Genomic DNA, 121,896 nt, shown 5'->3' on the forward strand with positions numbered 1-121,896 from the left:
AGGTAGGATGGACTGAAGGGGTCAGGGGGGTTGAAGCACCCTTGCCCCTGTCCCCAGCCCTCCCCACTCAGGCCCAAGGCTTGACCCCAGCCAGGCCCTGGGGAAAGTGGGCTGGGGTGACATCAAGCCTACCCAGCTGCCCACCCAAGCCTGGCCCCCGGGTCAGGGAGTGGGTGGACCTGCCTTGCAGGGCCCCTGCCAGGCCTGGGAGGCGGCCACCTGGGGGAAGCGGCTGAGCCAGCCTCACACCTCAGACTTGTTTCCATGGCTTCGCTGCGTCCTGACTCCTGAGGGCTCCGTCGCCTTATCAACGGCGGCGGGCACTGCCCTTGCCCTCACCCTCGCAGCCACTCCCCCCCGGACCCCAGAAGCTGCCTGTGGATCCCCCTGGGGCAGAGCCAACTCAGCCACAGGCGGTGCCCCTTCCTGGGCCGGCCTCAGAGCTGGGTGAGCAGCTGGGAGGGTGGTGGGAAGATGCCAGCGAGGTGCCAGGGAGGTGGAGGGGCGGAGGCCTTTGTAGATTCAGGCTGCACCCATTTTGGGCCCCCCAAATACCCAAATCCTGTCATTTCAGGGGAGGGGGCAGTGATCCTGGGCTACCTTCTCATCCCCCACCCTCACTCCACACCATGCTCTTTGTTTCCAAACCTTCTTGGGCTTAAGAACATTTGGTTAAAGAACTTTCCTGGGTTTTCTGATTTGAAAATCAATATGTATTTACTGCAAAAATAAAAGTAAAGAAAAACAATCGTCAAAAAGTGCAGAAAAGTTTAAGTAAGTAATGCTTGACCCTAATCCTGCATCTGGGCAGGATCACAGGCAGCATGTAGGGTGGGGGGTTGGGTTTCTTCCAGCCAAAGCCTGAAGCATGACCAGGTGTTTAAGGGCCAGCTTCTGAAACCAGAGGAACTTGGCTTTGTGACCTTATGTATGTTTCTCTACCTCTAACTCTCTGAACCTCAACTTTCTGATCTAGAAAATGGGATAACTGATCATCATCGCCCTCCTCACGGGGTTGTGGTGAGGATTAAGTGAGCTAGTAAGCGCAATGGACTAGCCCAATGCCTGGCATACAGGTAACAAGCTCTACCTCTTGTGAGGCGGAGATATCATCAGCACCGCTAACCAAGGGCACAGATGCAGAATATGCAGCTTCCAGGGGGCTGGGGAGAAGGGGCTCTTTCTAGTAAGTTTACCCTCACCTGTGGATAGCACTCCAATTAGAGTTGGAAACACATGAGAGGAAAAAAATTGCCCAGAAGGAGATAATGTGTTTATTCAGCCCACAGAGGTTTTCTGGTGCCAGTGCTGTCCTCACTGAGCTGCAGACCGCAGCCCTGAAGTCGGGCGATGTCAGCCAGAGTGATCAGCAGTGATGGGGGTGGCACGGGGACACTAGACCTGTCCTGCAGGGGTTAAGAAAGCTCCTGAGGAGGTAGCACCTGAAAGGGGAGGAAGGCATCAGTCAAGAGGGAGAAGGCTGCAGGAAACAGACCTGCATCTGGACGGCGGCTGGGGTAGCTGGCCACCAGAGCCCCCAGCCCAAGCCCCACCTCCAGCCCAGGCCTAAAGCCCTGGAGGACCTGGCTCTCCTCCCCTGGGCCCACCCCATCTTCACGCCCTGCTGCCTGGAATCTGAGGCAGCCCTTGTTCTCTGGCAGGAGGGGAATTTAATGCCGCTGAGGGATGGCAGGTCGACAGGCGAAGAGAGATGAAAGTGTCCACTCTGGCAGCCCGGTCGGTGGCCTCGGGGGACCCTCCCATACCCCCTCTATCTTCCCCAGCCATTCTCCACTCAGTGTGGCAGGAAGAGCCCTCAAGGGGCCCTCAGGAGAGATGTGGACCTCTCGAGACAGGACTCCCTGAGGGGCTGTGTGAGCTTGGGGGGCAGCTGGGCCTCTCTGTGCTAATTACCTGCCTGCAGGGCGCCTAGGCCAAGGTCTGTATTGTTAACATGCTGGTGGCTGCCTGTCCTTCCCCCACCTTGGCTGTCATCAGCAGTGCCTGTCAGCACAGGGTCGTGGGTGGGCAGTGGGGAGCCAGGGCTGGGTGCACAGTGACCTCCATCCATCCATCTCCAGTACCTGGGAGGGAGTGGGAGCTGGCGCTGCAATCAGGTCAGGCCTAAGCGGCCTTGAATGCAGCAGAGCCATGTGGCCATCACCACCTCCTTCTTTGTGACAGTACAGAGCTGGGCTGAATCTGGGAATAGAGGCTGGGGCCCCAAGCCAGAATCTGCCCCCTGGGCCAGCAGCCCCCTGTCCTTATTGGAGGTGCCGTAGGCTTTGGCACTGTAAGGTGACCCTGTTGCTCTGCAAAGCACCATGCCAAGTGCCCCACCCTACGGTCCCTGGTTATGTTGCCCCTTTTTCCTGGGAACAGAGGCAAGGGCATTTGGCCAAGGTCATCCACAAGGGCACACACACACACCACACAAACATACATGCAGAACGTGGCTTTGACACATGGTGACCAAGAAGAGGGGAGGACTAATGTGTCTAGACTCAGACTCCCAGGCTCTGCCCTCTTTGCTGTCCATGGAGGCAACTGGTCCTCCCAAAGCAGCCTGGTGCAGGGGTCTGGCAGCCAGGAGCCCGAGTTCTAATCAGTTCCCCTTACCATCTTGCTCTGTGACTTGGGCATGTCCCCTACTCTCTCTGGGCTTCAGTTTCTCATCTGTAAAATAGATAATAATCCCTAAACTGATGACTTCCTGGAATCAAAGAAGCAAATTTATTCAACAAATTGAAACCATGCCAGACTGAAGACAGCCTCCAACTAGCCTTGGGCCAAGGAGAAGTACCCATACAGAGAGCCTAGTTCCTGGCCCACAATCACCCAGTACACTACAGGAGCTGTTCTGCTTCCTTCTTCCTGCACAAAACGATGACAGTAAGCTCATAGCATAGGGTCAGAGGCCCAGTCTGGTGTGCTGAGTCAGGTTCAGGGCATGAAACAGGGGTCCCAGTTTGAGTAGGGGATAAGGGCAGCAAGGGACTAGGTCAGGCCAAACCCTGCTGCTTTGGGGGGGAGGGGGCCCCTGGCAGGCGCTGGGCAGGCCGGGGTGGGGAGAGGCCTTTGGCGGCCACAGAGAACAAAGAAGCTGGGGTTGCCAGGATATTCTGCGGAGCTGAAGCCGGCGGTGGTGGGGCTGGGAGAGGGGCCGTGGTGGCCGTGGGAACCGTGCCTGCTGCCCCCATGCCAGCTCCCCCACCCAGACTGGGCCTCAGGGCCAGGCTGGGGGTAAGAGGGGCTGCCAGGGCCCTCATTCTGTCCCCAGAGTTGCATGCCTGTCAGGGCAGAGACCCAGGAAATGCTGTAGACAAAGACCACGGTGCATAATGTCAGCATCACTGAGGGGATCACAGGTGCACCTTGACACACAATGTCATAAGCACACACCCAGGCAGTGTCACAAGGTCACAGCATGATCACAAGCCAGCATCACACACTCACATAGAACCCCTGATATCAGTCCCAGGGCCACACCCATGATGGTCACACAGACACAACATCACAAACCACAGAGGACCACCAGTGTCTTGTCACGGGGTCATGCATGCCATACAGCATCAGTGTTACTACACATCCAGTGTCATACATTCAGCTGTACAGCCTGGTATCATACTGGGTCTGTTACAGGATTGAACAATGTCACAGGATTATACATGCAATGTCACAGAACACCCCAAAGTGTGGGGATGCTGACATCACATACTAACCCATGGCCACACGAGGTCTCACATCAGTTGACCATACACTGTCACCGACCCATTTTCAAACTGTCACAGTCAGTGTCACACATAGCCACGCTGCCACACAAGGCCTCACGTGGTTGTCAGGGCCTTGAAGCATCTCTCTCTCTCTCTCTCTCTCTCTCTCTCTCTCTCACACACACACACACACACACACACACACACAGAGGCACACAAAGCTACATGGAGGCTGGGTTTGTCTCCAGCTCCACGGCCCCAGGTGCACTCACTCCCAGCCTCTCCAGCCACCCACTGCCACCCAAGCCGGGGTATGGAGTGCTTGAGGTGAAGACACCCAGGTCACCAGGAGGTCAGGCTCCCAACTGTAGCATAGGGGAGCTGAGGGCACCCCCAGGGAGGGGAATTGGACATTCAGCTCCACAGGGGAGCCCGCCTCTAAGTACTTCTCTGTCAGACAGGAGAGCAGCAGGAGTGAGCCCGAAACAGAAAGACACAGAGAGATACAGGGAGATAGTGATGTAGAGACACAAGAGACACACAGAGACTGAGACACATGGAAAGGTGACGAAACACAGAAGAGAGAGTCGGAGACCAGCAGGGACGGTCAAGACAGAGCACCAGATAGAAACAGGCAGAGATAGGGAATTCTCTGGCGCTCCAGTGGTTAGGACTCAGTGCTTTCACTGCTGGGGCCTGGGATCGATCCCTGGTTGGGGAACTAAGATCCCCACAAGCTGCACAGTGCAGCCAAAAATAAATTAATTAATTAAAAAAAAGAAGAAGAAAGAAACAGTAAGAGACAGACATGCCAGAGCAGGGCCCGGCCCAGGGCTAGGGCAGCAGCTAGGCCATTCTGTGGAGAGATGGGGTGGCTGGGGCTTCAGGGAGGGTGCACACCCTGGGCGGAAGGTGGGAGACATCTTGGTGAGATTTTGGTGAATAAGTTTTAAAATAGCAGCGCCAGCTGCCATTGACTGAGTGCTTACAATGAACCAGGCCCTTCCCTAGAGTGATCTCATTTCATCATCAGGCAACTTTATAGGGGAGAGAATATCACTGTCCCCATTTCCCAGATGAGGTAACTGAGGTCCCATCATGTGTTCAACCTCAGTTATCGCCACCCCTACCTGGGCCTCCTCCAGACAGAGGGGCTGGCCTACCCTTTCCACAAAGCACAGCACAAGAGGCCAAAGCTGGAAGAAGTGAGGGGCCTCAAGCTCAGGGTTTCTCTGTGTTGGGGGGTGAGCCCAGGAGCCATGGCCGGGCTGTGGGTTGGCACACTAAAGGGTACAGGCTGACTTGAGTCACAGCATCCCCCCCTCAGGGCTGGCGCCGGAGCTGTCCACCCCACACCTGTAGGCATGCCAATGAGGGCTGGCCCAGGCCATCTGCGGCCTGTGTGCTGCCAGCAGCCAGGCGGGGGCAGGCAGGGGCCTCCTGCCCAGGTGCCCCCTGCTGGCCAGGCTTCCCACCCCCACTCCTCCAAGGAGGACCCTCCCCGCCCCTAAGAGGTTCTGGAGTTTGCCTTGTGCTGGCGGGGGCGAGGGTGCCCCAGGCTGCAACACCTCCCCCTACTCCCCGCTGGACCGCCCCCACCTTTGGCAGAGCCGCCCGGAGAGATCACAGGCAGCCACATGAAAGGGAATTTTTCCCAGGCAGAGATGAAGTTGAAAGCTGCCTCCCACCACCCCCGCCTGCCCCTGCTGTGCCAGGCCAGGCTGCTGAGCTCCTGGTGCTCTAAGGGAGCTTGTGACACCTGGGAAGGGGCTGGGGGTCAGAACCCTCAGCCAACATGGCTGCTTTCTTTCCTCCCAGGAACAAAAGCAGAGACATTTCCCCCACCTGACCGCCCACTCAGCTTTTAAAGTTGCCCCTTCGTCATCCCAAAAGCCCTCACCCACCTGAAGCCAGGCCCCAACATGGTCAGGAAGTCCTTCCTCAAGTCTAGCTTCATGTCAGCCAGGCTCAGAGCAGCTGGGTGGGGAGAACGCCACCTGCTCAAGTGGATGAGAGGCCGCATCCTGCAAACGTCCAGCCTCTATGATGTCCAGGGCTGGGGCGTGCAGCTGCCACCCCTTCCTGTTCAGGTTGCCCTGGCCTAGACCGTGCGGCTGTGTGGTGACTTCCCCAGACATGTTGTCTTGGAGGTCCCAGACGACCTTGTGCCAACAATCTTTCAGCGGGGGTGGGGTGTGTGTGTGTAGGCCAAGAGCCAAAGCCAGGGACACGTCCAGGCCTGAAGGGGGGACGTGGGGATGACTGTGTGTGTGTGTGTGTGCCAGGCACAGCCAGGTCCCCATGAACCTGGGCTAAAACTGATCCCTGGGGATTCACCTTACTAGATCCCTGCAAGGAAGAACAAATAAGAACCTGAACAGGAAGCTCAGTCCCCACCCCCAGCCAGTACTGCTGGCTACTTTGCACTGATCGGACCTGATGACTTGAGGTGAACAGAGAAGGTGGCCCCAGGTAAGTGAAGGTCCCTGGAGGTCCAGATCCTGAGGTAGGGGGTACAATCAGGCAGGTGAGTAAGCCCCAGTACCGGCCACTTCCAGATGAAGAGCATTTCCATCCTGTCAGCCAGGGCTGCTCCTACTTGCCCCCCTTCTGGATCCAGACGGCCTCACTTCCCAAGAGATCCCCACTCTAAATGTCCCTGGGCCATCCTTCCTCCTTCCCAAGGTAGCCCCAGACAACCCCTGCCCAGCAACAGCCCCCAAGCCAGGCCCCCAAACCGGAGAGCAAGAAGCCAGTGGTGCTTCGTGACACAAACATGCATTCGTTTTATTCACAAAACAGCCTGGTTTCCTAAAACAATACAAACAGCATGTTCATCAGCAGGAAGCTGGCCATGGGCAAGGGGGCCCAGGCCACCGGGGGCCCCTGGGCACCCACCCCCACCGGCAGGGGGCTACGCAAAGAAGCCCTTTCTTCTGTTGCCATCAGTGAGGCCAGAAAAAAAGGGCTTATTTTCTCTAAGGGAAGTAGCCAGGATCAGAAATATCGAGACATGAGCTTCCCAGATCTCAATGGATAAACGAACAGAACTTCCGTTTTTGCAAAATCATCACTGTTAGGGTTGGGGGGGTCCCATTCTGGGGACCGTGGGTACAGCGAGGCTGGCCTGGGCCCGGGGGGTGGGTGGGCTGCTCCCTCCCGCTCTGTGAGCTCCTTGCGGCAGCTCCGTAGGCGTGGATGGATACAGAGGGGCTTCGACACGGCGCCATCAACATTCTCTTTATAAACGTGAGTGGATTTTCCAGGCAAACTATGCACTATTTCGTGGTCGGAAAGAATCAAAGGAAGTTTAAATGAGGGTGGAGTTAAACTGTGCTAAATTACAGTAGTGCTTATTAGTAACTAGATTTCAAAAGGTTACAGAAAATTTACATTCTCTACACAAAAACTGCATCTCCTGCACAGACAACATCGACATCGACACAGGAAGGAAACTGATTGTCCATTCTTTGCCCAGGAAGTCTCGGTACTTTACAGATTCGTCTTTACCTCTTTTTGTTGTTGTTGTTCTTCTTCTGAAAAAGCAGTTAAATTTTTTTCTTTTCTTTTTCTTTTTATACTAGGGACGTGGAGATGTTAAAACGACAACAAAAAATATATATATAAAAACAGGAATGAAATCTGTGAGAGAATATTTTTGGTTCTAAAGATGGGTGCATCCGTTTGTCTTCGCCCGAATCCCTTGCCGGAGACCACACGAGCAGTGACATTGCACGGAGAGGGCAGCTTTGGGTTCCCGCCGCCGTCACTGAAACCACCGGAAGGCGGCTCCCGTCGGAAGCATCACCTTCTGGCGGGGGCGGGAGACAAAAACAAGGAGAGAGTTCAGTCAGGGTCCGGCTGGGCCTGGTGCAAAGACGTTCCCCCGTGGATGGCCTCATGGCGGAGGAATGGGCATGGAGTAAAAGCAGCCACCCCTTGGAGTTCCTGCCATCCTGGCCAGGTCAGAGAAGCCTGACCCGCTGGACCACCGGAGAGTCTGGAGCACCGTGAGGCCTCCTGAGCCACCGTGCCCAGGAACCCTCCTTCCAGACAGCAAAACCCCTTTCCCTGGTCCAAAGGCTACAAGCGGCAGGTGGCCATGATGCATCTGGGAGTTGTGTTCACGTTTCTGTCGAATGAGTGTGTATGCGTGTGCACTGGACGCATAAAGGATGTGTGCCTTGAGCTATGCTACAGTGTGTAGTGTGTTTGGAGCTGTGCTGAGAAGGAAGGATGCTTGCTGTGTTTATTAAAAGGCTGCATCTGGGCCTCCCTGGTGGCGCAGTGGTTGAGAGTCCGCCTGCCGATGCAGGGGATACGGGTTCGTGCCCCGGTCTGGGAGGATCCCACGTGCCGCGGAGCGGCTGGGCCCGTGAGCCATGGCCGCTGGGCCTGCGCGTCCGGAGCCTGTGCTCCGCAGCGGGAGAGGCCACAACAGTGAGAGGCCCGCATACCGCAAAAAGAAAAAAAAAAAGGCTGCATCTATAATAAGACTGTGTACAGGGCAGGGTGTGTCTGTGTGTGTGTGTGTGTGTGTGTGTGTGTGTGTTTATCTGTCTGTCTCTACATGAGAGGAGAGCGGGTGCCTTTGTGTGCATACAGGTGTGTTTTCTAGGCATAGGGTGAGTTGGGGGGGATAGCCATGGCTGGGATGCCATTATTGTTCTCCAACCGTTCTGGACGTTTGCGTCAAGCCCACTCGTGGAGGGGTGGGGACAGGGCAGGGACAGCAGGCTGAAAAGATGCTTTTGTACCCAGACCTGGCAGCACAGCTAGGCTCTCATGGCTGGGGGCATGGGGACAGGCCCTGAGGGTGGAGAGAAAGCAGCATGGGAACCCTTCTGCTTTCTCAAAGCCAATCCCATAGTGGACAGGCTTTACCCACACCCCAGGCTCAAGCCACCTTCTAACCCCAAGCCCATAGGAACCCTGGCCATCAACTATGCAGCCAGACTGAACTTGGGGCCTCCAGGCACCCCAAATCGGTCAGCTAGGTACCTAGCGCTAGGGTCTTCCAGGCCTCAGAGCACAGCAGTCAGCACTGGAGCTGCTCTATCCTTGGGTGGCCTTGGGGGAAAGGCTGGGCTCTGAAGGGGCAAATGAAGGACTTATCCCTCAAAACCAGACAGTCTACAGGACAGAACCCCTCACATGGAGCAGGGGAGAGTCCCAGAATCTTAGGTCACAGACTGGAAGCTTTAGGACACGTCTGAAAGTCAGAGACTTAAGACCTGTGTGGGAATCTCAATACCTGACCCAGAACTCCAGGAGGAGTTCAGAATCCCGGGGCCTGGAGGGATTCTGCTAGGTCCCTGCCTGGAATTACATGCTTGCCTAGGTTGCAGACTACAACCTAAGGGCATCTCGGGATGTGGCTCTGACTCCTGGGGCAGTGAACTGGTGTCTCGGAGCCCGGCCTAGGACCCCAGAGCCCAGGGACAGGCCGGGCATCCCCCAGACACTTGCCCAGGCAGGAAAGGTGGGGATGGGGGCGGGGGTGGGTTTGGACTGCCAGACAGACCCAAGAGCCCACACACCTCCCTCTAAGGCGCCGTTACCTCCAGAGCAGCGGAAGGCTTCTTTTTGAGTTCCTCACATTTTCTGAATTTGCAAATCTGATGGCCAGTCTTTCGGTTCCTACAACTGCTGCACTGCTCGCAGTTGATGCGCCGCCGGCAGGGCGCACACATGCCGCAGCGCTTCCGCTTCTTCTTGCCCGAGCTGATGGCGGAGGCCAGCTCTCCCTGCATGGGGTACTCGGCCAGGCCGGCCATGTGCAGCGCGCTCTCAGCCAGGAACACGCCCGCCGGGGTCATGATGAAGAGGCCCGGGTTGATGGGAAAGGCGCCCAGGTAGGGGAAGTCGGACTGGCCATTGAGGGCTTCGGCGCCCGCCACGGCCTCCATGTCGGGCAGGCCAGCGCCCGCCTCGCCCATCAGCGGTAGGTGCTCCTGCACCACGCGCTTCAGCATCTCCGTGGACTGCGCGAACTGCTGCAGCGTCAGCTGTCCCTCGGCTGCCAGCTCCGTGGCCCGCTCTGCCTTGCTCAGCAGGCTGGCCACAGCACCACTTTTGTGCTTTGAGGTAGGGTTGCTTTTGTCCACAGCCATGGCCGCCGCCAGGTCGTGCCCATTGGCCAACAGGGAGGCAGCGGCCGCGGCTGCGGCCGCCTTTTCGGCAGACTCCCCGCCCATCATGCTGCCACCGCCACTGCCACCACTGCCCCCAAAGGAAGAGTAGTGGGAGAGAGGGCGGGAGCGGCGCAGGCTCTTGTTGAGGGGTTCGCTGATGATGCCGCTCTTGTTCCGGCGCTCAGGGGGTGGTGCGTCATCCGCCACCGAGGCTGGCACAGCAGCCGCCACCGCTGCACTCTTGTCTGCCACTCCCGCCTTTGGGCCGCTGCCACTGCTGCCATTGGCGTTGCTGCCGCTGCTGCTACCGCCGGTGTCCTGGGGGCCACTGCCGAGGCTCGACATGGTGGGGCCGAGGCCCAGACCCCGCTGGTAGGGGAACCTGCCAACTGCGGGGAGTCCACAGATGAGCACCGGGGTCCTGCCGCCCACGACAGAGATGCCTGGTGGGCTCTGCTGCTCAGCGCAGGCACATGGTCAGGCGTCCACGTGCAAGTGTCTTCACTCTGTCGGCACAAGAGGATACAGGGTCAGGGCCTCCTCCACCACCAGCTGTATCACCACTGTAACCACCACAGCCTGGCTAGGCATTCATTAAGTGCCAGCCACAGGAATTTCTAATTTGTACTACCTCAGTTAAGACTCACAAGAAACCCACAAGTAGTGGCTAGTAATACCCTATTTCATAGGTGAGGAAGACAAGGTTTGGGAGAAGAATTGACTAGCCCATGGATACACAGCCACCAAGTGGCACGGTGGAGGCTCAGCTGGGTCTCCCTCTGCCCTGCCAGGGTCTGGGAAGACCCTATGGAGGCAGGCAGTCCTTCCTGTGCTGCGGGTAGGAGAGAGCAGGAAAACTTTATTAACCTCAGAGGTTACCCTCTGCTTCCTCATCTTTCACTGACCCAACTATGGAGAAGAGGGGTGGGCACAGTCTCTGAACAGCTTGGAGATGTAGACCAAAAACTATGGGAAGCTGGGCTTCCCTGGTGGTGCAGTGGTTGAGAGTCCGCCTGCCGATGCAGGGGACGCGGGTTCGTGCCCCGGTCCGGGAAGATCCCACATGCCGCGGAGTGGCTGGGCCCGTGAGCCATGGCCGCTGAGCCTGCGCGTCCAGAGCCTGTGCTCCGCAACGGGAGAGGCCATAACAGTGAGAGGCCCGCGTACCGCAAAAAAAAAAAAAAAAAAGTATGGGAAGCTGCCCATGGATGCTCATTAGAGATTCCTAATACACATTAATTATCTCAAGGCCCTGGCAAGTTCTGCAGGTAAAGGAAACTGACTTTGTTTAACAGAGTTTGCCAAATAGAGCGCAGAACGCTTATTTCAAGGAGCATGTACCCTCCTGCTAGAGGGCAGGCAGCAGTGTACCAGAGGACAAGCCTTCTCCCGCAAGAGCAGGGGGGTGGGGGGCTTGTGCACACATCAGCACACACTTCCCCCTCTCTCTCTAACCTCGGGACCCTTGTCTCTACTCAGGCCTCACTGCTATGTGCCAGCCTGGCTCCCAGATGGGTCTGGATGGAGGTCCCAGTGAGAGCAGAGAGGACTGTGGGCCCGAGGGACCTCTGGCTGCTGCCAAGCTGGGACAGAGAGTAGGTGTGACCCTCTAGGGAATGGAGCCTGTTCTTCAGCCACGTCCACGTGTCTGAGGTGCCCCTTCCCAGGACAGAGCCTGTTCTGCTCAGGCCCCAAGACTAAGGCATGTGAGCAGCCAGGCTCCTTGGCCAGGAGCTCTAGAAGGAACTGTTCCAGATGGAGCCGAGTGGTAGTTTCCTCATCAGCCCTGGCTCTCTAGTGTCTGCCTGCCACGGCCCAGCAACCCCCAGGAGAGGGGTGGGAGGACGGGGCCCAGCCCCGAGCAGCTGGCGACTCAAGGGGGAGGCGCACATCTGGCTGGGCCTGTCCAGCCCTGGGCTTAGGGGCGGCACACACTGCATCTTTGTCCCCAGGCAACCCCACCATCCCCCAGTCACAGGACTCAGCCTGGCCCGGGAGGTCATCTAGTCCAACCCTGTACACTTACAGAAGGGGAAATCGAGGCCCCGAGCAGGCAGGGCCCCTGGCCAAGGACTGCTAAGGAGTGGCCACGAGGAGAAGTGAGTGCAGGCGAGGGAAAAGCTCTGTCTCCAGGCTGAGGTGAACGGCAGGCATCAGCAGCCAGCCAGCCACTCCCTGCCTCTCCCCAGCAGGCACTGGCCCACCTAAGCTCCTTCCTAGTGAAGGCGGATAGGTGGTGAGGAAGAGCTGGGCCAGCTGGCAGATTCCACCAGGACAAACCCAGGAGGGTCAGGCAGGGTGTCCAGACTGGGCTGGGGGTGTCACAGAAGTCAGATCGTAGTAAAAGGAAGGGGGTCACACATGCCCCAGGATTGCTGTGCTCCGTTCTACCTCCTAAGAGCCAAGCCCAGGCTGGCTGTTGGGCCCCTGTCCTCAGAGATCAGTACCCCTCCAGGCATCAGTGACCCTGACCCTGGCTAGGTGTTGGGGACAAGGGCCAGTGAGATCAGGGTCAGAGACTGTCATGCCAAGTCACCTAGCCCATGACCATCGAGCTCAGCTGCTCTGCCCTGGACCACAGCCCCAGGAGCCCCAGACACAGGCTGAGGGGAGAAGACAGAAGAAGGCAGACGCCCGCGGGCTGGAGATGTGGGGAGGGAAGCAGTCTGCGCCCTAGCCCCTCTGTGTGTCCCCCGCCTCTGCGGCCTGCTGGCTGGTGGCAGAAATCGATAGCTGCATTAACGCTGCTCTCCCTCCCTCCTCCCAGCTCCAGGATCTGGCTCTGCGTGTGGGGCGGGCAGGTCAATTAGAAGTCAGCTCCCTCTGACACAGACACAGCCAGGCCTGCTTTCAGGGCTGGCACTCTGGCTAAGTCTCTCTGCTTCTGTCTCCATCCCTAGTCTCTCTTGGTGGGGACCTAATCTCATGTTCTGTTCATCTCTGGACTCCTCTTTGAATCTCTCTGAGCTTTCAATTTTCTGTCCTTCCTCAGGGACAACCCCCCCCAGCCACCCCCCACTCCCACCCACCCCACCCCACCCCAGGTCCTGGGACATGCTGACTTCGGGCCCAGAGGACGTGATATGTCATTGAACAGGTGCTGCAGGCAGAACACTGGTGTGTCAGCCTCAGAAAGTGAAGGTGGGGGGTACACGAGGGGGACTGGCACACAGGGCAACTCAAACCCCAGAGTGGACAGATACCAACGTCTAGTCCCCAAAGCCTGGTCCCCAACCAAGCCTGTTCCAGATCTGTCCCCGTACCTGGCTCATCTCCTTCAGACCCTGGGAAAAGCTGATGCCCTGGTCCCAGTGGACCACTGACCACAGGGCTCACGTGCCCTACTCATGGAAGGGGAGGACATAAGAGAAGACCTTCTCCCAGGCCCCGGCCTCTACTGCAGGGCACACAGCAACCCCCTCCCAGGCCAGGAAGGGCCTGGCAGTGCCCAGGCGGCAGGGGAGGAGCTGGGGCTGCGTTGAAGCGGAGCGGGAATGAGCGGGAGGGAAAGCTGGCGGGCAGGCGGGTGGCGGCGGGCGCATCCATCATCGGCCCTGCCAGGAACGCATCCAGCCCCCAAAAAGAAATACTGCGCCTGAGGAGGGACAACAAAGGGCTCCGTTTCATCAGTAATGCGGAGCCAGCGCCCCGCCGCCCCGCCAGCCGCGGTCAGCCCACAAAGGACCCCTTTGTCCATGCAGGAGCCGGGCCGGCCGGGAGCTGGGACCAGGGGCTGACGGGCGGGGACAGAGCCCAGGGGGCGGGGGTGAGGGGGGGAACCCAGGCATAGAGCGCTGGGGGGCAGAGGGGGACATGGGGCCAGAAGAATAGAGACAGGTGGTGGGGACAGAGGATCACGAGACAAGAGGACTCGAGGGGTGGGTCAGACAAAGGGACTGAGAGAGGACAGGGCAAAGGGTCAAGGTTAGAGGACAGAGCATCATAGGGAACACAGACTGAGGCAACTGGGCTCAGAGACGAAGGGTACCTGGCCCAGCTCAGAGACTAGAGGATCTGAGACACATGGAAACAGAGCCCTGAGGAGACAGTCCCAGATGCAAGGACCTGGGGACCAAGAGAAGGCAGGTGGGCATGCCTACAGGAGAGGCAGAGGTCAGGGGAGGCCAGATGAGACCCAGCTTGTCTCGAGCCCCAGCCCACTCTGGCCCAAACGCTGGGAGGAGAAAGGAAGGAGGGCTGGGGGGTCAGTGGGTTCCTGGTCTCAGGGCCAGGCTGTGGGCCCCACCTCCTACGGGCTGGAGCTCACTTGGCTGAGCTGGGAAGTGAGGGACAGTCAAAGCTGGGGCCCCTCTCCTGACAGTGGAGCCACCTCTGCCTCTACCCCCAGGCCCCGGCCAGCCCCAAAAGACATGGGACACCGTCCCTCCCTAACCAGCTCTCACCAAGTGACTCTCAGGCTCCCTTAACTAACCGACCCTATCTGCTAGCATTTATTGAGCACCTACTGTGTCCCAGGCCCCGTACTCTTATGCTTTAGATGAGGAAACTGAGGCTCAGGGAGGTTCAAGCTGTCAGGCCAAGGTCAAACAGCCGGTGCCCAGTAGGGCTAGAACTTGAACCCAGAGCCCAAGTGTTAGTCACCCTGCTCTGTGACTGCCTTTGTTCTGCCAGGGAAAGGTGACCCAGCTACCCCGAGGCTGCCCCCAGCCCCCCAGGGTTGTTACCATGCCCGTCACCTTTACATGGTCAGGGGGATGAGCTGTTACAGACCCCAGAGGAGTGTCCCCACCTGGGGGGCTTGGAGATACCCAAGCAGGAACCTGGAATGCTGGGCCAGTGACATCATAATGCAAGCTGGCAGTGAGGTCACCAGAGGTGGTGGCAGAGCTCTCACTCCACCCTCAGTGCCAGGGGAGCCAGGATTCATCCCCAGCAGGGCTCTGTCCTGAGCCCTTCAGGCCACACAGCAATGGGGGAGGGGGGCAGGACAGGCGGGCACTGTGGGGTGGGATGGTCCTGTCTGCACGGAGACATGCACACAGGTGGCCACAGTGAGACGTTCTAGATGTTCAGTTGCACACAGCCTGCACCACCTACCCGATAGCGGCCCCATGCCCTGTGGTCCTGGGGAGACAGTGCAGGATACAGACCGGCACTGCTCTGGAGGGGTACGCAGGAGCTGGGCTGATGGTCACATGAACTGATGTGCAAAGAGAGAGCGGGAAGGGGACCGAGTGGGGCAAGGGGACCTTTCTGGAGGAAGGGGCTGCTTAGCCTGTGAGTTAAGGATAAGGAGAGGTTACCAAAGGAGACACGAACCTGAAAGGGTTCCTAAGAAATGGGGAAGTGGGTGCGAGGTGTGGCTATGAGGTTGGCAGGGTCCCAACGGGGTGGGGCTTGAGGTCAAGGGCAGGATTTTTTTTTTTTTTTTTTTTTTTTTTGCGGTACTAGGGCCTCTCACTGTTGTGGCCTCTCCCGTTGCGGAGCACAGGCTCTGGGCGCGCAGGCTCAGCGGCCATGGCTCACGGGCCCAGCCGCTCCGCGGCATGTGGGATCTTCCCAGACCGGGGCACGAACCCGCGTCCCCTGCATCGGCAGGCGGACTCTCAACCACTGCGCCACCAGGGAAGCCCAAGGGCAGGATTTTTTTTTAACAGATTTGCTGAGGTACAGTTTTTACTTACTATAAAATTCACCCATTTTGTACAATTCAATGGTTTTTAGTAAATTTACAGAATTGTGCAACTATCACCAATACCAAGGGCAGAGTTTGCACAAGGTACCATCCCTCCACTACTCCTCTGCTGGCTGGAATAGCCTCCCAGCCGTCCTGCCTGCTGAAGGAAGGCTTCCTGGAAGAGGTGGCATTTCATCAGGGCCTTCAGGACCCCAGGCACTGGCCCAGCAGAGCCCGCCATCGTCTAGGTAGGCCAGGGTTGCAGACTCACACACCCTGGCTCATCGCACCCTTCCCCACACTTCCGTGCCCACTCCTGACATCCCTGCTACACCCCTTCACGCCCCTCCAGCCACCTTGATGGGCTGGTGTCCTTGGTCTCCAACGGAGCCAAGATGGACAGACTGACTGATGGTGGGCAGGCCAGTGGTGGCAAGGAGGGCAGACCACAGGCTACGGTGGTTGAACTGAGCTGAGCAATTGGGTGTGTGTGTGTGGGGTTTCCATCTCTGATTTCCATGATTCAGCCTGGGGAGTTTCCAGAGGGAAAAAAAAGCCCTACTCAGGCCCAGGGAGACACACATGGGGACACTGGTCTTGGAGGCCAGGAGAAATGCAGGCCCCGCTGGAGAGCACAGGGCACATATCCAGCTATGGATGGACACACACATACAAGGACACACTGACCACTGTTAGCACCCAGCAGATGGCCTGGAGTGGGACACGCCCCCAATACCACTAGGGCCTCCCTAAGACTAACACCCCAAGACCAACTGCCAAGGACAGAATGGGGGTGAGGGCTGCAATCCTATTTCCCTGACTCCATACCCCCTGGCCTTTTATGCCCCTCTTCTCAAGGCAGACTCAACCCCCTTGCTTGAGAACTGAAACATGATGCTGAGAAAACCCAGGAGTATAGGGGGCTCTGTTAGCCCTTACAGAGCTCCCAAAAGGAGCTGGAGGAGGGGATCAACCCATTTCATGGACAAAAAACACAGAGGTCCCGGGCCACCACTGATAAAGACAAGGCCTGCCTCAGCAGGTACCTCCTTTGGGCCAGGTTCCTTCTCTGGAAGAGTCAAAGGACCCAGAGGGCCCTCCTTGCTGTGTGAGTGTGGCATATGGCCTCTGAGCCAGTTTCCCCATCTGTAACATGGCACCATGAGGATAAGAGCTAACATGTATGGAGACCTTCCTATGTGCCAGACAATGGACATGGCTTGTCTCATCGAATCCTCATACCCACTTGCTAAAGGAAGTACTATGATTGCCCCATTTAGAACAGGCAGTGTAATAAGCAATTATGATCTGGAGAAAATGATGGCCTCCCTGTTTGGGAGCTCCTGGATCTTAGACTAAGGTTTCCTAAAGTGGAGATGTCTGAGCTGACACTAGCCTGGGATCAGAGCCCACACACTTACTTAGGACCTCCCTCCAGGTGGGCCTCACCACAGGACAAGCCAGGGAAAGCCAGCTCAGAGATATGTGGGCCAAGGAATTGGTGGGGACAGGGCACATATCCATAGGACTAGCCAGGGGACTGAGTCTGCAGGCCCAGGTTTGTGGCTCCATCCTGTTCCTTCCTGTTGACTTTGACACCCTGCCCCACACTGAGCCTCAGTTTCCATCTGTAAAATGGAGAAGAATGGTTCTTGCTCCTAACCCCAAACTGCAGGAGCCATGAGCCCAGAGTGGGCCATGCGGAAGGAGGCAGAGAGATAAAGAAAAAAGACTCCGGAGAGTGAACACCTTCCCACCCCCATCCCAGAGGCCAGAACGGGCTCTTGATGCGATTTTCAGATGGGGAAACTGAGGCCTGGAGAGAAGGGTTTTGAGCAGGCCATAGGGTTGGGACCAAGCCGCAGATGATGTGAGGCTTATTGGGGTGAGCATTCAGACCCCTCCCTTTCCTATCTTCCCAGAGGACACGACAATAGCAGACCCTAATAATGAGCACTCACTCTCTGCCAGGTATTGTGCTAAGCATTTCACAGGCATTTTCTCCCTGAATTCTCTCTGTAACTTGCTAACTAGTATTAGCCCCATTTACAGATGAGGCTCACCTGCCTAAGGTCACAAGGTCAATAAACGGCAGAGTCAGGATTTGAAACCAGGTCTCTATGACTCCAGGGCCTGGCTCTCCAACACCGGCCAAGAGCTCTGAGGCATGTTTTGGCTGGAGGGTGAGGTCCAGTTCAGCTCTCAGCCTAGGGGAACCCTCTAGGTTTCTCAAGGGTCCTCCTGGGGGGGTGGTTCTCAGGCTCTGGGCAAAACACGTCAGGATGCTGTTGCAGAGAAGTCTGCAGCTGTACCCTAGGGCCCAGGAAGACAGGGGAAGGGGCTGCGGGTGGGCCGGACGGGCCAGGCTGGGCCAGAGCTCCGGGCATTCCGGCGGCCTCCGCAGGAAGCAGAATGGGACGGAAACCGGCTCCTGCTCCTCCCCCAGAATCCTGCGGGCAGCCCAGCCGGCCTGCACAGAGGCCCTCTTTGTGCCGGCCCCAACCCGCCACCCGCGGCTGGCCCAGGGTTTTGAGTTTCCTGGGGGGTGGGGGGCCCCACCACTGCTAAACCTCCAGCTACCTCCCCCTCTCAGGGGCGGTCACAGCAGTCTGCAGCTGGAAGAGGAAGTGAGTGACAGCCAGGGCTACCCCAAAGACCCCGGGGGGCCTTTAGTCTGTCCACATCTCCTTCCCCCAACACTTACACACCCTAATCAGGGGCTGGAGGTGGGCAGAGGGACCCAGAGACAGAGCCTGAGAGACTCCCCTGAGCCTGACCTCCCAGCCAGTGCCACCAAGCCCATCTTGACCCACCCAGAACCCTCCCATTCCACTCCATCTCAGTGCTCTTGTGCCCAAGATGGTGGACGTCCATGGAGGCCGGCCAGGTGGGTAGGGTGGCCCATCTGTCAACCACCATTTCCTACTTTCCAGGGGTTCCCTGGACACACAGGGTGCATCAGAGGGGAAGCCTCAAGCTCACTTCAGCATCTCAGGGGACAAAAGCGCCTTGGGTGTTGTAACTGCTCAAGGAACACCGGGCCCCAAGGAGCACACTCGGATTGGAGTGTGTATGGTGAAAGCAGCACTAGGGACAAGTATATCTGTGTGTGTCCACCTGGGAGGTGTGTCAGAAACCTGTGCACGCTACATGCACGAGAGTGTGTGCGTGTGTATACAGTCTCAGCTGTCACTCTGTGGGTGTGAGCACTGATGTACACATGGGGCTTAGATACCAGTGGAGGTGGAGGTCTTTGTGTGACTCCCCTGTGTGTACGAGTGGAATGTGGCTATCTGCATCTGTGGACGTACGCGTATGACCGAGTGTGCGTGTGTCCAAGTAGAGTGGTTTACGTGGTGGCTGGATGTTTGTGGGTTCTTCTGGCCTGTGAGCGTGTGCGTGTGTGTGCAGGCGTGCAAGCGCTCACTGTGAGTTGTCTCAGGGCCTCTGAAGGGTTCTGGGATGTGAGTCTGGGGCCCACCTGGCATGGGGATGGTGCAGACAGGAACTGACGCCAGGTGCTGGGGCCCCTGTGGAAACAGGAAGTTGCCCACTGGTACGCCTGGGCTGTGGTGGAGGCTGGGCTCCGCCCAGGTTCAGTTTGTCCCCCTGAGAAACGAACCCAGGGTTCCACTGGCCAAGAACCTGTCCCAGCCCCGAGGGAGGCACCTGCCTTGTCTGCCGTTCAAGACCCGACAGCTCTGCCCAGCATCTGCCTGGCCTGAGCGTGGAAAAAACTGGAAAACAAAAGCCCCCAGACCGCAGGCCCTCCCTGCAGAGGCGTGGGGGAGGCAGGCAAGTGGCGGGAGGCTGAGGAGGAGGGAGGCTGAGGAGGAGGGAGGGAGGTGGCGCTGCAGCCCCGGAACACAAAAATAATGAGGCGAGAGGGGCCATGGGGCCGAGCCGGCTGGTTCCGGAGTCGCTATCTGACCTTGACAGATGCCACAGCTGGGCGCCTGGAGAGGAGCCGCCGCCGAACAGCCCCCCCAACCCGCCACCTCCCCCAGGCTGGGCCCACGGAGGTTCAGGCAGGCCCCAGCCACAGGCAGCAGCCCCACCAGGTGGGAGCAGGGAGACCTCAGGGTGCAACCCAGTCAGGCAGGGGGTGGGGGTGGCGGTATGGAGGCAAGAGAGTGGGGGCAGGGCCGCTGCAGGGCACAGGAGGCGGCAACTGGGGTCTCCTGTGGGCACCCTGGCCCTCAGGTGCGGCTATGTGTGTGAGAGACACACAGAGCATGCTACTGTGCTTGTGTAGCTATGAGGCTGAGGGTGTATGTGCAAGAGAAGCCAAGTGTGAGTGTGGGTGTGACAGAGACGAAGCTCGTACTTGGGTGCACGTGTCCTTGGGGTCACTGATCACTCCCCTGCGCCCTTCCAGAGCCACAGCTGTGCTGGTGGGAGCGAGCCATGCTGGGGCCAGGGGTGGCAGGGTGCGAAGAAAGCCACAGCGCCCCGCACCAGCAAGTTCTGTCACTTGCAGATGGAGGAGAGGTGGCCCTGTGGCCTCCCCTTTCTCACACCATGGTGGTGCTCCCGGGCACAGTGATGGGCTCAGGCTTGGACACCACCACTCTGGGGACACCAGTGAGGGGCTTTGGGTATGAGCTGCTGGAGGGGATGCTGGGCTGGAGGCGGATTAGCAATTCTGAGCACTGGCTGCATAATTAAAAAATCATTACGGCAGGCGGGCGGGCAGAGCGGAGTGTGAGCTCGCGCTCAGAGCGGGTGGGGACACTGCCATGGCGCTCCCCCTCCCACCGCTTCCCCGAGGAAAAAATCCCACCTGCTAATATAATTATGGAAAAACACAAGCACAGAAATTCGGTTTCAGCAAACGACGTGCGTTGAGTGCCCAGGGCCTGCCTGGCCCTCAGCACAGTGAGCAGGCTGGTCACCAGTGCCCAAGGCCCCTGGCAGTGAGGCAGGCCCTGCTGGGTCCATGCTCCAGACCCCTCCCTCCACCCCGTCAGCAGTCCCCAAGAGGGCGGGCGGGGGACATGTAAAGCCCAGCTCCTCAAATTACAAATCCAAGAGAAAACTGGCCTGTCCTGATAGTGGACAGATGGGGAAACTGAGGCTAAGGAATCTGTATAAGCTTATTGTGTTTGTGGCAACGCTGAGAAGAAGAGTCGGGTCCTGCTTCACCAATGCAACAGCTCAGGAACTCAACCCCATCCCCATCCCCATCCCCATCCCCATCCCTTCCCCTGTATCCCTCCAGCTTCCCTATCTCATCAGTCATCCCCCAGCCCCTTCCACTCCCGCTGGGATGCACAGATCTCTCCCGGAGACTGAACGGGACTGTTCAAGCCAGGTGACCCAGCACCTCCCAGCGCCTATCCACGCCGGGACCCCAGGATGCGGGCGCGGGGAGCCCCAGCTTCCCAGTTCAGGGACACGGTGCCCTGGGCTCGTCTGGGTTAAGCTAGGCCAGCAGGGCTGGCTCCCGCCACGGGAAAGGCAGCCAGGTCTGGGGCACAGGCCCCAGGACGGCAGGAACAGCAGCCATAACCTCCGGCCTGGAGCGGGCGGCGGGCGGCGCGGGGAGGGGAGCCGGCCCTAATTAGTCGGCCAGGGACCTGGGCGGGCGCCGGGGCGGCAGACGCAGAAGCAGAAGCCGGAGACGCGCAGGCACGTCCGCGGCCGGGAGGCGGCGGGGAGCCGGGAGGCCGCGGCGCCCTGGGACGCGGTGGGACAGGCGGCCTGGGAAGGCCCGGGCGGAGGAGATTCCGCACCGAACAGGCCTGGCTTCCCTCATTCCTCGGTGCCACCAGGCGCAGCAATTAGAGGCTTTCAAAGTTTGCTCTTAATTGGTTTCATTTTTGCCTCATAAATGATTCATGGCCCTGGAGGTCTGGGAGGCAGAGAAAGTGGCAGGGGAAATTTGGGGAGGCTTTTGCTGGGAGCCAGGTCCCCTACCTGAGGCTGGAGAGAGGGCTGCAGCCTTAGCCCAGTTGATGATAGGGCCTGGGGAAGCCTTGGGCAGGTGGGATCCTCCAGCAAAAATAAAAACCCAGGCCCTCTCCTTGGGGCACTGACTAATTAGGAACTGCAACTTCTCTGTAGACCAGAGCTCTGCATCCAGGCCCAGAGCCACCGCAGCTGCTGGGGCCCTGGGAGGGTGAATAATAATGTAATGATAACAAAATAACAGTGTCAATAGTAATAATAAAGATGGTGAACACTTAAGAAGGAGTTCTCACAAAGTTTTGGACATGAAGCTAAGAACATCTCTTTTAACCACCCATCCTACGCCCCCCAAGCACGACCAGGAAGAGGTACCAGGATCCCCATTTTACAGATAAAGAAACTGAGGCTTGGAGAGATTAAGGTCTCTTCTCTGACCCTCTGATGCCAGAACTCCTCACTCCCCAAGGTCTCAGGAGCCTGGGGCTCAAGGCTGGACACTGGAAACACTGCCTGCCAGGTGAGTTAGGAGCTGCAGGTCCCAAGGAAGCCTGCAGAAGACCCCACACCCATCTGGGCCAGGTTAGCTCTGCCCCTCACAAGGCTGAGCAATGTCCTCACAGGGCGTCATTTGGCCCAGCTGTCAAATAGGAAAGCAGGAGCCCTATGACCCCCACACAGTGCTAACTCTGTGCTGGCTATGGGATCAGAGAGATGTCATGGACCCCACCCTCAGGAAGCTCCCAGTCTAGGGGCACATGGATGGACACACACAGAGAAGGGTTTAATAAGAGTCTGTGTAGAGAACTCCGAACGCTTAGCCAGTCGCCTGCTGGGAGCTTCTTGGAGGTAAGGTGGGCAGAGGAAGTTTCTCCCCTTTAAGCCCATACCCAGCCCACACAGGATGCTCAGGGAATGGGTGTGGTACATTTAAACCCTAGGCTAGAGGTCAGACCTTGAAGAAACCCAGAACTACAGACTACACCAGAGGGCTATGGGATGCAAAAATGCCCAGCTCAGCCTGCCCACGACAGTCACTTTTATTCTGAACAACTATGAGAGGTGAGGCCTACACAATTAACTGCAGGGCCCACTTGGTCCCTGGAGACATCCTGGAGGTAAGGAAATGTACTAAACAAATGCAAGAGTAGATGCTGTATGGACTCCCCCTAGAGGCCCCAGGGCTCTGGGCCGATAGCTGTTGGCTCTTGGGTGCTTCACAAATATCACCTCTTCCTGTGTCCTCCAGCTCCAGTCCCAACCACATGCACCAGATTCCCCTCCAAAATCTTGGCCTTCTCAGGCTCTGGCACCTGCACAGTTCCATTGGCTCCCTGCTCTCCCACCCATCCGGCCTCACCAGGTAGTGAAACAGTCTGGTGCCAAAGTCAGATGCTTCAAGTGGTTATACCTCCCTGTGCCTCACCACAGCCCTCTGCGTGGCATATATGATCACACCTGTTTCCCAGATGAAGAAAATGAGGCTCTGAGCAGCTAAGGCACTTACTCAAGGCCACACAGCTTAGGGGAACCCAGACCCAAACCTCTTGAAAGCCCATGTGCCTCACCTTGCCGGCCTCCTACAGGTCATATCCCTGACCTGTCCCAGGCCTGGCCACCTCTTGCCCCAGCCCCAGCCTATCCTCAGTCTAGACAAAGACTGTAACAGAGTCCACACTCGTCCAGACACTAGAACCTGGTCAGGTTGTTGTGGTCCGGGCCCTGCAGTAGGGTTCCCTACATAACCCAGGGAGCCCCAGGGCATGGGACCTTCTGCCTCAGCCCAGCTGGGTCATCCTGAGGATTGGGTGGGGTGGTGGCAGAAGTCCCCATATGCACATACAGGGTACCACAAATGTCTGAGGAAGGGGAAGGAGGCGGCACAATGATGCCAGGGAGGAAGGGGTTGGCCATGTTCTCTGGCCCTCTCTTTGGGGTACAGTCAACTTTAAGGCTCCTATCACACACACTTGGGAGGGGGCTGCCTGTGGAAGTGTTCATCCCTTGGGAAGAAGCCTAACTTTTATACACCCACTACATCCTGCTGGAGAATATGGCTGAATGCCTTGTCACACCCTCTGAGCCTCAGTTGCTTCATCTGTACAATGGGCCCAATAATGTCCCTTGAGCTCTATGGAAAATACTTTGGGAATAGGTTTAGAGGTTTTCCTTGAGAAAAGGGATTCAGAAGAACTGGACAGAACACTCAGTAGTCTATGTTGGCTAGGGGCACTTGAGACACTCTGGTCAGTGTATAGTAGAAGCTTGACAATGGCCTGGTGAACACACAAGTAGCTGAGTTCAGAGTTCAGCTTAGCAGGTCCAGGTGACACACCCTTCCCAGGTGTCCCCTCTGGGCCAGGACACTGGTCTGCCCAGCCAGGTCACCGGGGTCTCCCTCCCCAGCCTGCCCAGGAAGCTGCACGTCCCAGGCGGGTCAGCACTGACGTCAGTAGGACCAGCTGGGCGTGGAGCCTGTCACCTCTGGAACCACCAATTAATTAACTTTTTCAAATTAATTTCCCAAGCAAAATTCCATAATTACATCTGTCTCCATCAGCCTGAGCTGGGCAGGCAAGAAGACCCCGCAATGAGATGGAACATGACCATACTAGGGGGTGACCATACTAGCCCCAGGAAGAGGTCAGAGAGGCACTGGGGGTTGGGTTTCATCCTGGCAGGGTGATTGTCTGGCCTCCTTATGGATGCTGAATGAGAGGGGAGGAGGCCGAGAAGCCAGAGCCCCCCAGCCAGGAGGTGGAGGGCTCAGGGACACCCATGCCTGCCCAGCCCATCCTGCTGCCCCCACCCCCCACCCTGTGCCCCCAAACCACAGTGGGTCTTGGCAGGGCCCAGTAGCTGCACTGGCACTGCAAGGCTGAGGAGGCCGCGACTGCGGCGTTCTAATTTCCCAAAGGGGTTGAGATTAATTAGCTCACACACAGGCGCAGAGAGGAGAGGAGAGTGGGAGCAGGGGCGGGTAGCGTCAGGCGAGGAGCTGGCTGGCGCTCCCCTCACCCGCCCGACAGGCAGTCAGGTGGCCTTGACAGCCTGGGTGCTCTGAAGGTCAGTGGCCAAGCCGGCTGAGCCAGCAGACTGGCACTGTCTCCTTCCCAGAAGCCCTGAGACCAAGACGGGGGGTGGGGGTGGGGGCGTGGTGGTGGTGCAGCAACCAAGAGGACAGCTGGTGGGTGTGGTAGGTCACCATGGATCGAGTCTGTGCCAGGTGCTCTGTCCACACCATCTTGTTTTATTCTCCCAGCAGCCAAAAGAGGTAGGCACCATGGCCTTCCCATTTCACAGATGAGAACACTGAGGCTCAGCGCTGAGTTAAAGTAAACTCACCCAAGTTGTTGATGGTGAGACTAAAATCCAAGTTGGCCCATCTCTAGAGCCCTCCTTGCTCCCCCTGGATCCCATGCTGACATGAGGTCTGCAGGAGCCCTGAGCCTAGGGGACCTGGTGACCAGTTGCGGTTGCAGGGCCTGTGAGTGCGTCTGTCTAACTGTGACTTACCTCCACCTCAGAGAATGTGCAGGGCAGACTCTCAGTCATTTTACAGATGCAGAAACTGAGACCAGAAAGGGGAAGTAACTTGCCAAACAGCGCAGGGCCCCAAACCCAGACTTTCTGCCCCTCGTCTAAGGCCAGCACCAACTTCCAGCAATATAAACCCGACTCAGTGACCTTTAGTGAGCCCTGACCCAGGGCCACGCTGTGCCTGGTGCTCTCTTTAGCTAACCAGCACACTGATTGGGGCAGTGGGGAGTGTCACTGTGGCCCCTGTGTACAGAAGAGGAAGATAGCTCCAGCTCAAGGGCACTTTCTTAACTACTCCCTGCAGGGCTCCCCAGAGAGAGGAAAAGAGTCCCCAGGAAGGTGGGGGGTGGGGATGGGAGAGGTGTGTGACGCTGACCAGGCCCCTAAGCAGCTCTCACAAGACTAACAACTGACCTTCCCAGAACTTGTCTGCAAGGAGATCCCTGCAACCCTAAGGAGCATCAATCTGCTCCCTGGGGCATGCCCTGACTCCTACCCCACTCCCACTGAATCATGTCTGCAGAAGACAAGGGCAACAGGGCTCACCCTCCCCAGGCTTAAGGGGTCAGCAGTCCCAAGGTTCTTTTTTTTTTTTTTTTTTTTTTTTGCGGTACGTGGGCCTCTCACTGTTGTGGCCTCTCCCGTTGCGGAGCACAGGCTCTGGACGCGCAGGCTCAGCGGCCATGGCTCACGAGCCCAGCCGCTCCGCGGCATGTGGGATCCTCCCAGACCGGGGCACGAACCCGCGTCCCCTGCATAGGCAGGCGGACTCTCAACCACTGCCCCACCAGGGAAGCCCAGTCCCAAGGTTCTTGGGTCCAAGATAACAGAGGGGAAGGGGATGGCCCAACTAGGAACACGTCTCATCATGTGGATTATGGGAGATGGGCAGGAGTCCCCCAGAGGCACAGGTTCAGGCCATGAAAGGGTCCAAGTGGGGTTTGGGGTCAGGGTTCCTCTCCCACTCTGCAGTCTCCAGCTAGGTGACCTCAGACAAGTGGCTTGATCTTGCTGAGCCCATTCCCTGATCTGTGAAATGCCCACCATGACAGCCCCACCCCCACCAGGGTCCTAGAGAGGATATATATGAGGTTCTCAGTGTGGGGCCAGCATGCACAGGCGCTCAATAAGTGAGAGCTGTGTTGTTATTTTTACTGTCATCATCAGCCAACACGAGAATGAGTGTCAAGGACAGCTCAAGCCAGGAGTGCTGGGGAATCCAGGTTGCAGCCCCAGTTCTGCCACTGTTTGCCTTTGAGTCTGAGCCAATCCCTCATGCCTCAGTTTCCCCAGCCTGAAACAGAACATCCCCTGCCCTGTCCTCTTACCTGCAGGAACACGGGGGGAGGTGAGCATACGGTAGGGGTCTGAAGGCTACAAAGAGGGCAGCACTCAGCTGTCCTTTGCTGGCCACAGGAATAACCCACCTCTACTTCCTGCCAACCTTTCCTCCTACCTCCCTGGCCCCCCAGCCCTGCCTGCTCTATGTCAGCACTTCTTCAAACTCCCACAGTCCCAATAGCCCTTCCACGGGTGTATACTAAGCCCCTCACCACCCTGCAAAGGCCACATTTGCCACCTGGAAGTCCCCACTTGAGTCTAACTTGTGGCCTTGCTACCTGTTGGGGGTTAGGGGATAGAAAAAGTCTTGGAACCATGGTTGGCTCTCTGTTTCCACCCATACTGTGAAGCCCCCAGGAATGCCCACCCAAGGACCCCAGCTTCCTCTGCCCCAGGTCCAATCTATTCCCAACCCTCCCCCTCTCTGTGGCCCCAAGCCCAGCCTCTCCACTCCCACACCCCAGCATTGTCATCTAAGAACAGTCCTAGAAAAGGGTAAATCCAAGACATTCTAATCAAGGAGTCCTTGTCGTTGGGTACTACACCCAGAAAAATGCCAGCTTTGGTGGAGCAGACAGGTGGAGGGGAGGGCTGGACTCACCTGGAGATCCAACGTGGTGAGAACCACAGCCCACCACCTACTTCAGCTCTTGCAGTTTTAAGACACAGAGATAAGGGTCATACCCATTTTATAGGTGGCAAAAGTGAGGTCAGAGAGGTTGGCGCACTGGGCCATGATTTACACAGCAGGCAGTAATCAAGCTCCAAGTAACCAAGCCAGGTGTGGAGTCCAGGCCTGTCCAACTCAAGTCAATGGCTCAGGAGACATCCAGTCCTCCTGACTGGCCACTGCTGTTTGTTTTCTTCAGGGTGCCTAGGCCCCTCTCTTCTCCCCAGTCACTGTCCAGGCCTTTATGGGGGAGACCTATGTGGCCAGGAGATGGGAGCCAACATGGGCCCGAGTTCACCTGCCCCTTGACCTCTGCTAGGCTGTCTCAATCCTGTGGGCCCAGAATGATCTGCAGTCTGAGTGTTAGGTGACTGTGTCCAAAGCCCTCAATGACCATGAAGCCACCCCCATCAGACTCAATTCTCTCATCTGAAAAATGATGTACTTTTCAGTGTATGAAAAATGGGTGTGCCCCCAGTTCTGCTCACTCCAGGGAAGGCAGGCACCAGCCCCAACAGGCAGCAGAAACATGGAGGCTCCCTGAGGGCATCCCTCTATGCAGCAGCCCAGCCCTTCCTTGTACTCAGGCCAGCTCTGTATCCATTTTGCAGGCCAGGGACTAAGAACCAGGGGCTAACTCCGAATTCTAAGTCTCAGGGTGCTGGCTGCAGGGCAGGAGGGGATGACGAGGGGCTTGGGAACCAAGAGGACAGAGGAAAGTGGGTGCCAGGGTGAGCAGGCAGTGTGAGCTGACAGACTCCTGAGGCGCAGCCCCTAGATCAAGGGAGGCTCGTTCCTCCCCAGTCTCTGGCAGCCCCAATCTCCCAAGGACCCAGCTCCCTGAGTGGGGGGAGCAGCTGGCCACTTGGCGCTCCCAGGAAAATCGATTCTCCACGGCTTTCCTTCTCCAGCCTTTCCCCTTCCTAGCTCCTCTGCATCCCTCCCCCATCGACCCCCAACCGGCTCTGCCTGGACCAAAGATCCTCATACTGGAGGGCAAGTGGGTTTAACACTTCCACGCCTGAGACTTGGGCCTCCTCCCCCAGAGAGCCAGCCTGAGGGGTGGGAAAACGCCTCCCTTCCCGTGCCCACCTTGTAGAATTCAGCTGACTCTACATGGCCGAGGGCTGGGCCTCTTTTGTGTGAGCCTATACGGGGCCTTTGAGTGAATGGAGGCTCAACCACGCTGAGAGCGCGCGTGTGCGTGCCAGGCTTGGTGCGGTCAGCACCCCTGGCCCAACTCTCCGCACCATCTGGGTGAACTGTGGCTGGAGGACGATAGCCTGAGGCCGTGACAGGATGGAGCAGACATACAACTGCCTTATTGGAGCCGTGTCCCAGGGGCCCAGCACGCCCACGTGTGACTCTGTTTACCCATTCGCCTCTGCGTGTGCCAGTGTGCGTGTGCGCCAGGGGCTGGGGCCGTGAGTGTGACAGAGAGCGTGCTTCTGGAGTGTGCACTGTGAATGTGACTGGGCCGTGCCCGTGGGGGTCAGCCGTGTGTGCTGGGTTGTGTGGAACGACGTGTGCTGAGTGACCGTCTGTCCCTAGCGTGTGCCCCCGGGGGTGCCGCGTGGGGCGTGCGTGAGTACGCGCTGCCTGCCAGGCCGCAGGGCCTCGTGGGGCTGCTGGGGGCCGGGTGACTCACGTCTCCTGCGCTCAGCCTGCCGCCAGCCCGCCTAGCTCACCCTGCTCTGCTGGGCTCATGGCCGCCAGCGCAAGGGAAGGGGCGGGGAGGCTCGGGCAGACGCGGCAGGGAGGCCAGCTTGATAAATAACCTGCTGCTTCCCCAGGCCTCTGAGAAGGGGAGGCTGCATCATGGGGAGAAGGGGAGAAGTGGGGGGAGGCAGCCCTGGCCCCCACAGCCCAGGCTACGGCTCCGGTTCCTGTTTCATCGAAACCTGAGCTGGGAAAAGCCTATCGGGTCATCTTGCTGTCCTGCCGGCCGCCAGGCCCAGGCAAGCTGCCCCTCAGGGGACAAGCCCGCAGCCTGGCCGCCCAGCCGGTGGGTGGGTGGGTGGGGGGAGGATATTTCTGTCCAGACTAAATGCAGCTCTAGGCCTCTGTCTGCCCCCCCACCAACAGCTGCTCCCAGGGGCCCCCTGGCTCTGCAGGACTAAATATAGACCCCACCCTAGCAACCCCCAATGTTCACCTCTTCCCATTGACCCCACCCTCATGAGGGTAGGGAGAAAGCCGGGGAGCCCCCTGTGTGACCCTGGGCCAGTGTATGCCCCTCTCTGGGCTCTCAGCTAGGAAACATCAAGTATTACTCAGCTCTAGGCCCCTGACCTGCCTAACAGGAACTATCTGGAGAGAAGACAAAGGTGACTAAATTGAGGTCTTTGTCCAGGGAGGTAGGGGCTGAGGTCCCCTCCTTCAAAATGACTCCAGCCTGCTTCAGCAAAAGAATGCCTGGGGGAGCCCTCCCCAGCACCCAAGTACCTTTAGGCTTATAAACAGGGCCCCCTTCACCCTACCTATTCTTTCCCCAGGCTGGGCAATACCAGGCTCCTCCGACCTGCCTCAGCCGGACCCTGGCCAGGAAACAAGTCGTGCCAGGCTTGGGGTGGGGGGAGACGCAGGAGCATGACAGCTGCTGTTTCCTGCAGGCCACAGTTGGGCACAACCCGGATTCCTGCCTGGCTCCACACTCCACCAGACAGCCTCTCCCAGGCTCCGGCCCTCAACAGGGCACCCCTTCCCCAGTGTCAGCACCATCATCAGCCGCGGTCCCGGTCCCACTCCTCCCACTCTACTGATACAGGCAGGAAGAAGGTGCCGGATGCACCTTCTGGCCTGGGCTGGGGAGAACGGTGGTCTCTGCAGGGTTCAACAGCCGGGGGAAGCAGCCCCAGCTTCCCTCCTCCTGCCTGCCTGCCCACCCGGCTGCTTCCCCCAGCCCCACACGCACCAAATTCCCCACATGCCTGTCTGTCTCTGACAGCTCGCGCAAATACTTGGCTGCGCGGGCACCCGCTGTTCTGAGCCCGCTGCGCCTCCTCCCCTGCCTTCCCCCGGGGGCTCTGCAGACGCAGCCAGGGATGGGAGGGGGGCCAGAGCCAAGAAGCTTGGTGGGCAGTAGGGGGAGTGAAGGCGGGAGGAACCAGTCTCAATTCCGAAGCACCAGCCCCGGCCCCCAGGCCTGGGGGAACTGAGGGACTTGGGAGGCCACCATGAGCCAGCCCTGGCTGGGCGGCAGCTGCTGACGCCCCCGCTGCCCCCCGGAACCTCCCAGGAGGACCTTCCGGAGGCCTCCCACTCGCCTCAGCCGATGAAACAGCATCTGCCGCTCCTGCGGTGGCAGCTCAGGACAGGGCGGAGGGCACCGTGAGGCCCCTGGGGAAGGCTTTGAAATCTGGACTATGGCCCGGCCCCTCCTGGCAGCCCGGCCCGCCACCACAGGCCCAGCCCCAGAACGTGGGGGGCTGTGTTCCAGCACTCCTGCAGTGTGAGGGGCACACCTGCCCAGCTGCCAGGCCTGGGACGTCTCCATCTGACTGGCTGGGGGCCTTGTTTGCCCCAACTATCCTCCTTCCTGCTTGCCTTGCCTCCTTCCCAGGGGACCAGTGGAGGAAACACTTCCTGAGAACAGCTGGGATTTTCCGCTGGACATTGCGCCTCGCTGGCCAGCCCCTTATCTCCCCGCACCGGCACCACCCTCATTCCTTCTCCCAGAGTCACCCCTTTAGCCAAATCATACTCCCACCCCGCAACCAAGGACACCCCTCCTCTCCCCACTACTTGCCTCAGCATCCCCAGTACCCAGCACATATCCAGGCACAGAGCAGACCATGAATGAATGACACGCTCCATTTTGCAGATGGGTATACCGAGGCCAGGAGAGAGCCCAGTGAGCTAGGTCTCCCATCCAGGGTTCTTCCTGAAGGAGACTCTGTCTGTAGGGCCCTTCTCTATCATTTCCCACCCGCCACACTTTCTGCCCCAGGAACCCATTCAGCCTCCCAGGCTACTGGAGGCATTAGGGCGACTCCAAGCACAACTTCTCAGTGCTCTGGGTCCGAACGCCCAGCTGGCTATTCAGTACTACTCGCCCAACTCTCCCACAGCGTAAGGGTGGTCTTAAAAAGAATCCCAACTGTATTGTCCTTGTGACGCTAGACTGTGGGGTAAAGCCCCCTCTCCCCATTGCACAGATGGGGCTGCTGAGGCCCCCAGGGGAGGAGGGAGCCGCAGGCGGCCGTGAATCAGAGGGGGAGCTGGGAAGCCGCCCGGCCCTGCCGGCTGTCGCTGGAAGCAACAGCCTGCATTTCCTCCTCACACTGGTGCCTCGGGGAAGCGTGGGCAGCGGGCGGGCAGGCACTGCCGTGAGGACCCCTCCTGCGCCTGCAGGCCAGCCGCATCCCCTTGCTGCCTGACTGGGCCCACACAGCCCACTCCCTGCGCCAGCTTCATCTACAAAGAGGGGTAGACCAGAGGCAGAACTGGGTTTCTGTCTAAGGTATGTACTCATGTCACCTGAGGGCACCACAGGGAAGCCCCTCCCCTCAGATCCTCAATTTTCCTAGCATCGAACAAGATTGAAACATGACCATTCACGCATCCTTCCAGCAGTAAAGCCCATGGCTCTGTGATTCTAGAATCCCAACATGACAAGAATCCTGACAAGAATCCCTCAGCTCCAAGCATTCTATGATTCTAGACTCCTGTGACTTAAAATTCTAGGCCACCAAGAATGGATGCTGCCTGGAAGAAAGGGGGCCAAGCCCACTCCTACCTGCTGCTATGCGCCCAGCTAACCAATTTCCTATCTAGCTTTGGGGGAGGCGGGTCAGGCAGGAGAGGGGCTGGGCTCTTCCGTCAGGGTCAACAGGAACTGGACGTGAGGCTGTGGGGCGGGCGTGGGGGTTATAAGCCTGGGGATACAAGCTGGTCTAGCCCTGGAGGACAGGCCACCACCTCGTGGCACACACAGCCACTGACGCTGCAGCTGTCAGGAAGTCCAGCCCTCGCCAGAGCAAAAGTGGGTGGGTAGGGGTTTGTGAGCCTGCACCCTCACCCTGCAGCTCAGAGGGAGGACGGGCGTCAGGTCAGGGCTGGTCTCCCTGCTTCTCAGGTTCCAAGCCAAGCTCCACGCTTCATCTTCCTGTCTTCACCACCCACTGCTTCCTCCTTCCCACCACAATCCCCTCACCTCTCAGCCTCCCAGGCCAGCCGGCAGCCAGCCAGGGCAAGGTTCCCAAGCCCATTTGATAGATGGAATAACTGAGGTCCAGGGAGAAGACATGACCTGCCCCAAGGGCTCAGCCTCAGCAGCCTACTGGTCTCTGGCTGCATCTCTCAGCCCTGCCCCTCAAGCTCACTTTCCAGAATCCTCTACAGGGCCAGTGGGTCTCCACAGACCGTTCTAATCACCAGCATAAGCACATCCCCCATTCTGGTGTCCCTTGAGAACACTCAATTCCACAGCCAATCACCTGGTCATTCATTAATTCATTCACCCAACTAGCCGATCAGCCCATCTTCCCACCAGATGCCAGGCCCCTTGCCAGGAGTCTGGGGGCCTCAAGAAGGAAAGAGAGCACGGCCTGTATTCAGTAGGCATTTACGGAGTGCCTGCTATGTGCCAGGCAGTGTGGACCACCACATAGAGACCAACCCTGGCTGTCCTCTTGGTGTTTATAGCCAGTCAAGGGCTCAGCCAGGACTCAATCCCACTCGTCAGTGGCAAGTCCTGAGGCAAGTCACAAACTCTCCAGCCTCAGTTTCCTCATTTGTATATGGGAATGCTAACAGCACCCAAATCACTGGCCTACTGTGAGGATTAAAGGAAATGAAGACTAGAAAGCTGTTCACACAGTGCCTGCCCACAGGAAGGGCTTAGGATGGGTTAGCCATTGTCATCACTATTGTTACGACCTATTATGATCATTATAGTAATAATTGGGGGACAGCAGTTGATTAGAGCAGCAGCTAAAGCTCTTCAAACACTTAGCTGGTGCCAGGCACTGGGGGTACAGGAAGGAATCACTGCCGCATCCCATTGCAAGGCTGGCAAGGAGCGGGCTCAGTAAATCCCATAAGCATCTGATGAATGAGGGACTCAATGACAAGAGGCATGGCCCTGCCTCCAAGAAGGTACACTCCATCATGTGTTCATGTGTGCTGCACATGTATGTGGCAAGAACTTAGTTACGCATATGAATGCGTCTACGTGGGAAACCTGGGAGGTCCAGCAGGTTACGTGGGAAGTGGGGTAGCAGTGAACAGAACGCAGCTGCTGACGCCGGCTCAGGCCCCCCACCCTACCCTACCCAGCCCCTGCCAGTGATCATAGCAGAGCCGAGGGGATCATGGCAAAAGCAAGGACCAGGCCAGGTAGGGAGAGGCCTGGACAGATGCTTTGCATAGTTCTGACCACCAGATTACAGGCCTAGGCTAGGCCCCTAGGTGGAGGTGTGGAGGCTGCCAGGTGCTGTCCCACACGAATCAGGCCCCAGCGCCCGCACTTCATGCCTGTCCTGGCACAGCACATGAGGGTTCCTGCTGGCAGACGGGGCAAGTCCGACGAGGTCAAGGGAGGTCATGGGGAAGAAAGGGAACAGTGGGCCCAAGGGCCATGTGGGGTCTGCTGGACGGGGGTGGGGTGGGTACAGGGCTCCCCCGGGGCCACCGGGCAGGCCTGGCTCTGCCCTGCTGGGGCCAGCAGCTGGAGGGAAGTAAATATAGCGCGGGGCGTCCCGGCCACATTCCTGGGAGGCCAGTACGGCCCGCCTGCCCGCTGCTCTAGGCAGAGCGCAGCAGCCAGGGCCCAGAACTGCCACTGCCCTCTTCCCAAACAAACAGAAAAATAAATAAAACCAGCTCTCATGGCCAGCACAGCTGGGGGGAGGGGGCAGGAAGGGGTGGACCCAGGAGAGGGGGCAGACAGGCGCACCAGTTGCTGCGGTTTCTGTTCTGCTGGGAAGGAGGAGGCCAACAAAAGAGGAAAATGGAGGGAAAGGGCAGGGAGATAGTCAGAGACGGAGAGGAGGGGAGAGTGCGCAGGAGAGATGGAGGGTGTGACAGGCAGAGGTGCCAGGGAGGCAGGTCAGGAGGGACAGGGATGATGTCAGGGCTGGTTGGGGGAAGGCAGAGGCAGCCTTGGGGTCAGTAATTCAGCAATTCAGCGACACGGATGCCCCCGGGTAGGGGGCAGCAGGCAGACAAAGGGGGCCTGTGCACTGGGGCAGGGGGCTGGCTCCAAAGGCCATGAAATATTAAAGACCCTAGGCCAATGAGTGACAGAGGTCATAGAAATAAGGAGACTAGCCAGGGAGATACAGGGACCCTGAAGCAGACCCCCTCCCAAATCCGTGTCTGTCGCCCTCCATCACCTCCTGAGCAGAGCCAGTCTCCTCCAGCTCTCCTCCTGCTGTGACTGCTTTCTGTCTTTCCATCCAGACGGAGGACAGGCTGAGGGTGGGAGGGGCCGTAGGGATTAGTGATGGCAGGGGACCTTTGCGGTTCCCTCTTCCCTCTGGCTGATCTGCGTGCAGCCGGCCTTCCAGAGCTGCCAGCCACCCTAGTAAGAGGGCCAGGAGGCCTGTCAGCACAGCCGCTGCCACAGGCGCCTCCTGGGGAAGAAGGGGGTAGACATCCAGCTTCCCCTTTACAGAAAAAAAATCAGCCAAGCCACCACTTTCCACAGAGACAAGCGGGAGGGAAGGCCATGCCTCACAGCTCAGCTGAGCCAGCGAGTAAACGGGCAAGCAAGCCAGCAGGTCATCCCCTAGCCCTCTACCCACCCAGGTCCCATTATCAGCCTCATGACCTTGGCCAGTCCCCTTGTCCCTGAGCCTGTGTGTGTCTTCACCAGCCCCACCCCACCCAGGCTTGGTGTGAGGAAAGAAATAAGAGGACGAGTAATACTTTGAAAACCTGCAGGGGCAGCTGGGGCCAAGCAACTGCATGCAGATAATCCTGTGAGGTCAGACCCATTATCGGTCCCATTTTACAGATGGGGAAGAGAAATCCAGAGAGGCAAAGTGATGTACCCAAGGTCATACACCTGATAATTAGCAGAATGGAGACAGAAATGCTAACCATGAGCCACGTGTTCTTTTTTCCTTTTCACTGGGGGATATGAAGTCCTCATCACCATAAAAGCCAACTTTTATTGAATGCTGACTGTGGGTTAGCCACTGGTGCTGGGCACTGCACAGCCATCCCTGTGTTAATCTGAAAATAGCCTTGTGAGGCAGGCACTCTTATTGTCCCATTTCAGGGATAAGGAAACTGAGGATCATAGAAAGAACACATATGGACCAAAGGTCATATATCCAGCTAGGCAGTGACATGGCCAGGATTTGGAGCCAAGTCTGACGCCTGAGCCAGTGGTCAAATACACTTGCCCAGGCAAGGTCAAGGCAGGGGGTTAGGAGGACCCAGTAGAGGGGAGCTCAATGATCCTATTGGTGCCTGGAACAGCCAACAGGAAAAGGTCAAAATCAAGGTCACAACTGCTATGCCAGGGGTTGTCAGCTACTGCTCTGGAAACAGGAGATGGGCAGAGCCTGTGGGGACCCAGAGTGAGGGCACTGCCTAGGGGCCTGGCCAGAGTGATCTGCCTGGTCTACCCAGAGCTCATGTACCAGATTACACAAGCCCCTTCCCCCAGCATGGGGATACTGAGGCTGGTCCAAAAAGCCCTGTCATGTTGGCCCCCAGGGCTGCAACCAGCACCCCAGGGCCAGTGTGCCAGGAACTAATCACCCCCACCTCCTGAGCCCTCAGTGCTGGCAGAAGAGGGGGCAAGATCCCCTCCCTCCCTCCCAGGCCCTGTGAGCCCAGAGGGAGGCCAGCATCAGAGGCAGGAAATGAAGAAGAATTTGCGATCTAATTGAGCTGGCGGGGGATTAGGCGGCAGAATGCAATTACAGGGGCTGGAGCAGGGCCAGGGGCACTGACACCCCGAGATGTGGCCTGGCCCAGGTGACTGGGCCTAGCCAGTCTCTGGCCAGAGACACCCTATGGGGGGGGGGCAGGGAGGGGGAGACAGGTGGGCAAAGATTGGGGCCGACCACTCTTCAGCACACACAGGACTACAGGGTTCCAGCTCCATGAAACACCCAGAAACAAGAAGTTTTCCTGAGAATTCTCCCCCAGGGAACAGTCCTGTGGACTCTCCCATGGGGAGCAGGAAGATAGGAACACACGCTCTCACAGGCTCCACTCATGCATGTACACACATGTGTTCATGCTCCCAGGAAAGCCCTGCAAATCCATGTTCACTTGCAGGGGGACAGACTCCCAACCTGCAGACACACAGCAATGGCCCTTTGCTGCCAATGGCTCCACCAAAGGGGGGAAAAACACAAAACAAAACAGAAAAATAAACCCATGACCTTAAAATCCTTTTACTCCCATAATCACAGGCTGCCATCGCCGTGGATACGTGCTGTCACCCCGGCCCCAGCCTGTCTCCCTCCATGGCTTCCAAAACTCCCAGCAGGCAGGCAGATGGGGAGGCTGCCCAGTTACTGCCAGGGAGGGCAGGGGAGGGGAAAGACTGGGTGGGAGAGGTTCAACATTACACACACTCACACACTCAGGGCCTCAATCAGGGAGGGAGAGACTCAGAAAGAGAAAGGAACATAGACACCAGCCACCAAAGACAGACATAGACCATTGTCAGCACAGCTCAGATATGCCACTCCCAGAGTCACACACACTTTCTCAATTCAGATACACCACTCAGAGAGCGAGACACTCCGATATTTACAAGCATATATAAAACACACAGATATACACAAATCATGAACACACCCTCTCTCTCCAAAATTCTAAGCACACAGAACTCAGAATATACACATTCCTAGATTTACAGGGACAAATCCAACTTTCAGATATAGGCTCTCAGGTTCACAAACACACAGGTATATGCGATGCATACACACACACAACTCCTAGATCCACAGACACATGTCCTCATTCACAAATATACACATGTTCAGACTCCTACACCCCAAGATAGACAGACACACATTCAACACACAGAGTCACAGATAAACACGTCTTGAGTCATTAGCACACACACCACCCAGATTCCCACATCTCATACCAACAGACTAGACCCATACAGCCTCATCCAGCAGCTGACACTGCCTTTGACTTTAGGGGGCAGGTGGAATGGTTGGAGATTCCTGGGTCTTTGAGGGGGCAGCCCTTTCTTAATGCCCGCAGCCTGGGAGGTGGGCTCAGAGTTGGGGGGAATAAAGGGGGAAGTAAGAGAAAGCAAAAAAAACTTGAGTGGGATATTCTTGTTGGGCAGTAGCGCGTGAGTAACTGGGGAGGCTTTTTGTGGTCTGGTGAGTTCCAGCTATGAGCGAGAGTTTAACTATTAATACACTTAATCAAGGGCACTTCACACACACGCACACCCATACAACCACACACACAGGCTAGGATGGGACCAGGTGGTGGGGGGTAAGAGAGGTAGAGCCCCAGGAAAAAAATGGGAAAGCCCCATTCAGGGCCCCAGGGGGTAGGGAAAGAGGGTGGAGTTTCTACCCTGGGCCTGCCTCCAGAGCAGGGGCAGTCAGTGATTCATTTCTGCACTCCCAGAAGGGTGGGGCTTGACACACAGTAGGTGCTCAATAAATACACACTGGACCAATGAATGAATAAGTAAATTATATATAAAGAGTGGGCAATAATAATAACAACAGTAATAATAATTGAGCCCCACCCCATCCTTGGTCAATTAAGGTATGCTTCAGGACACCGTGCTTGGGGAGCTAGTTCTAACTTCATGGTCACCCCACCAGAGGCTCTAAGAAAGTGTAGGCCTGGGTCTGGCTCATCAGTATCCCACCATTCCTCCACCCTATCCTGCACCCTGGAAAGTCAGCTGACCTCAGCTCAGCCTACACCCCTCCCTCCCAGAGAGAACCCCATCTCCATTCCACTCTCCCATGAATAACTAGATGAGGTCCTAAAGAAGGTGGGGTATTTAATTCCCAGAGACTTGATCCTTTATCCAGATGCAACCCTGCCCCCCACACTCCCATAAGCCTCAGCTTCACATCTGCCAAATGGGTAGAAGGTAGGCAAGAAGCTGGAAAGAGGCAGCAAGAGTTGGGGGCCACAGTAGGAACCCATAGAACACAGGTTTGAGCTGGCCTGGGCCCTGGATGCAGAATCCTCCCCTCCCCTTCCCCTCCCCCACCCAGCCCAGCCCTGCCGGGTGGACATTCCAGGCCTCACGTGATAAAGACGAGGCCGCTGGCCCACGGGTAAGTCAACAGGCTCTGTCGGGGGAGAGATAGGAGGCCCTGGCCAGGGTCACCTGCTGAGCCGGGAAAACAGCCGGGCCCAAATACACACATAAATAAGGCGCCAACGGACAGCGAGTCAGCCAAGGGTCTGTCTTCTGCAGAGGAACCTCTGCCCCCACCTTGGAAAGGGAGGTAGCATGGGAGAGGGAGGTGCAAGGCTAGCTCTTGCTTCCCTGGGAGAGCCCCAGGTCCTGCCAGGATGGGAGGGGGGCATGTGGGAGCGGTGAGCTTCTACCGAGACCCCCAGGGCTGACTGAAAACTCAGAGGCCAACCTCCCTCAGCTGTTCCCACCCCTTCCCAGGGCAAAAATCACCCCCTCTCCCTCCTCCCCAAGGAGAGAGGACAATTTCCGTTCTGGGAAGGGGGTGACAGCTGCAGAGCGGGCCACTACCCGCTCCCCCCCGCAAGCTCTTGCTTGAGTCTCATCCAGAGAAACTGCTAAATCAACACTACGCAGTAGTAGGTAGCACTGGCCTCAGTCTCCCCGCATCGCTCTCAAAAAGGGGTTTGGGAGGAGGCTTCGGGTTCCTGGGTTTCCTAAGACGGTTGGCACCTAGGGTACGAGGGTCCTTCGGGAGGGGGATCAGGGCAAGCTTAGGCCAGCACGCCCCCTAAAAACATCTAATTTAAATGCTCTCAGTTACATGGACAGCCATCCCCCGGCCCCCCCGCCTCCCGCCCCCGCGGGCCGGGGCAGCTGAGGTGGCGCCGGGCGTTCAAATAGCGCTCCAAACAAGTCCGCAGCGACCGCGCACGCAGCCCCCGCCAGGCGGCCCCAGCGGAAAACTTGAAAGGGACTCTGTTTGCCGGCCGCCCTGGGGCGGCTCCGGCGGGGGCGAGGGCCGAACCAACGTACACGCCCCCTCCTCAGCGCTTCCTGCGCAAACGCGGAGAGGCGGGGGGGCCGGGCCCACCACAAAACCTAGGACTCCGAACAGCGCCCGCGGCGCAGGCTAAGGCGGAGGTCAAGAGGCTGGCTCGCCAGAACCCCCCCCCTTCAGCCCCTTCTATCCGAAGACGCGACTCTCAGACCACCCAGGGTCCAGGGGGCAAAGTAGGGCGCGGCTGCCAACCCTTCAGACCCCCGTCGCAGGAGACAAGAGGAGGGAGCAAGTCTTCCCGGATGAGTGCCTACAGAACCCCCCAAATCTGCAAGGTTCCTCCTCGCAGCCCGTGGCACCAGCCCAACTCCGCGCACCCCTTCCGATTCCTGAAGGGGGGGGTGGGAGACCAAAAAGCGATCTTGCTCCCTCATTGGGCGCTTCAGCTCTTCTGACAGGTCCCGGAGGCGGCCCCCCATTTAAAAACTGGGGTCACTCACTTTCTGTTGATCCTACAAATAAACAAAGCCAGGCGCACCCCGCGCTCCCCGCCAGAAAGCAGCCCATTACGGGCGAGGACAACTTCCCCCAGCAAGAAAATTAACACATTCTTCTCGCGGCGGTTCGGCCCCTCGCTCTGGGGAAGAAGAGAGGAGGGGGCTCGGGGCCAAACTTCACGGGTAAATTTGGGGCCAGAGCAGCGAAGCAGGCGCCTGGGACACCCGCCTCCCACAGCTCCGCAGCTAGAGGAACACCCCCATTCTCCCTCCCTGGCTTTGCATGCTGCTTGGCCACGCGGGGCTCAGGAGACAGCCTGAAAGACTCCCTAAGGCTAGGGAGGAAGGGAGAAAGAGGCCGCGGAGAGGAGTGGTGGTCGGGGGTGATACTTTGACGGAAAAAAAAAAAAAAAGGTCAAACTTGGTCAGCCCGCCAGGCACCCCGCGGGCAGCGGGGGCGAGGAGCCGCAGGGGAAATGTAGAAGTGGCCACCGCCCCCTCCAAGTGGAGGGGGAGACTCAGCCACGCGTCGTCCTGGGCGTTAGAGCAGTAATGCCCCCAAAACACAGGGCTGCGAATGGGGTCTGTTGGGGGGAGTGCGCGCCGGAGATCTCCAATCAGCCACCCCCGCAGGCGGAGCGCCCGCCCAACACCGAGAGGTGAGGACACGGGCTCCCGCCGCCCCTGTGCCCTCAAGCGCGAGTACTTGGGGAGGGGACCGTACCCCTCAGGGAGAGCCCCGACCCCAATCCATGGCGCCCAAGCCGCCGTCCCCGACCCTAAAACCCCTCTTTTTGTCTGAACTCAGTGATCTGCGACCGAGCTGACTGCGGCTTGGGGAGGCTTGAGTATAGAAGAGGCCATCGAGCGATCACCGGAGCTAGGGCTCCCAGCCTCCGGGGCTCCGAGGCTCAGACTACGGGCGCCCCCCGCCACACCCAAACACGGACCCCTCTTTTCCCGTCCCTGGCTCTCCGCACCTGAACTTCAGGGGAGCCCGCGCCGCCAAACTTTCCGCAGACTTGCAGCGAACTCCGGCCCCGGCCGCGCACCGGGCCCCGGGGGAGGAGAGGGAGGTAGGCGGGGAAGGGGAGGGGGCCGGCCTCCGGGGGGGGTCGGGGGAGGGCCGTGGCCCGACACCTACCGGCTCTCAGAGTCGTCCAAGCCGCCACTGCCGCCGCCGCCGCGAGGCCGAGGGGGAGGGGAGGGGCGGGGAGCTGCGCTCCGCTCTGGGCACCGCCGCCGCGGTGCGCTCCGCTCCAGCCGCGCCGCCCGCCGTGCCCGGGTCCGGAGCCGGAGTCACGCCGCCGCGGCTGGTCGGAGGCGGGGAGGGGGGGGAGCCTGCAGCACCTGCCCCTCCTCCCCCTCCCCGCGGCCCAAATTAAAAAACAACAAAAAGCAACTAATCACCCCCAAGCGTAGCGCTGAGCGGCTGGCGGAGGGCGCAGCGTGAGGCGCCCGGACTCAGCAGGCAGCGCGCATGGCTGGGCGCTGGGCTGGGCAGGGCAGGGACGCGGGGCCCGGCTTCGGGGAACAAGGTTCGGCCGCTCTTCTCTCTCGGCTCGGGCGCCTGCTCTCGCCGCCGCCACCGCCTCTGCTGCCGCCTCTACATCCCCGCTCAGGCTCCGCCGCCTCTGCCGCCGCCGCCGCCGCGCGCCCGCCCGGGCAGGAGCTCCGAACGCTGCCCGGGGGCTGCCGGCAAAACCCGGACCGGACTCAACGCTCCCTCCTCCTTCCTCCCCCCCCCCCACCTCGGCTCCCCTCCCTCCTCCCTCCGCCTCCCTCCCGACGCAGCTCTGGCCACTTGGACGCCGCAGGCTCTGAGGCCGGAGCCGCAGCCACTGCGCCTCAAGCTCCCCGCGCTCTGACGAGGTCGGCCCAGGCTGAGCTCCCCAGCGCGCCCCGTCTTCACCTCTTTTTCTGCAACTTTACAAAAAATAAGAGGACCTCTCCCGTTCTGTGAGGAGTGCATGGGCTTGGAGACGCACCTTATGGGGAAATCCGCCATCCCTCTGCCCCCTCTCTCCAGCCGGCCGCGAAGCTACAAGGACCAGTAGGAAGGGTTTGGCCGCGCCCCTCAGCTCAGGTGCGCGTAGGGCCGAGAACTCATAGCCGAGCACTCTTGGAGCTAGACGCGTGTTCAAAGATTGCACCCTTCCCAGAGCGCATTCCCGTACTTGGTGGGCTCATAGTTACCCGGGAGAAAGGGGGTGGAGGTTCCTGTCCCCATTACACAGATGAGGAAACTGATCCGAGAAAGGACATTTTGTTACCTACGCTGGCCCCAACCGAAACCCTGAGTCTTGGAGCTAAAGCGACTACATTGTGGTGCCCTGAGACCGTGGCCTGTGAACTCTGAGCCCGAAACAGTGCCTAGCACAGAGAAACGCTCAATAGACACTGGTTGAGAGAACAAAAGCCCAGCGGGTACAGATTTGGGCCCGTATATCCTCGCCGTCATTCAGTGCCCCCTCCATCTGCCCAGCTTGGGCTAATCCTAAAGCTGCAGATGTCGTCTTCTCACCACTTCAGGGACCCACAGAGTGAGCCCCAGGCTCACTCGTATAATCCCAAAGTGGAAAGTTTCTTCAATTCTGTGGAATTCGTGGGGGTGGATTTGTGCTGCCTCCTCGAGACAGAGAAAACAGCCCCCAGACCAGAGACCCTAACAGGAAAGGGGCAGGACCGTTTGCGAAGTCTGCCTAGGGTTAAACATTACAGCCTGAGAACGACTGGGACCCAGATAACAGGGAGTTAACTGCGGCGACCCAGTGCCTCCAGTCACTGGAGCAGTCTCAGTGGAAGAAGCAAAACTAGCTCCCACCTCGCTGTTTCCTCCTCTGTGCCACCTGCCTCAGGTGTTAGAGAGTCTGGGGCTTGGGTCTCATGAGAGCAGCGGCTGGTGCCCACCCTCCAAGCCTTCTAAATTTGATTTTGGGACTTTGACCCTGCCAGGGGATAGGGGTGTGAGGGAGGTGTCAGAGGGCAGAGTTCATCTGGAATGTGTTGTCTCTCTACCTGCCCTGACCTCCCAGGCCACAGGGAATGACCCTCTCTTGGACACCCCCTCCCTTTCACAAAAGCTGAGAAGTGTCCTCCTTTAACTGTGTGTCAACGAATGTCTCCCTAGGGGAGGCCTTTAGCCTCTCCTCTCCTGTCCAGCAAGCTTCCTCAGAGCCACACCAAACGTACCATGTGAGTAAAGCAAGGTAATTGCTCTGAGAACACAGTTTTAAGACAAACGAACACCTCCAGATTATCACCCCTAAACTGCTTAAAGACAGACATTCTGGGCCCCACCCTGAGTGTCAGGTATGGTACGGTGTTAGGCACTGACCATACAAGGCGAAAGGAAGCAGGGTCCCAGGCCTAGATGCTCAGGGATCTGCAAACACTTAGCCCACCACTATCTACCTTTCCTGGGGAAGCTGAGGCCCAAACTGTGAGGTGGGACCTGTTGCCCAGGAGTCAGCAGCAGGCCTCAGAGGATTAGGACCCAAGAAATGAAACTCAGTCCTCAGGGCTTCTGAAGCCTAGGGTGAGTGCAGAATCAGGCCCTGCATACCTGAAAAAAGCTTCATGCTGAAATCCATGGGGGGTGGGGGAGGATAGTAGCTCCGCCTTAGGGAATTACTATTAATTATCCACTTTTTTCCCCAAGACCTCTGTCCCCTCCCCATATCAGGAGGGCAAAGCCCAAGGGGCTGCAGGCTGCAATGGAGATGAGTCAGGTGATACCAATGGTGACTTTCTCAGGGAAGGGGTGTTGGCATATGACTGGCCTAGTTTAGAGAGTGGATCTTGGGAGTCTTCCCCCTCTCCTGGAAATTAAGAAGTGGAGGGAGACCCAGATCCTCACTTATCCACCCCAGGTAGGAACCAGAGAAGAGAGTAGCAGAACTGTCCACATGGAAAATACAACAAGAACAGGAAATTCCATGTGCAAACCAGCCACATAGAACTCTCTACCATAACAAGTAAGACAAGGGGGAGACACCCAGGAAGGATTGGGCAGGACGTCTCTGGCCTTGGGAGAGACTATCCCCACCCCAGGCCCCTTCCACAAGAAGAAGTAAAGGGATCCTGGTTCACAACCCCTCCAAAAAGGAGTATTGGAGTTTCATATTGCTATTCAATCAATCAGCTTAGAGTCAGGAAGCAAATTCCATAAGTCTCCAGTACCTGTCAGGGAGAGAAGGGCCCTGCACCCACCTGCCCTGTCTTCTGGGTAGGAATGTGTCAGTCCAGTACCCTGGATCCTGCTCTCCTGGTCCTGGTTATATCCATAGCTGGCATTTACAAAGCCCTTATCCTGAGCAGGGCATTAAGCTAAATAGTTAAGGTAACTTATCTCATTTAATCTTTACATCAGTCCCAGTAGTAGTATTGTCCCCATTTTTCAGATGAGGAAACTGACATGAGACTGGCACCAAAGTTGTTTTCCTAACCTCAGAGATTTGCTATCCTAGTGAGGCTTCTCACACACAGATCTGCTTGGGGTTCACCTGTTCCTCATCCTGTAGTGATCCTCAGAGCCCATAGGACTCAGCTCAAGCCCCTTCCCCAACTTGGCCTGGCTTCCCTAACTGGTCCTATTCTTCCCTGCAATTCCTGAGCCCTGCTGACCAACACCACTCAACACTGGTGGTTCCCTCAGACACCCCAAAACTTCCCTTCAAGTATCTGTGGCTTTGCATGCACTGTTCCCTCTGCCCAGAAGGGCCTTAATCAAGCTCACCTCCTGAAGTCCTCACTGAAGCCCAAGAGCATGTATCACTCCACTGGGAACCTTCTTTGACTTCTACTCCCTGCCTCAGTTTGGCTTATATACAGGACCAGCACTAGCCTTTGTGCAAATTAGAAAAAGCTACCACTTTTTGGCAGATATAGGTACCCCCATTTGGCAGCAGGTCATAAACTGTCTTCCAGTCTTCTTAGACCCCTTGGCCAGGTGCCTTTTTTGCAGTGCATGCACTGAACAATTGTACTCTGCGGCCAGGCTTTGGGGGCCCTCATCTGTCCCCTCCTATGGCCACAGTGACCACACTGCACAGAAATAGCTTTTATTTGCTCATCGTCTCCCTGTCCCCTCACTACTACCACCCACGAAAATTTGTTGAGGGTAAAGGAGGGTCTCCTACCTGCTTTGGGCCTGAAGCCTGGCACTAAGTAGGTACCAGTAGTAAGGATTGTAGCCAACAGTTTTCTGAGCACTTACTAAGTGTCTGGCACCACACTAATTGCTTTCTGTGAATATGCTTATTTAATCCCGGGACTCAAGACAACTGCTTAATGTTACAAAGTAGCAAAACCAAGATTTAAACCCATGCCTTGTGTGGGGGATCTACCTTTTCCATGACTACCATCTATCAGCTAATGTCAGTCATTGATTAAACATCCAGTGATTGGGAATGGCTGCATGGAGAGGAGTGTGGGAGTTAGTCTCCAATAAAGACGGCCAACCCAGAGCTTGGCCTACGCCTCTCCTGAGGCCCCAGTTTCCGCATCTGTATCACAGAAAATGAGAGCCAGAGCATTTGGAGCCCTGCCTCAGGGCAGGGTGCAGGATAATGCTCAGTGGGGTCACACTGGACTGTGACCTTGGCCAAAATTCCAGAGCAGGGCTGGGGGTGCAAACATGGGCAGGGGAAGAGAGAAGCTTGACTGCCTAGACATGGGCCCATGCCTCTGGGGTCTAAGCCCTCACATACTGACCACTGGCCCTTCGGCCCCATCCCTGCCCCCATGACCTCCGAAGGGACAAGAGAACCGTGAAACTAGAAGGAAATTTCAGAAAAGCTAGATCTGTTTCTTAGGAGGCCAAGGTCCAGCCATCCCTAAGAAGTCAATTTGGTGGCCCAGCCTGGCCCTGAGCTGTGTAAACAGTGGGGAAGGGAGGCGGGCAGAAGGGGGACTCCAGTCCCAGAATAAAATGACTGGGAGGGAGCAGAGACCAGGCCAACACATACACTCACACTTTGTATTTCCGCTTGCACCCAGGCACAGCTACACATGTGCCAGACAACCAGAAGTAGCCCCATGCTCTGCCAGGCCCAGGGAACTCAGCCTTTATGTGGTAAGGGAAGGGGAGTGGGGACAGTTGGGGGCATCCATCATGCCCCTGACAGTAACTCTTTTTTTCTTAAGATCTTCCTTCCTTCCTCCCTCTCTCCCTCCCTCCCTCTCTCCCTCCCTCCCTCTCTCCCTGGCTGTTTGGGTCTTCCTTGCTGCACTCAGGCTTTGGGCTTTCTGTTGCAGGGAGCGGGGGCTACTCTTCGTTTCGGTGCACGGGCTTCTCATTGCAGTGGCTTCTCTTGTTGCAGAGCGCAGGCTCTAGGCACGCAGGCTCAGTAGTTGTGACGCTCAGTTGCTCCGAGGCATGTGGGACTTCCAGGACCAGGTATCAAACCCATGTCCCCTGCATTGGCAGGCGGATTCTTAACCACTGTGCCACCAGGAAGTCCCCTGACAGTAACTCTTGACTTCACTAGGTACAATCATGGTTCAACTGTCTCTCCAACAGGAAGTGGGACTGTGTGCTCCCAGAGGCCAAAGCTGTGGCTCCATGGCCTCAGGGTCAAGAAGAGGGAGGGGCCGCAAGGTAACAGAAAGGGGCCTTGGGGGAGGGGCGGACACAGCATCCCAAACCTGGAGTCCACAGACCAGGCCCAAAGAGGGGGTGCCGGTGGCGGTGTGCCCTGGGCATCCAGAAGCCTGGCCAAAAAGTGCTCTACCCAAGACGTGCAGGCTAGGGTGGGGTGATATGGAGAAAAGTTGCTGGAGGTGGAGAGGTGGGGCTAGGCCTCCCCTCACAGATAATGACTCCAGAAGGCAAAGCAGGGTCTTAAATGTCCCTCACACTGAGACTTCGGAAAACAGGACCCAGCCTCCCTCCTCAGACCAGACCCTACCTACCAACCCCTACTTTGCCTTCCTCTTCCAGAGAATGGGGTACTCAGGCAGTTGCCTGGGGGTAGGCCCAGGATGAACTGCTCTTTGAACTGGCGGGACTGGTTCTGTGTCTAGCCACCTGGGCAGTCACGGGTTGCTTGCCTTGCTGGGCCTGTGAGGAGGGAGGCCTCAGGAAGGGGCCCCTCGTAAATCGTTAACTCCCAGAGCAGTCTCTGCTGCTGGGTCCCCTCAGCCCCACCCCCAGTTGTGACTCTGACGCTTAGAGAGCCCACCAGTCCCCTGGAGGCCAGAGTCAGAGGTTAGAGGTCAGAGCCAGAGGTCGCAGCACCTGGACAAATCCCTCCCCCGACTATCTGGAGGGAGGTGGGGGCGGGCAGACGGGGATGGTGTCTATGGGGAAGGCCCTTCTAAGTTCAGAACTTCTCACCCTAGTTTGCCCTCCAGCCTTCCTACTGTAGCCCTGACCTTTGCCTCTTAGGAGAGAGTCAGGAGCTCTGGGTGGGCCTCCTGGGGCAGCCCCTAGGCAAGTCCCAACCCCACCAGACCCTTATCCTCAGGGAGATAACTATGCCAGTCCCACCCACTTCACCCTCAAGGGGTATCACCAGGACTAGATAATGAATGGGTTGAGGAAAAGAATTAGATACTGTTCAGAATTGGGATAGGACCCTCGGCATTGTTCCAACCCTGCTTCCTGGTGCTGGGGTCCCCCAAGGGAAATAATAAAGGCTGCCTTTCTGAAGATTTTGTGCTAAACCCTTTACCTCCTTGGTAATCTGTTTAGCAATCACATTCTCATTTTGCAAATAAGGAAACTGAGGCTCTGAGAGGAGAGGTGACTTACCTAGGCTGTGGCAGCTGTACAGGAGCAGGGCCAGGATTTGAACCCGTTGTGTGCTCTCAAGTTGAACCCTTGAAGGGTTCTCCCTCTCCTTCTTAAATTCCTAAACTACAGGTGAGGAGACACCCTAAAGCCAGAATGGGCGGGACAATCCCCCAGTGTAACACTGGTTGTAGCAGGGCTGATATGAGGCAGGTAGGGGAGGGTACGTGGGCAGGAGACTGGCAATGCCCCCAACCTCTCTGTAAGCCCCTCCTCCAGGGCAGCTCCCCCTCAGGTCACGTAGCCCCAGGTACTACCACAGAGGAGGCTTGGCTGCTGCTCCCCCCACACCTCAGGAAGAACTCTCCTGACCCAGACAGGCTAAGGAGGGAGGACTGATGGTGCTACCACCATTTTCGCTAGGGAGGCATCTCAGAAGCCGAGGAGACAGAGACCAAAAAAAAAAAAAAAAAAAAAAAATCAACTTTTAATCGAGATTGCAGATTCAGAAAAGATTCATAAATGAAATGATTCCCCGAGGAAATATAAAAAGTTACTTACGGCACAGCTAAATTGAGCATGCTTCAATCAGGGGCTGCTGAAAAATCATTAAGATATACAAGACGCTTTTTTAGATATATGTGGGCTCCGTCAGGAGAGATGGCCATTGCTCCAGTTAGAGAGAGATCTGGCCCTGAGCTGGCTTGGCCTGTTGGGTCACCTCCTTGGACTCATGGCTGGGGAAGGAGGGCAAAGTGGGGAGAAACCCTACCTGCCAGGCCTCAAGGGCCACTGCCCAGAGGTTGTTACTGCCCCCAGGGGCCCAGAGACTCTCTGGCAAGGGAGAGTGGAGCAGAAGGGGTTATGGTTAGAACTTTTTATTGATTGAAGTAGCTTTTTCCCACTTTCTAACAGCAAAATGGGACGTGGCAGAGCTAGAGCTACTTTCCTCAAAAAACTAAAGAGGGGACCCCCAACCCCCATATCCCCTCGCCCCTTGCCCTATTGCTTGGGTCAGCCTGAGGAAGTAATCACTCTACTTGGACAGAGAAGGACCAGAATGTGCTCTCAGATCTATGTCTGAGGGCTTTGCCTTGGGGGAGGGGCAGGCCAGGGAACACTGGGGGAGTGGACCACCCTGGGGAATTTTCAAGGATGATCACTAGCTTTTGAGAAGACATTCTCCCCTCTCCACTGTAGCCATAATCCATTTCTTCACTGGAAGGCTTATTTGAGGTCTAACCCTCCTCTCTTGCAGCCTGTGGGGGTCTTTCTGCCTCTTCCTTTCCCAATGCCTAGGACTTTCAGGATTGAGGCTAGGACATCAGTGGAGGGTCTCTGCTGAATACTTATCACCTTCCCCCTTCTGTGAGCTCCTGGGGACCAAAACTCCTGGGCTTTAGACAAGGTCAAGGCCTTACTCATCTCCATGCTCTGTCAAGTACCTGGTCCTCAGTTGGTGTCAAATATTTACTGAAGAGGGAGAGGGCATCAGGATGCAGCTGGGGCAATCTGTCCCATGGGGGTGGGTGTGGAGGAGAAAGGAGACAGGCAAGAGCCTGCTCAGGGTACTGTAAGTGGCCGTGCCTGGACCCCCTTTCTTAGGTCCATCTGCCTGGGTAGCCCCCTCCTCCATTAAATCATCAAGGGTGGCAAGAAACCCGAGCCGGATGGTCGTGGCCACACTGCCTTGTGGGTGACCCGAACCCGATCCTGGCCAGGCCGAGGCGCTATTTTAAACTCCAGCTCCAAGCTGCTGCCTCATACCACTTGGCCCATCTCTGGTTACAAAGCCACTGCCCACCTCCCAGCCACTTCCTCCTCCCCACCCTAGGACCCCCTAGGCTGGTGATGGGTTCAATGTGTCTTGGGGAAACCCTGCTTTCTGTAGGCCCTGGTCTGTCAACTGGCACCAGTGCTCTTCTCCATCCCCTAGCTGAGCCCAGTTAGGCACCCTCATCCCTCTACCCACACAAGGACCCGTTGACCTTTATTTTGACTGAAAATTCCCCCATGGGGTTCTCTTCCCCAGGAATAAGGGCACACCCTGGCCAGAGAACCACAAAGCCCAGGAGAGGGCAGATGCTACAGGAAGAAAGGAAGTAGGTTAGACATAAGTAGGGACTTCCCAGCAGTGACACTATGCTCTAGAAAACGTTCCCTTACCTCAATGCCTGCCTGCCTGCTTGAGCAGAAAGAGGGAGATGACTCCAGAGGGAGCTCCCTCCCCAGTCCTCAGGCTCAAGGGCTTCTGGGTTAGGGGGGACTCAGGTAGCATTTAGCCAACCCACAGTGTCTTCTTTCCTCCCCTTCCTCAAGGGGAGAGCTCGGCATTCAGGTGGCCCAGCTGTCAGCTGGCTGGGCCCGCTGGACTTGTGTCCACAATCCTCCTGCTCCAGGCAGTAGCCCCCACTGGCTCTCAGTCCTGCCAGACCTACTCCCAACCCAACACTGGCCTAGAGGGAGGCAGCAGAGACATTGCCAGGGCACCAAGGGAAGGCAGGAGGCTGATCATCCATGTTGGCTCCCCTCATCTCAAGCTGGCTGGACAGAAGGTCGCACAGGCAGCCTGAGTACCCCCATGAACGCCCCCGCTCCCCCGCCCCCATGCTATGTAGTCTCAGCAGTAAGGTGTTGGCACCAAGCCTGGTGCAGCTGAGCAGTGACGCCAAATGCTCTGCCATCTCAGGCAAGCATAGTTCCCTCCAACCTAGCAGGGGCCACGGGGAGGAGGGAGAGTGTCTCCCACCCTCCTGGGCCTGAGACAGCTGGGGACAGAGCCTTTTTGGAAACCTCCCTTTCCACTACTGAAGAGGATATATGGCATCCCCATGGGGTCCTAGCCGCCCCTTCCAACCCAGGGGCCTGGTCCTGAGGTTTGACCTGTGATTCTCAACTAGAGCTGATTTTGCCTCCCAGGGGGCAATACCTGGAGACATTTTTGGTTGTCACAACTGCTGCTAAGCATCTTACAATGCACAGGACAAAGAATTAAATGGCCCAAAATGTCAGTAGTGCTGAGGTTGAGAAACCCTTGGAAGAAGTCCCTGACTAATCTGGGAGCCTGGTAGGAGATAGGAGGTATTCTGCGCACACACTCACAGGGGCCGAGGCTCATCATTTCCCACCCTCAACAGGCAGAGAAGGTCCTCCTGCCATTCTGGCTTCAAAGGCCCCTTATAGCCTGAGGAATGTGGTAAGCCGCCTGCCTGCCCACCCACCCACCAGCCTCTGGGCTTGTTAGAAAAAGTGCCCATGGGGGGATGGGGACAGCAAAACTTCACCTGCCCATGATGGGAATTCAGACATATCCTACTACAAGGGGCAAGCTCTACAGAGCCCTCCCCTCAAGAGGATCTGTGGAAAAGTATAGGGGTTGCCCTGCCCCGCCAGACCCATCCCCAGAGGGTTGGCCCAGCATGGGGCTGGCTGGAAGCTCTGGCCTCCTCCTCATCTCTCTGCCTCCTCCCATTTCTATTTAGGAGGCAGCCATGGTGGCTCGGCTCTTGTCTCTGGTTTCCTAGGGAGCTCTGCTGAAGCAGCCCAGCCTCCATGGGTCCATCTGTCAGGGAGGCTGTTCCGCCCCATCGATTGCTGTTCCCAAGGGGCTGTGCTGCTCGAGGGACCCAATGTGGTGGCCAGATAGGAGGGAACTACACCGATAAGAGGGGGTGGGGGCAGCTTGGCAGCAGGCAGAGCTGAGGGGAGCTGACACTTCAGGGAGAAGAAACAAAGCTAGACAGGCATAAGAAATGCAGAGGGCCAGGGGCACCAAGGCAGGAGGCTGGCTGGAATGACCTCTGAAGCCAGCTGGCACTCTCAGGACTCAGTTTTGCTCCTGGACACACCAAATTCCCACTTGCAAAGACAATAATAATAATTGCTAACACATGTTGAGCAGGAACAGTATGTCCAGCACTGGATTGGGGGCCTTGCACACCTCTGCTTTCATCTGAGGCTCACACTCATCCAAAGCAGGTGCTGTTATACTCCTCCACAGGGGAGGAAGAGAACCAGAGAGGTTACAACACTTGTCAGCAGGCACACAGAGGAGCTGGGGCTAGAATTGGAGGCGGGTCAGCCTGGGCAGCAGCTATGCCCTAGTCCCAGACACCGCCAGGCCTAGGGGGAGGAGGCGTGTCTCGCCAGGCAAGAGGCCCTGCCCTCCCTCCCCATGGAGCCGCCTCCTCCCCTGGGCTCTGTGACATCTGCCCCGCTTCCCGGCCCCAGACAGCTGCCCAAAGCCACGTCAGCACTTCCACCGGGGAGCCTGGAAACTGGCTCTGGCCCCTGGGCAAAGGGGGATCAGGAAGGCTGAGTCCCCAACAGGGTGGCCTTGAGAGACTGTGATCCACTCAGCCCAGCAGGTGGTGGGTCAGCATGACCTTGGGTTGGGCTTTTCTGAGCCTCAGTTTCCCCTGTTCAGATGGGAGGGGAGATGCTTTGGGAAGGGTTCAGAGGAGAATGCAGCGGCATCTTGGGTGGATAGGAGCAAACAAACATTCCCTTGCAGCCAGAGTTCTGGGGGCACCCCAGGGAGCCTGCGACCCCCACTGTCCACTCGGGGCCAGGTGGTCATTTGGCGAGGCTCATAGGGGTGAGGGGGAGGGTGGGGAGGTGTCTAAGCCCGGCCCAAGCCCGAGCACTGGCTGGCTGGGGCCAGAGATAACCGGCGCCTCCCGGAAAATCATTAGCATCTGTTTGGGCCACGGCAAAGCTGGCCCGCAGGCGCCTCCGCCCGCCGGAAACGGCCCCCCACGCCCCTACCCGAGAGCGCACCTCACCGACCGTGCCCCCACCCTCCCCGGGGCCAGCTCAAACTAGTGGAGCGACAGCATCCACCCACCCAGGGAGGAAGGTCTGGGTGCAGGGCCCCAGGCCGGGCAGGCGGGGGTCTGGCCTCTCCGTCGGGCGTCCTGGCGTGGGCGGTCCGGTCCGCGCTCTGGGCGATCCAGGCCGGTTCTTAGTGGCGCCCGCGCTGGCGGCAGCCCAGGGAGTGTGTGGAAATGACACCGCCAGGGCGGCGGAGATCCCCCCTCCTGACATTGGCTGGAAAGTGGAGCAGCTCGTCAGGGACAATCAATGGCGATCGATCGCTGCACGGCGCGGGCGGGCGGCGCGGGGGAGGGGCAGCGGTGCTGGCAGGGGTGGGGGCATACGCGGCTGAGGTCAGACAACACACAGACCCGAAAAGGGGCACAGCGGCACATGGGGTCACACGGACACACAATCTGTACAGAGATGGGCCACTATGGGCCACTGCCCCCACCAAGGAAGCACACTCACCTCACGGAGTTACAGCACCCTACAACAGTCTCTGACACAAGTTAGGACAGGAGGTCAAGGGGTCAAACAAATGGTTCCCCTGGACACACACAATAGGGTCACAGACACATAACAATACAGCCAGTCACGCTGTCACACAACCAGTTCACACCACCACAACCGATGACCCTACACTAGACACCCACATCACCAAGATACAAAATGAGTTATACATTCTACTAGCTGGTCTCAACTACAGGACAGAAGGGAGTTACATACTCTGGCTGCACAACAAAGCAAAAAAGTCACACAGCCAAATTATACACCATCACCATCACCTCAAAAAACATTGTCAAATTGGGTCTTAAACTATGGAACAGCACAGTGGAGCCCCATATTGGCAACACAAAACAGGACAGAGAGCCCAAGTATACAACAGGACCCCACACTGCCACAAGTTGCACTTCAGCAAGTAAGACAGAGATGCAGCTGTATCACATCCGCCAACGAGAATATAACATGGCACAATAAACATTGTGGCACAGGCAAACCAGCACTAACTCTCAGGGTTCTGACAGAACCAAATGAGCTACTGCAGGTTAGGCACTTAGCACGGGGCCAAGCACATGGTAAGCACTCAAAACACAGAGGGTAGTGGGATCATTTTTAATGTCTGTATACTAGTTAAGTCATATCAATATAATGATTGTAACTACTTAATAGCATCACTCTCTCCAGATAGGTCCATTCCTCTCCAGGAACCTGATTCATCCCAACAACAAAATTAGTTCAGCCATTACACACACCTGGGAAACACAATTCAAGTGTCACAAACCACTCACACTGCTGCACATATCAATTCCCCTAGTACACTGCCACACTGGCCACACACACTTTGGGACTTCCGTGGGGAAACCACCCTCAATCTCTCATCAGGTGCAACTCAACTAGTACATAGCTACTGGCCCCATTTCCTGCCACTCTCACAAGGCTGTAGAACACAAAGCACCACCCACCCAGCAGTGATCTGCTCTCTCAGTTAAAACAAGGTCCAGAACCTCCCACGCAAGCTCCTTAAGGACCATCCCTAATCAGTCTCTCTCTCCATTCTGCCATTTTTCGTACAGAAACCGAGGCATCAGTTCCAGAGCGCTCCCTATTCCAAATCTAAAGCAGGAAAGAGGGCTGGCCCCTGATCTCAGAAATCCACCCCACCCCTCACCACCATCATTTTCCAGTGGTACATGTGTGTAGGAACAAGGCCAAGATCCCTCATTCCTTCAACACACCCTTACAGGCCACTCCTGTGCTTCCAGTTGTAGGGCCAGCTGGGCTGTAGCCCTTACTTCCTCCAGTTAAGGCCTGGGACCTCCCAGGGGCTTCCAGGAATCCCTTGCAGCCAGGGAGCTCCCCTTAAAGGTGCCACCCAGAAAGACATCAAACATTCCCTAGTTTGCCTGGCTGTGTAACACTGCCTAATTCCCCAGCCTCTCTGTGCCTGGATCCCAAATCCTGCCTGTTGATCCAAGATTCCAATGGCTGCCCCCCTTCGAGACCTCATGCACGCACACACAGGCACACAGAGGCACTCTTTAAGAGAGCGTAGAACCACTAGGTGGCCTGTGCTCTAGAATGGGGGAAAGCAAGGATTCTGGGCTGTGGGCAGTGCTACAATCACTCATGTCTCATCCCTTACTCTCACCCTTCAGGTAGGGCGGGGAAACAGCTGGGGGAGGTCTGGCCTCCTTCCACAACATCCCCACTCCCAGATGGCTGGAGGCAGCTCTTCCCAGCATCCCCTCCCAGGCTTTTATTCACCAGAAAGGGTAGCTGAGCTCCCCTTTTGTCCCCCAAGAGAAACAGAGGGACACAAACTCTGTGTCCCTGTGTGCAGGGGCACACAGGCTGGCCAGGCATGTCCATCATCTAAATGCCTACCCATTCTGTTTTTAGGCACATTCTTTTTTTTTTTTTTTTTTTGGTACGCGGGCCTCTCACTGTTGTGGCCTCTACCTTTGCGGAGCACAGGCTCCGGACACGCAGGCTCAGCAGCCATGGCTCACAGGCCTAGCCGCTCTTCGGCATGTGGGATCTTCCCGGACCGGGGCACGAACCCGCGTCCCCTGCATCGGCAGGCGGACTCTCAACCACTGCACCACCAGGGAAGCCCTAGGCACATTCTTGCAGGTCTTGCCAAGTGCGTATGAAAGGCATAGGCCCCAAAGGGGCCCAGACAGCCTGCCCCAAGTCCCTGGGTGTCCCAGGAGCTGGTCCTGCTCAAAATCATCTGGCTTGTATAAGAGTCCAGCAAAAATGTCCAACTACCCACGCCTACTTCCCTGAATCCATAAGCACCCACAGCCGCAACCCTTTAATTTGATAAGGCCATTTTCCACCAAGCATTGCCTATGGGCCAGGCTGGGCCAAGTGCCCATTTCCCAGATGAGAAAACCAAGCAAAGGAGAGAGAAATTAGTTGCTCAAGAATATACAACTGAAAAGTCATGGGCCTGTGATTCAAATACAGATTCGACTTCTGTTTCTCAAAGGCTACACAGTTTAGGCTCACACCCATATGCATAAACACTAAGGAATGTCCATGCCTACAATTCTCTCACACGTTCCTACACACATGGGCAGCCCCCTCCCGCACATACTCACACATACAAGCAGGCCTACAGTCTCCCACGCCTGGGGCCTGTCAGCCACATTCTCCATGGCTCCCTCCCTCCAACAGGGACAGGGACAAGCAGGGAGTCCACATTCCCAGGTTTCCGCCCTGACCCTGCCCCCCCCTTCCCCACTCAAAGCACACATTCCTCCTGCTACAGCCAGATAACCAGCCCCAGGGGGAGGCCTGGGAGAAAGCAAGGCATTCTGGGGGCCAGACTGCTGGGCCTCCTCTGGGCTGCCTAAGCCAGCTCTACTGCCTGGATCTGGCATGGTAGGAAGCCAGGAGCTTTCCCTGCAGATAGCCCCCACCCTTCTAGGCACGCTAGACCCAAGGCTTCCCTCCATATTCCAGGGACTTTCTTATGCTCAGAGATTCACACTCCAGGAAGGGGCCCCAAGGGTCTCCCAACTCACCCTTTAGATGCAAAATCCCTTATACAGTTAGTAACTAGAGCAGGACCTAGGGAGCCCCCAGGACTCCTCTCTCTCCCACTCTTAAAGAGTCTCTCAGCAGGTGAAAGCGCAGGTTCCATGCACCAACAGCCCCTAGGCAGTTTTCCCCATCTGGGGGTAGTGGCAGTTAATTCTCACAGCTCTGCCTGGGGTGCAGCCACTTGGCGGGCTCAGCAAATCTGGAGATATTTGCATACCCAGATGGCCGAGCCTGGAATTTCAAAGAATTCCCCAAGAAGAGGCAGCTGGCTTCCGGGTAGTGGCCCTGGAGGCTCACAGCTGTTGGGCTGGAAGACTGGGGAGTCTAGGGCCCCAACACACAAGATAAGATTGAAAAGGATAAGGGAAGAACATCTCCCAGGCCCTATCACCAGCCCCCAGCTCTGTTCCTCCTGTCCCCAGCCCTCCACCCCTCAGGTATGAAAAGTCATGTCCTGGTTGCCCAGAGTAGGTAGGCAGGCAAAGGAGACAGGGCTAGTTGGCTAGAGTCGCAGAGACTGCCTGCATTTGGGGAAAGGTAACAGTGGGCACCAGAGAAGTGCCAGAAATATGAGATCCCCTTGTTCACATGAAGCAACAGATAGGCCTTTGTCCCCATGCAACCTGCAGCTAGGTGGGCAAAGGCCCTGGCCTGGGCCCTACGAACCTGTCCACACACAAGCATATGGCTACTATACCAATGGTGAGGGGAATGGGGAGCTGGTGGCTTGACATTTCTGGCAGGCCTTGGGCTAGAATACTAATCTGTTCCCTCATTGTGATTAAGGCTATGATGGAGCATAATGAGCTAGACACTGGGCCATCCAGTTCTGGATAAACAGTAAACAAAGCTAAACCCAAACAGGCCTCCCCACCCCAACCAAAGCCCCTCCCAGGTTCTGTCCAAGCCGATTTACTGACCACCTACCTCATGGTTGTTACAGCTATAGGTCACCACTGCCCTCTGCTGGCAACTCAGGCACTAGCATCCACTCAGATACCAGCTCGCTCCCTACCCAAGCAAACGCACTTCAGTCACCTCCTCCACCTGTGGGCATAGAAACTTAACCCTACCCAACTGTTACTTAAGTCAGAAGGTGGCAGGGGGCAGGATTAGCAGGGAGGAACCCAGGGACACAGTGTGTCAGAGGAGAAATCACAAAGGAATTCTGCCCTTCTTCCCAAAATTTACATCCAAAACTTCAAGTGTCCTTTCTCTCCAGCTTAGAGGTTAAAACCCCACACTCATGCAAACAGTGCCTGCCCCATAACCTTTTGCAATGCACCAGAACCTCCCCTTTACCCCTTGTCTTATGCCTTCTCTTTCTCCCCTCCAAAGGAGGGCCAGGCTTAGATGATCTGGAACCATCCTTTGAAAAAGCTCAACTTCTCTGGCAGGTCTGAGAAAGCCTTTGTTCCGGAACCTGGTTCCTTCTGTTACACTGCAGCAGGTGACTGGAAGTCCTGGGCGCCTCTGAAACAAGGCCAGCTCCCCTCAACTTTTACTGCAACACCCTGCAAGCAGCCACACCTTTCAAAGATGGCAGAAATGTGGAATGGAGGTGGGGGGAGACTGCCCAGAAGGACCTAACCAGTATTGCCCCTTAATTAGCTGGGGGAAGCTCCAGATGCCCCTCTCAGGTAGGTAGCCTAGATTTGCCAACTACCTCAAGCATGGAACATCTCTCACCCCTGAGCTGGCTCTGGAGCCCAAATGTCAGGTTGTACTTGTGTACTGTTTCTAGAAACCTCCAAGTCAGAAGGCCTAAGTAGCAGTTTTAGAGCTTTCAAAGCTACTCACTTCCTATGGAAAACTTCAAAGGTGAGAAAGCTGGCCAAACCCTTCCTACTCACTCTCGTTCTCTAGAGGCCCTACAATTTAGGGTAGGGGAGTACCCTTTAAGAGTCAAGATTTTTAAGTACTTAGGAAGAAATTCAAACAGGAGAACAAGTGGCTCAGGGCAAGGAGCGAGGTTTCTGGGAAAATGGCTGCTGTCACCCCTCATATCCTTAGAAGTCTGAAAAGGAACATGGCACACTGACTGAGGCTGATGCTGCTCTTCTCTGGACATCAGTCACCAGAGGCCTGGGCACTCAGTAACTTCTTCTTGGCCTTTCCAAAAGTGATCAACCATTTGCTTTCAGTGTATATACACTGTAGGGTTATCAGGAACCTCAGCCCTGGAAAAGGCCATTCTATTAATAACAACTCACACAGGAGATTAAAAGCAAACAAAACCCCCACTCAATTGAAAACTATTAAGTGCTATCCTGGTGCTAAGACATTCATATAGTTCATCTGATAAGAGGCAGGCTACAGTTTGCCTCTGGTTAGGGTGCAGCTCCACAAAAAATTCAAAGATGAAAAGTAATCAATTGTCACAAAAATGTCTGACTCTGCCTCTTCTTCAATCAGCCCAGGAGCAGGCACTGAGAAACGGCAAAGCTGGCTGGTGACTGTGTCACACATTGAGCCGCTGAGACCAAAGGCCTTAAAGGCTTTACAGTCAGTCCCAAGCTTTGAGCTTTGCCACTTATATTGACTAGGGTAAAATATGGCAACAATGGGGGAATGTATGTGTTTCGGGATCACCCTAAGAAAGTGATCCCATGGCCGGTTTTCATTATTTCTAAGCCCATCCCAGGAATTGTATTCAGGCACCTCTGAATATCCCTGGAAATATTCAGAGGTGCCTGAATACCAACCACTTATACCAGCTGGGGCTAAGGTTAGGAAAAGGCTTTTAAGGAAGCCTTTTGTTTGGTACAGAGAACTCAGAGCCACTTTTCATCAAAGCGCACGCACAGCAAAGGAATGATGAAACAGGAAACAGGCTCCAGGAGTGTCCCAAAGGAAGTCTATTTTCTCTTTCCTGGATGGATATGAATGTATATTCTGATAGTTTGCTACCTTCATATTTATTCTCATATTAAAAGTCTGCTTTCTCCACCCTCTCCAGGCTGCTGGCCCGGGCCAGGATCCTGAATGGCTTTTTAGCACGCTCCAGGTTCTACATTTGGGAGCTACCAGATGACAAACCTGACTGGCTGAAAGCCGGACTGGCCTTGGGTACCTCCATCTTCTTGTGGATCTATCTCATCAAACATAATGAAGATGTTTTAGAATATAAAAGAAGAAATGGGTTGGAATAGACTTTTGAAATATTAATACAGTATGTCCCATATAGTGATTATAACAGTTCCTCTGGATTTACCAATCTATTGAGTTATAAACATAAGAGAAAAAGTTTTACGTGATATTACATTGAGTCAGCATTTGTGCTTTGCTTAAATGGGAAAAAAAAATCTGCTTTCTCTACCATCACAATCACCAGAATAACCCATCACGTGAAATAAAGACCGTTTCACAAAGGGAATGAAATGGAGATGGGTCCCTAACATGAGTGACAATTTTCTGCAGGGGTAATAAAGAGGCTATTCCTGGGTAGGAAGGAAGGAAAGATGTGTTCATAATTCAGAAGATCTAGGAACTGAAGAAAGTTCTTCTATTAAAACCTAGCCACTGGGTGTTAATTGGTATGGTACAGCAGACTAAGACAAAAGCCACAGTTTCACTCTAATTGCAGACAAAGGGCAGTTTACAGGCATTCCAACTGTAGTTTAGAAATAATTCTTTTCCCCTGACAACCTACCTAGGGCTCCAAATTACTTGTTGAGGCAAAGAGGAATGACTAGAAAAGTGGAATACTGTAGCTGTTGGAAGTAGAAAAGGAATGCCTCAATTGCTAGGTCAGTGCAGAGAACTCTCTCTGCCCCTCTCTCTCACCACCACATCCTTCTCTCTATAGACCTCCCCGCTGCTCCCCACCCCAAGAGTCCTCTTGCCAAATCTTTATATTACCCAAAGTGTAGAAACTAGCAGGACAACGCTACCTTTGACCACTGGCCAGTAACAGAGCATGCAAGTATCCAAAATCATGTAGCTTTACCAAAAGAGACTGTTCCAACTATAACTTGATCAAGCACTCCATGTTGTTAAGAAGCAAAGCAGGGGCTTCCCTGGTGGCTCAGTGGTTAAGAATCTGCCTGCCAATACAGGGGACACGAGTTCGAGCCCTGGTCTGGGAAGATCCCATATGCCTAAGTGGGTGTGCCACAACTACTAAGCGTGCACTCTAGAGCCCGAAAGCCACAACTACAGAAGCCCGCATGCGCCTAGAGCCCGTGCTCCGCAACAAGAGAAGCTACTGTAATGAGAAGCCTGTGCACCTCAACGAAGAGTAGCCCCTGCTTGCCACAACTAGAGAAAGCCCGCACGCAGCAATGAAGACCCAACACAGCCAAGAATAAATAAATAAAATAAATTAATTTTTTTAAAAAAGCAAAGCAATTAACATATACACACTACTATATATAAAATAGATAACCAACAAGGACCTACTGTATAGCACAGGGAACTATACTCAATATTTTGTAATAACCTGTAAGGGAAAAGAATCTATCTATCTATCTATACACACACACACACACACACATATATACATATATATATATGTAACTGAATCACTCTGCTGTACACCTGAAACTAACACAACACTGTAAACCAACTATACTTAAATTAAAAACAAAAAAGCAGCAACGGGAACCCATACATTGACATTCCTTTGTAACCACTGCCTCACCAAGATAATCAAATCTACTGCAAACAAGCTTTCACATGTGATAAAACTACAGACACTTCTGTAAAAAGCAATGTGATCCCAGATGAGACCCATCCTGAGTTACACACTTTTTTTGTGAATGGGGAAGGTGGTCTCCCCCTCACTGAACCTTCATTCTGGCCAAGGCATATGTAAGCAGACTGGACCAAATATGTTCCAAACTCAAATGAGCAAGACCAAACTGCATTCAAAAGCCAAATGTTTCATGAACACCAGGATGACTTTTACTTCAGCACTTTACTTAAAAGTACTCTTGTGAAAATATCTACATTATGACCTAATAAATGGTAATAAGCTGGTTGCTGTCTAAGATGACAAAGAATGGGGCTTTCAGGATCTGTGCAACTAACCCATGGTCAACAGTCAAAAACTGAATTCCCACTTACCCATGATACTGAGAATGAGGGTAATTTTAGGTTAGAGCTCAATTCTAACTCCTTTACCCACAATTATTAATAGTCAAACTTCTTTGCAAGGTCAAGGATGCTAGAAATGCTAATAATAAGTAGCCAGCAGCTAAAATGAAGCACTTCAAAGGTTTCCGGTATCACACCTTAGTTCTGAGATGGAATAGTGACATTGAGAGATAAGACAAGTTAAACAAGTTTAAAACCAAAAGCAGTGGACATTTATTCCTCAATTTTTGTGCAAGAGTGTAAAGATGCATTTGAAAGAACCTGACGGCTAGAGAGCATCAGCCATTGCTTTCAGGCTGGCCTGGTTTACAATTAGATTAGGAGAAGTAGGGGGGAAAAAGTAACTTGCCTAGTTCACAGGAACGATGTTTCTGGCAAACACAGCTGTTTACAAGTTTCAAACTACATTTTACTAGCGTCAAGGGAAGACCAAAAAGCCACATACAGTACAATTTAAAATTGGATGAACATCCTGCAATGTTAGTGCAAAGTAATTATGTAGACTCTCCAATACAAGATTGTGCTCATGTTTCCCAGGTTTGGTCAATGTTGTTTTTACAATCACAATCACAGAAGCTTAACTTACCAAATAGCAATGCCTTTGTTTTATGGCCTATGTACCAAAGGAATGTCACAAGGTTTCGGTGAAATGCAGCTTAGTTTCAATAATAAAGCAAATTTCTTATTTAGTTTAACAGTCATGTTCCTGGAATACTGCACATATAAATTTCATGAAAATTCTTTTAAGCTTATGCATTTATCTTGTTCAGTAAAATTACTTTCAAGATATCCTTTTTACTATGTAAACTGAATTGTTTCATGATTTTGAAATGCAAACAGTATAAATGAAAACATTTCAGGGGTGGGAAAAAATCCACCACTAATCTCAGCTAGACAAAATTCTTAAAATCAAAAAGCCTATTCACACAAAATTATATGTAATGACTGTAGTAATCAGTTTATTACACAGATTAATCATTCTTGAACGTACAGGCTCCAGAGGAGCAATTGGGTCTTTAAATATACACAAGTATTTCCATCGAATGAATTTTCACCATCCAGATAGACCTAAGCAGTTAAAAACATAAGAAAAATAAGAGCTATTAGCTATGTATTAACTGAGAAACCACATACAAACCAAAGAATATGGAAGAGAGAAAGAGGGGCTGAAGGATGAAGGTTGAAGGGTGGGGAGATGTAAAAGAGTTGGAAACAAAGCCCATCACACTTTACTTACTAATAGCTCCAATCCATTTAAATGTTGACCAGTTAAACTTAGACCTTAAAATACAGGATGTAGGTAGAGTTTAATCTGATTGGTCATAACTTTCACCTAAGACGTTAAGTCCTTCGGAATAAAATGAATACAGAAACAGCTTCATGTTCTTCGCCTTGCTTTTCGTAACTGTTTGTTTTGAGTTTAATGGAATTTCACTTAAAAAACAATCTCCTACAGGTCAGTGGAGCTTTTCTTCCCCATCCAAGCACACACCATACCCAGCACCCCTCACTCTGCCGTTATCCAAATTTAAGTCAATAAGGAAAGCTTTTAGTCTCACACCTAGGTTATGCCTGGAGAACTGGCTTGTCACACACACACTTCTCTGCTAGGAGGCAATGTTGGTACAGAAGTACAGTATTTCTAGTTTGTTGTTCCAAGTATGTACAACACGCAGCACTGCTGTATCAGGTAAACATGTGCACAGGGGAAGATGAGGCGTGGGCTCATAGAAAGCAGTCAAATGGAAATCAAAAGGACTCTCTCTTTCAGAGTTCCCCTATCTTTATTTGTAGAGGTTATCCAATAATTTCTTTAATTACATCGCATACTTCTGAGTCCATTCCCGAGCTATTCTGTTGTACCTGTACACACAAAGAGAAGCTTAGCTTAACATAGGTGAGGAGTCAGTTAGAAAGCAACAGAGTTCATTCATTATCCCATGAAGTAACTTGAAGGGAATAACTTATAGTATATTCAAGCTAAGCCATCTTCCTACTCCAAATTTCTAATAAGCATTTATTCAATGATAGTGGGAAATATCCTATAAATGCTACTAATACAGGATTCTAATTAAATTTTAGCACTTGCTGGCATACCCTCAGTCTATACTTGATCGATGTATTTCTAACAGACAATCTTCAACCCTTGTTTGACTTATTTGGAGTTCCTGGAACAATATAATTCTATATTATATAGTTCTTGAAATCATATAATAATGATTAAATTGACATAATACTTCCCCCTGCATCAATAAAACAACCAGTTCTGGCAGGACTTATTTTAACAATTTGGTTGCTAAAATGAATGGGTTTATTGCTCCAGAAGAACATTCTAGTAGTAAAATAAGCAGGGCAAAAGGATCTTTAATTCTTTGATTAAAAAAGTTCTGCTGACCATTACCGCCACAATGACTTGGGAAAAATGCCCATAATTCTAAACACTGGACAAAATGGTTCACTAATCAAAAAATGTATTTCTGGGCTTCCCTGGTGGTGCAGTGGTTGAGAGTCCGCCTGCTGATGCAGGAGACACGGATTCGTGCCCCGGTCCGGGAAGATCCCACATGCCGCGGAGCGGCTGGGCCCGTGAGCCATGGCCGCTGAGCCTGCGCGTCCGGAGCCTGTGCTCCGCAACAGGAGAGGCCACAACAGTGAGAGGCCCGCGTACCGAAAAAAAAAAAAAAAAAAAAAAAAGCATTTCTAAGTAAATTCACAAATAGAAAAAAGCATGATCTAATTTTATTCTGAATGCAGCCAAGAATACAGTTACAGATACTATTCAGACCTAAATACAGAAAAAAACTAAACTAAGAACCAATTGCTGTTAGAATTCCCCATTCTCAATGTAGCTCCATTTTAAAATATCCTATTTATATGCCTCTCTAACCAATAATTCAATTAATTGTTTAATCTTTTATATTTTAACTTTAGAAAATTATCCACTACCTCCCATCTATTTCCTTCACAATCTTATTGAATAATACACAAAACAAACAAACAAAAAAAGATTTCTTCAACACTTTCAGTTATTATCTCTTGTGATATCCTGACCACTCTTCAATAATTCACAATACAATTCTAAAATATGTAAATTCTACAAGTTTTATTTTAAAGGAAACTTGGGGCTTTCATGTCTTGTAACATTTATTCACTTTCTTTTTTACACTATTCCAAATGGTAGAAAATCAATTCTCTTTCCCATTAATTTATAAATACCTACCTAAGACAAATGGGCTCTTGATGCAAAATCTTTACACGTCAAAAGCCAAGCAGAAGACCTAAAGCTGTTGGAAAATATACTATAGAAAAGTTTTTCTAGGCAGTAGGAGTCATGAAACAATCAGATATAAAATCATTTATTTATAATGATAGTCGATGCAAATACTCCTCTTTCCTGTCCCCAGATGAGTATATTAGGACTTCATTTTAAGTATCTGACCCATACTCAGCCCTTAGACAAAAATATCTCCACCCTACCACAGATACTCTGCTGTCTGGAGACCATACTTACTTTTCTCTATCTGTTTTGTAGATCCGAGCAATCTCAGGCACTAAGGGATCATCTGGATTGGGATCACACAACAGAGAACAGATGGACAAAAGTACTAGAATGAAAAAAACATACAAATTAGTAGAGGAACAAAAGCAAAAAGGTTGAAAGAAACATGAGATGCCAACACAAGAGAAAATTCTAAGACCCTATTTATATTGTAGTGCCTAACAGCTTTGTAAGCTCTACCTAAGTTTACAGTAACAGCAATCAACAAAGATTCTAACAAGATTTCTCTATGCTTGAACCCCTGAGGAAGCTGGCCCAGGCTGGTGAAGTGTCTTGCCTCATGTCCCTGGTTAGTGAGTAAAATTAGAGTGGAATTAGAATCCAGGTCTTCCAAATCCTAGACCAATAACACTTTTCCCAGCTTATGAAGTTCGATTTTTAGAAGCCCATGTTCAGGGATAAATGGCTTTCAAAATTCCAAAGACAACCACACTACTGACTGCTCTTAGTAAGAAATGACAACAATGAAATCCAACAATTACTGCTTTCTCCATGGCAGGTACTATATATTCAAATGCAATGGATCTGTTTCATTTTTAGTTGAAAACGATTTAGTCTAAGAACATAAAGGCCAGTACTTGCTCCCAAATGGGGCTGGCCACACTTATTATAGAGGATACAACATATCTCAAACTAAAGTCTCAAATTATTTTCAGTAATGATTTAGAATCTCATCTAAGCCATTTCCTCAGTGACAACCCGGAATGTAGCAGACAGATCTCAACAGTACAGTTTCTTCTGTTCAAATTCATTAACTTATGTATTCCTTATTGAAAGCAAAGAGGAGGCTAAGGGCACTAATTACATTAAATCCAGTGGTCTCTGACATACTGAAATAAATTCCAATCCTTCTATTCTGATGCTACCAGAACTCAGCTACCTTATTTCTCTCTAATGTTCTGTAGCAAGAGACAATGATTCAGAGCCCACGTTACTCCCCAAACATCAAATTCATCAGGAAAAGGAATATTCCTTTTCCTATCAAATCTGTTCTATGGAGATCAAGGGCTTCTGAGAGATGAGAAAGTTTACATGCCCTTTATCATTCAGTTGTTAACAAAAAAAGCTATTTCCTTGCCTTAAGAGTATATGGAAAACAAAAAACATCAGGCAAGATGTTTTCTGACTCTTCATTCCTGTTGCCCACAAATGGCAGATGGCATTCCCAAAATATCTTCTCTTCTCATTGTCAGGTGTATCACCTGATGCCCTCTTCAAGCACAGAACATTCTAACAGCAATTAGGAAAGATTTCATGTATTTCCTGGAAATGACAACAAGGAGTTATAGATCTCTGAATGTTCATGAAATTACTGACTATAGAAGAAGAAACTTATCTGGCCTATCCAGCTGGCAAGAATACAACTGATTCTTCACCTAAAATTAGACATACAACCAAATTAGTATTTGTTATAAGTTCCCTTTATTTACTCTTCCAACTATTTCAATAAGGCAACTTTAAAAAGACAAATTAAAAAAAAAATTGAAGTATAGTTGATTTACAATGTTGTGTTAGTTTCAGGTATACAGCAAAGTGATTCAGTTATACATATACATATATACTCTTTTTCAGATTCTTGTGCATTATAGGGTATTACAAGATACTGAATAGTTTCCTGTGCTATACAGGAGGTCCTTGTTTATCTATTTTATATACAGTAGTGTGTAACTATTAGTTCCAAACTCCTAATTTATCCCTCCCCGCCCCATTTCCCCTTTGTCAACCAAAAATTTGTCTTCTATGTCTGTGAGTCTGTTGCTGTTTTGTAAATAAGTTCATTTGTATCATTTTAAAAAGATAAGTTTTAAGTAAATAACTTTTCTCTCTTTCTTTCCAGGAAAGGAAGGTAGGATGGTGGTTATCTGGACCTGGTGAAAGGGTTCTTAGTACACTACTTAGATCCTTTAATTTGTAGAAAATTAATTTTGGCTTATAATATACTATACCTTCTTTCTCTATAAAGAGAATAACTTCTATTTCTACAGCTTGTAGAGACTCTTCACTGAAGTAACTAAATTTCCAACAATATATATATTCCTCATCAGCACATACCCATTTTCATTAGTGTCATAACCCACAGTCACTTCCAATTCTAAAAACATATAATCAAGTGGCTTTATGATGCACTTAATCTGCTTCCTTTAAGTTTTCTGTATATTTAGGTCCCTTACCTATATACTCAAAGTGGAGGGCATTTCGGGTCAAGATTACTGCCCTCAAAAACAGATTATGGGGACTTCCTTGGTGGTACAGTGGTTAAGAATCTGCCTGCCAATGCAGGGGACACGGGTTCAAGCCCTGGTCTGGGAAGATCCCACATGCCACGGAGCAACTAAGCCCGTGCGCCACAACTACTGAGCCTGCGTGCCACAACTACTGAAGCCTGCGTGCCTAGAGCCCATGCTCAGAAACAAGAGAAGCCACCTCAATGAGAAGCCTGCACACTGCAATGAAGAGTAGCCCCCAGTCGCCGCAACTAGAGAAAAGCCCACGTGCAGCAACGAAGACCCAATGCAGCCAAAAATCAATCAATTAATTAATTAATTAAAAAAAGAAAAAACAGACTATGTTAAAGGGATAATTATATCACACATAGGATTCAGGCCTTCTTTAAAACACTAAACCTAGGTATGTTGATATAACCAAATTCAACAAAATGGCACTGCAGTTATTTTAAAAGATAGCTATCTAGACAGAACATATCAAGTCAAATAAACTAACAGCCCTTATGATTTAGAACAACTGAAAAAACCAACACCAGGCACAGAAGGGAAAGAAAAAAAGAGCTATGGTAATAATTTCAGGTATCTAGACCCCCCCGCCCCCCCAGACACACACACACACACACACAGTCCCACCTCTGTTGGCCCCATTTGTATCTAGATTTCTATCTCTACAGACACTTGGTAAAAGAAGAGCAACCAGGCCAGGAAATCACAAGAACAATAGGCATATGAACACTTTCACAAGCAGCCCTTGAATTGCAAGGAGGCCTACAAAAAGAAAAGGGGTCACTTATCTGGAAAACTATGTCAGTCACAATTTTGAAAAATGTGGTCCTCTGGGGCTTCCCTGGTGGTGCAGTGGTTGGGAATCTGCCGGCCAATGCAGGGGACTCGGGTTCGAGCCCTGGTCCGGGAAGATCTCACATGCCACAGAGCAACTAGGCCCGTGAGTCATAACTGCTGAGCCTGCGTGTCTGGAGCCTGTGCTCCGCAGCGAGAGGCCGCGATAGTGAGAGGCCCGCGCACCGCGATGAAGAGTGGCCCCCGCTTGCCGCAACTGGAGAAAGCCCTCGCACAGAAACGAAGACCCAACACAGTCAAAAATAAATAAAAAAAAAAAAAAAAAAAAAAAAATGTGGTCCTCTGATTTTTTATTTGTATTTTTGCCTAGGACCACAGAAATCTTAATTTAATGCCCCAGAGTATTTGTTTCCTTCAAAAAATTAACTTTTAAGAGTATGCAAGTCCTACCATAATTATAACATGACAAATATCCAATAATTTTTTAAATTAATTATTTATTTTTGGCTGCACTAGGTCTTTGTTGCTGCGTGTGAGCTTTCTCTGGTTGCAGCGAGCGGGGGCCATGCTTCATTGCAGTGTGCGGGCTTCTCACTGCAGTGGCTTCTCTTGTTGTGCAGCACGGGCTCTAGGCTGTGGGCTCAGTAGTTGTGGTGCACAGGCTTAGCTGCTCCACAGTATGTGGGATCTTCCTGGACCAGGGCTCGAACCGATGTCCCCTGCATTGGCAGGCGGATTCTTAACCACTGCGCCACCAGGGAAGTCCTATCCAGTACTTTTTTTTTGGGGGGGGGGCTGCGTTGGGTCTTTGTTGCTGCATGTAGGCCTTCTCTAGCTGCAGCGAGTGGGGGGCTACTCTTCATTGTGGCACGCGGGCTTCTCACTGCAGTGGCTTCTCTTGTGGTGGAGCACAGGCTCTAGGCGCATGGGCTTCAGTAGTTGAGGTGCATGGGCTCTAGAGTGCAGGCTCAGTAGTTGTGGTGCACGGGCTTAGTTGCTCCATGGCATGTGGGATCTTCCCGGACCAGGAATCGAAACCGTGTCCCCTGCATTGGCAGGCAGATTCTTAACCACTGCGCCACCAGGGAAGTCCCCTCCAATACTTTTTACAATAGTGCCTTTATCCCAGTTATTTGGGTGCTTACAAGGAACCAGTTAACTATGCATTTTTGCTTTTTTAATCTTCATAATAACAGTGAAATAGTTTTTATCATCCCTATTCTACAGATGAAAACTCTGTGGAATGCAGAAGCCAATCTGTCTCAAGTCTCATCCAATAAGAGGTGGAGCTGAGATCCTAATACAGGCAGTTGCATCCAGAATCTATGTTCTTTACCATGAAACTATGTTGCCTCTTGCCTAAATGTATGCATTAAAGAAATGATAAAATTTAAGTAGACAGAAAAGAAAAATATTTTCATGTAGCAAATTTCATCCCCAAATACCCAAACTATTTCTTTCTAGCTATTTAATATACTTTCTGTACAACGCAAGTTACAGTGTGTAACACTTTATCTCTTTTCTGCTTTTTTCAAACACTGTATTTTCCTATTTCCCACTATATATATATATATATTTTTTGCGGTACGCGGGCCTCACTGTTGTGGCCTCTCCCGTTGCAGAGCACAGGCTCCAGACGCTCAGGCTCAGCGGCCATGGCTCACGGGCCTAGCCGCTCCGCGGCATGTGGGATCTTCCCGGACTGGGGCATGAACCCGTGTCCCCTGCATCGGTAGGTGGACTCTCAACCACTGCGCCACCAGGGAAGCCCTCCCACAATATTTTTAAGGATCAATACTCTTTTGAATGCATTTGCCAGAACCAATATATTTTCTCCTCTACCGTTGAGTCTATATGTAATTTCTATTTTTCAGAAATAACACTGTTGCAAATGTACTTGCACAGAGAACTTTTTTTAACAGTTGGGCTTATTTTTTTAGTACAAATGAATGAACCTAGAATTACTGGGTCAAAGGGTATTAATGATTAAATCTCTTATTTCTTAATACATACTGGCAGACTGGACTATACAAATCTATACTTCTATCTGTAGCATATATAAGCACTCATTTCAATGTAGTTCACCAACATTTAGTTTTCTTTTGTAAAGATCTTTGTTAATTAAAAAGGTGAAAAATGGGAACTTATTTTAATTTCCTTGATTATTCTGTTCCTTTCTGTCCATTGGGATCTAGGTTTTTCCTTACTGATTTATATATGTTCTTCATATCTGTTAAACATATTGGCCCATTATCATACTTGCAGCCTATTTCTAGTATCTGTACTTTGACAACATTTAATCCACTTGTGATTTCATTTGGGTATGATTTTGAGGGGTTGAACAATCTCAAATCAACAAATAAGATAATATTCAGTTCAGGGATATAAAAAAATCCCCAACCTCCTCATATAACTAGGTCTTATTTTAAAGAACTATTGGAGGGGGACCTCCCTGATGGCGCAGTGGTTAAGGCTCTGCGCTCCCAATGCAGGGGGCCCAGGTTCACTCCCTGGTCTGGGAACTAGATCCCACATGCATGCCACCACTAAGAGTTCGAATACCACAACTAAGGACCCTGTGACTTCCCTGGTGGTGCAGTGGTTAAGAATCCGCCTGCCAATGCAGGGGACACGGGTTCGATCTCTGGTCCGGGAAGATCCCACATGCTGTGGAGCAACTAAGCTCGTGCACCACAACTACTGAGCCTGCACTCTAGAGCATGCAAGCCACAACACTACTGAGCCTGTGTGCCACAACTACTGAAGCCCGCGCACCTAAAGCCTGTGATCCGCAACAAGAGAAGCCACCACAATGAGAGGCTCGTGCACCGCAATGAAGAGTAGCCCCTGCTCACCACAACTAGAGAAAGCCCGCATGCAGCAACGAAAACCCAACGCAGCCAAATAAGTAAGTAAATAAAGAAAGAAAGAACTACTGGATCTTCCATCACAAAGTTGGTAACTAACTTTCTCTACACATTTCCACCCCCCCCCACATACACACAGTATACCAAAGATTAAGATGCTCAAATAAAAATTTATATTAAATTGATTATCTTAGAGGGTGATTCTGTTCCTGACAGAAACCTGAAGATAAGAGCTAGTAAAACCTTAAAGAATGTGAATATGAATTCACCTATACTTTGCTCTTCAAGAAACTACTGACTATGCTTATAGTATACAAGCATTCCTCTACAATGGCTGTTTTTTTTCTTATTCTGGAACAATATCTATCCTTTCCATTCATGGATGTCAAGGTTGGAAGAGACATTGTTTGTCTTCTACTTTTACTATGCTCTAAAAAAAACATTCATACCAAGTAGCCATATTCCAACCTATGCTTGAATAGCAAGAGCAATGGACAGAGAGTAGTCACGACACCAAGGAATACCTATGCTTGAAAATCCAGCTCTCTCCAGTGGGTCTAAAGGTCTTTTTAAGAATAAGGGGGGGGGGGCTTCCCTGGTGGCACAGTGGTTGGGAGTCTGCCTGCCAAGGCAGGGGACGCGGGTTTGCGCCCTGGTCTGGGAAGATCCCACATGCCGCGGAGCAACTGGGCCAGTGAGCCACAATTACTGAGTCCATGCATCTGGAGCCTGTGCTCCACAACAAGAGAGGCCGTGATAGTAAGAGGCCTGCGCACCACGATGAAGAGTGGCCCCCGCTCGCCACAACTAGAGAAAGCCCTCGCACAGAAACAAAGACACAACACAGCCATAAATAAATAGATAGATAGATAGATAGACAGACAGATAGATAGAATAAGGGGGATTGCTACCTCCTCTTAAAAAAGGAATCTGAGCAATCTTTCCCAGAATAAGTAATCTTAAAACACAGTAGGCTTTTTATATTGATATCAAATACTCATTCTATTACCTTTTGAAATAGTTAGTGCTGGAGACCACTGTGACCGTAGAATATCAAGACAAATGCTGCCATTACTGTTAATATTTGGATGATAAATTCTTGTTGTAAATGCAACCTATCAAAAAAGGAAAATTTTTTGTAAACTGTTTCAATAGTATTGTCGAAAGTAGATACAAAACAATTGTCATATCCCAATTACCTTAGGTGGTTTGAAGGGGTAATCTGTTGGGAAATGAATTGTCAAGAAAAATACTCCACCCTGATAGGGACTGTCATTCTGTTGATAACAAGAAAAGTTGGATTAAAATGAGTGAATTACATAAACTATTTATTCTAAAATTAATCTGAATACTTACTGGCCCCATTATTGTAGCTTGCCAATGGAACACTGAAAAAGAACAACAAAAAATTACCATGAAGCAATATCCACAGAATACCTACACCATAATAACATATCATTCCCCATGTAATCTCAGTTCATTTATTAGCAATATGATGAGTCCTGAGCAGGATGAGGAATCTAAATTAAGCTGGAGTCTAACAGAGAAAACAAAAATGACTAGCATGGTATAGAACACTGATAAGGTGCTCAACAAAGAAGTATTTGGGCTAAAACATCTTGAAAATTCATGTCAGGGAGACAAAATTCTTGACAAGGTCCAAAATTTCACTTTTAAACAGGCATTTCCTTACCTCAAAGGGTAAAAAAGAACCACAAGATTCAATCTTTCATGTGTTGTATCATTTCCCCAACACAAATATATATAATATACTCCTTTTATAGTACTGGCATAGAGCAGAACAGTAAACTTAAAGTAGACAATACTCAAATTAGGAAATGCTGTTTTTTTTCCAGTGAGAAAAAAATTTCCAAGAGTTCTCACGTGTAGGTGTTTAGAATTGCTGGTACCTCAGTAAATAAAGAAAATATCAGCTGAAAGCCCCAAGCTTGATTACAAACTCGGGATAATCCCAATAAATTATATACTTGTTTAATAAGGAAATTTTCTCTTCAAACTGCAAAAAATGGTGCTTGTTCCATTTCCAAGGTGATGCCACTAAGGACAACACAAAGATCAAAAAGCCAGTTTTCACTTCTAAGCAAGCTACTTAGCACTTAACATTCACACTAGGATTTGAGCAAACTAAGGGAAGCTATCAATGGGATTATACATGAGCAACCCAAACCACCTAACCCTCGACACAAAGAGGAAATGTGAAGACTAAAAAACTGCACAAAAATCCACTGGGATATCAGGCCAAATCCTTAAATTCCTTCTGACCACCTGCATGAGAACTGACCCTATGGTTGGCCTGCCCCTCACTGGGGCCTGAATCTACAAAGAGCAGCCTGTTTATTAGGAATTAAAAATAAAGGATAGGTACTGCTGAGGCTCTCCTTTTTAGGTTACCCATCATTAGTACTGAGAAAAATTCCTCATAACTTCTGCCAACCAATTCTTTATGGATTAAGCAGCTAAGGAGAAAGTCACTTTGAGTCACTAAGATTAGTCCCAATATCTTTAACAAAGGTCCTATTAAAAGAGCCCTAAGGTCCTGTTTAAAGAAACAAGTCTCATTCTGTTTTTAATCATAAATATACTTACAATTCGAGTAAACAAAACACACTTGATAATTGGAGTAAACAATCCCAGTGACAAAGCTGAAAACACTATTAAAAATGACCAAGCTACAGGTCAAGGGAAATGTTTTAAAGCAATATTCTTCTTCCATTTAATCCTTCTATATTTTTAAAATTTGTGGCTGTAAATGGGAAGCTATAGCTATACCTGCATTCTTGTTAAAGGTTGTAAGAATCAGATAAGGAATAAAAAGAGAGGACTAAAGCACTTAGATGATAAAATATCAAGACATGCTAAAAAGTTTAATTTTTTTTTAACTATCTAAGTCCTAACTTTTTTCTGAGTCTTTTCAAGATCAATCTTTCTCTTGCTAAAAATACTGCCAGACTTAAGAAGTTATTGGTAAAATTTAAACCTGAACAAATTCTTGGCTGAAGGTAAAATATTTATTTTTGGTGATTTCCTATTCTTCCTCTACAGAAAACAAAGCCCATTTTATGCTTTATGATTAAAATCAACTAAAAATTAGACAACACAGAAACCCAAAAGGCTTGGAGCAGAAATTCTGACAAGACAAGCTGGCAACTAGAACATTTACAATTACATAAAGGATACCCTTCCTAGAAGAAGATGTGAAAAGATCAATATTTTCAAGTAATAATGCAATCTCTTTCATATCTGGCACTCTGGAAAATTGAAAATATTCTAGCGTATTTAAGCAAGAATCTTATATTACTGAGAACTCTTATAAGCAGCATCAACAGGCTATTTCATATGTAATTCATATCCATTTAGTTAGTAAATCATGTTTGTTTAATATTCCCCAATAGAACTGAACTTATATAAACCATTAGTTCTAAAATAAAAACCCATTAACACTCAAATGCTAACCTTTATTAACTTATTTGTTTTTGTCTTTATAAATAAAGGGTCAAATACTGTCACCAGAAAAATGAGCAAAAGCACGTACACAGGGCTGTCTTTAAGAGTGAGACGGGAGAGGAATAAGGAAATTACTGATGTAGCAATTGAGATCAACAATATTTATGTCTCTTGTTAAAATGATCTAGAATCTACAATACCAACAAAAGGCAGAGAAGAACAAAATAAAAACACATTAATTTGGGGCTTCCCTGGTGGTGCAGTGGATGGGAGTCTGCCTGCTGATGCGGGGGACACGGGTTCGTGCCCCGGTCCGGGAAGATCCCACGTGCCGTGGAGCAGCTGGGCCTGTGAGCCACGGCCACTGGGCCTGCACGTCCGGAGCCTGTGCTCCGCAGCGGAAGGGGCTGCGGCAGTGGGAGGCCCAAGTACCGCAAAAAAAAAAAAAAAAAAAAAAAAAAAAATTAATTAACAAAAGCATTTCAAGACCTACCATTTAAATCTTAATTGAGTATCCTGCCACACTGGTTAAATATAAGAATACCTACTGGAATCACCGACTTTTGTTTCCATGTCTTGGCTATTGTAAACAGTGCTATGAACACTGGGGTGCATATATCTTTTCCAAGTAGTTCTCTCCAGATACATGCCCAGGAGTGGGATTGCTGGATCATATGATAACTCTACTTTTAGTTTTTTAAGGAACCTCCATACTGTTCTCCATAGTGGCTGTACCAGTTACATTCCCACCAACAGTGTAGGAGGGTTCCCTTTTCTCTACACCTCCAGCAAACTGTTTGTAGATTTTTTGACGGTGGCCATTGTGACTAGTGTGAGGTGATACTTCATTGTAGTTCTGATCTGCTTTTCTCTAATAACTAGCAATATTGAGCATCTTTTCATGTGCCTATTGGCCACCTGTAGGTCTTCTTTGGAGAAATGTCTATTTAAGGACTTCTGCCCATTATTTGATTGGGTTGTTTGTTTTTTATCAAAAAGCTTTTATTAACCTGTATGAGCTGTTTGTATATTTTGGAAATTAATTCCTTGTTGGTTGCATTGTTTGCAAGTATTTTCTCCTATTCCACAGGTTGTCTTTTTTTGTTTACAGTTTCCTTTGCTGTGCAAAAGCTTTTAAGTTTAATTATGTCCCATTTGTTTATTTTTGTTTTTATTTCCATTACTCTAGGAGACGGAGCCAAAAACATACTGCTGCAATTTATGTCAAAAAGTATTCTCCTTATGTTTTCCTCTAGGAGTTTTAGAGTATCTGGTCTTAAACTTAGGTGTTTATTTTGAGTTTATTTTTGTATATGGTGTGAGAAAATGTTCTGATTTCATTCTTTTACATGTAGCTGTCCAGTTTTCCCAGAACCACTTACTGAAGAGACTATCTTTTTCTCCATTGAATATTCTTGATTCTTTTGTTGTAGATTAATTGACCATACATGCGTAGGTTTATTTCTGGGCTTTCTATCCTGTTCCACTGATCTATATGCTTGTTTTTTGTTTTCCTGTTCCACTGATCTATATTGTTTTCTGCACCATACCCCTTTGATTACTGTAGCTTTGTAGTACATTCTGAAGTCAGGAAGCATGATTCCTCTAGCTCCAGTCTTCTTTCTCAAGATTGTTTTGGCTATTTGAGGTCTTCTGTGTTTCCATACACATTAAAAAATTTTTTTTCTAGTTCTGTGAAAAATGCCATTGGTAATTTGATAGGGATAGCACTGGATCTGTAGATTGCCTTGGGCAGTATGGTCATTTTAACAATATCTGTCTATGTCATCTTCAATTTCTTTCACCAGCAACTTATAGTTTTCAGAGTATAGGTCTTTTCAGCATAATGTTTTTAATGCTCATCCATGTTGTAGTATATATCATTTCATTCTTGTTAATTGTCAAATAATATTCCATTGTATGGATACACCACATTTTATTTACCCCTTCATCAGCTGGTGGGCATTTGGGTTGTTTTCACTTTTTGGCTATTATAAATAAAGCTTCTATGAACAATCATGTATGAGTTTTTGTACAGATATACGTTTTCATTTCTCTTGGACACATACCTAGGAATGAACTCACTGGGTTATATCGTAACTCTATGTTTAACTTTTTGAGGAACTGACAGGCTGTCTTCCAAGCTGGCTATACCATTTTGCATTCTACCAGCAATGTATGAAGGTTCAAATTTCTCCACATCCTCATCAACATTTTTTATTATTTGACTTTTTGATTCTAGTCATCCTAGTGGGTGTAAAGTGACATCTCATTATGGTTCTGACATGCATTTCCCTGATGATTAATGATGCTGAACATCTTTCCATGTGTTTATTGGCCATTTGTATATCTTATTTGGAGAAACAGCTATGCAGATCCTCTGTTTATTTTAAAACTGGGTTATCTATCTTTATATTGCTGAGATATAGACTTTTAAAAAATATTTTGGATAAATATGCCTTATTAGATATATATGACCTACAAAATTTTTCTTCCATTCTGTGTGTCTTTTCACTTTCTTAATAGTATCATTTGTTGCACCTAATTTTTAAATTTTGATGAAGTCTAATTTATCTTTTTCTTTTACTGCTTATGCTTTGGGGAGTTTAACTCTCCAGAGTAACCATTTTTTCAATCTGAGAAAGGAATGTAATAATACTAACTATGGTAGAAGCAAAGGCAAATTACTTTAGCACACCACAGAATTTCAAAAATGAAATCTAATCCCCAGACTTCAAATGCTTTTAATTAAAAATCAGCCACTCTCAACTTTGAGGAATTTACCTGAAATAAAAACACTCTTTCAATTGAATGACCACACTGATGCAGACAGATTATATGATAACCGTGGAATGACAAAAGTAGAATCAGAAAACCTGAGAATGAGTCCACTTCCGGAACCTCCACAAGCCTCTCACCAGATTCTTCTCTAAAATAGTTTACAATTTCTATCCCAATGACCTAAAAGAATTGTGAGGCGTAAATGAGACAGTGTGTGTTTAAGTACTTGTCCTGTCCTGTTTGGTATCAAATACTATAGTTACTCATACTGGACAGGTCTAAACATAACATAAATGGGATTTTTCATCACAAGTACTTAGTCTTATAATTTATAACATCTGTTTTATCTATAAAGCAGTCCTTGTACAAGGGCTTTGCTTTGGTTCTCAAGGATTTAGGAGACCAAAACAGCAACCTAAGAAAAACAAGGAAAAAATTAATTTACACACAAACTAATATAACCTCATTTATTTTTTGCCTTCATCTATATACTTCTCTTACACAAATGTTTCCAAGTATACTCCAAGTATATTCCATTTTTTCCCTATTTGCTAAATGTTGCATTTTTTGTGTGTGAATTACTTTTGTACAAGGCACAGCCTCTTCAAATATCCTCCATTTTAAAAAGGATGAAAGATGGTATAAGGGGAAAAAGCTGTGTTGAGACAAAGTGGAACAAAAGCAAAATATTATTCAGCATGTATGATAAGTACAATAGATTATTTTAGACAGGATTAAGGAGATAAACTGGACATTAAAAATAAATTGTAGCTGTCTTCACAAGTATGAGTCACTAGAAAGACAGACACAGACCCACATACATACATACACATATACATATACACACACATATCCCCCCCATCATCTTTAGTATTATCTTACTGAAAGAACAGTAGCTTGCTGTAGGTAAAAGCTCGAATATTTTGACTCAAGTAAATACCCAGAAGGGACAAAGGACAGATAAGAAGGAGTCAGGACAACTACACAGACAGTGTCTGGCAGAAGAGGTTCAAAATGTAATAAACAGTACAGAAGATGATGGGATACACATAAAACTGAACCTTTCGTGGGCAAGTAAAGGTAAATACTGCCTCTTCCCTACTGCATAACTATCTCTTCACACAAAATAACCTTAAGAGATGTATATTTATCAGTCCCAGAGTTCCCCAGAGGCAGACTGTTATGCTGTTTTATGTTTCACTCTATCATTCTTTTTACATACTTACTATCATCTCCAACGGGACCTGCTGAACACTGTGCTGGGGGGTCCCGCGCCAGGTCATTCAATTCCTTAAGAAGGAGAGAAAAAAGAAATGTATTCAACATAAATATAATTTTTATCCATTAATAAAATTGTCACTGTTACCAACATTCTCTGTCCCACCAGTAAAGCTCTTTTAGGAGCACTCCTTCAAAGTCAGAGAAGGGTAGATTAATGAAATCCTTGGGATTTCATTATTTGGGATTCTTGAATGCAAATATATGTTTATAAAAGTAATCATTTTTGCTTTGTTCGGAGTTTAGTAGGTATTAAATATAAGGAAGGTAAACATGTATCATACTAAAGAACCACAAAAACTGTTTTTAAGTAAAAACTTATTAGTTTTCAAAAAAGATCAACGGCTTTTTTTTTTTTTTAAGATTTAATTTAATTTTATTTTTTTGGCTGCAGTGGGTCTTCGTTGCTGTGCGCAGGCTTTCTCTAGTTGTGGTGAGTGGGGGCTCCTTTTCATTGCAGTGCCTGGGCTTCTCACTGTGGTGGCTTCTCTTGCTGCGGAGTACGGGCTCTAGGCATGCAGGCTTCAACAGTTGTGGCACGCAGTCTCTGGAGCGCAGGCTCAGTACTTGCGGCACACGGGCTTAGTTGCTCCACAGCATGTGGGATCTTCCCGGACCAGGGATGGAACCCGTTTCCCCTGAATTGGCAGGCGGAGTCTTACCCACTGCACCACCAGAGGAAGTCCCCATAGGCTGGTTTTTGTACCTCAAAACCATTAGGTTATACTTGAGACAAACTCTTTAAGTCATAAATGTTCCAAAGTACACGGAACCATCTAACAAGATGCTGGTATTTTTTCAGTTCATACCCACTACCAAGGTTTCAAAGGTAGTAGAAAAAACTTTAAAAAGGATATATTACAGGGCTTCCCTGGTGGCACAGTGGTTGAGAGTCCGCCTGCCAATGCAGGGGACACGGGTTCATGCCCCGGTCCGGGAAGATCCCACATGCCGCAGAGCGGCTAGGCCCGTGAGCCATGGCTGCTGAGCCTGCGTGTTCGGAGCCTGTGCTCCGCAACAGGAGAGGCCACAACAGTGAGAGGCCCGCGTACCGTAAAAAACAAACAAACAAAACAAAAACAAACAAACAAAAAGGATATATTACAAAGGCTGGCTGAATATAACCCATCATAAAGTTTTGTAATCAGAGATGGAACTACTTGTAGTAATGCTCCACAACCAGATGCCAGCTTCTTAGCTATTTTAACGTAAGAACCCACAAACTTGAGATTTGTTACTGGGTGGGGATGCCTGAAAAACCACAAAGCAGGAAATCATACTATATTCCCTTTCCCCTTGACTTGGTATTTGAGATAAAAACAAGCTCTGAGGGAGGACTAGTTTTAATTATATGTTAAAACTAGGACAGTAAAAACAGTAAAATCTATTAAAAGTACAATAAAAACTATCTCTAATCTTATTAATGAGTTACATAAGTAAACTTTTTAACTTGCAACACATAGATATTTCTGTAAGTCCCTTCTTCTGAGTTAACTTATTCAACCGGCCATTTGGGTTCATCAATTATCCTGTTTTATCCTATCTGTAAGCTCGGAGGACAGAGCATAAAATATAGAAATAAAGTTCTGTTTTGTTTTTTAAAGGGCTGGGGTTGAGATAAAGATTTAACAATATTTACTTTCTTTCGTATCTCAATTTGGTGATTTTGTATTTCTCTACAACAGAGATTCCATTCCTTGCTCGTCTCAAGGAGGAAAACAAACAAAAAACAACCTACTGAACAGTTCCTATTCCCAAATGTTTGTAATAAAGGTCATTATAACTAAGAATGCTTGCTTGATTTGAAACAAAAAGTTAATCTACTTCTGACTAACATTTATCTAAGTGAATATAAGATTCATCAGATGGTGATCACTTTGTAATGTACAGAAATATCAAATCACTATGTTGTGCACCAGAAACTAACATAGTGTTGTGGGTCAACTATACTTCAAAAACAAACAAACAAACTCATAGAAAAAGAGATCAGATTTGTTTATCAGAGGTGAGGGGAGGTGGTGAGTTAGTCAAAAGGTACAAATTTCCAGTTATATGATAAATAAGTACTAGGTATGTAAATGTACATCATGATAAATATAATTAACACTGCTGTATTTAAAAAAATATTTTATTTTATTTATATTTTTGGCTGCGTCGGGTCTTAGTTGCAGCGCTTGGGCTCTTCATTGTGGTGTGTGGGCTTCTCTCTAGTTGTGGCATGAGGGTTTTTCTCTCTCTAGTTGTGGCGTGTGGGTTCCAGAACACGTGGGCTCAATAGTTGCGGCACACAGGCTTAGCTGTCCCTCGGCATGTGGGATCTTAGTTCCCCAACCAGGGATCGAACCAGCATCCCCTGCATTGGAAGGCAAATTCTTTACCACTGGACCACCAGGGAAGTCCCAACACTGCTGTATGTTATACATGAAAGTTGTTAAGAGAATAAATCGTAAGAGTTCTCATTACAAGGAAAAAAATTTTTTTCTTTACCTTTTATTTTGTATCTGTGAGATGATGGATATTCACTAAACTTACCATGGTAATCATTTCATGATATATGTAAGTCAAATCATTATGCTGAACATCTTAAACATATATAGTATGTCAATTACATCTCAATAAAACTGAAAGGAAAAAAATATGAGCCATTAAAAAAAAATCCATCAGTCCACTTCATGAGCCAGTATGATATAATTAATTAAAAAAACCTTAACCCAAACTTAAGCTAATAAACAATTAATATACTCATTCAACACTTCCTTGGTTCAAGGCACTCATGGATGAATCTCAAAGGCATAATGTTAAGTGAAATCAGTCAGACATAAAAAGACTATATTCTGTATGATTCCATTGATATGCATTCTAGAAAAGGTAAATTTATAGCGACAGAAAGCAGACCAATTGTTTCAGGGGCTAGAGAGAGCTGGAGGGGATTGATGTGCAAAGGAACATGAGGAAAATTTGGGGGGTTACGGAAATATTCTATATCATGATTTTCATAGGGACCACAAAACTGTGTATATATTTATTAAAACTCAAACTGTATACTTAAAATTGTTGAATTTTATTGCATATAATATATATCAAAGTTGTCTACTAAAAAAGCATATATCCATTCATCTTTGTATATGCATAAAATATCTCTGAAGAATACATAAGAAACTAGTTCACAGTATTTGCCTTCAGAAGGAAAGCCTGTTTTGGGGGTGAGAATAGGAACTATATGTATTCCTTTGATACCTTTTTTTTTTTGTGGTACGCGGGCCTCTCGCTGTTGTGGCCTCTCCCATTGCGGAGCACAGGCTCCGGACATGCAGGCTCAGCAGCCATGGCTCACGGGCCCAGCCGCTCCGCGGCATGTGGGATCTTCCCAGACCAGGGCACGAACCCGTGTCCCCTGCATCGGCAGGCAGACTCTCAACCACTGCGCCACCAGGGAAGCCCCCTTTGATACCTTTTAACAAGTGTATTTATTGCCTATTTGAAAAATAAATTACCAGGGGCTTCCCTGGTGGCGCAGTGGTTAAGAATCCACCTTCCGATGCAGGGGACATGGGTTCGAGCCCTGGTCCGAGAAGATCCCACATGCTGCGGAGCAACTACGCCCGTGCGCCACAACTACTGAAGACTGCGTGCCTGGAGTCTGTGCTCCGCCACAAGAGAAGGCACCACAATGAGAAGCCCTCGCACCACAACAAAGAATAGCCCCCGCTCGCCGCAACCAGAGAAAGCCCGCGCACAGCAACGGAAGACCCAATGCAGCCAAAAAATAAAAAATTAATTAATTAAATCTATATTAAAAAAATAACTTACCAGTTCTGACTATAAATTTGGATTAAAATAAAATAGCTATTAAAAGCTGTGACCAGGGCCTCCCTGGTGGCGCGGTGGTTGAGAGTCCGCTTGCCGATGCAGGGGATACGGGTTCGTGCCCCGGTCTGGGAGGATCCCGTATGCCGCGGAGCGGCTGGGCCCGTGGGCCATGGCCGCTGGGCCTGCGCGTCCGGAGCCTGTGCTCCGCAGCGGGAGAGGCCACAACAGTGAGAGGCCCGCATACCGCGAAAAAAAAAAAAAAAAAAAAGCTGTGACCATCTCATTTCAAAACAGTGAAAAGCCAGTTAGACTGAATAGACACAGAAGCTACAAAATTTGATGTGCCTGCATTAAGATGAAAACTGAAGGGAGTTCCCTGGTGGCCTAGTGATTAGAATTCCAGGCTTTCACTGCCGTGGCCCAAGGAACTGAGATCCTGCAAGCCGAGTGGTGTGGCCAAAAACAAAACAAAGATGAATCTTGAAACTAAATAAAGGCACTGATCTAGACAGATCACTTGGGCAGAAAAAAATACCGTAACACATCAGGCTATTTTTTGTTTAACAGCTGGCTTTATCATATGCCTCTATACCTGTACATTAATTTCCCTGACTTCTTATTCCAAAAGAAATAGTATTCAGATTTGTCTTGTATATCATATAGCAAATTATACATTACTGGGATTGAGAGTAGGGCTAAGACAAAACCCAAAACCAAGGAATTTTCCTGTTTATTGAAAAACTTTTCTATAGAAAGAGCAATAGAGAAATAAAGTATATATAATTAAATTTAGAAAAAAGAGGGAGGAGGGAACTTTGACAGAATCCTCAATTTCTAAAAAGATTTTATAATCTTTCTTTGAAATCTAAAAAAATTAAAATAAAGGTCTTATTTTGGGAATAAACTAGATATTACTAAATAGTTCTCAATTAAATTTTTTTTCTTTGACGGTGTACACTCCCCTTGTTTATAGGTATACAGCAGAACTGTTATTTTTAAAGATTAAGGGTTATAAACAATTTTGATTCTCTGCAACTTTCCCAAGTGTTTCTTATCTTAGTTCAAACAGCCCCAAAACCTTATACCAATTAATTTAATTATTTTCAAGTAAGGTTTAATTCACTACAAACATTTTTTTTTTGGCTGTGCCCCATGGCATGCAGGATCTTAGTTCCCTGACCAGGGATCAAACAAACCCATGCCCCCTGCTGTGGAAGCGTGGAGTCTTAACCACTGGACCACGAGGGAAGTCCCCAAACTTTTATATTTTATCTATTATTTTTTAAAACTTTTTTTAACATCTTTATTGGAGTATAATTGCTTTACAATGGTGTGTTAGTTTCTGCTTTATAACAAAGTGAATCAGTTATACATATACATATGTCCCCATATCTCTTCCCTCTTGCATCTCCCTCCCTCCCACCCTCCCTTTCCCACCCCTCTAGGTGGTCACAGAGCACCGAGCTGATCTCCCTGTGCTATGCGGCTGCTTCCCACTAGCTATCTATTTTACATTTGGTAGTGTATATATGTCCATGCCACTCTCTCACTTTGTCCCAGCTTACCCTTCCCCCTCCCCGTATCCTCAAGTCCATTCTCTAGCCAAACTTTTAAATACATTTCCTACTACTACCTTTTTTGGCTCAGGAATATGAAATCCAATGAAGAGATACAGAGGAATGATTATAATGCCTTATATGACTCCTTAAGAATACCTACTTTCCAAAGGATTACCCCTTCTTTAAAAGGGACCACTATTAAAGAAAACAGAATGCTAAAGTCTCTGAGCCTCAGATACTTCTGTATCATAGAACTATAGCAAAAAGAAAGGAAACTTCCTGGGACTTCCCTGGTGCTCCAGTGGTTAAGACTCCACGCTTCCACTGCAGGGAATGCAGGGTGCGGGTTGGGGGGGAAGAAGAAAGAAAGAAAGAAAGAAAGAAAGGAAACTTCCTAGCTCTGTGGGGAGGGGGTCCTATAAGGGATATGTAGAGTTTCCTTTCACTGTATCCTTAAGTACTCAAATAGGTCATTAGTTGGTAAAAATTAATGCTACTATTAGCTATTTTTAAAAATCCTCTTTCCCCAGTCTTAACAATTATGAAGCAAAATACAGATTGCATGGAATACAGATTTGTTTCACCATTTTGGTCTTTACCCTATGGCATATGGTGAGAGAAACAAGATGGGGAAATGAGAGGTTATAGTTACTTTCACAGAAAATTGGCTCCAAAGTCAATTTTTAATAGTTCTAAATTTTGCTGTACAAATCAAGGATCTTAGGTGGTGATAATCAGGATATGAGACGATTTAAGCAGAAATTATGATTCAACACCAGAAGAGATCATCTAGACCAATCCCCAATTTTATTTTTTAAAAAAGATACAGGGGCTTCCCTGGTGGTGCAGTGGTTGAGAGTCCGCCTGCCGATGCAGGGGACGCGGGTTCGTGCCCCGGTATGGGAAGATCCCACATGCCGCAGAGCGGCTGGACCCGTGAGCCATGGCCGCTGAGCCTGCACATCCGGAGCCTGTGCTCCACAACGGGTGAGGCCACAACAGTGAGAGGCCCACATACCGCAAAAAGAAAAAAAGATACAAAGTATCCAACCCAAGTAAAACATGTAATTAGTAATTAGAGTAAGGACATGGTGTTCTACTATACTTGTTCTACCATATCATGCTTTTTTAGTTTGAATCTAAAAAAATACTAGAAATGTACAAGTTAGAATGTCTGAGAAACTATGTTGCCCAGGAAAGCAAGCTGAACCTCCTTTTAAGATGAATGAACTGCAAAGAAAGAACAGCTAGATAAGTAGTAGTTCTCAAAAATGAGATCCTGGCACAGCAGCACCATTATCACAAGAAAACTTATTAGAAATGCAAATTCTCAGGCTCCAACCAGACCTACTGAATCAGAAACTCTGCAGTGTAGCCTAACAATGTGCTAATTTTAACAAGTCCCCCAGGAAATTATGATGTACACTAAATCCTGACTGCCTTTATGTTTGACAAATTAAGCATCAGAGACAGAAGACAATGCTAGAAGACTCACTACCAGCAAAACTGAAAGTGAAGGGAAGGTGAAGGGCAACATGATAGCACAAAATGAAGAAATCAAGAAAGGGTGAGACACGTGCCACAACTACTGAAGCCTGCGCGCCTACAGCCCGTGCTCTGCAACAAGAGAAGCCACGACAATGAGAAGCCCGCGCACCGCAACGAAGAGTAGCCCCCGCTCACTGCAACTAGAGAAAGCCGGCGCACAGCAACGAAGACCCAACACAGCCAAAATTGAAAAATTAATTAATTAATTTTAAAAAAAAGAAAGGGGTGAGACTTAGAAAGACAAGGTGTGTTCCACGTTTTCAAGACACACTGAAGGGAAGCAGTCTGTCATTACCATAGTACTGCATTCTTCCTGCTGCACTCCTATCTTACCAGGGTTGCAACAGAAATGTTAACTTATGTGTCCAGCATAATACTTGAAGCTAGTATTTAAAAATTAACTGCTAGAGTATTTAAAATTACAAATTTTTAAAACTTAGGAAATATTAGTAACTCAGTTATCCTAGATGAGTTGGAAAGAAAATTATTATAATTAATTTCTGAAAATATCAAATTATAGAATCTGGTACTCTAATATTTTCTATTTCCCTCTTAATAATGTTGCCTTCTATTTTAAAGACAGACAAACTGATGGAAACATGTATCAATACCAATCTTTCCCTGAATTCAGTATAAGCAGAAGTGGTAACCTTATTTGAGATTAAAGTCTGTACTCTTTTTAAAAAATTCAAGTCAACTAAAAGTATAGAAAATACCCAGCACAAACTTATGACCCAGCTTTGCCCAATCTAAACATTGTTGTATCAACTCTGGATCTTTAAGAAGTCCCCTTTGTTTTCCTCTCCAAAATAATGATTACCCTGAATTTAGTGTTTATCATTCTCTTGCATACTTTTATACTTTTCTATGTGTCCATAAACAACGTAGCTTTGTTATCATGTTTTTAAACTTTTATTTAAAAAGTGTTACATGGCATGTATTCTTCTATACTTTGCTTTTCCCTCAACATAGTAAGATATTTTTCCATGAGGATCTAGTTTATAGTTTATTCTTTTTTACTGCTGTTCATTTTGCTGGCGGGTGTCTAAGCCATAATGTTTCCTTTCTTTAGGTGATGGACATTTGTTTCCTATTTTTCACTATTACAATGTTCTGGTAAATATTTATACACACATTCTTGTATACACATGAGTTTTTCAAGCTAAACACTTCTTTGACTTAAATAACAAGTACCTCTCCCCCTTTTTAACCATGCACCGATGCCTTTTATTATGTATGGGTTTTTAAAAATTATTTCCTCAATCCATACACACAGGCAAAAATAAGTGTACTGTTCAACACACTGGAACTTGCAAACCTGGTCATTGCCTAGAGAAGGGAAAATTATCCCTAGAACATGCTTAACCAGGAGGCCAATTTATCTGCCAACATCCAAGAACATAGAAATGAACATGATAGACACTATCTTCCATCTGAATCTTCATTCACCACCATTTGACAACCCTTCTATAAATACTGGAAACTAACCATTTCATGTGTAATTATGTTAATGAAAATAAGTTTCCATAAGGATTATAATGGTTATTCTACAACTTGTTTATGTTCTTGCTGATATTAGCAGGGGCAACAGGCAGAATTCAGTTTTTCCAAGTCTTAATATCCTTTGATGGGACTTCCCTGGTGGTCCAGTGGCTAAGACTCCACACTCCCAATGTGGGGGTGGGGTAGGGGTGGGGGTGCCTGGGTTCTATTCCCGGCCAGGGAAATAGATCCCACGTGCTGCATAAGAGTTCACATGCCGCAACTAAAGATCCCACGTGCTGCAACTAAGATCCGGTGCAGCCAAATAAATAAATAAATATTAAACAAAACAAAACAACAACAAAAAGAAAACTTGTATTTATGTTTAATATATATATATATATATATATATATATATATATATATATATATATATCCTTTGACGTTTTCTCATTATTCTGCTCTTAGGTAACTTTAAGCAAGTCATTCAACTTCTCCAGATCAGAACTTTCACATCTATAAAACAAGGAAGTTAAACTAAAATAGCATGGTTTGGTTATAGATTAAGGGGTCAAATAAGTTGGGAAATGTTATAATCCACATACTTATAAGAATATTCAAGGTTCTAAAGAAGTCCTGCACAAAGAAAACACTATTGTTTGGACACAGAAGCAGGCTTTGCTTCCTTCCTTGGCCCATTCTTCCAACGCCCCGTTCCCTGCCCAAGATTTTATTCTCACAAAATGTCTAACGCCCATGGGAAAGTCCGACATAAGTCTGAAGGAATCACGAACACTTTTTATCCCAAAGAAATATTATTGTTGTAAAATAAAAGAATTTAAAGCATGACATAGAGAAATCTACACAACATGGCTAATACTGTCCTAAAGTTATCCACACCTTGTCTCTCACATCTGGACTATAAATTACTTCAGTGTGGTTTTTTGTGTGTGTGGTAAAATACACAAACATAAAATTTACCATCTTACCCATTTTAAAGCATATAGTTCAGTGGTATTAAATACATTCATAATGTTGTGTTCAAAATATTTTAAGAATATGCTTATAGCAAGAAAAAGCTCATTATGAGTAGCTTTTCAGATATGGTTAATACAAAATAAATGCCCTTTCTAAGGCGATTACGATTCTATTAATTTCTGGAGACGGGTTTTTTCTGTTTTTTTTAAGTTACTTTTGTCAAGTTCCAGGAAATCCTTACAAGTGCTATTTGTGTGACAATGTGTCGTAGTGATCAAATAGATAGCTGATGTGTCTCTAGCTTAAAACATTTTTTCTAGATAAAAAGGGAGAAAAGCACTTTTCTCACAAAGGACATATCTTTTTTTTTTTTTTTTTTGCGGTACGCGGGCCTCTCACTGTTGTGGCCTCTCCTGTTGCGGAGCACAGGCTCCGGACGCGCAGGCCCAGCGGCCATGGCTCACGGGCCCAGCCGCTCCACGGCATGTGGGATCCTCCCAGACCGGGGCACGAACCTGTGTCCCCTGCATTGGCAGGCGGACTCTCAACCACTGCGCCACCAGGGAAGACCCAGGACATATCTTTTAAAAGGGAAATGATATGCTACATAAAGATATTAGCAATATTTGTCATTTATATAATCCTACCTGTTGCACTACAAAATGTTCAAATACTGAAAGCTTATACTACTCATATCACAACCTAGAAAGGAAAGCTAAGCAAGGTAACCTTATTGTACTTATACATATAAAGTCAACATGATCTAAAATTCTAGGTAACAAAGGAGATCCTGATTACCCTAAGGTAAAACAAGGAATTAAAAGAATTACAAAATTTTAAAGAAAATTCTTTTTTAGACTCATTATTGACTTTAATTATGCAACCAGGGCTACACTTGAATAAAGGGGCAGGGGTAGGGGAGGAAAGGAGGCTGGAGTCAGGAAGTCAGAGTATAATGAGGTCTATCACTATTCTGCAAGTGGGAAAACTCAACTACAGGAAAGAAGCTGTGAGTTCACACTTATACGGTATTTCTTTCTTTCTTTCTTTTTTTTGGCCGGCCGCTTGCAGGATCTTAGTTCCCCGACCAGGGATTTAACCCCAGCCCGGCAGTGAAAGCACTGTGTCCTAACCACTGTACCGCCAGCAAATTCCCTGATATTTCTATAAAATAAATTACAGCTGAGTTATAAGGGATTCATATTTGTTTTGGCACATTTAAAGTTTCACAAAGCAGAAACCAATATGAAATTCTGACAAGGATATAATTAACCCAATTATGAACCTGAAGTTAAAAACTGTCGAGGAAGGAGTCAAGATGGTAGTGTGGGAAGATGTGGAGTTAGCATCTCCCCACAACTAGGGCATCTACTGGCCGCTGGTGGGGGACTCTGACCCCCAAGGAGATGGGAGGAACCCTGAAATGAACCGGTAGGACTAGGGGGACCCAGCGGGGAGGAGAAGTGGAGGTCAAACAAGATCAGCGCCCCTGAGGCCAGGGAGATCAGGAGAGGCAGGAGGGAGGGACTCTCTGGGAAGAGCAGGAGAGGAGCAGAGGGCGATCACCTGGTCCACTCGGGCAGGGGAGCCTACTGAGCTCCCAAGCTGCTTCCTTCCCCATTTAAAGCCTCACCTAGGCCGCGTGGGTCCTGGGGGCATAGGAAGGAGGCCGGGGAGATCAGGAGTGGCAGGTGGGAGGGGCCATCCAGGAGGAGCGGGAGAGGAGCAGAGGGAGTTTGCAGTTGGGCCAGGGGAGCCTGCTGAGCTCCCAGGCCGATCCCCTGCCCTCCAGGCCACATGGGTCCTTGGGGGCATAGGACGGAGGCTGGGGAGATCAGGGGAGGCAGGTGGGAGGGGCCCTCCCAGACCCCAGACTGGAAGAGCAGAAGAGGAGAGGAGGGCGTTTGCCCTGCCCTCTTGAGCCCAGGAAGCCTGCTAGTTCCCAGGTGAGGTCCCCTGCCCTCTGAGACCAGGCTGGGGGGCAGGCCTGGGCCTCTTCTGTTCCTTGAGCCTAAGCCCCATCCCCCACAGCCCCCAGCACCTTTTCCAGCCCTGTGGGTCCTGAGCATTGGCCCCGCCCACTGCCCAAACCTCACCCTTGCTTAGGCCCCACTCTCCACAGCTAAGGCCGCACCCCCCACACACCCTTTTTCCCTTTCCTTCCTCCTCTTTCTTACTATTGTAGTACTGATGTACCTTCCGGTTGTTGATTCATCTATATTTTTATTTTCACATTCTTTCTAACATATCTGTTAGTTTACCAGTCTAATTTTATTTTTTACTTTGTTATTTTTCTCTCTCTTTTTAAATTTACTTTTGGCTGCATTGGATCTTTGTTGCTGCATGCGAGCTTTCTCTAGCTGTGGGAGCGGGGGCTGCTGTTCGTTGTGGTGCGTGGGCTTCTCATTGTCGTGGCTTCTCTTGTTGCAGAGCACGGGCTCTAGGTCCGTGGGCTTCAGGAGTTGTGGCTCATGGGCTCTAGAACGCAGGCTCAGTAGTTGTGGTGCACGGGCTTTGTTGCTCCACAGCATGTGGGATCTTCCTGGACCAGGGCTCAAACCTGTGTCCCCTGCATTGGCAGGCGGATCCTTAGCCACTGCACCACTAGGGAAGCCTCTCTCTCTCTTTTTTTTTTTTTTGCCACCCCACCTGCCTTGTGGGATCTTGATTCGCGAGCCTGTGTTCGGGGGGAAGCTCCTGCGGTGGGAGCTCCAAGTCCGAACCACTGGACTAACAGAGAACCTCAGACCCCAAGGAATATTCACTGGAGTGAGGTCTCACAGAGTTCCTCATCTCAGCACCAAGACCCAACCCTATCCAATAACCTACAAACTCCAGTGCTGGAAGCCTCAGGTCAAACAACCAGTAAAACAGGAACACAATTCCACTCATTGAAAAAAAAAAAAAAAAAAAAAAAGAGATGGCAAAAAAAAATGTCACAGATGAAGGAGCAAGGCAAAAACCTACAAGACCAAATAAATGAAAAGGAAATAGGAAATCTACCTGGAAAAGAATTCAGAGTAATGATAGTAAAGATGATCCAGAATATCGGAAATAGAATGGAAGCACAGATTGAGAAAATACAAGAAATATTTAACAAAGATCTAGAAGAACTAAAGAACAAATAAACAGAGATGAACAACACAATAACAAATGAAAAGTACACTAGAAGGAATCAATAACAGAATAACCGAGGCAGAAGAACGAATAAGTGAGCTGGAAGACAAAATGGTGGAAATAACTTCCGAGGAGCAAAATTTTAAAAAATGAATGCGAAGAATTGAAGACAATCTCAGAGACCTCTGGGACAACACTAAATGCACCAACATTCGAATTATAGGGGTCCCAGAAGGAGAAGAGAAAAAGAAAGGGTCTGAGAAAATATTTGAAGAGATTATAGTGGAAAACTCCCCTAACATGGGAAAGGAAATAGTCACCCAAGTCCAGGAAGCACTGAGAGTCCCATATAGGAACACCACACCAAGACACATATTAATCAAACTAACAATAATTAAATTCAAAGAAAAAATATTAAAAGCAGCAAGGGAAAAACAAAAAAATAACATACAAAGGAATCCCCATAAGGTAATCGGCTGATTTTTCAATGGAAACTCTGCAGGCCAGAAGGGAGTGGCAGGATATACTTAAAGTGATGAAAGAGAAAAACCTACAACCAAGATTACTCTACCCAGCAAGGATCTCATGCAGATTTGATGGAGAAGTCAAAAGCTTTTCAGACAAACAAAAGCTAAGAGAATTCAGCACCACCAAACCAGCTTTACAACAAATGCTAAAGAAACTTCTCTAAGTGGGAAACACAAGAGAAGAAAAAGACCCACAAAAACAAACCCAAAACAATTAGAAAATGGTAATAGGAACATACATATCAATAATCACCTTGAATGTAAATGGATTAAATGCCCCAACCAAAAGACACAGACTGGCTGAAAGGATACAAAAACAAGACCCATATATATGCTGTCTACAGAGACCCACTTCAGACCTAGGGACACAAACAGACTGAAAGTGAAGGGATGGAAAAAGATATTCCATGCAAATGTAAATCAAAAGAAAGCTGGAGTAGCAATACTCATATCAGATAAAATAGACTTTAAAATAGACTGCTACAAGAGATAGGGAGGGACACTACATAATGATCAAAGGATCAATCCAAGAAGATATAACACTTATAAATGTTTATGCACCCAACATAGAAGCACCGCAATACATAAGGCAAATACTAACAACCATGAAAGGAGAAGTCGACAGTAACACAATAATAGTAGGGGACTGTAACACCCCACTTACACCAGTGGACAGATCATCAAACAAATAAGGAAACACAAGCTTTAAATGACACAATAGACCAGATAGATCTAACAGACATTTATAGAACATTCCACCCCAAAGTGGCAGAATACACTTTCTTCTCAAGTGCACATACAACATTCTCCAAGATAGATCACATTTTGGGTCACAAATCAAGCCTCAGAAACTTTAAGAAAACTGAAATCGTATCAAGCATCTTTTCTGACCACAACGCTATGAGACTGTAAATCAATTACAGGAAAAAAACTGTAAAAAACACAAATACATGGAGGCTAAACAGTGTGCTAAAAAATAACCAAGAGATTACTGAAGAAATCAAAGAAGAAGTAAAAAAAATACATAGAAACAAATGACAATGAAAACATGATGACCCCAAACCTATGGGACACAGCAAAAGCAGTTTAAGAAGGAAGTTTATAGCAATCCAATCTCACCTCAAGAAACAAGGAAAATCCCAAATAAACAATCTAACCCTACACTTAAAACAACTAGATAAAGAACAAAGAAAACCCAAAGTCAGTAGAAGGAAAGAAATCAAGATAAGATCAGAAATAAATGAAATAGAAATGAAGAAAACAATAGCAAAGATCAATAAAACTAAAAGCTGGTTCTTTGAGAAGATAAACAAAATTGATAAACTCTTACCCAGACTCATCAAGAAAAAAAGGGAGAGGACACAAATCAATAAAATTAGAAATGAAAAAGGAGAAATCACAACTGACACTGCAGAAATACAAAGGATTATAAGAGACTACTACAAACAACTATATGCCAATAAAATGGACAACCATGAAGAAATGGACAAATTCTTGGAAAGGTATAATTTTCCAAGACTGAACCAGGAAGAATTAGAAAATATAAACAGACCTATCACAAGTAATGAAATTGAAACCGTAATTAAAAATCTTCCAACAAACAAAAGTCCAGGACCAGATGGCTTCACAGGCGAATTCTATCAAACATTTAGAGAAGAGCTTAACACCTATTCTTCTCAAACTCTTCCAGAAAACTGCAGAGGGAGAAACACTCCCAAATTCATTCTACGAAGCCACCATCACACTGATACCAAAACCAAAGATAGTACAGAAAAAGAAAATTATAGACCAATATCACTGATGAATACAGATGCAAAAATCCTCAACAAAATACTAGCCAACAGAATCCAACAACACATTAAAAGGATCATACACCATGATCAAGTGGGATTTATCCCAGGAATGCAAGGATTCTTCAATATATGCAAATCAATCAATGTGATACCCCATATTAACAAATTAAGGAATAAAAACCATATGATCATCTCAACAGATGCAGAAAAAGCTTTCGACAAAATTCAAAACCCATTTATGATAAAAACTCTCCAGAAAATGGGCATAGCGGGAACCTACCTTAACATATATGACAAACCCACAGTGAGCATCATACTCAATGGTGAAAAATTGAAAGCATTTCCACTAGGATCAGGAACAAGACAAGGATGTCCACTCTCGCCACTCTTATTCAACACAGTTTTGGAAGTTCTAGCCACAGCAATCAGAGAAGAAAAAGAAATAAAAGGGATACAAATTGGAAAAGAAGAAGTAAAACTGTCACTATTTGCCGATGACATGATACTATACACAGAAAATCCTAAAGATGCCACCAGAAAACTACTAGAACTAATCAGTGAATTTGGTAAGGTTGCAGGATACAAAATTAATGCACAGAAATCTCTGGCATTCCTATACAACAACACCAAAAAATCAGAAAGAGAAATTAAGGAAACACTCCCATTTACCACTGCAACAAAAAGAATAAAATACCTAGGAATAAACCTGCCTCAAGAGTCAAAAGACTTGTACTGGGCTTCCCTGGTGGCGCAGTGGTTGAGAGTCCGCCTGCCGATGCAGGGAATGCGGGTTCGTGCCCCAGTCCGGGAGGATCCCACGTGCTGCGGAGCGGCTAGGCCCATGAGCCATGGCCACTGAGACTGCACGTCCGGAGCCTGTGCTCCACAACGGGAGAGGCCACAACAGTGAGAGGCCCACATACTGCAGCAAAAAAAAAAAAAAAAAAAAAGACTTGTACTCAGAAAACTATAAAACACTGATGAAAAAAATGAAAGATGACATAAACAGATGGAGAAATATACCATGTTCTTGGATTGGAAGAATCAGTATTGTGAAAATGACTATACTACCTAAAGCAATCTACGGATTCAGTGCAGTCCCTAGCAAACTACCAATGGCATTCTTCACAGAATTAGAACAAAATCTTACAATTCGTATGGAAACACAAAAGGCCCCAAACAGCCAAAGCAATCCTGAGAAAGAAAAACAGAGTTGGAGGAATCAGGCTCCCCAACTTCAAACTATACCACAAAGCTACAGTCATCAGCTACAGTGTGGTACTGGCACAAAAACAGAAATACAAATCAATGGTACAGGACAGAATACCCAGAAATAAACCCATGCACATGTGGGCACCTAATTTACGACAAAGGAGGCAAGAACATACAATGGAGAAATGACAGCCTCTTTAATAAGTGGTGTTGGGAAAACTAGACAGCTACATGTTAGAGAATGAAATTAGAACACTACCTAACACCATACACAAAAATAAACTCCAAATGGAGTAAACACTTAAATGTAAGACCAGACACTATAAAACCTTTAGAGGAAAGGAAAAACACTCTTTGACATAAACCACAGCAAGGTCTTTCTTGACCCACCTCCTAGAGTAACAGAAATAAAAACAAAAATAAACAAATGGGACTTATTAAACTTAAGAGCTTTTGCACAGCAAAGAAAACCATAAATAAGACCAAAAGACAACCCTCAGAATGGGAGAAAATATTTGCAAATGAAACAACAGACAAAGGATTAACCTCCAAAATATACAAACAGTTCATGGAACTCAATATCAAAAAAACAAAACAACCCAGTTAAAAAATGGGCAGAAGACCTAAATAGACATTTCGCCATGGAAGACATACAGATGGCCAAGAGGCACGTGAAAAGATGCTCAATAACACTAATTATTAGAGAAATGCAACTCAAAACTACAATGAGGTATCACCTCATGCTGGTCAGAATGGCCATTATCAAAAAAGCTAGAAACAATAAATGCTGGAAAGGGTGTGGTGAAATGGGAACCCTCCTACGCTGTTGGTGGGAATATAAATTGATATAACCACTATGGAAAACAGTATGGAGGTTCCTTAAAAAACTAAAAATAGTACTATCATATGCCCAGAAATCCCACTACTGAGCATATACCCTGAGAAAACCATAATTCAAAAAGAGTCATGTACCACAATGTTCACTGCAGCTCTATTTAAATAGCCAGGACATGGAAGCAACCGAAGTGTCCATCGACAGATGAATGGATAAAGAAGATGTGGCACATGTATACAATGGAATATTACTCAGCCATAAAAAAGAAATTGAGTTATTTGTAGTGAGGTGGATGGACCTAGAGTGTCATACAGAGTGAAGTAAGTCAGAAAGAGTAAAACAAATACCGTATGCTAATGCATATATATGGAGTCTAAAAAAAAAGGTACTGATGAACCTAGTTGCAGGGCAGGAATAAAGAGGTAGACATAGAGAATGGACTTGATGACATGGGGTGGGAGGGCAAAGCTGGGGAGAAGTGAAAGTAGCATCAACATATATACACTACCGAATATAAAATAGTTGGCTGGTGGGAAGCAGCATCATGGCACAGGGAGATCAGCTCGGTGCTTTGAGATGACCTAGAGGGGTGGGATAGGGAAGATGGGAGGGAGGCTCAAGAGGGAGGGGATATGGGGACGTGTGTATCCATATGGCTGATTCGCTTTGTTGTGCAATAGAAAATAACACAGTATTGTGAAGGAATTATACTCCAATAAAGATCTATTAAAAAAAAAAGTCTTAAAAAGGCTAGACCCCAGTTCTCTGTTATCTAGCTTCACAATAGCACAGTTATGATTTTAAAACACATCAACACTAAACACTTCCAATTAAAAAGATTACTGCTAACACACCATTGTAAAGCAATTATACTCCAATAAAGATGTAAAAAAAAAAAAAGATTACTGTTCACACACTGCTTTTTTAGGATGAAAAATAATCTTTTTTATTCCCCAGGGACTTCCTTCTTTCTCCAAGCAGCTTATTGTTTATTAACTATACTATACAAATCTAGTATCATATATGGTATGGTATAGTAATATCTTGCGATCAATATTTTACCCACAACTACCAAACTTCTGTGTACCCTTACATCTATCCCTTGAATGCTTAATTCTTTTTTTTTTTTTTTTTTTTTGCAGTACGCGGGCCTCTCACTGTGTTTGTTGCCTCTCCCGTTGCGGAGCACAAGCTCTGGACGCGCAGGCTCAGCGGTCATGGCTCACGGGCCCAGCCGCTCCGCAGCACGCAGGACCCTACCGGACCGGGGCACGGACCCGCGTCCCCTGCATCGGCAGGCGGACTCTCAACCACTGCGCCACCAGGGAAGCCCCTTGAATGCTTAATTCTAAATCCCCTCAGTTAGAGACAAGGTATATCATATTCTTTACTGCATTTCCTAGATTGGAACAGAAGAGACACTCAAATGTCTAAATGGGTGGATGAATGAATGCCTAGCATGCCTAGCACAGTACATATCAAGCAGAATTAGTGCTCAAACACTTGCAAATGAGATGATAAACAAAAGCACATAAACAACTTGCAAGGGGAAGTCCAGTCCAATTCAGCCTAATCACCTATAGTGTCAGGAAAGAGAAAGTCTATAGTGACAAACAGTATATTAAGATTTAATTACTGAACATGAATGGAATAGGTGTTTTTGAGTGAGACTGGATAACACCAGAGAACAAGGAGTTCTTTTTTTTGAGCACTTCAGCAGCAACCACTTAGGTGGAAATGTTCTGTTATAATTAAAGACAATATTCTTTGTTCATTATTGAAGATCAAGAACCTTTCTTAGACCTCATTTTACCTACATGAACTACCATTTACTCATTTCAAAACTTTTTTCTTAATCAATTAGCTTTTTTTTTTTTTTTTTTATTAATTTATTTAGGGCTGTGTTGGGTCTTCGTTTCTGCGCGAGGGCTTTCTCCAGTTGTGGCAAGTGGGGGCCACCCTTCATCACGGTGCGCGGGCCTCTCACTATCTCGGCCTCTCTTGTTGAGGAGCACAGGCTCCAGACGCGCAGGCTCAGCAGCTGTGGCTCACGGGCCCAGCCGCTCCGCGGCATGTGGGATCCTCCCAGACCAGGGCTCGAACCCGTGTCCCCTGCATTAGCAGGTAGACTCTCAACCACTGCGCCACCAGGGAAGCCCTCAATTAGCTTTTAATTTTAATTTTTAAAAGGTTTTTTTTTTGCGGTACGCAAGCCCCTCACTGCCGCGGCCTCCCCCGCTGCGGAGCACAGGCTCCGGACGCGCAGGCCCAGCGGCCATGGCTCACGGGCCCAGCCGCTCCGTGGCACGCGGGATCCCCCCGGACCAGGGCACGAACCTGCGCCCCCCGCATCGGCAGGCGGACCCCCAACCAGTGCGCCACCAGGGAAGCCCTAAAAGTTAAATTTCTAATTTAACTAGTCCAAGACTCTAGGAACAGTTTGCCCGGAATACTGTGCACGCCCCACCCCAACTCCATGCACCTTTAGTCTTCACGTAAATGTTGTGCTTAGAGACAGGTCTCCTAGAAGCCCTTCTCCCCTATTTCCATTCCATTTCCTGTTAAATACTACGATGGAAAAGTGCAAGTTGCCTTAGCAACTCAGGATGGTTTATAGTACATGTGTGATTATTTAATGTCTCTCAACCCAATGACAAATAGGGACCTGACCTCCAGCACAGTCCCTGGTCCAGGGTGAGTCCCCAGTAAATATCTGTTGAAGAACAGACTGTTACAATTACACACAGTAACTTTAAGTACGTAGAGAAAGATAATACCATCTTTCATTGACTGTAAGATTTTTTTTAATATACTTGAAATCAAACTGCATACTACAATCAATGGTATATCAGCTTAACTGGTAATACCTTTTCTTTCTTAGTAGTACGTCTTTCAACTAATACCGTCTTAGACTCAATGAAGTAAGGCACTTGGAAAGGTAGTAATATACTGATACTGCAGCCACAGGATCATATACCTAACAAGGAAGAAGTTTAAAATTTTAGCAGTCAAGGCCAAAGTAGAAGATGGTTGAGTAAATGACAGAGTTAAGACAGGAAAATCACAACTCTTCCAGAAGACTACTTCTGTAGAAAGTAAGGGGACAAGAATATTAGCGTGGTACACGTGGTACCAAAAGCAAAACAGGCAAATAGCTGTTTCTTGCTTCTGGAACTGATGATCACTGGTAGCTAAGTTGTCGGGACAGGTTAGACTCCACGCAGGCGCAGGGTCTCCGTCAGGATCTGAAATTACCTCTCCTTTTAGCTACTGAAGCAGTGGTCAGTGCTCTTCAATACTCTGTTTCCAAAACAAGTGTAGCACATAGCCAGGTAGATGGGAAGAGTCTACATGCTAACAGATAGATGGTGGAACATCTATGCCAAAAGATTCCAGCGCTCACTAAGCTCCAAAGAAAATACTGGAATGCTAAGAAAAGAACTCCCTTCCTGGCATTTGAATAACCAGGATCTACACCAGCCAATTCCACCTCAGTTAACAACTACATACCAAACTAGAAACCTGAAGAACTCTTCTATAGCACTAATCACCATGTACCATAGTCCCAAGCTTGAGAAAATGGGGATATAAACAAACGGTGATATCATTATCTTGGTGTGCTTCTGGGCTACTTAAAGTGGTAATGAAGATCTTAAAAAGAGGTAAAAAAGACATCCCTTTTCTCATTATACCCTGTAAAACTATGTGCTCCCCCCCCCCAAATAACTCACATGCACTATTTTTAGTAAGTAGCATATGGTTAAGTTCTGGTACTCTGATGTTTTGAAATATATAAAAACTATTCACCTAGAACTGTAAATCCTTGAAATTTAAAAATAACACTTCTCATGGACTTTACTCTTCACTCTTCCAAAGCACAGTCAGTTTCTGTTTCACAAGTTCTCCAACACTAACCTAAGGAGCTCAAGATGATGAATCTACCCACAGTTAAATCAGTCTTCCTACAGACTGACAATCTCTATAAGACAGGTGACCAATCGTCAAGCAAGCTGTTAAATTTTATTATGCTGGAAGACTTGCTACATACTTGCAAAACTGTCTCATGTGATGAATCAAAGCATAGAAAACACAATTCAAGTTTAAAAAAAAACCACACACACAGAACCAATTCTTAAGCCTGGGATTACATCTTAGAACAACTATTCAAACACCAATAGATTTTTGCATCTCCCTGGAACAGTCCAACCTCCAAAACAAAACAATAAACACTATTAACAAAAGTGTGAATAGGTACATCTGAAGAAATGTCTTTTCAAAGTTACATTTTATGTAAGCCTAGAGATAGGAGCTCTCTGTCCACACTAAAATCACTTGAGATGCCATTTAATCAAGTATCTTCTACACAGTAATAGAAACATTTACTACTGTCTTGGGGGAGTATATTATAGCACCATGACAATAAGACAAATGAACAGTTTCTGTTTTGCTATGATGAAGTTCACAGCCTAAAAGGATTTCCATTTTGTCTGCAGCAAAGGTTGGGGAAGAGCCAAACAGAAATTTCAAGTACGTAGTTAGGCTGGAGAAAGGTTTGGTACTGTTAACTGTTTCAAAAACATTTTATATTCCTGATATTAAGAACAAAGCAGGGCTTCCCTGGTGGCGCAGTGGTTGAGAGTCCGCCTGCCGATGCAGGGGACACGGGTTCGTGCCCCGGTCTGGGAGGATCCCACATGCCACGGAGCGGCTGGGCCCGTGGGCCATGGCTGCTAGGCCTGTGCGTCCGGAGCCTGTGCTCCGCAACGGGAGAGGCCACAGCGGTGAGAGGCCCTCGTACCGCAAAAAAAAAAAAAAAAAACAAAGCATAGTTCTCATAAGCAGTTTTTGATATGGCAGATCTGACCAATGAACCTACAGGGAATGTTTAACCCATATAATCATTACAGTGGTGCTACTTGAGGATTCTGAGAGCACTTTTGAGATTAACAAAGAAGAGATGGCAGGCAGAAGCTGCTCTTTGGTATGGTAATAGGAAAAGTATGAAAACATTATGAATCAAGTAAAAAAAAAATCCCCAGCTTAGTCGGCCTCATGTGTGTTAGTTATCAAGATCATGAGTTATGTGAGTGTCTTGGTAAGAACAAGGCTGGTAATATAAAATTATTCCTTCCCATGACTCAATTTTATCCAACACTTTCCAGAATAGACAGGCAACCAAGAAGGCAGCCACCTCCGTGGTCTTTAGATTTTTAAAGTCTTATATTATAGGAAAAACTTAAAGAATACCAGGTAAAAACTCAGAAGAGCCTGGTGATGATATTTTAATGCTACAAGAAAGAAATAGTTTAAGCCCAGGACATATATGGCTTTTTAGAACACTTACATCCTATCTTTTAAATTCCTTTTCCTTAGTCTCCAGCACTAAGCTAAACAAAGCAACTTGTGGGTGGGGGGGGAGATGGTGGAAACAGGGAGATGTTGACCAAAGAGTACGAACTTCCAGTTATTAGATAAATAAGTTCTGGGGATCACATGGTAATATAATAATACTGTATTATATACTTGAAACTTGCTAAGAGAGATCTTAAAATGTTGCCACAACAAAAAAAGAAATAATAATTATGGGACATAGGGACTTCCCTGGTGGTCCAGTGGTAAAGAATCCGCCTTACAATGCAGGGGATGCGGGTTCGATCCCTGGTCAAGGAACTAAGATCCCACATGCCGCGGGGCAACTAAGCTGGCTTGCCACAACTACTGAGCTCATGCGCCTCAACTAGCGAGCCTGCGTGCTGCAAATTACAGAGCCCACATGCTCTGGACCCTGTGTGCCACAACTAGAGAGAGAAAAAAAACCCACACGCCATAACTAGAGAGAAGCCCACACGCCACAATGAAAGATCCTGCGTGCCTCAATGAAGATGCCACATGCCACAACTAAGACCTGGTGCAGACAAAAAATAAATAAAAAATAAAATAAAAAATAAAATAAAATAATTATGGGACATGATGGAGGTGCTACCTAACACTATGGTGGTAATCATTTTGCAATATGTAAGTATCAAATCCACACTGTGTAACAAACTTACACAATGTTATGTGTCAATTATATCAATAAATTTGGGGGAAAAAAGAAAAAAATAAACAAAGCAGCTTATGAAGTTTATTTTGACAGGAAAAGGCAAGGCCCCAAGTAAATGGTTATACTTCTCCTCAAAACAATCACATTTTTAGATTTCACATCCAACAAGCCTTTCCCTTACCCTCTACTCTTCCCTTCTTCCCTCCTCCTGTTGACTGGCCAAACAAATCTTCATAAAAAATTTCTCTGAATTAACATTTGGAAAAAAATGTTAACTTAATATTACCCAACCATTTAGAACTGTTTTTAATGAATCCAAAGAAGCAAAATTCTACTACAGAATTAAATTTTTAACAGGTGACCTTATCCAAGAAGTATGTTAGTACTAAGACAAAACTTACTACAACTTCCCCTGCAGTAAGTAATCTCCAAAGATGGGTGCCAACAATTTCTCCCCTCCCTGTAAGAACATACCACTCCTCTTATCAAGAAGTCGTCTACTTCCCTTCCCCTTGAATCCCAGCTGGCCTGGATCTTGCTTGACCAAAAAAAAATTATGACACCATGTCAGTTACAAGTCTAGTGTTTAAGAGGCTTGACAGCTTTTCTTCCTGCTTTTTCGTAGCTCTAAGCCACCACATCGGAGGTCCAGGCTATCTTGCTGGAAAGGCCATTTGGGGGGCAGTGGAACACAATCCAGCCAATAGTCAGCAACAAGGCCCCAGACACGTGAGAGAGGTCTTCTTGGATCTTCTAACACTGATGCCAGCTGAACACAGCCACAGGGATAACCCTGGCTGATAACACATGAAACAAAACCACCAAGTCAATCCAGAATCCTGAGAAATAATAAATCATTGTTGTTTTAAGTTTTGGAGTCATTTGTTATACAGCAAAGCTAACTGATAAATACCCCTATGTAGTCTCTAAAGATAACAGGCTCAATAATAGATCCTTCCAACAATTATCACCAATCAGTTTCTCAGCAAAAGAACACCAAATTTCTAATTTTGCTAAATACTAAAACAAACACACACACACACAACCTCCCCCGCAAACTACCATGCTACTGAAAGCTACTGGCCCAAGAGAAATATTTTTAATATTTTAAAATACTGTTAAGGGGTAAAGTCATGATAAAAGTAGTTTATTTCAAGTGATCCATATCCCTTCAGATTTGGCATCCCAGTATTTTGCCCAAGGTCCTTTATAACACCAAATAATATTTAATCTTAGCAGGTATAAATATTTACCTAAAACCTCAATAATAAGGTAAATAATCAGCTACCCATCTTAGCTAAATTTAAAGAGAGCAGCCATTTTTAAACGTTACATATTGATCTAGGAGAAAATCACAAACTATTTAAAAAACATGTAGGAACTTCTCTGGTGGTGCAGTGGTTAAGAATCCGCCTGCCAATGCAGGGGACACGGGTTCAAGCCCTGGTCCAGAAAGATCTCACACGCCGTGGAGCAATGAAGCCCATGCACCACAACTACTGAGTCTGTGCTCTAGAGCCCGCGAGCCACAACTATTGAGCTCACGTGCCACAACTACTGAAGCTCATGCGCCTAGAGCCCATGCTCCGCAACGAGAGGCCACCACAATGAGAAGCCTATGCAGCACAACGAAGAGTAGCCTCCACTCACCACAACTAGAGGAAGCCCATGCACAGCTACAAACACCCAACACAGCCAAAAATAAATAAATAAAATAAATTTTAAAAAATAATAAAAATAAAAAATATGTAAATGTCCAATACTTTTATCAGCTACATAAAGATAGTTAAGATCCACAGGGGTTTTGTATTTTATGACTTTTCAAGTGCTTGTTCTTTCAGAGTTACAATTCCTAGAAATATAAATTTTGGTGTAATACAATAGCATGTGTTCCAGAAGAACCCTTGAAAGTACCTCAGACTTCCTTATCTCAGGGTTTCTCAATCTGGGAAACGACTGACATTTGGGGCAGGATAATTCTTTGCTGTGGGGGGCTGTCCTTTGCATCGTAGGATGTTCAGTAGCTCCCTGGCCTCTATCTATTAGATGCCAGTAGCAGCCAATAGCCTCCCAGCTGTGACAATTAACAATGTTTACAATGCCAAACATCACTTGGTGGGCAAAACCACCCCCAATGAGAACCACTGCATTATCTCTCAGTAATACATTCTGAATTATTTACAGATAAAATGGTATGACATTTGGGATTGGGTTTAAAATAATCCAGTAAGGGTGGAAGAGGTAATCAAGAATAAACACAAAATGATGGGTGATGGGTCACATGGTGATATGTTATAGAATACTCAATGTTTGGATATGTTTGAAAATTTCACTGAAGTTTATTAGACATCTGTTTTGTGTACTTTTTTCCCCCCCCGATACGCGGGCCTCTCACTGTTGTGGTCTCTCCCATTGCAGAGCACAGGCTCCGGACGCGCGGGCCCAGTGGCCATGGCCCACGGGCCCAGCTGCTCTGCTGCATGTGGGATCCTCCCGGACCGGGACACGAACCCGTGTCCTCTGCATCGGCAGGCGGACTTTCAACCACTGCGCCACCAGGGAAGCCCTGTTTTGTGTACTTTTATATACTGTATTATATTTATAACAATGAAAAATTTTAAAGAAAAAAAGTTAATTAAAAACTGTCATATCCTATAGTTGGGTGTCTAAAAACTTTGCCATACAATTTGGCATTACCTTACAAAAATAAAAAGCATCAGACTCTATAACCAAACAATTCTACTGACTATTAAGAGAAACTCTCACCTATGTGCACCAAGAGATTTGTATGGGGATATTGATGCTTTGGTATCTGTAGTAGCAAAAACTTGGAAACAAATGTCTATTATAGGGGGAATAAATTTTAAAATATATTGTTGGCATATTTGTATTCATTGAAAATGCATGTTATTTAAAATGTATACATTTCCAAGATGTCTATATAAATTTTGACAACATCCAAAACAGTATTATATGTTGTTTATGGGTACAAATCTTAAAACTAATAAAAATAAAACTTTAAAACTTAAAACTAAAAGTGATATCTAGATCACTTCCTTGATTCCACCAGTGAATGTCCTTCCCATCCACACAAACCAGAGGTTTGTTCTCCAGAGAGGATACAACATAAGTTCTCAGGACTAAGGGACACTAAGCAGTCAATGGCATGGATGATGTATGGAAATCAGGAAGGTTAAGTGAATGTTTACACACACAATTTGTTCCAAACGGTCCTGAGAACACTGGAAGCTTTGCCTGTACCTTCCAGGCAGGAGATTAAAAGATTCTTCTCGAGAAAAACTGACCAGCACAAGATAAAGATCTATACAATTCATGGACACCAGTGGTTCATCTGGAGAAACAGCCCTGCCAGTAAACCATAAATTAAGTCCCAGAGTTGCCAAACCTCACCCCCACATGCTCAGACCCTTTAATCAGTGTTTTACTCTAAAATAAGGATAAACAACTGACAATGAAGGATACTGGCCATCTTCAATATGATTCATCTTCAACATGAAAGATAAAGATCAAGATAATGTGAAGAAAAAAAGAAGCAGGAGAAAACAAAGACCATGAAGGAAGAAGAAAAAGTCAAAACAAAAGAAAAACTATCATGAATATCCTTAAAGCTAAGAGAAGCTACTACTTCTATGAAACAAGAGCAGAATCCTTAAAACAAACCAGCAAGCAAACATTCTGAGAACGAGAAAGTCTTTCAAAAAGTGGATAAAAGACAGAAAAGAAAATATAGGAAGACTAGTCCAGACACTCCCCAAATTTATCTACAGATCCCACGAAATCTCCATCAAAATTCCGAATGCCTTTTTCTTAAAAAAAGAAACAACAAGCAGAACCTAAAATTCATATGGGAATGCAAGGGATCCAAAAAACCAAAACAATCCTGGGAAAGAACAAAGTTGGAGGATTCACACTTTCTGATTTCAAAACTTAACACAAAGCGACAGTATTCAAGACAGTATAGTACTGGCATAAGAACAGACATAGGTCAATGGAACAGAATTGAGAGTCCAGAAATAAAACCCATACATCTATGGCTAATTGGTTTTTGACACAGCTGCCAAAACAATTCAGTGTGGGAAAGAACAGTCTTTTCAACAAATGGTGCTAGGACAACTGGATACTCACATGAAAAAGATGAACTTAGACTCCTACCTCACACTATATACAAAAATTAACTTAAAAATGGATCAAAGGCCACTATCTCATTCCATCAGGATGGTTACTATTAAAAAAACAACCAACCAACCAACAAACCAAAAACAAAAACAGAAAATAGTAAATGTTGGTGAGGATGTGGAGAAGTTGGAACCCTTGTGCATCACAGTGGTGGGGGAGGGGGAATGTAAAATGGTGTAGCCACTGTGGAAAACAATATGGTAGTTGTTCAAAAACTAAAAATAAAACTACTGGGGACTTCCCTGGTCATGCAGCGGTTAAGAATCCACCTGCCAATGCAGGCGACATGGGTTCGATCCCTGGTCCGGGAAGGTCCCACATGCCGCAGAGCACTAAGCCCGTGCGCCACAACTACTGAGCCTGCGCTCTAGAGCCCGCGAGCCACAACCACTGAAGCCCACGCGCTCTAGGACCCAGGTGCCACAACTACTGAGCCCGCGTGCTGAAACTACTGAAGCCCACGTGCCTAGAGCTGGTGCTCTGCAACAAGAGAAGCCACCGCAATGAGAAGCCCGCGCACCGCGATGAAGAGTAGCCCCCACTCATTGCAACTAGAGAGAAGAAGCCCACAGGCAGCAACGAAGACCCAACGCAGCCAATAAGTAAATTAATTAATTAAATATAAATAAATTAATATAATTATCATATGATCCAGCAATTCCAGTTTTAGGTATATATCCAAAATAACTGAAAGCAGGGTCTTGAAAAGATACACCCATGTTGACTGCAGAATTATTCAGAATAGCTAAAATGTGTAAACAACCCAAGTGTCCAACAGCAGATGAATGGATAGGCAAATACGGTATATACATACAATGGAATAGTAAATAGCCTTCAAAACGGAAGGAAACCCTGACAACATAGATGAACCCTGAGGACACTGTGCTAAGTGAAATAAATCAGCCACAAAAAGAGAAATACTGTATGATTCCACTTCTATGAGGAACCCAGTCAAAACCATAGAGAGATAAAGTACAATGGTGGGTGCTTAAAGGCTAGGGAGAAATGAGGAGTCACTGTTTAATGGGTACAGACTTTCAGTTTTGAAAAACAAAGAGTTCTGGAGATGGAGTAGTAACGGTTGTACAACAATACAAATATACTTAATACCAATGAACTGTATATTTAAAAATGGTGAAAATGGTAAATCTTATATGTATTTTACAACAATTAAAAAATTGGAAAAAACAGATCAAATACCTAAATGTAAGAGTTAAAACTATAGAATTCCTAGAAGGAAACAATTTAAAAAATTAAAAATAAATTTACCATATGACCCAGCAACTCCCCTCTGAGGTATATATCCAAGAGGAATGAAAACATATGTTAACACAAAAATTTTAAAATAAATGTTCATAGCAGTATCATTCTTAATAGTTAAAAAATGAAAACAACCCAAATGCCCATCAACTGATGAATGGAAAAAGGAAGTGTGGTAAATTCATACAATGGAATATTATTCAGCCATAAAGAGGAATTAACTACTGATACATACAACTTGGCTAAACCTTGAAAACTCTATGCCTAAACGAAAGAAGCCAGACACAAAAGGTCACATATTGTATGATTCTATTTACATGAAATGTCCAGAATAAGCAAATCCATATAGATAGACTCAGGGACTTCCCTGGTGGTCCAGTGGTTAAGAATCGGTCTTGCAATGCAGAGGACGCCAGTTCAATTCCTGGTCAGGGAACTAAGATCCCACATGCCGAGGGGCAACTAAGCCTGTGCACCGCAACTACTGAGCCTGCACGTCACAACTAGAGAGCCCACGTTCCACAACTACAGAGCCGACGCACTCTGGAGCTGGCACGCCACAACTAGAGAGCCCATGTGTCACAACTACAAAGCCTGTGCCCTCTGGAGTCTGCATGCTGCAACTAGAGAGCCCACGTGCCACAACTAATAAGCCTGCATGCCACTACTAGAGAGAAGCCCGCGCGCTGCAACAAAGAGCCCGTGTGCCGCAATGAAAGACCCCGCGTGCTGTAACTAAGACCTGACGCAGCCAATAAATAAATATTAAAAAAAAAAAAAGACTCAAAAAGACCAACTGAATGTTGAGTAAAATAAGTGAAAACTGACCTACACCATCAAACATCATGAAATTTCACAACATTGGGGACAAAGAAAATCTATAAGCTTCCAGAAAGGAAGGTGATCACATACATAGGATCAGGAATCAGAATAGTTTTGGACTCAACAGCAATACTGGAAGCCAGAAGACAATGAAAATACTGACTATAAAAGTAAAAGGAGGGCTTCCCTGGTGGCGCAGTGGTTGAGAATCTGCCTGCCAGTGCGGGGGACGTGGGTTCGAGCTCTGGTCTGGGAGGATCCCACATGCCGCAGAGCAACTAGGCCCGTGAGCCACAACTACTGAGCCTGCGTGTCTGTGGAGCTTGTGCTCCGCAACAAGAAAGGCCGCGACAGTGAGAGGCCCGCACACTGCGATGAAGAGTGGCCCCCACTCGCCGCAACTAGAGAAAGCCCACGTACAGAAACGAAGACCCAACACAGCCAAAAATAAATAAATAAATAAATAAAATTTTTACAAAAAAGAAGTAAAAGGAGTGCCACACTGGTGGTCCTACCTCACACTCCCAGATTAGATCAAGTCATGTTCATGATCTAAATGCCAATACATTGTTACCTTCAAGTTGTTCCTCAAAGTCTGAACAATCTTCTTAACCTTGTATTAATGTTGCATGTGACCTCATACAATTTAATTATTAATGTTGCATGTGACCTCATACAATTTAATTTTCATATCAAGTTATAGGTTCAACAATAGAGGAACTGAAATAAGACTTACATATACTGAAAAAAATACTGTATAAGCATGTTTTGGGATTGTCGCTGTAAGTTAAACAAATTTTTATTCATTAGAGATTTGCCCTGTAGTGATAAAAATAAATGGTATAACTATTTCTCTTTGAAAGGAATTCAAATTTCGGTTTTAAACCAATTTAATCAGTGTTTTAAACATTTGGGAAATGATTTCAAGTCAACCTTGAAATGGATATAAATATCATGGCAATTCACAATTTTAAAAAGAGCTCACAAGCATGTATGATATACTCCTGATAAGCTCAATTACTTCAAAGTAGATTTTATTACTTCTAGTCAACAAAAGTGAAACACAATGCTTAAAGTATAAATAACCTTTCAATGGACAGGAATCTAGCCTACTACTAAACTCAGTGATGATATAGTATTGCCTTGATGCAATAGGTAAAGTAGGGGAGGTTTCACAACTAATTCCCCATTACTTACAACAATGTACCCTTATCAAAACATGGATATTTCTAAATATATGCAAAGATCCCAAGCTCATAAATTACCAAGAGAAGCCATGGCTCCTGACTAAACTCTAATACTGAAGCTAAATTAGGTAGGTCTGAATCTTAAACTGGATAGTAAGTACCTAGGTGCTGGTCACATCAGTATCTAAAACTTTCTGTAGACATAAAAATACTTCATAACAAAAGATTAAGTTTTGGGACTTTAAATTATGGTTCTTTCCAACTATTTCTAAGAATGGAGACTAGTTTATACAGGTTACTAGTATAATTATCAAAATTGTCTCATAATAATAACACTAAACTAAAATTATGGTTTTAGTCTTTTCCAAAAATGGGCTATAGAAAATGCCATATTCCCTAACTGGGAAAAGTGCATGTGGTCACAATCACTAGATTGATTTTTCCATATGTGTTTTAAGTAACAATTAGCATTATTATTTTAAACAGTTTTTAATCGAAATATTTATGTCAAACAAGTCCTGTATTTTAATTTGTTTTTAAAAAATAGTGAGGCTATCCACAGGGGAATGGGCATGACCCACTGCAGGATGTCCAAGGTAGGACAGAGTTAAGAAGGGCACCCCTAGGAGAGAGGGGGACAAAGAATCCTATCTATGTAGGTGGGCCACAGCAATGGGAAGTTGATTACACACAGGGGAATTGATCAAATGATTAAGTACATTAACGGAAGCCAGGTTTTTCACTGTAAGATAAAGGAATACCAATATTGAAAGGAAAAAATACAGGGTGAACCCTATGGTACTGGACTGGAATTAGAGGCACTGGTGTGAACTCATGGTTTTTGATATATAGAGAGAAAAGTAAATCAATACATACACATATTCCCCTAGCTACATCCACTGATTACACTGAGAAAGCCTGGAAACAGTGAGATTCCAAAAGCAATGAGCATACCTAGCATTCAGATCCTGGTTTCTAAATACCATTCACCACTAAAAAGACCAAGGGATCCTTGGAAAAATAGATGATTACAGAGCTAGAGCAGGGAAAGTAGAAGAAAATGCAGGAAACATCTTTTTGTGCCAGAACTTAAAGAAGTGCTCAAATGATGGGGAAAAAAGCAAATTGGGGACAATTTGAGGATTAAACTAAATGATAATAAATTATTATAACCCACATGAATAAAATAGGAAATCATGAGTCCATACAAATATAAACTTTAAAATGAGTAAGTTAAAATTTTTGAGTAACAGTGTGGCACCCAGACTCCAGGTTGGCTCCCAATGATCCTGAACTCCTAGTATTCACACCCTTGTGCAGTCTTCCCTCCCACACTGTACCAGGGTAATCTGTGAGGCCAACAGAACATGGCAGAAGTGATGGTATGCCTGTCGATTCTGAGATTAGGTTATAAAAGATACTACAGGCTTTCATTTGGATGCTCTATCTCTCTTAGATCACTCTGAGGGAACCCAGCTGCTATGTCTTAAGCACACTCAGGCAGCTCTGAGTGGGAGAAACCCACGTGGGGAGAAAATGAGTCTGTAAGTCCAGCAACCCACAAGGAACTGAGATCCGCCAACAACCGCGGAGTGAGCTTGGAAGGAGATCCTCTAGTCTTCAGAGTACTGCAACCCTCGGCAACAGCTTGGCTGCAACCTCAAAAAAGACCCTGAGGGCTTCCCTGGTGGCGCAGTGATTGGGAGTCCGCCTGCCGGTGCAGGGGACGCAGGTTCATGCCCTGGTCCGGGAGGATCCCGCATGCCGCGGAGCGGCTGGGCCCGTGGGCCATGGCCGCTGGACCTGTGCGTCCAGAGCCTGTGCTCCGCGATGGTAGAGGCCACAACAGTGAGAGGCCTGCGTACCGCAAAAAAAAAAAAAAAAAAAAAGACCCTGAAAAGACCCTGAGCCAGAACTACCCAGCTTTAAGCCATTCTTAGATTCCCAATCTTCAGAATCTATGTGATAATAAATGTTTATTGTTCTAAGCAGCTAAGTTTTAGGGTATTTTCTTATGCAGCAATAGATAAAGAGTAAAAACAGAAGAAGTACATATATTCAAAGCATCTCCAGACAAATTATTTACTCATTATAAAAGGAAAAAGAGTAACTTTACAGTATGAAACCTGGTAGATATCACCTTAATCAAGTGATGGAAGTGAAAATTCTCAGTAATGGGTCAAACTGAAATTGTATACCACCTGACAGGATGGAATGAAAAGAATCCAACCTAAATCATGTACCACTTGATAGGATGTAGAGAGAGACACAGCATTGCTTCTGTGACATTCCTGCCAAAGATGCATGACCCAAATCTAATCACAAGGAAATATCAGAAAAACACAAACTGAGAGACATTCTGCAAAATAACTGGACTCTAATCTTTAAAAGTGTCAAGGTCATAAAGCAACTATACTTTAATTTTAAAAAAGTGTTGAGGTCATGAAGCAAAGGAAAGACTAAGGAATTAAAGAAAACTAGAGATAGATAACTAAATGCAACAAGTAACTATGGACTGGATTCTTTCCTATAAAGGACATTATTGGAACAACTGGCAAAACTTAAATGGGGTCTGACGATTAGATAGCAGTAGTATCTCAATGGAAATTTCCTAATTTTGATGGTTATACTGCGATTATGTAGCAGAATGTCCATTTTATAAGAAATACACATTAAAGTATTTGGGGTTGATGAGTCATCATGTTGGCACCTTACTCTGAAATGGTTAAAGAAAAAGATGTTCTAGGTATTGTATTTGCAACTTCCCTGGTAGGTTTGAGATTGTTTCAAAATTTTAGAAAGATAAAAACAAAATCAGAAAAGCCCAAACGTAATTACAGCAGTCACTTTATTAGAATTTGGGGATTAGATGGTATACTGCATTGAATGGTCCCTAAAACGGTATGTGGCACATCTTAATTCCTTGGACCTATAAATGTTACCTTATTTGGAAAAAGGGTCTTTGTAAACATAATTAAATTAAGGATCTTGAGATAAGATCATCTTGGATTACATGGGTGGGCCCTAAGTGTAAGATCAAGTGTCCTTATAAGAGATAAAAGAGAAGACCACACACAGAGAAGGTAGTGTGAAGATGAAGGCAGAGACTGAAGTGATGCAGCCACAAGCCAAGGAATGCTTACAGTCACCAGAAGCTGGAAGAGGCAAGGAAGGATCCTCCCACAGAGCTTCCAGAGGGAGTGTGGCCCTGCAGGTATGCTGACTTTGGACATTTGTCCTCCAAAACTGTGAGAGAATAGATTTCTGTTGTTTTAAGCCACTCAGTTTTTTGTAATTTATTACAGCAGCCCTACGAAACTAATACAGACGGTATAAATGAGGACATTTAATCTAAAGAAAATCACTCACTCCCATTAGCATATTATTACTTTAAGAAACCTATTTCTAAACTGTTATCACTGCAGCTTCTGTAAAATTCAGCTTTGATTTCAAATGTTTTATCTGCTATATGCCCTTAAAAAGTTGGCAAAGGAGTGCTATCACTTATATAGGCACTGATGTTCTACAAGTGGTGTGGGGACATGCTCAAAGGACAGCAGCAGATACTTCTATTACAAAATTATGTTAAGAGAATTGTTTTCACGTCTAGGCTTACAAAAATATCACATTTATTGGAAACGTATTAAGATAACAATAGTTAGAACTTTGTTGAAGAAAAAATTTGGAACTCAGTTCCTTTTTCCATTTAGAAATATTCTAAAACATCACTTTACAACATCAGGGTATATTTTTTTCCCTTTTCTTTTTTGGTTGGGGTATCAATGAAGTGAAATGCTAAACAGAAACTTAAACACTGACACCTAAGATTTCAAGATTCTACCAATTTCATGGGTCAACATTACTGGGCAGTTAAGCCAGTGGTAATTAATATTAAAAACTATCTTTTGGGCTTCCCTGGTGGCACAGTGGTTAAGAATCCACCTGCCAATGCAGGGGACACGGGTTCGAGCCCTGGTCCGGGAAGATCCCACATGCCGCGGAGCAACGAAGCCCATGTGCCACAACTACTGAGCCTGCGCTCTAGAGCCCATGAGCCACAACTACTGAGCCTGCGTGCCACAACTACTGAAGCCCATGCGCCTAGAGCCCGTGCTCCGCAACAAGAGAAGCCACTGCAATGGGAAGCCCGCGCACCACAACGAAGAGTAGCCCCTGCTCACTGTAACTAGAGAAAGCCTGCGTGCAGCAATGAAGACCCAACACAGCCAAAAATAAATAAATTAAATAAATAAATTTTTAAAAACCCAAAAAACAAAAAACTATCTTTTATGTGGTCCATATTTTCTTTCTACTCATCCCCCACAGGCTTGCAGGGTATGTGACACTGTCCTCATTCTATAGGCAAGGAAGCTGAAGCCAAAAAAAAAATCAGTGAAGTAACTTGCCTAAGGCCACAGGGTTAGAACATGACTCAGTAGGCATGTTGCTCCAAAATCCTACTATTTTTTTTCACTATACCACTTGCTGTTGACATTCATTAAATGTTGCTGGCAAAAACTGAATGCCTACTATGCATCAGGTACTGAGAATATAAGAGTAAGACAGGGACTTTGCCCAGAAGAGTCCAGTCTAGAGGGGATAATAATCAATCATGTCTGCATACTAAGAAACGGTTTTACAGCAGAACCCTACTGCCTGCATGCCTGGGGCATGTTTCACAGAGAAGGGGTCTGTTGGATCTCCAAGGATGAAGAAAGAATTCAGGAGGAGGGGATGGGTTGAGAAGGCATAAGGAAAAGCACAAAGACTAAAGGAAAATAATTCTGAGAAAGATCAATTAGAACTGTTTCAATTATATTAATCTTTCTCATGAGACACTAACATGTATTATAGAAATAAAGATGGCAATATTTTTGTTCTAAATTTTATCTACTTTTAATACGTCTTTAAGAAATACTACATACTTCCACGAATTTAAAGCAATAATTTGCCTCAAGAAATCTGCACACCACAAAGCAAATTATATCTGTGTTCCGATGCATAGACAGCATTTAACCATGGGTATTACCTGACTTCAGAGAACTATCCTGTTTATTATCATAATTCACTATATATTTGAGAAGTTATTTAATCAAAGCTTATTGAATACTAAATATTTCTACATTCCCCATGGACTTATAGCTAGAATATGGAAGTTTTTTTTTGTTTTTTGGGGTTTTTTTTTGTGGTACGCGGGCCTCACTGTTGTGGCCTCTCCCGTTGCGAAGCACAGGCTCCGGACGCGCAGGCTTAGCGGCCACGGCTCACGGGCCTAGCTGCTCCAAGGCATGTGGGATCCTCCCAGACTGGGGCACGAACCCGTGTCTCCTGCATCAGCAGGCGGACTCTCAACCACTGCGCCACCACGGAAGCCCCATGGAAATTTTAAATGAAAAGCTGAGTCCTTTGATTCTTAAGCCTGAAAAACCAGATTATTTTAAAATAAACATGAGCAAAGCATATACTTTTTTTTAAATTAGGTGATCTGTCTGTCCATGAGACAATTAATAATTGGTAGTAGCCTAACTGCATGAATATTGCAAAACATGCAGTTTTAATTCTTTTTTTCGCTGCAGTGCACCTCCCTGAAACAAATTTTCACATTATACTATAATGAAAACAGTACAGAGTAACACATCGTTTTTTTCTTTTGGCCATGCCACACGGCTTGTGGGATCTTAGTTCCCTAACCAGGGATCAAACCCAGGCCCTCAGCAGTAAAGCGTGGAGTCCTAACCACTGGACCGCCAGGGAATTCCCAAGAGTAACACATTTAATGCAGCACCTGATGAGGATCCCTTTCATTTTCTTAAAATACTATTCTTTAGGTGTTTGTTACTTTATAGCAAAATGACAATGAATAATGTTTCATCCTAATATATTTTGTTTTTAAGTAATTTACCTATTTTTGTGCTTGTGATATTATCTATTGCTTATGTTAATTAGCTTTCCTAATTGACAGCCATTTGTACTGTCAATTTTAATCCAAGTGTGCATTATTTCATGAACTTTTGTTTGTATCCATAAATAATACTAGTTTGAAAAGTGTTCTAATAACGTTAGGAAATACTAACGTTATTAGAACACTAGATATGAGAAAGGAGCAGAAAATTTATCAAATTTTAAGGGAAATGAGTAATAATGTGAGTAATAATCACACTAAGTGTTACAAAACTGAGGTATCCATTGAATTTGGCAATTAAGTTATCAACAGTGACCTTACTGAACAGTCCCAGAACAGTGAACAGACACTATTCTGTCAAGAATTTTGGCACTGAAATGCCAGAGATGGAAGGGATAGAGAGGAGGAAGGAAAGGAATCAGCTCTAGGGGAGAGGAGAGCTTAAAAGTTTTTTTTGTTTGTTTGTTTTTAAGGATGAGGAAATTCTTAGATAAGTTTGGATGCTTAGAAGAGTCAGAGAAGAGGTTAGAACTAGGAGAGCAGGGACAATTACTAGAGAGCAAGGACCTGGCAAAAAGAATAGGATGAAAAGTAAAAGTTAGCTTGCAATGGGTAAAGTATAGCTTCTTCAGAGACAAAAGGGAAGAAGAGCAATGACTAAGGTATACTTGGAGCAATGCCTGGCTCCAGAGTCAAGATCGAATGCATTTGAATCCTGGCTTTTCCTATCACAGCCATATAATCATAGGCAAGTTTGTTTCTTCTCCAAATCTCCATTTTCTCTTCTAACCTGGGGAGAACAGAATTTTCATAGGGTTGTTCAGAAGATTCAGTCATTCTGATACAGAGTGAGTACTCTATAAAGATGGTAGCTGTGGTGTTTGGTTTTTCTCTTTCTTTTTAAAGGCCTCAAAGGAAATTTGAAAGAATTCACACAGATTTCTATTTCCTCCACAGAATAGGTAATTGGGTCACCTACTGAGATTAAAACAGAATGTTTAAGGAGACGGGACAGTGATTCTTAGTCTTTTGGAGAGATTAAAAAACCCATTTGACTATGATGAAAGATATATGGAGGACAGAACATCCAAAATTTGCATAGTTTCTTATTTTTCTGCTTTTTGGAATTAAAACATTGAAACCTGCTCCCTCCCCCCAAAAAATCTACATAGTTTTAAGGGAATTCATAGACACCTCTCCAACAATAAGAAGAGATGTTGAGGAAAAAATCTGCTTCCAGGGCACAGTTTAAATAGCCAATTGTGCAAACAAAAGAAAAAGATTGCATCCTCTGGATTTACATACCTAACGACTACGGACGAGTATAGGGCCTGCCAGAAAAGACACTGGGCACAGTCAAAAAATCCAGGTTCTTTATCCAGCCCTACTAAGTCATATGGCCTTTTCAGACAGTAGCTCTGAGAGGTGATGCAGTGCTAAAATTTTATGATTCTATTACTTCAAATCTCACTTGACTGTGCAGACAAAAGAACAAATGGTACTTTATTTCCTATGTCATAGTTTAACATGATTTTGAAGGTTAGTCTGGGAACCTAACCACCAAAATTTTATTTCTACAGAAAAAACAAGTGTGCGCCTTCATTTCTGGGATGAGGCTGCAGAGGTTGCTGGCAGCATCAGGCATGAGTCAGGTATTCCTATCCTGGGAACTGCCTAGGATATTTTAGCAGCCCTCTCTCTCTGGACTAAAATATCCAGAATTGGACTTTGTCAAAACTTTCTCCTTGTCAGTCAGCAGTACAGTAATACACACAGGGAGACTTTAAAAAAAACCCTAGATTTATTAAGTTAATGACTGTTTAAATTACATTTAAATAGCAACCCAGAAGAGCCAAAGAAAGTTTCTCAATTCAATGAACCTTTGTGAAACAAAGAATCCTTTTCTAAAGGAAAAAAAAAAAAAATCTTCCCTGAGATTTCAAGAAGCTTATCTTTTGGAGTAAGAAGGTATGTCTGGGGCTTCCCTGGTGGCGCAGTGGTTGAGAATCCGCCTGCCAATGGAGGGGACACAGGTTCAAGCCCTGGTCCGGGAAGATCCCACATGCTGTGGAACAACTAAGCCCATGCACCACAACTACTGAGCCTGTGCTCTAGAGCTCGCAAGCCACAACTACTGAGCCCGTGTGCCACAACTACTGAAGCCCGCACGCCTAGAGCCTGTGCTCTGCAACGAGAAGCCACCGCAATGAGAAGTCCATGCACCACAAGAAAGAGTAGCCCCCACTTGCCGCAACTAGAGAAAAGCCTGTGCGCAGCAACGAAGACCCAACACAGCCAAATGAATGAATGAATGAATGAATGAATGAATGGATGTCTGCTTTCCAAGATAAAACTAATTCAAACAGTCATCTTCTGTCAACCATTTATTATACTGAAGTTCCAAATACGCAAGACTATTTGCTAATTTGTTTCATCATTTTGACTGGAATTCACTGGATCCTTACCTCTGATAAGATTAATGCAATGTATGATATCACACTTCTAGTACAGTATTTTAAAATAATCTTAAAATAAAATTAGTACTGTTACAACTCCTTTCCCATATCCTTAAAAATCACCCTTTGGTAACTGGCAATCTTAGACATTTTGAAAGTATGTAGTCTACAGAAAGATGATTCATAACGTGAAACAGGATGAATGAAGTTAAGATGTAAACTTCTACCATGGGATCAATGCATCTACTAAATTGGCTTTTCCTATGACCATAACCATACAAAACTTCACCAAAGAAGTTAATTAGAAGTTTACAAAAAACTACTGATACTTAATTGTACCCATTTACATAAAACAATACTTTGACACTTTTAAAAAGAAAAAGTATGGTTTAAATGATTTAATCCTTACACTCCTGGTTACTTGCTGAACCTCAATCTTCAGTTATTTTTAATTCATATATTAAACTGGTGCCTACCAATCTACAAAAAAAGTGTGGTGGTATCTTTTGGTTTTGTTGTTGTTTTTAATTTGAATTGGCTGCCAAAAATCTGGATTTGTGGCTTCCCTTAAAAAAAAAAATCTGGCAACTTTGGGCACAGATCCTGGCAATAGCAACATTTGGAGGGAGCTGAATAGCAGCTGCCCTCTTCTAATAGCACATGCAATTTCTAGCTCCCTCCAATTCTCTTTGCTCACTTTGGTCACCTGCCTAGCCATCAGAGTTTGAAATCTTTATTTTACTGGAAAATTGACTGACTGGGCTTTTCAGGGGCCTTAAGACCTTTAATCATAGAAATAGAGTAAATCAAGTGATAGTCCTGGCATTAAAGCTATGTATTCCAAATGTTAACTATAACTAGCATGACACCATTAAAATGTACAAGGCACTATCATTGTTAAGAGCTTTTTAGTATCTTAACTTTGGTCTGTCTTCAATTCTTCAAAGAATCATGATATTCAGCCTTTTACTCTTCCTCAAAATAAAGAAATTAACCCTGTATTTCAATATTATGGCACGCTAAGAGCAACAAAAAGCTTCCTGCATCTGTATAACAAAGGTAAAGAAGAAAAACAGGAAGCAAGTAAAAAAAGGTCTCTGATCAGTCAGACCACACAGTTCACAGAACACATGAAGCCCTCTTCACTCAGAGCCTACTGGATCTTATTTTAGACATAATTTTAATAAGCTCAGTGATCTGGTTTCCCAGCCCACAACAGATGAGATGCAGCCAACTGGAAAAGGGTTGGGGGTGGTGCTGCTAGAGGCAGACACTCAAAGCATCAAAATCAAAGCTGAAGACTGATAATGTCAGCAGAAAACCTCAAAACGTAGCAGGCTGGGGCCATTTGGTGTAGATACGAACAATCCCAAAGGGTCCCAATCCCTGCACAGAACTACAATGGATGTTCAAAATGAAACCTCTTTGGTAAACTCTGTTAAAGCATCGGTCAGTTGACCTTAAAGTATATATCAAAATAAAGTCCACCAAAAGCTTTTTGCAAAAAAGTCATGGCATTTAAAGGACTGTCAGATTCACAGAACACTATTTCCCTCTGTCAATGAAACACAAGATACTGAATTCCTGAAGATGCCACATGTCAAAAGTATTTGTTCTTAATAAAATTTTATTAGAACCCAGATGCAGTAGTTCATGATATCTGAAGTTGAGAGGTATTTAAGCAGAACTATTTTCTCAGAGAATAGTAACTGGGAAGGTTCAAGACCAAGATCAATTATGTAAGCCATGTCTGTCTTTGGAGGATTCCATCGCAGATACATTACTAGGGCTGAGGGTGACATAGGACTGGTCTTATCCAAGTCTGCATTCAATTTAAAATTGGTGTCATACAAAAAGTTAGGGGAAAAAAATCTCCATTTTGTTTTCACAATCTTATTGACTATGACTAGTATGTACACCAAAAATAATTTTTATTTTTCTAATCCCTGGCAGTCTCAGAAGTTGAGCCATACTTTTGAGGATGGCTCTAGGTTATAAACCAGGTGAAAAAAGGTTAATACTGAGTTTTAAAAGTTCAAATTATCATTGTCTACACTTGATTTTCCTTATTAAAATTTTAATAAGGGCATCTTTTAGAGAAAATCTAGAGAACATGTAGTATTCAAAAGAAATCATATTATTGGAGGCAAGGAGATTAGAAGATTAAAATGCATGTTTTGAGTGCTATTTCCTTCTCTGAAAAAAACCTCCATAACATACATATCAGAGAAGAGATTAAAGGCTACATTTCTTGATCTGTAAGTGATCACACATTATACTCACTCTTCTTCAGGTTTTAAAAATAAGGCCACAATCTCCCACAAATATAATCTCAAATTGATAACTTCTCAATGAGTCTTCAAAATCTCCTAACTCCTTAAAGCCTTAAAAATGCATATGTATTATTTACTTGGAAGACCTGTCCTCAGTGTGCTCCTGTCCCTTAAATGGTTAAGAGATCTTTACTTAAAGTTCAAGCTTCTTTTAACAAATAACCTGCTTCATTTTAGTAGATTTACTCTGTCTAAAGTCTGCCCTTTTTCATTTGATAGAAATCAAAGTCAAAAGAAGTTGGTGAGGATCTAACCTAATTTACAGTAACCACTGGGATTAATTCCACATTAAAGGTCTTTGATCAAGAATGAAACGAAGACAAGCTGCTGAGCTGAGGTGTTTAAACTGACCAAACCTGCATTTTCACTGAGTTTAAGGCAAGGTGAAAACTGGTTCTCTTCCCCTTGCATCTCTATCCCATCCTTTAGGATGGATAATCCCAGGATCTACTTCTTACGGGCTAGAGGTTTAATACAGCCTCTCCAAGTAGCCATGTGAAACACCAAACAAAAATCACCAGTGCCGCTTCCCCACTTCTGAGAAGAAGAAGGAAAAAAAGATAATGAGAGGTAATAGGAGGTTACAATATTAGAGGGAAGGGGAAAAACTCTAAACTTTAAGCTAAGCCTATACTCCAGAAGCAATATTAGAAAAACCTCCGTAGAGGCAACTACAGATAAATAACCCTTTATCCTAAAGGGCAAAGAAATCCTTCCTAATGGAAAAAGGTAGCAAAATACCTTCTACATTAAAAGGATCTCCCTGAACATATCACCTAATTTAAGCGTTAAAATCCATTTTGCGAAGAGAATGTAAAAGGAAACTTTATGAAATTCTCTCCAGTGGTTTTCAATGTTCAGGTTTCTACCTCTACCCTTGACAATTTAACAGCTTTTCTATTAAATCCATTCCTGCAAACTGAAGTGTCAGTTTCTGACTACATTTGGCAACCTCAAGGACTAAAACGCTTCTTCCTCCACTTCCCTCCTGCCTCATAAAAGTCATGTTTATTTCCTCCTGAACTTCCTACTCTTAACAGTTTCTGGACGAGTTAAGTGGACCGAAGCGTGCGGCCGCTAAGAGGCAAGTGAACTCCAGAAATATTTGTGAATCGGACAAAAAGGCTTCCTCAGTCTGCCTGAGATACGGGCCCCAAGCTCAAGCGGTTCTGTGGAGGGAACCTAGGCAGGTGGAGGTAGGGGTTTTATGGGCAGAGATGGGGCATATAGAGCCCTTTCGACCTCCGTCGATGGGGCCGCCCAACGCCCCAGTCCCAGCACCCCCTCCCGGCACGGCCGGACAATGGCCCTCTGGCACAGCAGTCTCAGGCCGGGGAGAGGCCCTGGGACTCCATACCACGCGGGGCCTAGAGAGGAGGCCGGGAAGGAACGCTGAGCCGGCGAACATACCTCCGGCCTAAGCGCGGGCAGCGCGCCCGGGCCTCCATGGGCGCCATCACTGGGAGTAGGGTGTGAAGGCAGCCCGGCCGGGGCATCGCCGGCAGCCGGGTCCAAAGAAGCTGCGAGCCCGGCGGAGGCGACGGCGGGAAATGCAGGCCGCAGCCTGCTCAGCCGACCCGCCCGGCAGCCCAACCCGCCACAGCCGACCTCTGGCCGCTTACCTTGTGGATTCTCTTCAGAGCCATCGTGGGAGGCAGGTGGAGGCGGCCCCCGGGGCGGGAACAGGGGCAGGGGAGGGACGGGGAAGGGATGAGGGGGCGCGAGGCCGCCTCGGTGATCGCGGGTCGGCCGGAGAAGATGGGGGGCTCCGGAGCGCGGGTCCGGCGGGACGGACTTGGGGCCGTGGCCCACTCGGCTCCTGAGCCTGCCGCAGGGGTCACCGCATCACCCGGCGGCGGCCCCTTTATGCGCTGCCGCCCGAGCCGCCGCCGCCGCCACCGCGGTAGCTGCCTCTTCCTTCTAGGCTCAGCGCCGCCTCCTCAGCCGCCGCGGATCCCTCCGCCAGGGAGCAAGAACCCAGGCCTCGGGCTCGGCCGGCGCCTCTGGGTCGGACGGTCGGAGGGACTGCTTGCTGCAGGTGGACCGAGGGACGCGCGGGCGGGCGGCGCCGCCGGGGTGGGGCAGGCGGAGCGCGGGGTGGGCCCAGGCCGAGGGGCAGGTCGGGAGAGCGGGGATTGGCGGGCCGGTGAGGGAGGGCTGGGCCGCGCCGGCGGCGGAGGGATACGGGCCGCCCCTGTGAGTACCTTACGCGCTGTCGCCGTCGCCGCCACGGCCGCCGAGACGATGACGCCGCGAAGCGCAAGGAGGAGGTCTCGCGATATCTGTGGTGCGGGTCGCAGAAGCTCGCTCGCTCGCTCGCTCCGACCCTTGAGTCCCTTACCTGTGGTCCCTCATTCGCGTGACATCTGAGATCAATAAACGTTAAAAGCGAATGTTATTCATATCACCCTACCATCCCCAGAGCATAGACGGACCCGGGAAGAGCACTTTGGTCCATTGCAATGTTCCTGAAGGAGGAAGGGACTTGTCCAAGGTCACACAGCTCCACAGTGGCAAAGCTGGGACTTCCCTAAGTCGAGAGTTTCGTTAGATCCCTCCCTGGAAGCCGCGTGGCAACAGCCTGGGCACCTGCGGGAATGTGGTTGTACAAGCACGCCGTAGGCAGCCCTTAGATGGTGTTTCCGACGAAGGCCCCAGCTGAGAGACCGTTTGAATGTCTCAGCCACTGGCATGTCAGGAGAAGTGCTCTGCCTGGTAAATTGTTACAAATAGGCACTGTAGCTGTTACCTCAGGGAGAAAAAAAAAAAGCTTGCAAAACGTGTGCTCCAGTAATTAAAACCAACCTTGCATTCAAATCACCAACAAAAGCAAGCTTAGAAAACCTATTCTGGGGTTGCTTTTAGAAGATGGAGGCAAAAAGCTAGTTCACTGAGCAACTACTCTGTGTCGAGCCCTGCACCAGGACTAGTGAAATATAAGGCTCACTGGTTGTATAAGGCCTGGGCTGGGAGGTGCTTTTTACCTGTCTGGAGACACTGGGAACACGGAAGAATAGTAAGGAATATTTTCTTGGGAGGTGATGGCCACATTCTCAAGTCTTCCCCAAGGTTTTCTAATTCTAAATCTGTTCTTTCCTGTGTCTGGAAGGGACCTT

The 121,896-nt window shown here is 48.1% G+C and overlaps 2 protein-coding genes across 8 annotated transcripts; both read right to left on the reverse strand.

The window, feature by feature from the left end:
- Nucleotides 1–6,475: 6,475 nt before the first annotated feature.
- Nucleotides 6,476–41,228, reverse strand: CXXC5 (CXXC finger protein 5). 3 transcript variants are annotated; one of them, XM_082623107.1, is made up of 3 exons: nt 40,952–41,228; nt 9,275–10,353; nt 6,476–7,524 (listed from the first exon to the last, which is right to left on the reverse strand). In XM_082623107.1, exons 2-3 carry the CDS (start codon nt 10,190–10,192, stop codon nt 7,480–7,482), a joined length of 963 nt encoding a protein of 320 aa, XP_082479233.1. In that variant the 5' UTR covers nt 10,193–10,353; nt 40,952–41,228; the 3' UTR covers nt 6,476–7,479. The 3 variants fall into 3 exon arrangements, with proteins under 3 accessions (XP_082479233.1, XP_082479231.1, XP_082479232.1); XM_082623105.1 differs by having other exon boundaries at nt 40,686–41,228; XM_082623106.1 differs by lacking the exon at nt 40,952–41,228 and adding an exon at nt 40,522–40,610.
- Nucleotides 41,229–60,932: 19,704 nt separating this feature from the next.
- Nucleotides 60,933–120,812, reverse strand: UBE2D2 (ubiquitin conjugating enzyme E2 D2). Of its 5 annotated transcripts, none has more exons than XM_082623620.1 (8): nt 120,403–120,537; nt 77,668–77,731; nt 71,552–71,583; nt 71,395–71,472; nt 71,205–71,310; nt 64,255–64,348; nt 63,964–64,027; nt 60,933–62,606 (listed from the first exon to the last, which is right to left on the reverse strand). In XM_082623620.1, exons 1-7 carry the CDS (start codon nt 120,424–120,426, stop codon nt 63,964–63,966), a joined length of 462 nt encoding a protein of 153 aa, XP_082479746.1. In that variant the 5' UTR covers nt 120,427–120,537; the 3' UTR covers nt 60,933–62,606. The 5 variants fall into 5 exon arrangements, with proteins under 5 accessions (XP_082479746.1, XP_082479744.1, XP_082479747.1 ...); XM_082623618.1 differs by lacking the exon at nt 120,403–120,537 and adding an exon at nt 76,537–76,621; XM_082623621.1 differs by lacking the exon at nt 63,964–64,027 and having other exon boundaries at nt 120,403–120,812.
- Nucleotides 120,813–121,896: the final 1,084 nt, after the last annotated feature.

Source organism: Mesoplodon mirus (genome assembly GCF_964341445.2).
Source record: "Mesoplodon mirus genome assembly, chromosome: 5".
Taxonomy (NCBI): Eukaryota; Metazoa; Chordata; class Mammalia; order Artiodactyla; family Ziphiidae; genus Mesoplodon; species Mesoplodon mirus.

Coding starts and splice junctions, on each gene's coding strand:
- UBE2D2 (XM_082623618.1), bottom strand. CDS start 77,724: ATGACCTGGCGCGGGACCCCCCAGCACAGTGTTCAGCAGGTCCCGTTG. Junction 71,311..71,394: donor ACCCCTTCAAACCACCTAAG/GTAATTGGGATA, acceptor CTTTTTTGATAG/GTTGCATTTACAACAAGAAT. Junction 64,349..71,204: donor AGCACTAACTATTTCAAAAG/GTAATAGAATGA, acceptor TTTTCATTCTAG/TACTTTTGTCCATCTGTTCT.
- CXXC5 (XM_082623107.1), bottom strand. CDS start 10,192: ATGTCGAGCCTCGGCAGTGGCCCCCAGGACACCGGCGGTAGCAGCAGC. Junction 7,525..9,274: donor AGCCTTCCGCTGCTCTGGAG/GTAACGGCGCCT, acceptor CGCCCCCGCCAG/AAGGTGATGCTTCCGACGGG.